This window comes from Monodelphis domestica, chromosome 5 (genome assembly GCF_027887165.1).
Source record: "Monodelphis domestica isolate mMonDom1 chromosome 5, mMonDom1.pri, whole genome shotgun sequence".
Taxonomy (NCBI): Eukaryota; Metazoa; Chordata; class Mammalia; order Didelphimorphia; family Didelphidae; genus Monodelphis; species Monodelphis domestica.
In genome coordinates, this window is record NC_077231.1 from 239,710,384 (window position 1) to 239,834,349 (window position 123,966).

Here is a 123,966-nt window from a genome sequence, read left to right on the forward strand (position 1 = left end):
CTTTGTGAAATGAAGAGGTAGTCAGGCAGAGGCAGAGGTTTCAGGAAGTCTCATCATTATGACTGCCCAAGGAGAACCCCAAACCCAGCCCAAATTTTTTATTAATTGCTGATAGAGGTTCTGGAAAAGGTACATTTGTAAAATGCCACTTCACTGTTTTTCCAAATTACATGTCAATACAACTTTTTAAACTTTACAACACTCTCTTTTATATCCAGCTTACATTGGGGGTGGGTAAAATTGTGACACAATTTCAATGATAGCCAAAGATTTCAAACTGCACTTTAGGTGAATAATAATGGATAAGCAAGGATGAGTCTCCATATCATTAGCCAGAGATACTTGTCTAAAGATCTGTCTCTGCTCAATATTTCCTCTCTGAAAACAAAAGGCCAAACATGTTATTACTGACATAAATCAAAACCTTGAATTTATATACACATTGGTAATAATGCATTTAATATAGACCAAAATTCCCCTTAGAGTAATTTCCACTTGAACATTTCAACAGAATCTATCTGCTCTAGCACTGTATTTTGCAATTGATGTTTTCTCCCTCTCTCTCCCCTCTCTCCTCTCCCTAAGAAGGCAGGTAATGTGACATAGATGATATGTGTTATTATATACTACATATTTCCATGTTCATCATGTTGTGTAAGAAAACATATCACTTAAAGAAAAATTCACAGAAGAAATAAAGTGAAGAATGGAATGCTTCAATCTACAATCAGACTTCATTGGTTCCTTCTATAGCAGCAGATATAACCTTTTCCCATCATGAATCCCTCAGAATTGTCCTGGATCCTTGCATTGCTGATAATAGTTGTCTTAACTTAATCATGATATATTATTTCAATGACTATGTGATGAATTTTTTAAAGTATCAAGCCACCTGGAAGGTTGTGGTCCAAACTGGATTGGACTAACACTCTAGTGCATTACATGATCATGAACAAGTCATTTAACTGCTCGTCTATAAAATGAGGGGTTTGAACCTCTTTATCTAGGATGATATCTGTGGTCCATGTTACCAGAGATCCTATTCAATTCAATATCTTTTGTACAACTGTCCAAGAAAAATGTAGGGGCCTAAAAGATGGTTATTATATCCAAGCTAATTGGTTAACTGGGTTAAAATAAACTTACCAAATGCAGTACATTTAGTTGAATTCATACCATGCTTCATATTCCATATGGCCTCCCACCCTACTACAGGCATTTTGCCATCTGTCCTGTTGCCATATGTATAGTTCCTTCCTCACCCTCTATCATTTCCATTTCTTTCTCTGGGGATTAGTAATTAAATCAATACTGTCACTGCTTCTGGAAAGTATCTGACAACCAACTATCCTGTGGCTCCACTTGCTGTTCTTAGGACTTTTCAAATCAATACTTTTAAGCATCCTGGGCAACTCTCCAAGATTATGCATAAATTGTAGAGCAGGTGCTGCCTTGGCAAGGGAAAGTCCTTGCCAAGAACTCTACATCAATGGAATCAAAAGTCCAGTTAAAAAAATAAAATAAAAAGCAAAAATAAAACTAAAATGAAGAGTTTGGAAAGGATTATCTATAAGATCTTTTTTTTTAATTTAATGACTTCATATTTGCATCTGGTAAAAAATAAAAGTATCCATTGTCACGGATACAAGGCAGAATTAAATCAGAGACCATCTTAGGAGTTAGGACTATAGTCATTCAGTTGGGGATATTTCAGCTTGTGTGATCTTAAGCTATCTATCAATCAAAATAGTGGTGAAAGGTTCTATGCTCCAACTGCTAAACCACTGTGAACAATCACATTACAGAACAATAAGAAATAATTAGGTGATGTGAATGCTTTCCATCCTTTCTGGATCACTGCCTTGTTATGGTGAGGGGCTTGTACAGCTCAATGAAACTAAGGGCTATGCTGTGCAGAGTTACCCATGATGGACAGGTCATAGTACAGAGTTCTGACAAAGAGGTGATCTACTGGAGATGGAAATGGCAAACAAAAGTCCACACTCTTTGCCAAGAAAACCCATAGACAGCAGTAAGCTGATTAAATGAGATGACATTAGAAGATGAGCTCCTTAGATTGGAAGATGTCCAACACACTAGTGGGGAAGAGCAGAATACAACTATAAGTAGCTTCAAAGTTAAAAAAGTTGACTGAGCCAAAGCAGAAAATAAGCTCATCTGTCTATGCCAGGTGAGAAAAATAAAGTCCAATGCTGTAAAGATTAATACTGCATAGGAACCTGGAATGTGAAATCTATGAACCCAGGTAAGCTAGATGTAGTTGATCAGGAGATGGAAAGATTAAACATCAATGTCCTGAGTGTTAATGAACTTCAATGGATGAGAACTAGTGAATTTAATTCATGTGACATGTCCTACTGTGGACAAGAAGCTCTTAGAAGAAATGGAATAGTCATTGACAATAAAAGAATGAGAAAAGTGTAGTACTAGGGTATAATCCTAAAAATGACAGAATGATATCTATATGAATCCAAGGGGAAACCATTATGTAAGTCCAACCACTCCAACCACTGATTCTGAAGAGGCCAAAGCTGATCAGTTCTATGAAGACCTACAACATCTTCTAGAAATAATATCATAATGGACTGGAATGCTAAATCAGGAAATCAAGAGATAATTTGAATAAAAGGCAAGTTTGACCTTGGAATGCAAAATGAGGCAGAAATAAATAGAATTTTGTGAAGATAACTCACTTGTCATAGCAAACACTATTTAAGCAACCTAAAAGATAACTCTACACATGGACATCACCAGATGGTCAATATAAAAATCAGATAGATTATATACTTTATACCCAAAAGTGGAGAAGCTCTCTATGGTCAGTTAAAACAAGTCTCCTGGAGCTGTCTATGGCTCAAATCAAGAGCTTCTTAATGAAAAATCCATACTTAAATTGATAAATGTAGGGAAAAGCTATCAGTTCACATATGCATAACCTAAATAATTTCTCTTATGAATATGAAATAGAAAAGATGAATAGGTTTAGGGGATTAGATCTGATAGAATGCCTGAATAACTATGAAGAGAGGTTGGTAATATTGTAGAGGAGCCAGCAACAAGAACATTCCCCAAAAATGGAAAAGCAAGAAAGCAAAGTGACTATCTGATGAAACTATACAAATAGTTAAGGAAAAAAGAAAAGTGAATGGTAAAGGGAAAGACATCACCAACTGAATACAGAATTTAGAGAACAGCAAGGAGAAATAAGATTTTCTTAAATGAGAAATGCAAAGAAATAAAATATGGAAAACAAGAAAATTAGAGATATTGATGGAATATTTCATGCAAAAGTAGACATGATCAAAGGAAAAAATGGTAGAGACTTAACAAAAGTAGAAAAGATTAAGTGACAACAATACACAGAAGAACCAGACAAGAAAAAATCTTAACATCACCAAAAATCATGATGGTATGTTTACTTATCTAGTCAGACATCATAGAGAATGAAGTCAAGTCAAACTTAGACAGTCTTGATAACAATAAGGCTAGTGGAGATGACAAAATTCCAGCTGAACTAATTTAAAATCCTAAAGATGATACCATGAAAGTACTGTACTTAATATGCCAGCAAATTTGGAAAACTCAATGGTAGCCACTGGATTGGAAAAGATTAATTTACATCCCAATCCTAAAGATAGATATTGCCAAAAATGTTCAAATTACCAAACAATTGCTCTCATTTCACCCCAGCAGGGTTATACCTAAAATTCTGCAAACTAGGTTTCAACAATATGTGAACTGAGAGTCACCAAAAGCACAGGATGCTTTTTGAAGAGGTAGAGTAACTAGAGACTAAATTGCTAAACATTTGTTGGATTACAGAAAAAGCAAGGGAGTTCCAGAAAAAAAAATCTACTTCTGCTTCATTGATTATACTAAAGACTTCGACTGCAGGGATCACAATAAAATGTGGCAAGTCCACAACAAAATGGGAGTAACAGATCTTACTCGTTTCCTGAGGAACCTAAATATAGGCCAAGAAGCAACAGTTAAAACCAAGCATGGAACAACTGATTAGTTTTAAGATTGGGAAAAGAATACAACAAGGTCTATCATTGTCCTACTTATTTCATTTATATGCAGAGTACATATGCAAAATGCCAAGCTGGACAATTCAAAAGCCAGAATTAAGGTTGTAAGGGAAAAATATCAATAATCAATAAACAGACAATACAACTTTGATGGCAAAAAGAGAATTCTTCTTGCTTACATTTTTGAAAACTATTTGCTAACCATAATGAATTCGGATAGTCACTGACTCTTCATTACATCTCCAAACACACCAAACAGCATTGAGGGAAGGAATGAGTGAGTTTCTCTTCATGTCACACTTTATAAAGATTCATTTAAAGTAACTCCTCATTACTTACTCCCTTATCTCTTTGTTGAATTTCTTGAATAGCCAAATATTCTCCTTCACCTAAAATTCCATCTACAAAGGCAAAAAACTTCATATTTCTATATGGTTCCATTCCACTCAAACATAGAATTACTCAAAGATCAGAACTAATCCCTAAACCATTTCCTTACAACTATTCTTAATCTTTCCCTCTCAATAATGGATTACATGGCTCCAAATCATTTTCCCTGCGACAGTTCTGGCTCTGAGAATAAACTTTCCATCTTATTTTCTAATCCTTCCCTCCTCCAAATGATAAATCTGAGGTTAACACTTAGGATAGCTAAGAACTCTCCTGGTGCCTTAGTTTTTCAGTTTTTGACAGGATTAGGATGCTTCAAAACAAACTTTGCTCATTTTTATTAAGCTAACAAATATTGCCTAGTTATAAAAATCTGTTCTTCCCTTTTCTAGGAAACATTTTCACTGTAATCCTATTACCCCCACCCCCACCACACCCATGAAAACAAATACCAGCCCCACAGAAATCACTGCTATCTTACCTAATGACAAACAGGCAATGGGTCTAATGAGGATCAGGCAGTGAGCCTAAGAGAAATTTTACATACTCCACCCATTTGGTTAGGTTTTCAAAGGAAGCTGCTTCTCAAGGAGCATTCTTAGTGCATTCTCTATAGACTTGTTTTTAGAGATAAAAAGTGGTTAGAAGGGAGAGAAAATAGAAATAGTAAATATTTTCTTATAAGTTAGTGCTAAACTAACTTAACTAAACTAGCTAATACTTACTTACCGGGCCATGCAGAATTTGCAATTAGGTATGATTATTTGAGTTTGAAAAGTCTCTAATTTTGTAATAATAGTTAATCAACAAATAAGCTTCTTTACATTTGAGAGGTGGAGAAGCTAGGATCTGTAATTTAATATATATGGGTAAAAAGTAATATTCAGGGGCAGTTAAGTAGCTCAGAGCCAGGCCTGGAGATGGGAGGTCCTGGGTTCAAATATGGCTTCAGATACTTCCTAGCTAAGTAACCTTTCACTCAACCATAGTTGACTAGCCTTGACCGCTCTTCCGCCTTGGAATCATTATTTAATATTGATTACAATACAGAAGGGAAGGGTTTGTTTATTTTTTCAAATAATAATATATCTCCTCTCCTCTTCTTCTCATACCACACAGTTGACTTCTGCTATTATCTCTTCTTTCACCTCTTTTTCTCTAGAAGTGGTAATCCTTGATACTAAGGCAAACTCCTCTATATTCTCTAGCAATGCCATTCCATATCATTTCTTTGATCAGAAAGACCCCTCTGTTCTCCCATTAATCTTTTATCCTTCTGTCCACTGGTTGATCTATTTGTAGCAAAGGAAAATAAAACTTATGCAAGGAATGATTAACAGGGAGTGAGACTCAGAATCTTCCTGAGCTTGGATGAGTCAGAACACCTATGGACAGTTGATTAACTGTCACTCTAGACCTGAGAGAAGGAAGAGACAGGTATATTTGGGAATCATCTTGAATTCATCATCAGACAACTGGCCTTGAGGATCTTCTAGCTGTGGTGAAAGAATAACTCCAGTCTTCCTGGTGGACAGCCAGACTGGGGAATAGATCACTACCTTGCTGGGACATCTGAAGACATCAGCTGAACTCCTGTTTCTGGTTCATCAAGGACTCTTTGTGAGAAACCGATTCCATCCCCTTTTAGACTTGCTTTTAGATAACTTGGGATTTAATTTAGAGTAAGTCAGATAGGGGTTATTTATTGGGTTAAAGAATTTAGATTTCCCCGTTTCCCCTTTCCCTTTCCTTCATCCCTTCTATGTTATAATAAATTCAATATTTATATGTTTATCCTTCTGTTTTACTTTCCCTCCCCCTATCCTAATTATAGATACTTACAACAGTTTGGCAGAGCTAGCTAGGTTTAAGAAATCTTAGAAAATTAAGTTTTATTTATAGGAAAAACAGTCAGTTAGGTAAGGTTGGACTTTTCCGTCCCCACTCTGAGAGTGGTACAGTCCAAGGGTGGGGGCCAGTGGAATTCTAAGACTCCAGCTAAGGGGGTAGTGGTATTTAATAATTAAATACCTTTTTGCCACATGCTATAGGAAGCCATATTGAAAATTTTTTTCAAGTTTTTCCTTTTAGTAATTGTAAAAATTATTCACAGTGGATCATAACAACTCTTATTCACCTGTATTATCTATACTACCTCGAAACATGCCCATGACTTTTCCGTCCTTAAAAATAATCCCATTAGGTACATCCATCCATGCCAGTTATCTTCCCATTATACCATGACCTTTTGGAGAACAGGAACTGTTGGTTATTGTTCTTTTGTTATTGTTTTGGTTTTGACCTTCCTGGTATTCTCCAGTGCTTATCACAGTGCCTGGTACATAATATATGCTTAACACATACTAGTTTGACTGATTGCATGGGTTGAAGGAGCTTTTAACCACTGAATTTAGAGAACCAGTACAAAAAAAAATACACAATATAGCAACTTCCAAAAACGACTTTGGTACTATTTATCAGATGTGCAAAGGAACAAAACAGAAAGGAATAAGTGGAGATGGGTGGTGGAGAGACACTGGCAATATCAGGAAGCTATGTAATTGAGAGGTTAGGATCCGGAATTTCTCCTGTCAGGTTGCCCTCACTTCCTAATTTTCTAATCATTGCCTATACAAACCCCAAAATTATAAGCCATACCCAGTTTTTGATTGGTTAGAGACTGTTGGTTTAAAGGCAGCGTTGACCTAAAAGAACACAAATCTTTAGAAGGCTTAGAGACTCCACTTTGGAAATGCATTTTTTTTTTGCTCTACATTCTAATGAATCTGAATGTTGCCTTTCATTCTCTAACTCTTCTCTAACTACAGAAAATGTATATCAACCTCTCTTGACTTTTCAAGTACATGAATGGAAGGCTATAGAGTTTTTTTTTTTCCCTAATGTACCTACAATTAAAATCAGCGAAGTAATTCTTTTAAGCAAACTGGCTTGAACCCAACTGACAGTCTTGCACACTAAGAACAAAGCAAGTGACACATACACACAGATGTAATTGGATTGACCTGGAAAGCAGGTGTTTCTAATGTACACAAAATGATTTGCTCTTAACATCTGAATGTTTAAAGTATCCCTATCCATGCCCTGAAGATGTTGTATGACAGTTTCTTCTATAAACTTATAAACTCCATTTATAGTTCTGCTGGGAAACCCGGAATGTTTTGATTACAAATTTAGAAGGTTCATCCCATGAGGTCCTACAAATCCCAGTCTAACAAGATCCATTCAGAATTGCCTTTTGCATGCCCTGTGTGCTCCAGGAAGTAATTCAAGACATATGCTGCTAAGCTTTGGAAAAATGAAAAGGCTTTTTTGTAAAACTAGGTTGCTTTTGACTATAGTGTTTTGGACATCGGGTGACACTGAATTCCCATCTCTACTTTTGCCTTCCTCTATCTTGTCAGAAAAGTCTGACAGCCCTTAAAATACAGACCCATCAACACACTGATAAAACTATAGACCATTTTTCTTGCATTATTCATCAGTTCATGCTGAAAATAAAATTGAAACTTATTCCCCCTATCACTTGTCATTGTGGCTTATTCTTACATCAGTTCAGCTTCCAAAAAGAATATATTTTGTCCCACAAGTTAAAAGACCAAAAGATTTGTTACAATCAACCAATTAATCAATGGACAACTATTAAGTACCTCCTATTAGCCAGCCAGTACTTTAGGTTTCAGAATACTTTTCCTTTCATGATTAAAGATGGGGGTCAGGGGGACTGTTTGGGGGTTTTGTCTTTATATTTCTGCTGCCTGCTTCAGGGAATTGCACTGGATGAGGAGGTACATGATTTCAAGGATGACAATTGGCTTGAAAATACCTTCCATCATTACAGAACCAGTAATTTTCCAATAATGTATATTTTTAGAGACTCATCTGGGTTGCTGAGAAGTCACGACTTGCCCAGGAAGATACAGCTACTGTATGTCAGAAGTCAACCTTGAACCATGTCACCATGGAAATTTGTGTAGCCTACTGAGAATTAGGCAAATCTAAACTTATTTGCTCAAACTATTTATCAACCTGAATGATTCTTTGAATAAATTCCTTCAACATCTTAAATAAGATGCTGGATGACCACGTATTAAGTATGTTATAGTAGGGATCACTTCAGGTATGGTTTAGATTCAGTGGTAATGTTGGAAGAGATGAGGAGAGCCAATTGTCATATTTTTCAGTATCGAAATTTAAATATCAGAAATTGGCAAATGCTACAAATCAGGATTGAACTATTATTTTGTGGGGTTCTATACTTAAGAAAGTGACAGAGAAAATTTAAAAAAATATATGCAGATTAAATATAAAAGTATATCATGGATACCTTTTTTTAGAGCTCATTGTTAAATATTGACCACCATATCTCTGCATCTGAGTCTAATTTTATGAGAGTATAATACCATAAACAATTCTGGCATTATTTAAGTTTGATAGGAAATTGATATGACTAGCTCAAAAAATGAACTCAACCCATAATGGTATAGGAACTAGAACATTATTACAGGACCCACAATTGCCAAGACAAAATATAAATCCATTAAAACTTAAGGATATTTACAGGTTGCTCTACCAAATACTTATGATCTTCAAACTTAATGGAACAAAAACCATTTAAAATCTCTCTCTCACTCTGCTTCTATCTCTGTTTCTCTGTGTCTCTGTATCTTTATCCCTTGACTTATTATTCTTATAATTAATGTCTTGTTTTTCTCATATTTTTCATTTGGATTCAGAGAGAAATAGCACTGAGACAAATCAATATCCTACTTTATAGTTACTTTATATTCCATTTTCTACAGACTATTGTATAGATAGATAAATTAATTTTTTTATGTTGTTGAATAAAAATATTAGAATGTTAAGATCATCCTGTCTAAGGTCCCCAAAAGTATCTCCAAGGTAACTCAAGCTATATATAAGACAGTAAGGATTATATGTACCTAGTCCCACTATTCCTATAAGATCTTGATCTCCCTGGCCAGGTTACTTTTCCCTGACAACTTTTAATTCCACATAGCTTGGAGTTTGTGAGTATTTGATAATGATGATATCTATTAAAAAACTTTTTTTTTATTTTTTTGAATCAATGTTATATCAGGTAGAGCAATTGGGAACAACTTTAGAATGTGATGGTGTTCCATTTCCAGTACAATTTGTTAACTGAGTTTGAATATCTAAAATATCTCAAAGACATTTCAAGGACTATATTTACCAATATAAAAGTAAACGAGAAACCTCTTCTCTTCCTAAGGGGAACAGATTGTCTCTTTGAAAAACTGTCCCCACTTAGTGCTGCTTAAGACTCTTACTCTGCTCAAGTGTTCCAGCTCCAAACTCAGTGCTCACTACAATCCTACACAGACCTCCACAGTTGAGTAGCATAGTAGCTAGAATCAAGATGGGGATTGTAAAGATTAAAATTTAGGAATATTGGGGAGACTGAGGCAGGTAGAAATTAGTTTCTCTCTACAAGGAGTATCATATTTTTTAGAGGTTTATTAAGGATTAAGGATTAAAGAATATACAAGTAAGAAACATATGCCTAGGCCAGAGGCCTAGACAAAATAACCTCACATCATGGAAAAGACGCCTCTGCTCCAAGACGGAAGTCCAAAAGACCCTAAAAGCTTTTGCAATCAGGTCAAATACCTTCTCAATCTCGGCCCAGGTTAGATTACAAAGCATTCTGGGGAAGTGGAGCAAGGAATTGTGGGGATTGAAGTCCAGAGTTCAAGTCCAATTTTACAGGATACACAGATCATACATAGAAGAGAGCTCCACCGGTACTCATTAACTTATCCCCACAGGCATGTGTTCACTACCCTTCCTTAGCAAGACCAATATTTTGAAAAGTTGCTTGCATTTAAAAAAAATTACCAGAAAAGTTGATTTTTCATAGAGAATCATTCCATTGATTTATCAAAGTTTTATCATCCGTTAATATGCAGCCTTAAGGGCAACTAAAAAAAATGAAAAAGTCTGAAGCTGGCTATATATCCAAAATAAGAGCAACAATGTGAAACAAAGAACTGATGGGTAATATCTTTACCTTTCTCCCTCTAATTCAGTAGTAGAAAGAACCCAGTGATCAATGGATCCTTCCAATATGAGGATGTTGAGATATCGATAAAATTAAATACTACTGGGTCACCAATTGGTTTTTTAATCTATAGAACATTCTCTTTTATTTTCTTTTCAATGAGATTATTTATCATGACTTGTAAGAAAACAAGAACAATTATTTAGTGTTTGCAGTTGTAATTTCACTTGAATGACAGGTTGTGTGTCTTAATTCTGATGCTCTGAGATACTGAATGCACTCTGGTAGATTAGATTCTCATCCCAGGTCCTGCTCCACCTCCTCCCCCAACCATCATCCTTTATTCTAAAGTAATATACAAACAATCACCTGTGCTTCCATCTCTCTTCTCAGCAGTCATAACTTCATAGATGGTTAGAACTGGAACAACCTCAGGAATCATCTAATCTGTGTTGCTCAGTTGTTTAAGTCAAATCTGAGTCTTTGTGACCCCATTTGAGGTTCTCTTGGCAAAGGTACTAGAGTGGTTTGCCATTTCTTTCTCTAGCTCATTTTACAGATGAGGAACCCAAGACAAACAGAGCCAAGTAACTTGCCGAAGATCACACAGCTAGTAAGTGCCTAAGGCTGGAGTTGAACTCATGTCTTCCTGACTTCAGGCCCAGTACCCTAACCACTGAGAAACCTAGGTGCCTTATTCATCCTGTCTACCTCTCTCATTTTACAAGTAAGGAAATTGAGTTAGTATTCATTTTTGAAAGCCACAAATCTGGCTAATAGCAGGCATGAGACCTGAACTCAGACTTCTTGTCTCCTAGTTCAGGGGTCTTTCCAATGTATGACTTATAGGTGGCTCCCAACAGTTCACAAATGTCATGGAGTATTTGGGGTCACATTCTGAATTTCTTAGAAGAATTTTATCTGAGACTCCATTAAACATTTTTAGCTGAGGTTAATTTCCTCCAGGTCAGGTTAGCTGGCAAAGGACAAAATCTCTGATGGTGAAGTTTGAGGATATATTCCATATGAAGACTGAGAAACAAAGCATCCAGTTCATAAGTTCCCCTTTACTCATTCTGGTCAACAGTGTTTATAAAAACCAAAACCATCCAATATTACCGTACTAGTCCTGTGCAGAGAGCACTGAGCTACACAGTACGAGAAAGGAACTTGGATTATACAGCAAACCAAATGTCTAAGTAAAGAGAACTGGACCCGTAAAGCAGGACTACAAAAGATTCCCAAGCTAAGTTCTGGGAGGACCATGTTGATTTACAAGAGTTAGTCATACCAATCCCTTATTCTAATCTAAGAAGTTTCATAGTATCATAACTTTAGATTTAGTTTATACCTTCATTTTATATATGAGGAAACTGAGGATTAGGGAAGTTAAGTGACTTATATTTGTTCACACAGATCATAATTAGCAGAAATAAGATTCAATTCCCTGGACTCTGCCTATTGATGATTCTTTACATGGCTTACTAAAAAAGTAGATTTATGTGGAGACAGATTCACAACTGGTTGGAGGGGTGGACTAAAAGGGTAATTATTGATCATTCAGTGTCAGTGGGAGAGGCAGGAAGTCTCCATTGGAGTGACATACAGATCTGTTCTTGATCTGGTACTCTTTAAGAGTTTTATAAATGGAGGCATCTGGGTGGCTCAGTGGATTGAGAGCCAGATGTAAGGATGGGAGGTCTTGGTTTCAGATGTGACCTCAGACACTTCCTAGCTGTGTATAAAGTCATCTAACCCCCATTGTCTAGCCCTTTCCAGTATTCTGCCTTGGAACCAATACTTAGTATTCATTCTAATATGGAAGATAAGGTTTTTTTTAAAAATAATTTTATTAATGGCTTTAATAAAGACATAGATGGCAAAGTCATCAGCTTTGTAGATGACACTTAGCTGGGTGAGATACCTAAAACACTAGCTGATCACAATAGATCTTGATAGGCTAGTGTTCTGGGCTGAATCTAATAAGATGAAAGTCAAAAGAATCAATGGAGAAGTCTTCCATTTGAGTATAAAAAATTCATTGTTATAAATATAAGATGGCAGAGACTGGAATCTGCAGTATGTTATGGTAGCCAAAAACACATGTCATGAGTGGCATTAAAAAAGGAAAAACTTCCAAGCCAAAGGAGGTGAAAAGCCCTTTGTCCTTTTCCTTTGTCAGATCTCCTCTAAAACTCTGGGTACCACACTTAAAGAAGGTCATTGATAAACTAGAGATTATCTAAAGAAGGGCAAACTTGATGGTGAATGACTTTGAGTCCATGCCATCTGAGGATCAGTTGAAGGACTTGAGAATGCTTATTCTAAAGAAGAAGAAAATATAGGGGTACATGATGGATGTATTCAAGTTTTCAAAGGGCTAACACATGGAAGAAAGATTAAATTTGTTGTTTAATCCCAGAAGGCAGAACCAGAAGCAGAGGGTAGAAGTTAGTGAGAGGTAAATTTCAACTTATTTTTGTGAAAATCTACTTAATTAGAGCTATCTTAGTGGCAAATGAATAGAGTACCAAGGCCTGGTGTTAGAAAGACCTTAGTTCAAATCTGGCCCCACACACTAGCTGTGTGACCCTAGGCAATTTCTTAACCTGTTTATCTCAGTTTCCTCATTTGTAAAATGAGCTAGGAAAGGAAATGGCAAGCCAGTATCTTTGCACACACATATTTCACATCCATGTTCATAGATTCCATGAAAAATATCCACAGACTTTTTGCTCTAAAACCCCATATCCTAAAGAGGTAGGAGGTGACTTGCTTATGGACCCACAGCTACATGTCAGAAGTTAGACTTGAACTCATGTCTTCTGGTTCCAAATCCAATAGTCAATAATGTTGACTGCATTGCACCAGAGATGTCAAATGCACTACCCATAATTCTCCCTAATATAAGCTGAACTAGGTTAAAAGTATTGTTGGGAAATATTTAAGAAAATAAATAAAAATGCAAAAGAAGATAGTTTTCTAAGTCAGTATGTGGCCTTCTGGGGTCTTTATTATGGTTTAGTGACCCCCATTTCTATTTGAGTTTAACATTATTACACCACATGATGCTACTTTCTCTCACTTATATCTTACATACAGTAAATGTGAATGTTTGAACTGAATTGCTAAAGGTCCAGCTAAGGGGCAGCCAAATCAATATTCTTGTCTGCATGGATGCCATGAACTCTAGCAATTCTAGACAGTATAAAGTTGAATGAATTGTTCCTGTGCATGATGTCTTTTTTTTTTACCCTGGGAGAACATTGAGATAAATGTAAATAGAACCTTCTGGGAGCCTGGTTTGCCACAGTCATGTTAGCAGCATGGGTCCTGCAGATTCTCAAGAACATTCAAACACAATAAATCTCTGCTTTGCCAGGGCTCTAGAATAGGGGTTACAGTTATATTGTGTATTTGGATAAAGTTGGTGTGAACTAACAGTGATGACCAGAAATCAACCTAGAATACGGGTCCCAGAATGACCTACACCAATACTTTTCATTCTCACCTCTGGATTAGTGGGTTGTCTTGTCCCTTGGGTATGACACGGAAACTTTGAGAAACTCATTCACAGCTTTTCTTGCTTCAAATAATGAGGTACAAATATGTATGAGCCAGAGGGAACTGGCTGGGGGGATAGCTGAAGAGTGGCCCTAATATTTCTACAAAGCTGTAGAAGATTAGGTTTAGGGCTGTAATAAGCCTTGGAAGTCTAGTCCAAATTCATCATTTTGTAGATAATACATCAGAGAGAGGAAATTATTTGTCCCAAAACTTATTCTGATGGCCAAAAGGCTAAGGTTGGTCTTCACCAAGTCAGATATCTGATAAAAAAAAATAAAACATTTTTCAAGTGTGAAGATATTTCTCAGCCTATTTGAAAATATCCCTAAGTTATTTCATCATCTAAATGACTAAAAAAAATGGAAATGTCTTAGTGAGATTCTTACCACTTTTGCTGAATATTTTAAATATTTATTAGTTATAGACTAAAATATCAAATTATAAGTGTTTAGAATTACAAAGCATCTTAGAGGTCATCTTGTCTAACTCCCACTCTATTCAGGATATTCTGGACAAATACTTGAAATTGTTCCATAATATAATTTGTTATCAGTTGATGTGCATAAATATGTTTACATATATTTTAATATATCATTAAATAAATGTGTATACATAAATTGATAGATAGCCAGGTAGATGTGAGTGTATATTGTATATTTCAGGGGTTTCTTACTTCATTGGTGTTGGCACTCCCTCTTATGAAAAGGGAAAAAGAAGGGTATAAGCATTTTTATGGTACCTACTATATGCCAGGCACTGGACTAATCTCTCTTCACAAATCTTATTTCATGTGATTCTCCCAACAAACCTGCAAGGTTGGTACTATTATCCTCCCCATTTTGTAGTTAAGGAAATTGAAACAAGCAAAGATTCAGTGACTAGCACAGGGTCACCCAGGTACTAAGTGTCTGAGGTCAAATTTGAACTCAGTTCTTCCCGATCCAAGACCCAGGGCTTTTATCTGTTGCACCAACAAACACTGATCACAATTCTTTCTTGCCTGTATGAAGAGACGCTAAAGTGACTGTAGCCAAAAAAAATAAAGAAGTTCACTTGGTGGCTAAAGCATGGGACAATAAAAAAGTATACTAGTTTTGAGCCAAATAATCTACGTTTGAAGACCAGATTTTATTATTAATGTGACCTTGGGCAAGTCATGTAATTTTTCTTTTCCTCATGTATAAAATGAGGGAATTATATTGGATGACTTCTAATATACCTTTCAGCTCTAAATCTCTGATCCTATGAACTCTTCTGGTGATAAACTTCTCTGAACTTAACCAGGGTTTGAGATGGGGTGAGGAAAGAGAAAAAAGGAAGGGGGGCATATAAAGACCAGACATAAGTCCATGGCCAGACCCATTGCCAAAGATTTTTCAGCTTAGTGGAAACTAACCAGAGTTTGAGCCCTATTCATCTAGACTTTGAGAATCATTTGCCCATATTTAGAGCAGGAAAAAGACCTGGAGGTCACCTAGTTTAACTTTGGATTAGGGATTTGAGATCTCCATGTCAGGATGGAACATTAAAGCAGGACTTTAGTGGTACACAGGACTTAGCACAGAGAGGCTAGAAATTGGAGCCGTGGCTTCATTAGTACATTCCCAGGTAAAAAAGTTCCCTCTGCCAATGCAGAAAAACTCCTTCTCTACCACATGAAGTTTGAGGAAAGGCCTTTTTAACTTGGGGTTTCTGGGGCCCAAAAACCTGAAGGGGGGGAGATCCTTATTTTCACATAACTGAAATTTAGTATTTCCTTTGATTGTGATTTAAAAAAATATATTCTGAGAAGGGGTCTGAAGTTTTGCCAGATCTATGACATACACAAAAAAGGTCAAAATCCCATCTTGGAGTTACTCAAGTGACTTGTCCAAGGTCATATACACAACATATATCAGAGGGGAGATTTGAACCCAAGAAAGTGTTTTTGACTCAAGCCATTTCTTTAGCCTCTATTATTACCCTTTCATTAACATGTAAGAAGGAAGGGCAGGGCAATGTGAGAGGAGGAGGAAGAAGGGGAGGAGGAGGGAATCAAATTTATAAATGCTAAATCTCCGCACCAAATTAAGCTGTAATGTTGATAATTAAATACCACTAAAACAAGAGATTTGAACAGAGTCAAACCAGCCACATGTCAAATTTTAAGTTAAATTCCCATTTCTCAATCTCCATTTTCAGTTAAAGGAGACATTTCGTAACTGAACAAGTTGCTATATGCTGCCAAGTATCTCATAGAGACATTGCTTAAGAGCTATAGTGTACGCTCTCCCTGGAAGATAACTTTAGTCTGTCTTACTAGCTGAGTGGAACAGAATTCATGTAAAGCAAGGAGGAGCTTTTCACATAAAGCCACCTAAGAGGTAAGACTTAAGAGGTACTAGAAACAACTGCTTTCCCATAAGCACCTCCCTCTGTAGCCTTCTTGAAATCCACATACTGAGCCTATTTATGACTTGAAGCAAAATTCAGTCTAATAAACCTTAATTAAGTCTTTAATATGTACACGACACTCCATGCCAAGGGCTAAGAATACAAGGTTGACAAGCATCATGAATGCTAGCTTCAAAGATCTTATCATCTAATGTGGGTTTGAAATAGTTCTATATGCAAATATCCTATAATCTATAAATAAATATCATATATGGTGGATAAGGAATAAAGCATAGGAAGGGCATAAAGAATGTGGCACCCTAAACATGAATGCCCAGTTATGGGAAAGAGACAGAGAAGAGCAAAGAGAAAGCCCAGTTCGATGGTAGCATGTGAAAGACAACAGAGTGAAATAAAATCATAAAGTTGGAAATATAATGTGTAGGGGCTTTGAATGCCAAGGTAAGAGTTTTGCATTTCATACTTAAATAACGGGAAGCCTCAGGAGGTTTTTCAGTGATGGAATAGCATATACTCTGGGAAAATTATTGTAGGAGCTATGTGAAAGGTAGAGTGGAGAATGGAGAGCAGTGGCAGGAAGACCAGTAAGGGTTATCATGGAGCAGTCTACGCAAAAGATAATAAAGGCTTAAAATTAAGTGGTGACAATGAGAATTTAGAGGTGAGAGGGAGATGATCTAGACAGAAAAATCAAAGGCTGTGTTGGAGAAGATGTGGCACATGTGCCCTGGTATGTTGGAGGAGGCTGCTCCATTCCCCCTCTTCACCATGCCTGAGAGCAAATTTCACATGCCCTGTCCCTCTTGCCCAATAGCCCAATGCAAGCACTTCCTCCCTCTGCAGTCTGGGATAATGTGGGGATGGAGTGGTTGGGGGAGTATGAATCTTAAAACTGCTCAGACTCTACTTCAGAAGATTTGATTAAGCTATTCCCCATTTTTAACAATGGAGGTATTTGGTCAGGAATGTATTGAGAACTTTTAAAATTACTCCACCCTACTCAGACAGTGCCTTAGGGGAAGATAAAGTTGTAAACTCCTGAATGAACAATGAAAAGTCCCTAACTCATACTTATAGTAAAGCTAGAACCTTAAGCCAGGTCTATTTTTAGATCTAATGCAAAAGGGTGCTAAGTACCTATAAAGGTTAAATTAGTACCTAAAAGGTCAAGCAATTTACAAAAGGTGAGCTTAACAAAAGAGGTGTGAAGTACTCAGAGGATTTTATCTAACCAGAGAAGGTGAGAACAAAAGAAGATGTGAACTAAGAATGGGAAGTCCTGGGAAAAAGCATCTACTGTGATTGGTAGATGTGAAAATTTAGGGGAGGTGACATAAGAGAAAATTTCTTTAAAAGGAGAGGGCAGTTCAGGTAATTCAGTTTTTGGATTGGAAGTTAGTTGGAGTTGGAGTTCGGAGGTTTAGAGCTTGCTTGTGGTGAGTGATAAAGACTGACTAGCTCTCCCTTAGGCTCATGGCCTAGGCCCTTTCTACTATTTTCTCTTTCTCTCTCTCCTTCCCTTAATTCCTTCATTTATATTAATTAAAATCTCCATAAAACCCAGCTGACTTGGGCATTGTCATATTTGGGAATTTTTCCCATAATGACCACTTAATTTTAGATTTTAAATCAAGACACTTAAAATTATCTTTACAGTTTGGCTGAAACCTTTACAGTTTTGGCAATTCATAGTCTTGGCAAACCACATTTTCTTGGTTAAAGGAGGGGAATTCACAGGCAGCTTGAGAGTGCAGTTTGAGCACATGATCTCTAAAAGGTTCGCCAATGCTGGTCTAGGGCCATGTTGGAGAACCTATGGTGTACATGCCAGCGGGGGCTGATCCCCTCCCTCTCTCCACACACTCCTGAAGGCATTTCTTCTGCCCCCATTCCCAGAAGCCCAATCAAAGTGTTTCCTCCCTCCCCTGTCTGAGATAAGAGTTTGGCTCACATGTGTATCAGGGTTGCTGTTTGGGTACTCAGTCTCTAAAAGGTTTGCCATCACCAATCTAGTTTAGAAACTAGAAAGAAGATGATACCATCAACAAAAAAAAATAAGATGATACAAATCTATTATCTGAGAAAGGAAGCACATAAATGGTTCTTGACAATTCATATATTTGCATGAATAACTTTTTCAGATTATTCCCAGGCAGTGATCAGGAAAGATGATACACAGTGAAATTCAGTTCTGGAATAATTTATCTGGAGTCCTGAACTAAATAAAACAATATATATGATAATATTTATTCCTATACTCTAATCACACAAAGATGATATGACATTTATTTATGGAATATATATTTATTTAAAGAAATATTTCAAGCCTATATTGATTAATATCTTTGAAGGAAGCATCCATATTGCCTTTCAACTTTGTACTCTTAGCACTTGGCATGGGGTACATTGTGCATGATAATAGATAAATGAGAAGACAAATAGCACTAGGAACCTTAGGGTGGAGAGTTAGATCCACAGGAACAAGATGAAAGAAATGAGTGAGAACAGCAGATGGATGAAGAGGAAAGCATTGTAGCATTTCTTTGTTTGTGTTCCAATTTTACTGCGAGCTAACCCTGATAGAGTTTTTCTCTGAAACCCAAAGAATACTATAGAAAGCAGACCAAAATGTCAGTCATAAGAACTATCCATGTGCTAAGAGTGCCACCTTGAGAAGAACTTAAAAATGTGTCATGAGGGGAAAAAAACCCTCCCATCTGAGACTCTGACTCAATTTGGGACCTGTCTTTAGTCATCTAGTGAATTCCTAGCCAATGTCATTCATTCTACAAGGTTTCTTATATGGTATTTAGTTTCAGAATCATTCATTTACCCTGTATTAGCAAGAGGCAACATGGAGAGATACACGCACTCCCTGCCAGGGGTGTGGAGAGGAAACAGCTAAAAGCAAAGAAGTCATCCTTTAGTTGATTACTGTGTCACTAACCCAGGGTGCTTTGGAGCCTTCATATTCCTTCTGTCAGTTGGCATTGCTTCTAATTACAGGAACCTTCATGAGACATATTGCTATTTCTCCTTTAGGATGGCTTTCTTCAAAAATTTCTCTCAAAAGAAATTTTTAAAAGAATATTCCTTTTGGTAGCTGTGGTCTAACCATTATTACAGCAGATTATGCCTAAGCTCAGCCAAAATAAATGAAAAATGACATCACTAAGAAAGAAGGGTATAAACATGCCTGAGCTAAAATCACAAGTGTTAATATGAGTCCTAGCATTATAAATTTAAAGTGAAAAGGTATCTAAGAAATAAGCTAGTTCAAACCCTTCATTTTATTTTCAAAGGTGTAGAAATGCTAAGGACTTGCACAGAGTCACTTAGTTATCAAGTCAGAAACAAAATTCTAACCCAAGTTCTCGGACTTTTGGATCCTGACTGTGATTCAGGGTTTGACCTATGGTTCTGGTAATCATGGACTTTATTTTCATTATTAATTGCTTAATAGAGAATTGGGCTTAAATAAGGAAGATCTGAATTCAAGACTTGCCTCTGATACATATATGTCTTATATATGAATATTAGGTAAGTTAGTTAACCTCTGAGCACTCTGAGCAACTCTCTAAGACTATAAACTGCAGATAAGGTGCTGATGTACATTGGTAGAGAAAGCTATTGTTGTGACTGTTGTCTAGTCAGATGTTCCATATTTCAATTAAGTGACAGATCTAGTCACTATCCACTATGTGCCAAGCACTGTGATGGGATACTACAATAAAAGGGAGGAAATCTCTGCCCTCAAGGACTTTACATTTTAATAAAGGAGAAAACATAGCAGAGTGATGGCAAGGCCATGGGTTTTCGGTTTGTAAAGTCAAGAAGATGGTACCAAGAGAATAGAACCAAAGAGCAGTGAAAAAGCACGTCATTTCTTTTTATTTATTTATTGTTAATTGTAGAATGTTTTTCCAGGATTACATGATTCATGATTCTCCACTCCATTCTTTCCTCCCCCCATCCTGAAGCCAACAAGCAGGTCCACTGGGTTATCCACCTATCATTGTTCAAAACCTATTTCCATGTTATTCATATTTGCAGTAGAGTGATCAAAACATCAAAACCCCAAACATATCCCTATAGAACCATGTGATCTGCATTTCTGTTCCCACAGATCTTTCTCTGGATGTGAATAGTGTTCTTTCCCATAAGTTCCTCTGGATAGTCCTGGGTCATTGAATTGCTGCTAGTAGAAAAGTCTAATACATTTGATTGTGCCATAATGTATCAGTCTCTGTGTACAATGTTCTCCTGGTTCTGCTCCTTTTGCTCTGCATTAATTCCTGGCGACCTTTCAAATTCACAAAGAATTCCTCCAGTTTGTTATTCCTTTCAGCACAATAATATCCCATCACCATCAGATACCACAATTTATTCAGCCATTCCCCAATTGATGTACATCCCCTCATCTTCCAAGTTTTTGCCACCACAAAGAGTATGGCTATAATTATTTTTGTACAAACATTTTTCATTATCTCTTTGGGGTACAAATCCAGCAGTGGTGTGGCTGGATCAAAGGGCAGGCATTCTTTTAAAGTCTTTTGGGCATAATTCCAAATTACCCTCTGGAATGGTTGGACCAATTCACAACTCCACCAATAATGCATGTGTCCCAATTTTGCCACATCCCCTCCAACATTTATCACTTTTCTTTGATGCCATATTGGCCAGTCTTCTAGGTGTAAGGTGATACCTCAGAGTTGTTTTAATTTGCATTTCTCTAATCAAGAGGGATTTAGAACACTTTTTCATGTGTTTATTGATAGTTTTGATTTCATCATGTAAAAACTGCCTATTCATGCCCCTTGCCCATTGGTCTATTAGGGAATAGCTTGGAGTATGCCCTTTCTAAAGGTAATGGTGGTCCTGATATGGTCACAGTTCTCAAACCACAGTGAAAATAGGGTGACATCAGGATGAAAATGGCTAAAAGAAAGTATGTCTTCAAGGAGCCACATAGTTTAACTCCTCCCTAGCATAACATTTGGGGATTATTTTTTAGTGTGTTAAAAGCACAGGAGTAGGAATAGATATCAAGAGCAATCCAGTGAAGAGCTCCTTCAAAGTTGACAATCACCCGTGACTATTCAAAATTAATAACATCAGATTGATATTGAATTGAGGCTGATTTGCCTTCCAAAATAATAGTGAACACAAATCAGTCCCTCTCCACTGACAGGCAATAAAAGCTTTTCATAGCCAGAACTAGGAATTTTTGTGTCTAAGACAAATGGCAAAAAGCAGAGGAGGCAGGAAATTGGAAGGAGTACCCCTAAGATGTGGTTGCTTGTAAGTAATTTAGTCCAGGCCACCTCAAGCCCAATAATGGAGAACTAGTACCACAATGGGAAAAAGAATTTCCTGGACTTTCAGAGTTTCCTATCCTGCTTAAGGGTTGAAAGTGTTGTTATTATCCTCTAAATTTCACCACTTTAGTATAAGACAGCTCATTCTTCCCTTGTTACAGCTCTGATTAGATACCAGGGGAACAGTTCCATTATCTTGCTCTTGAACCGTTGTGTTAAGGTTAATTAGAGAAGAGGTAGAGTCCAGGACCAAAAATGCCAAACTAAACTATCAGACAAAGAGAAAAAGGGTCAGACCACTAAGCTTGGATCAGAAACTCTGAGATCATGATCTGGACAGAATAAAAGCAGTGATTCATAGAAGAGGACAGTAACACAGGAAATTAAAATCAGGCATGCTAAATCAAGGTCACATCATGAATACTAAAGGAAGAATCAAGGAGGGGAATGGTCAGAACGAGAGTCAAGCTCACCAGATAGAACAGTAGAGGGCCAAAAACTCTATTATAATTTGGTCTTTAAGCTCTATTATGTGCTTCCATTTTATAGCTGAGATGGATTCTGATCATGTGACAACGTTTCTAAGTAATTAAACTTTAATTGGGACAAATATAGTTCTGTCAAACCACTATTCTATTGATTAATTAGATAATTATTCCATTCAATAATGTCGGAGTAAAGTTATATATTATAATTTTTTTTCTTGAATACAGAAATCACTCTCAGTATCATTATTGTTTAGTATGAATCATAACAATATAAGGTAGGAATTCTCAGACTCTCCCAGGTGCTTCTACCTCATTTTAGGCAGAATGGTTCAAACCTCAGGAACCAAGGAAAGTAGAAACTGTGCTTCTTGAAAAACTTAGTAGACACTTTCTGGATTCTGCTTCATTTGACCACTCCCATCCCAGAGTAAGGTTGCTACAACCAAGTGCATATGATGTTTAAAATAGACCAGTCTTGTGAATAGCACCATAAGAAATGCAGGTGGTGACAAAGCAGTGTGCTGGAGCCAGTTTGTCTTGTCTCAGGAGAGACAATAGCTAAATTTTCACTGTGAGCATTTATGTCTCAAAAATCAGCAGATGCCACAAATCAGGGCTTAGTTTATTGTCTTGTTGATTATCTAGCCTTAAGAATGTGGTAAATAAAATATTAATAATACAGATTAAACTTTAGTGTGTCCTATCATGAATATTTTTCTCCACCCTGGAGAAATGATCATTACCTTCTCAGAGCTAGTGTAAGTTGTAATAGATGATATTGGAGGGGGTATTTGATGGATAATAGATAACTAATCGATCAGGTAGTTATCTTCCTTTGCCTACCCTCCTCCCTTTTATACTTCCCTTCCTCCTTTTTCCAATCTCCCTTCCTCCCCTCTTCTTCCCTTCAGTTTCCCCTTCCCCCTTCTTCTTCAGCCTCCTTCTAAGTCACTCAGGGTGAACTATGATGTTTCAGAGGAAATATTCTTTTCTCTTTATCTCAATTAAGGGTTTATTGGGGAAAACAGGACAAGATAGAGGATGAAGGTAAGAGGGGTGGGATTTCTCTATTATCTACAATGAATCTTAGGTTGGAGGATATTGAGAGAAATGGCAATTCAGTCACTAGCATGAAACAGAGCAAGTCAGAGAGAGATATATGGACTATTGTCCTTCTTCCTTCAAATCAGCCAGGTCACCTCCAACTTGATTATCCCACGTCCCAGAGATAAACCCAGCTTCTTCCTTCAGGGTCACCACCATCAGCCCAAAGAGCCCTCAGACAAGTCCTGTCAGTTGTTGGCTCTTGCCTTCCACTGTTTCCCGGTCATATTCCAAATGGAATTTTCCTTTGATTGACAGCTGATCAATCTCTAGCTTCTTGTCCTTTGCATACGTTTTCTTATAATTTCTCTCTTCTCCACAAAGTAAAGTACTATTACATTAGAAAGAATACTTACTTTGGAGTCAGAGGACCAAGGTCTAAATTCTACATCTGATGCTTCCTACCTATATGACATTGGGCAAGTCACAACCTCCCAAAGCTCCACTTTCCTCAACTCTAAAATAAAGCTATGGAAAAATGGTTCCAGGGTACCTTCTAGTTCTAGGTCTATGATTCTATCCTTAAGGTGTTAAATGAATATATGTAAATTGATGCCAAACAGATAACAGAAAATACTCCATAACTGTTCTTCTATTTACTACCTTTGCATATTCAGACAAGTATTTAATCTCTTTTGGTCTCTTCATCTGTTAAATGAAAAGGGATTGGATTTTAGGTCTAGATGATTTCTAATATACCCAAATATAATCATTTTGCTGAAAATTTCATAAACTCAAATCCAGAACCAAGGCTAATGTTTATTAATCCTTACTTGAGTGAACCAAATAACATAACTGATAATAAACATATAAATAAAGTCATGCAAAATTTTTGGTCTAATAAAGTTTCTTGTGGTCATCTTGCATGCCCCAAATGAATGCAATATCATCGTCCTGAGCCCTGGGATTTGTATTTTGTTTGGGGTTTTTGTGCCCCCCAGCCACAGCCACAGTGCCTATCACAGCACAGACAATAAGCACATGTCAATTGATCACCAATGGATCTCAACAATTAGATTCATTCTCCCTCCAACTAAAGCTGATTCACAGTGATTGATGTCCCTTGTACATCGAGCAGAAAGGAAAAAGGAAACAAGCATTTACTAAATGTCTTCTATGCCCTGGACACTGTTCTAACTACTTAACAATTATTATCTCATTTAAGTCTCAAAACAACTCAGGGGGAGTAGGTCCTGTTATTGTCCTCATTTTACAGTTGAGGAAACTGAGGCAGATGTTGATTAAGTGACTTACCGAGGACCACAGCTATTAATTTCTGAGGCTGAATTTTGAACTGAGAATTTCCCAATTCCTGGTCAAAAACTCTACCCACCACACCACCTAGCTGTCTCTACCTTATGTCAGGGGTTCTATACCATCCATTTCAGGAACCAATATAAAGTAAACAAGATGGATACACAAGGGTTAATCTTCATGCTAGACCAAGCAAAAGAGGAAATATCACATGGAGGGGCAAGACCTCAGGCAATTGCCCTTCAGCTGGTGGTCTGACTTTTTGGTCCTAGCCTATTCTGACCAAGGAGACTGAACCACAGTCCTGACACTTCCACTCCTCACTTCATCTCTGGGGGAGGTAGAGGGGGTGGACCGGATGGTCTTTGAGGTCCCTTTCAACCTTAGATCCTATGAGCCCATAAACCATGTGACAGGCAGCCAAAAAAAGTAATTCAATTTTAAACTGCATTAATAGGCGCATAGTATACAGAGTGAAAGAAACAATGCATCCTCTGTGCTCTGCTCTGGCCAGACCACATCTGGAATATTTTGTTCAGTTTTTGGTGTCACATTTTAGAAAGGACATTGACAATCTTGAGCACAACCAGAGAAGGGCTACAAGGATTGGGAGGTGCTTTGAAACTGTGCCATATAAGGGTTGTTTCAGGAACTGAGGATATTTAGCTTGGGATTAGGAAGAAATAGTGGGCAGTATGATAGAGCCGTTTCAAATTTTTAAAGAGCTGTGCTATGGAAAAGGGATTAAGATTTTTTAATTTTATTTTTGCTTAATTCCAGAAAATCTATATGCAGAAGTAGTAGTGGTTTCAATTCTGGCTCTAAAGAAAGTACACTTTCCTAATTCTTAGAACTATCCATAAACACATTGGGCTGCTGTGAGTGATGGTGTGTTCCCCTTGCTTGTATCTTGAATCAAAGATCAGATGACCACTGGTCAGAAAGGTTATAGAGGAGTTTTCTGTTCAGGTATGGGTTAGACAACGTGGTTTCCAAGGTCCCTTTAGAATCAGCTTCTAGTTCATTGAGCTAGAAAAAATAATATGATTCATCTGGAAAAGCAAAAGACCTAGAATATCAAAGGCATGAATGAGAAAAACTTAACAAAATACTGTTGTTTAGCTGTACAAGATCTCAAATTATATTATAAAGCAATGACCATTGAAAAAAGCTGGCATTGGCTCAGAAACAGAGTAGAGAACCAATGAAATAGACTGGGCATTTAATATGCAATGGTAAAAAAATGTATAATAACTTATTGTTTGACAAACCTAATGATACAAGCTTCTGGAAGCTTTCACTATTTGACAAAAGCTTACTGGGAAAACTGGAAAACAGTTCTACTAGGCATAGACTAATGCTATAAACTAAAGTAAAGTCAAAATGGATACATTATTTAGGACTATAGAATGATATCTATTTATAGATTCTGGAAGCACACAAGAGTTACCTATCAGAACTCTGGATAAGATAGTAATATAGGTCAAAACAAGACATAGAGAACATGAGGTGTATTACAGATAACTTTGACTACATTAAATTAAAAAGTTTCTGCACAAACAAAAACAATGCAACTAAAATTAAAAGGCAAGTCATAAATTGGGGGGGGGAAATCTTTATAATAAGCCTTTCTGACAAAGGATTCATTTCTCAAATATATAAAGAACTGAATCAAATCTATAAGAATACAAAGCATTTTTCAATTGACAGATTGTCAAAGGATATGAACAGGTACTTCTGAGATGAAGAAATTAAAACTATCCTTAGTCATATCAAAAATGCTCCAAATCACTATTAACTAGAGAAATGCAAATTAAAACAACTCTAAGGTGTAATCTCACACTCATCAGACTGTCTAAAATGACAGAAAAAGGAAAATGACAAGTGCTGGAAATGCTGGAAAACTTGGAAAGACATAAAATGATGCAAAGTGAAGTGAGCAGAAACAGGAGAATGTTTTACTCAGTGATAACAATAATGTATGATGATCAACTATGAATGACCTAACTATTATTAACATAGCAAGGACTTAGGACAATTCTAAGAGACTCATGACAAAAAGAAAAATGATATTCACTGCCATAGAAGGAACTAATGAAATCCAAATCCAAATTGAAACATATTATTCTTTATTTTTATTTCCTCCATGAATTTTTCTCTAGTTTAAGCAATATATGTCTTCTTTCATAACATGACAAACAGAGAAATGTATATTATACAATAATATATGTATGGCTTATAACATATTTCCTACCTTCTTGGGGAAGGGTGAGGAGTGAGAGAGGGAAAAAGAATATGGATTGCAAAATAAAAGAAAACAAACATTAAGAAATTGTATTGACATGTAATCTGAAAAAAAGTTTTAAAAAGTATAAATTAAAAAATCAGCCTCTAAGATTCCACACTGGTGAACTGTTCAAGAATAATTTTTTTCTTTCCATTGCTGTTTCTATGCCATTCATTTCTGATCTTATGTGTGACTAGTAAAATTGTGTAATCTACCTTCCCTGAATCATTTTTCACTAGACCAGGTGACTATCATGATGTATTTGCATCTTTAACTCTTCTACATTTTAAAACTTTTTCTTGTATATTTTGAGTAGCAAAGTGGCACAATAGAGTGTTAGACCTGCCCATGAAGATCTGAGTTCAAATCCAGACTCTGACACTTCCTGACTTATTACACTGGGGAAATCATTTAACCCCTGTTTGCCTCAATTTCCTCATCTATAAAATGGAGATAATAAAAGCACCTATTTCCCAGGGTTATTGTGAGGATAAAATGAGATAAAAATTGTAAATTGCTTATCATGATGCCTGGCACATAGTGTTATATGAATATTAACTATAATTATTATAATGTTGTAAATGAAAATTTCATAAAGTGCAAAGCAGCATTTGGTTCTAATCTTATTATTAATTTTGGGAGTTCATGGTTATACAACCAAATAAGTGGGGTCAGAGGAGGCAACAAATAACTGGAAAATCACCCACTGAATTAAGATGATTCAAGTTGTTCAAAGTAATAAATTTTAGCTCTGAAGTAAAGACCTGAACTGAGGACATAGATGACTATATTTTAGCTTTCAGAAAACCCTGAGATATATAATCAATTTTTATATCAATGATGCCTAGAAGAATAAGTAGAACTTTTTCACTTGTGGGGAAAAAGTTTGGAAGATTAGGAGTCACGCTAAAGCAACATAGAAGAGAATCTAATCACAGGCGTAGTCACACGTGAAGTGGAGATGGCATAGTCCTCATCCTTATGAGGTTAAAGAGGGTCTAGAAGTGTCATGATGACAAGACCCTGAACATGGGAGCTTCACTCTCATTCAGTATGGGATGGCAGAGGACAGATAGGCATGGAAATACTAGTCATCATAGGAAGGAAATTTAGCTCCACAGATGTTGATTCTCTGGATCAAAGTCCCATGCATACCACACTTGTTAGGCTAATGATAGATGGTACCTATTTTTCACAAGGGTTAAAGATACTTGTAAGATATAAAGTCAACTTATTTTATATAGAGACAAACCTGATGAGTAACTGTGAAGTGATTAATATGTGCCATGCACTACCTGCCCTAATTTAAAAGTCACTGCAATGGACAGCTAGGTGGCTCAGTAGCTAAAGAATCAGGCCTAGAAATCAGATGTCCTGGGTTCAAATCTGGCTTTGAACACTTTCTAGCTGTGTGACCCTGAGCAATTCATTTAACCCCAATTTCCTTGCCATTACTGCTGTTCTGTCTTGGAACCAATAGTCAGCATTGATTCTAAGATAGAAAGTAAAGGTTTTTTGAAAAAGAGATATAAAGAAAATCATTACTGTTCCCTAACTATCCCATAGCCTTGCCTTATTATGAATTCTAAAATTGCCACATTATTCATTCCTTTGAGATAAGGTGTTAAAGGCTGTAGTTAAAATTTATTATTTTTAATTTGAAAATTCTTATTTAAGTAATTTAGAATCTTTTTCATGGTTACATGATTTATGTTCTTTCCCTCAACTCCTCCTATCCCCCTCCCATAGCCAATGTGCAATTCCACTGGGTTTCACATGTGTCAATGATCTAGACCCATCTCCATACTATTGATATTTGCATTAGGGTGATCACTTAGAGTCTATATCTCCAGTCATATCCCCATTGATCCATGTGATCAAGCAGTTGTTTTTCTTCTGGATTTCTATTCCCACAGTTCTTTCTCTGGATATGAATAATATTCTTTCTCATAAATCCCTCAGAATTGTCCTGGTTTATTGTGTTGCTGCTAATAGGGATGTCCATTACATTCAATTGTGCCACAGTGTATCTGTCTCTGTGTATAAGGCTCTCCTGGTTCTGCTGCTTTCACTCTGCCTCAATTCCTGTTCATTACAGTTCACATGGAATTCTTCCAGTTCATTATTTCTTTTAGCAACATAGTATTCCAACACTAACAGATACCACAATTTCTTTAGCCATTCCCCTTTCTAAGGGCATTCCCTCATTTTTCAATTTTTTGCCACCACAAAGATCACAGCTATAAATATTTTATGTCTATTTCCTTATTATCTCTTTGGGGTAGATCAAAGGGCATCAATTCACAACTCCACCAGCAATGCATTAATGGCTCAATTTTGCCACATCCACTCCAACATTTATTAATTTCCTTTGCTGTCATGTTAGCCAATCTGCTAGGTGTGAGGTGACACCTCAGAGTTGTTTTGATTTGCATTTCTCTAATTATAAAACATTTAGAACACCTTTTCAAGTGCTAATTGATATTTTTTATTTCTTTATTTGAAAATTGTCTATTGATGTCCCTTGCCCATTTATCAATTGCGGAATGGCTTGCTTTTTTTGTACAATTGATTTAGCTCCTTATAAATTTGAGTAACTATACCTTTGTTGAAGGTTTTTGTTATAAAAATTTTTTTCCTGAATTTGTTGCTTCCCTTCTAATTTTGATTGTATTGGTTTTGTTTGTACAAAAACTTTTTAATTTAATGTAATCAAAATTATTTATTTTACATTTTATAATATTTTCTAACTCTTGCTTGGTCTTAAAATCTTTCCTTTCCCAGAGATCTGACATACATACTATTCTGTGTTCACCTAATTTACTTATAGTTTCCTTCTTAATGTTTAAGTCATTCACCCATTCTGAGTTTATCTTGGTGTAGGATGTTAGATCTAATCTCTCCCATAATGTTTTCAAATTTTTCCAACAGTTTTTGTCAAATAGTGGATTTTTGTCCCAAAAGCTGGGCTCTGGGTTTATCATACACTGTGTTGCTGAGGTCATTTACCCCAAGTCTATTCCACTGATCTTCCCTTTTGTCTCTTAACCAGCATCATATTGTTTTGATGACTACTGCTTTATGGTATATTTTAAGATCTGGTACTGCTAGGCTCCCCTCCTTCATATTTTTTTTTCATTATTTCCTTTGATATTCTTGATTTTTTGTTCTTCCAAAGGAACTTTGTTATAATTTTTTTTCTAATTCAGCAAAAAAAGTTTCATGGTAGTTTGATAGGTATGGCACTAAATAAGTAAATTAATTTGTGTAGCATTGACTTTTTTGTTATTTTAACTCATCCTACCCATGAGTAATTAATGTTTTTCTAATTGTTTAGATCTAGTTTTAATTGTGTGGAAAGTGTTTTGTAGTTGTCTTCATATAGTTCTTCTATTTGTCCTAGCAGATAGATTCCTAAGTATTTTATATTGTCTAGGGTGATTTTAAATGGAATTTCTCTTTTAACACTTGCTGCCAGGATGTGTTGGAAATATATAGAAATGCTGATGACTTATGTGGGTTTACTTTGTATTCTGCAACTTGCTAAAGTTGTTGATTATTTCCACTAGCTTTTTAGTTGATTCTCTAGGATTCCTTAAAATCATAATATCATCTGCAAAGAGTTTGTTCACCTCATTGCCTATTTTAATACCTTCAATTTATTTTTCTTTTCTAATTGATACTGCTAGTGTTTTTGGTACAATGTTAAATAATAGAAGTGATAATGGGCATCCTTTTTTCACTCCTGATCTTATTGGGAAGGCTTCTAATTTATCCCCATTGCAGATGATACTTGCTGATGGATTTAAATATATACTGTTTATTATTTTTAGTAAAATAATTTTCCTATACTTTCTACTGTTTTTAAAAGGAATGATTGTTATATTTAGCCAAAGGCTTTTTCTGCATCTATTGAGATAATAATGTGATTTTTTGTTGGTTTGCTTGTTGATATGATCAGTTATTTGAATGGTTTTCCTACTATAGAACAATCCTTGCATTCCTGATATAAATCCCACCTGATCATAATGAATAACCCTCATGATCACTTACTGTAGTCTTTTTGCTAGTGTTCTATTTAAGATTTTTGCATCTATGTTTGTTAAGAAGATTGGTCTGTTGTTTTCTTTCTCAGTTTTTGATCTACTGGACTTTGGTAACAGTACCATATTTGTGTCATGAAAGAAATTTACTTCTTTGCTTATTATGTCAAATAGTTTAAATAGTATTGGGATTAATTGTTCTTTGAATGTTTGATATATTTCACTTGTGAATCCATCAGGCCCTGGGGATTTTTTCTTATTGAGTTCTTTGATGGTTTGTTCAATTTCTTTCTCTGATATGGGATTATTTAAGTATTCTATTTCTTCTTTTGTTAACCTAGACAATTTTAATTTTTTTAAATTTTCATCCATATCATCTAGATTGCCATATTTGTTGCCATGTAATTAAGAAAATAGTTTTTAATAATTGTCTTAATTTCTTCATGAGAGGTCTCCCTTTTCATCTTTGATAATGTTAATTTTGTTTTCTTCTTTCCTTTTTTTATTAGATTAACCAGATCTTTATTGATTTTATTTGTGTTTTTTAAGTACCAGCTTCTAGTCTTATTTATTAATTCAATAGTTCTTTCAGTTTCAATTTTATTAATTTCTCCTTTAATTTTTAGGATTTCCAATTTAGTTTTTATCTGAGGATTTTTAATTTGTTCATTTTCTAGTTTTTCTTTTAATTTGTATGCCCAATTAATTGATCTCTGCCCCCTATAACTTGTTAATATATGCACACAAGGATATAAATTTCCTCCTGAGAACTATTTTGGCTGCATCCTATAGATTTTAATATGATGTCTCATCATTGTCATTCTCTTCAATAAATTATTAATTGTTTCTATGATTTGTCCTTTAATTGATTTTGGAGAATCATATTATTTAATGTCTGATTCATTTTTGGTTTGCCTCTCCATGTACCCTTGCTAATTATTATTTTTATTGCATTATGTTCTGAAAAGGTTGCATTTATTATTTCTGCTGTTTTGTATTTGTTTGTCATGTTTTAATTCTCAAGTACATGGTCAACCTTTGTGAATGTACAATGTGCTTCTGAAAAAAGGTGTATTCCCTTTTGTCCCTATTTATTTTTTTCCATATATCTATTAACTCCAATTTTTCTAAGTTTTCACTCACATCTCTTACCTCTTTCTTGTTTATTTTTGGTTTGATTTATCTAGATCTGATAGAGGCAGATTCTAATATAGTTTTACTATCTATTTCCTCTGCTTAAGCTCCAATCCTTTCTCCTTTAAATATTTGGATGCTATATCATTTGGTGCATGCATGTTGAGTACTGATATTTCTTCATTGTCTATACTGCCTTTTATCAAGATGTAATTACCTTCCCTATGTCTTTTAATCTGATCTATTTTTATTTTTGGCTTTGTCAGACATCATGATTGCAACTACTGCCTTCTTTTTCTCAGTTGAAGCCCAATAGATTTTTCTCCAGCCTTTTACCTTTACTCTCTGTGTGTCTACCTGCCTTATGTGTGGTTCTTGTAGACAATATATGGTGGGATTTGGGTTCTAATCCACTCTGCAATTTGCCTCTGTTTTATGGGTGAGTTCATCCCATTCACATTCAGAGTTATGATTACCACCTATGCATTACCCATCATTTTGATTTCATTTCTTAGTGCAGCCCATTCTTCTTTCAATATTTCCTTCTACACCAATGTTTTGCTTTTAATCAGTCCCCCTAATATCAACTCTAATTTAATTTCCCTTTCCACCCCCCCTCTCTTCTTATTCCCCTTTTATTTTTCTTTAGAGTCTATTAAATTCCTTCCCCCTCTCTTTCCTTCCCTTTTTATACTCCCTGCTCTTCCCCTTGGTTTTTTCCTCTCAACTTCCTTGTAATCTAAGATTTTGATACCCCAATGGATCTAGATGCTTTTCCCTCTCTGAATTGATTCCACTGAGAGTGAGGTTTAAGTATTATCTATCAGCACTTTCTTCCTCTCCTTCTTATAATAGTATTCTTCCACTCCTCCTCCCATGCACCTCTTTATATGGTATAGATTATCCTATTTTTCTTAATCCTTCAAGTTTCTCTTGATGCCATCTTCTATTCCCTCCTCTTTTCTTTTTTTTTTGTCTATCAGCTTAAACCACTTAGTATCCAAATCCCTACCTGTGAATAATTCTTCTAACTACTATAATAGGAAATACAATTTTTGACAGTTACAAATAACATTTTTCCATATAAGAATGTAAACAATTTGACCTTACAGAAGCCCTTTAAAAAAAAGAAAAAAAATCCCCTCTCTTCTTATTTTTTCATGTTTCTCTTGATTTTTCTATTTGGACATCAAATTTTCTCTTTAGTTCTGGTCTTTTCTTTATAAGTATTTGGAACTCTTCTATTTTGTTAAATGCCCATACTTCCCCCTAGAAGTATATAGTCAATTGATGGGTAGGTGATCCTTAGTTGTATACCCAATTCTCTTGCCTTTCTGAATATCGTATTCCAAGCCTTGTGCTACTTTAGTGTGGAGTCTGCCAGAACCTGTGTACTCCTGATTGGTGATATCTTGATATCTGAATTGTCTCTTTCTGGCTTCTTGTAAAATTTTCTCCTTAGCTTGGAAGCTCTTAAATTTGACAATTACATTCCTGGGGTTTTCTTTTGATGATTTAATGTAGAGGGTGATCTGTGGATTCTTTCAATATATATTTTGCCCTCTTGTTGAAGAACATCAAGAAAATTTTCTTGGATAATTTTTCATAGTATGATGTCATGGTTTCTGTTCATTTCCAGGTTTTAAGCAGAACTATCATTCTCAAATTGTCTCTTCTAGACCAGTTTTCCAAGTTAATTGCTTTTTTAATGAGATATTTAATGCTTCCTTCTATTTTGTCATTCTTTTGACTTTTCTTTATTAATTCTTGCTTACTTATGAGATCATTAGCTTCTACTTGCCCAATTCTTGCCTTTAAAGGTTGGTTTTCAGCTATGATCTTTTGATTTTCCTTTTCAGTTTGGTCTATCTGCTTTTCATGGCTTCCAGCTATTCAATTCTGTTCTCAAATTTGCTTAGCATTTCATTGGGTTTCTGGGCTTCTTTTTCCAAGTGGCAGATTTTCTTTTAAACTGTTATTTTCTTTTTGAACTATTTCCTACCTTTATTCCCAAATTTCTCCTATCTTTCTAAATTGGTTCATGATCTCAAATCTGAGCTCCTCAAGAGCTTGTGACCAATTTCCATTTTTTTGAAGGTTTGGACATTTTTACTTGTTTGTCATCTTCTGTCTCCTCTGTAGGCTGGAATTTTTCTGCATAATATAAGGTCAAGGTTTTTTCTTGTTTTTGAGGGGTAATTCTGGGCTGTAGTTCTGTATTTTTGGTGGCCATTGCTTTGTTCCTTCCCAGTCAGAAGTCTGAGTGAGGGGGGCAGCTGGGTAGCTCAGCAGATTGAGAGCCAGTTCTAGAGGCATGAGGTCCTAGGTTCAAATCTGGCCTCAGACACTTCCCAGCTGTGGGACCCTGGACAGGTCACTTAACCCCCATGACCTAGCCCTTACCATTCTTCTGTACTAATCAATACACAGTATTGATTCCAAGATGGAAGGTAAGTGTTTAATAAAAAAGAAATCTGAGTGAGGAAGGTGGACAATCTTTGTATTGAACTCCAGAGAGGTTTTTGCCCTGAGGCAATTTTTCAAATCTCCACAGTGTCCTCTATGTGAAGCTTCTCTCTACCCAATCTCCATGCCTAATCACCACATTTCCTCAGCCTCCTGGGGTCCCAAGTCTCGCTGCTCTCAGGGGTAAGTCTGTTTTATCCTCAGCCAGCCCCCTCAAAGAACCTAGAGGTTTCCCTGTGCTTGCTCCGTCTCTAATGCTATAAGTGGAGTGGGGAAGGGGTAATAGGCTTGTGCTTTGGTGGAAGTAATTTTGCCTCATTTTAGCATGGAAATGCCCAAACTCTGCCTACCTTCAATGCTGCACCCTACAGTTGAGTCCCTTCACTCATCTGATCTTGGTTATTGTACTTTTTAGGCATTTTATATTCAGTTGGTGGAGATGAGAGGAAAAGCCTTGCTTCTACTCTGGGACCATCTTAACATGGAAGTCACATGTAGTAAAAATTTTAAAGAATGAACATAGTGTAATACAGAATTACCTTCAGATTCTGGAAAATAACCTACATCCAAGTCAAGCTTCCGGCACAGTACCTATATTACTATGGGCAAATCAACTTCTCAGTGCCCCCAAACCACTCTCCAAGATAGGGATTCTTACCCAGGTTTCTATGAACTTTCTTTAAAAGAAAATTTAATAACTAAATTTCTTTTTTAATCCCTTACCTTCCATCTTAGAATGGATACTAAGTCTTTTTCCAAAGGTAGAGATCCTTAAGGGCAAGGCAATTGGGGTTAAGTAACTTGCCCAGGGTCACCCAGGTAGGTAGTGTCTGAAGCTAGATTTGAACCTAGGACCTCATATCTCTAGAACTGGCTTTCTAGTCCCTGAGCCACCTAGCTGCCCCAAATAACTTTATTTCAATAAAATGCATCTCCTTAGTAATCCTTAACACAGTTCCTGAAAGATAGTAGGTGCCATGTAAGCACAAGGCAATTGATTTTGTGTATTTAAAACCATTATTCTGAGAAGGATTCTTCAGCTTCATCTGAAGACATAGGGGTTTCTGCACAGATAAAAGATTAAGAATCCCTGCTCTGAGACTAAGTTGCAAAGCAGATGCCTGTCTTCATTGTAGAGAGAGAGTCCCTTACCTAGGGTTCACTTATTATTTAGTTATTGTCATGTCCACCTGTTCTTAACCCTAAGGATTTTGTCCATAAGGTTTTATTGACAAATATACTTGGGTCATTTGCCATTTCCTCCTGCAGTGTGTTCCCATTTTACAGATGAGGAATTGAAGCAAATAGGAATTAAGCGATTTGCCCAGGGTCACACAGCTAGCAAGTGTCTGAGGCCAAATTTGAACTCAGTCATTTCCAGGCTCAGGGCTCTATTGACTACACCATTTATATAATCACAAGATCACTCCAAGAAGAAAAATCGTATAAGCATTAAATTTTTATCACTAAAATCTCAACTTCAATTGGTTATTCATAGATCTGAGAGATGAAACATGGGTTAGGGATATTTTCATCTAATGAGAGGATAAAGGAAGAACTGAGATATCTAACCCCAAGAGAGGGACCACAGTGGAAGGTAACGTGAGGGTACTGGGAAGTAACATTTGAATCCAATCCAACAATAGTTTTTACATTTCGATTTCCCCCAATTTCATGTAAAAATAGTTTCCAAAGTTTTTAAAAGAATTTTAAGCCTCAAATTCTCTCCTTTCTTCCCCCCCCAACTGAGATGATAAGCAATCTGATATATATATATTACATATGCAATCATGTAAAACATTTTTCCATATTAATTCTTTTGTGAAAGGAAACTCAAACAAAAACAATTAAGTAAGAAAATTTAAAAACAGTAAGTTTGCTTTGGTCTGAATTCAGGCTTTTTCTCTGGAAGCAGATGGCATTTTTTTATCATAAGTCCTTTAGGATTGTTTTGGATCATTGTATTGCTGAAAATAGCTAAGTTGTTTACAGTTGTTTATTGTCCAATATTCCTGTCACTGTATACAATGTTCTCCTGGTTCTGCTTATTTCTGTGTATTACTCTCCTTCCTATTTCCCCCTCTTTAGTTTCTGACCACTACATCCCCCAACTTGCCATCTTTTCTATCAGCCTCATCCCCTTCTCTTTTTCTTCTACTTTCTTGTAGGGTAAGATAGACTTCCATACCTGATTGATGGTGTATGTCCCTCCTGCATTGAGCAAATTCTGATGAGAGTAAGGTTAAAATGCTCACCTCCCAACTTCCCCCATCCTCCCCTACACTGGAAAAGCTCTTTTATGCTTCTTTTATGTGAGAAAATTTACCCTGTTCTATTTTCCCCTTCCCCCTTCTGCCAATGCATTCCTCTTTCTCATGCTTTAATTTAATTTGGGGTTTTTAGATATCATTCCATCATGTTCAATTCACTCCCTTACCCTCTATCTAATTATATAACTTCTAACTTCCCTAATAATGATAAAGTTCTCAAGAGTTACACGAGGGGTCAGAGTTAATATGGCCACTTAGAAGGTGTAAAAGTCCAGACCTTTATGAAAACTCTTCTACACAAATCAGAAACAAAGTGCATCCAGGTATGAAATTCAGTCTTTAAAAATTAGAATCCAACAACTAGAAGCAAATGATTTCACGAGGCAACAAGAGTCTATCAAACATAAAATAATTTTAAAAATTGTGGAAAATGTGAAACACCTCATTGATAAAATTATAGACTGGAGAAAACAGATCCAGAAGACTCAATTTAAGAGTTTTGACCTACTGGAAACTCATGACAAAAGAAAAAGCCTGGAAATCATTCTACAGGAAATTATCTAAGAAAAATGTCCCAATATTCTTGAACAAGAGGGGAAAGGGAAGATTGAAAGAATGCACAGATCACTATGGTAGAGGCATGGAGAGAGAGAGGACTTGTAAGCCAAGATGCAAGAACCAAGGCTGGGGACTTGTCTGTCAATCAAGAAGAAAGTTCCAAATAGAATGTTCCAAGGAGTTGGCAGTTGAGCCTGACTGAAGGGGAAGAAGCTGAGAACTGATCCCAGTAAGTTTTTGTCCATGGGTGAAGGACCCTTGTAGCGCTGGCCTGGATTTGTGCTTTCGGATCAAGGGGAAACATCTGCTCTCTCTGAGATTTGACTGACCAAGATTTGGAGGAAAGCCAAGCTGAAGGAGAGACTTTTCTTGGTGGCTTTGTGAAAAAGAAAGAAGATTTTAAACAGTTGTCCTCCATCCATCTCTCTAACTGTCTCTCTGTCACAGTTTGTGACAAGACTGACTATTTCCATAACCCTCCTAAATTCTCCTTGGTCTCCTTTAGGGACACCCTCATCCCTCTTACCTCAGTTTCCCATCCTGTTTCCCAATAAACCCCCTGACTTGAAAAGGAAAAGGAAAGAATATATTTATAGTTCACTCTGGAGAGAGGGAAGAAGCCAAAGGCTTCAAGAAGAAACTGGGAGGCAAAGGGAGGTGAAAAGGAGGGGCAAAAGGGAAGAGGAGGTTAGGAAATAGATTGACACATCAGCCATCAGTATGGATCAGTAGGCAAACACCAGAGCAATCCCCTGCACCAGCATTCCCCTGTAGCAGTATCCCCTTGTTGCACCATCTAGCAGCATCCTTGTGGCAGTATCTTTCCCTATCTCTTTGGTACCTCTACCTCCATTGTAACTAAGTACCATCAGGTGTGTCCCCATATTTAGTAGCAGCTCTCTCTAGTCATAAGCCAGGGTACATCAGTCACTGCAACCAGTAATAGTGTCAATCAGATCATCTCTTCTATTTCAATTGGCACCTCAGTTTGACTGAACTCTACAGATCCCTGGTAAAGAAAAGAAAATAACTATGTTCAGACAAGTGGTTTTTGGAATTGTGATTGTGGCAGCAATTGCCTGCTTTTGGGTTTACCACATTTTATACAGTAGGATAACCCAAATGGTAGTGGAAACCATGGATAATGTTAGTAACATTACACTGAATATTTTACAAATGCCATTTCAACATGAACTGGTTCTCTGGCAAGTCCTGGCACAAGTATATGTAATCCTTATGGCTGTGTTGCAGACTCTAACCAAGTGAAGAAAGTATTCAGATTTGTAGTACCCCTTAAGGCAGAGAAGATTATGGCCATTCATACCAACTTAGACAAGATGATTAAGGCTGTATTTGAACAACTGATCAAGGAAAAATGATTAGAACTAGTTTTGGGCAAGGACAATGGACAAACAGAGAATGCACCTCAGAAAACTGAAGATGGCAATGAAAATGAGAACAAACCTACTAGTGACCCTGAGAAAATCTGTCCTTTGGAGGAAGTCACCAAGCTAACCACTAATGCTGGTGTGATACACTCAAAAGCCCATAGACAATTTACTCCCCAGGAACTTGAGTCCATAAAGAGCGGTTTCCCAAAATTTGTGGACAATCCCTTTGAATCCCACAAGGAGCTTAAACGGGTATTCAGGATCTTTGATCCGGACTTCAAAGATGTCGAATTCCTGTTGTCTGAGCTGTTCAGCCCCCATGAACAGAGACAATTTTTGGAGAAGACTAGATCTGACAACAATTTGACTAGCTGGCCAACTGTAGATCAAACTGGAGATATGGACTTTGCAAATCCAGCAAGTCCTACCTGAAAAAATCCAGGGAGGATTTTTTACAGGCCATTAAGCAATGCTGTTCTAGACCAAATGCATGGGCCAAGTTTGACAAGATCAGGCAGGATAAAGGGGAACATCCTGCCACATACATAGACCATCTATCAGAAATGGCAGCGTCCATCTTAGGTCTAGAAGCCGACACTGACAAGATAGCTGGCCACGTTCATAGATAATTTCTGAGGTGATGCACACCCAATTTGAGAATATTTTTCAAGAACTATTTCCCCAAATATGACTTGGTTTCCCTAATTGAATTGAGAGAGGCTGCAAGTTACCTATTTGAAAACAATTAAGATCAGAGTAAGGAAGTTCAAGACATGAAAGATAAGTTAGAGAGGACTGAAAATGATTTGAAACAACAGGAAATTGAGGAAATTAAAAATTTGAACATGGTTAGGACTTACATGACATCTAGTCAAAAGAAACCTAGTTACAAGGGAAGACCAATGCAAAGAGAAACTAGGGAGTGTTTCTTTTGTCACCAGAAAGGGCACTTGATTAGAAACTGTTTTTTGAAGAAGAAACATGAGAGTAATAACAGAGACAAACATAATGCAGAAACTAGGTACAAGAAATCCACTTCTTGATCATACTACAAGTTAAAGTCCTCACAGTAAGCTCCTGATTTGAATGAAATGCAACTGGCTATAAAAACTGGAGCAAAGCCAAAGTATTCAGATATCATTAGAAGAGAGTTATGAAGCCAGGCCCATAAGATGTATAATGTGACACTTGGAGGTAGAAGAAATAGTGAGGAAGAGGCTGCAGTTAAATATAGTAGAAGAAACTTGGGAAATAGTGTAAAATTGGTACAAGAAAGTGATTCTGTGAATGATAGCCATTGCAATTCAGCAAGACAAAGGCTGAGACAGATTAAAGAAAATGAGGCAGAAATTAATTAAATAACATCTCAAATTGCAAATAAGATTGTGGAAAATTCAGACAAAGAAACTTCTTTTCTGCATGAGTTTGCACAGGAATTTAGAATGATGTACATATGTAAATTTGTATGGACACATGTACTTACTAAGTTACTAACAAGTTAACTTTTTAGAGTCAGTTATTAATATTCTAACTACTAACGATAGTAATAGTCTAGTGAATTTGTCCAAGTCTTAGGAAGTAGAGGCATAGAAGTTCAGAAGCACAGAAGTTATATTGCATTATATTGTAGGTTAGCATTTGTTAGTGTTGGGAAATTTTTCTTAGTGACTATATAGACATTAGGATAAGACATTTGCATGTTCAATATGTTGACATTGTTGAGATGATTTGAATGTTGTTACTTGATTTGTTATGGAAAATATGTTCATGTAAATTCCCCTACCTAAACCATTTTCCTATCCCACTCTTAGCTTAGCATTTAGGTAGTTAGAACAGCTAAAATGAGTTTAGGATTTTGTTATTTCTGTGTAGGTAAGAGCATATTTCAGATAGCAGTGGGTTAATAAATAGATAAATGAAAAAATATTAAGGTAAGTATCATTGAAAAATGCAAGCTGCATTTTTTTCATGTGATAGAGACTTCAAGAGAGAGAGATTTTGCAGGACAAACCAAGATGCAAGAAACAACCTGGGGATCTGACCTGCCTGTCAATCAAGAAGAAGGTTCCAACAGAATGTTCCCAGGAGAGGCAGTTGGGGGTCTGACCACAGAGAAGAGAAGCAGGATCTTGGACTTTTGATTCTGACTCTGGTTTTGGGAGTTGAAGCTGACCAGGAGAGAAACTGGAACTTTGGTTTTGTTTCTCTCTGAGAGTTGAGCCTGACTGAAGGGGAAGAAGCTGAGAACTGATCTTGGTTAGCTTTGGTCCATGGGTGAAGGACCCTTGTAGGGCTGGCTTGGATTTGGGCTTTCTGATCAAGGAGAAACCTCTGCTCTCTCTCTGAGATTTGACTGACCAAGAGTTGAAGGAAAGCCAAGCTGAAGGAGAGACTTTTCTTGGTGGCTTTGTGAAAAAGAAAGAAGATTTTTTTTTTGAAACCCTTACCTTCTGTCTTGGAGTCAATACTGTGTATTGGCTCCAAGGCAGAAGAGTGGTAAGGGCTAGGCAATGGGAGTCAAGTGACTTGCCCAGGATCACACAGCTGGGAAGTGTCTGAGGCTAGAATTGAACCTAGGACTTCCCATCTCTAGGCCTAGCTCTCAATCCACTGAGCTACCCAGCTGCCCCCAGAAAGAAGATTTTAAACAGTTGTCCTTCATCCATCTCTCTAACTCTCTCTCTGTCACAGTTTGTGACAAGACTGATTATTTCCATAACCCTCCTAAATTCTCCTTATAATCTAGGGAAACTCTCATCCCTCTTACCTTAGTTTCCCATCCTGTTATCACAATAAACCCCTTACCTGAGAAAGAAAACTAGAGTATTTTATAGTCCACTCAGGGCGGAGGGAGGAAGCCAAAAGGCTTCCAGAAGTGGGTGGTTAAGAGAGGGAGTGAGGGAGGAAGAGGGAGGAGGAGGTTAGGAAATAGATTGATCCACTAATCATCAATAGGTATCAGTAGACAGACCCCAGAGCATTTCCTTTTAGCAGTATCCTGTGGCTCCATAGCTCTCTATCTCTGTAGTACCTCTACCTCCATTGTAACTAAGTTCCATCAGGTGTGTCCTCATATCAGCAGCAGTTCTCTAGTATCAAGCCAGAATATAGTCAGTCACTGCAGCAACAAGAAAAATTTCACAGATTATCTTTTCTATTTCAATATCTTCTGTATTTAATCTGCACTTGACAAAATGCTGAATGTTATAGCCAAATTCAAGAACTACCAGACCAAGGAAAAGATACTATAAACTGCTAAGAAGAAACCATTCAGATACCATGGGACCACAGTTAGAATAACATAGGACCTGGCTGCATCCACACTAAAGGACAGGAAGTCATGGAATATAATATTCCAGAAAGCAAGGGAACTGGGTCTACAACCAAGAATCAACTACCCAGAAAATTTTATTATATTCTTGCAGTAGAAAATATGGTCATTTAAAAAAATAGAAGACTTCCAAGTATTCATAAAGACAAGATCTGATTTAAACCTAAAATTTGATGCCCAAATATAGAACTCAAGAGAATCACTGAAAGGTAATTAAGAAAGGGAAAAAAGTGAACAAAAAAAAATTTTAAGGGACCTAGTAAGTTCAAATGATTTGTATATCTATAAGAAAATATGATATTGGTAACTCTTAAAAATTATTATTATCATCAGTATAGCTAGAAGAAGTATACTTAGAGGGGAAATGACAAACTTTAGGATAAAATGCCAAGTATATATATATACATATATAAACTAAGAGTAAAAAAGAGGATAATTCTAAGAGAAATGGGGAGATAAATAAAATAGGGTAATTTTATATTTCATAAAGGAGCACATGGTGGGGAGGGAGGGAAAAGACCAACACAATGGAAGGGCAAAAGAGGTTGGAGACAGTCTCCAAGAAAATTTTAATCATTATGGTAGGAATGGTCAGAAAGGTTCAAATGGAAGGAAAACCTAAAACTCCAAATTCAATCATCATCATCGCCATCATCGTCAATCAACAGCATCATCAATGTCATCAGCATCCAGCTCCTCAATGTCACCATCAACATCAACATCAAGATCTAACTATCTATATTTGCCTGACCCAGGAAAGATTTTTGCTGAGTGGCCTACCCTAATAACATACTATGCAGAGTACTGTAAAAATTAAATTATTTTTCTAATAATAAAAATATTGTGTTTTATGATGTTTATTAAGGATTATTAGAAAATCAAGGAATAAAGAAGATACAAAATAAAAACCATGTGCCCGTTCATTTAAAATCACCGCATTTACCTTACCATTATAGTTGCTGCATCATTTGCAAAGGAAGAGAGTAGCGCATGGGAGGTGTTACTTCTAGTTAAATACCAATTGTGATCTCACCAACATGGAGACTCAGGAGAGATTATAGGGAATTCTGGGAAGTATAAAGGTCTTCTGGGTAATGAAGTCTAAGTTTAAAAATCTCCATTTATCCAGTACTAAATGAGAGCCAAAAGAGCTAAACTCTAGGCTTGAATGCCACTGTGTCCTTTGGGGATAAAAAGAAAGCCTTCTTTTTCCTGGACTCAGTTTACTCATTTATGTATGAGTGAAGCTTACCTGGACTCTGCATTGAGGTAATCAATTAAATAAAAAACTAAACCAAGTGTAAATAAGAAAATAAAGAGTATAAGAATCATCTTCCCAAGTAGATATGTAAATAGTTTAACCTTATTGAATATCTTATGATTTCTCTTTTCTGTTTACCGTTTGATGTTTCTTTTGGGTCTCATATTTGAGAGTCAAATTTTTCACTCAGCTCCATTCTTTTCATCAGAAATGTTTGAAAGTTCAATATTTCATTGAAAACCCATTTTTCCCCTGAAGGATTGTTCTGAGTTTTGCTTGGTAAGTGATTCTTAGTTGAAACCCTAGCTTCTTTGCCCTCTCAAATATCAAATTCCAGACTCTCTTGTCTTTTAATGTAGAAGCTGCTAAAGCTTGTGTTATCCTGACTGTAACTCCATATTTGATTTTTTTCCTTTTTAGCTACTTGCAATATTTTCTCTTTGACTTGGGAGTTTTCAGATTTGGCTATAACATCATTGGGATTTATCCTTTTGTGATCTGTTTCAGGAGGTGATCAGTGGATTCTTTCAATTTCTATTTTGATCTCTGGTTTTAGAATATCAGGGCAGTTTTCCTTTATAATTTTTTAAAAGTTAATGTCTAAGTTGTTTTTTATCAAGACTTTCAGGAAGTTTGATACCTCTCCTATATTTATTTTCCAGGAAATTTGTTTTTCCAAGAAGATATTCCATGTTTTCCTCTCTTTTTTAAACTTTTGAAATTGGTTGTATCTTATGTCTCCTGTAATAATTAGTTTCCACTAGTCCAATTCTAATTTTTTTAAACCCTTACCTTCTGTCTTGGAGTCAATACTGTGTATTGGCTCCAAGGCAGAAGAGTGGTAAGGACTAGGCAATGGGAGTCAAGTGACTTGCCCAGGATCACACAGCTGGGAAGTGGCTGAGACCAGATTTGAACCTAGGACCTCCCGTCTCTAGGCCTGGCTCTCAATCCACTGAGCTACCCAGCTGCCCCCAAATTCTAATTTTTTTGAATTATTTTCTTGAGTGAGCTTTTGTACCTTCATTTCCATTTGGTTAGTTCTACTTTATAAAGAGTACTTCTCTTCAGTGGATTTCTGTGCCTCTTTTACCAATTGTCCTAATCTGTTTATAAGGTAATTTCTTTAGCATTTTTTGTACCTCCTTTAGTAAGTTGTTGACTCTTTTTTCATCATTTTTCTGTGTCATTCATTTCTTTTCCCAGTTTTTCTTCTACCTCCATTATTTGATTCTTAAAATGCTTGTTGAGCTCTGCCATTAATTCTTTTCAGGCTTGGGACCAATTTATATTTTTGTTGGAGACTTTGGATACAACATATTGATTTTGTTGTCTTCTCCAGAGTTTGTGTTTTGGTCTTCTCTGTCACCACAATCACTTTATTTGTTAAATTTCCTTTTTTGCTCATTTTCTAGTCTTTTCCTTTTCTTTTAACTCAATCCTTACCCTACTACTTTCTATTTATATTATTTTAAATAAGTCCTTCAATCTCTCTGAGACCCAGTTTCCTAATTTTCAAAATGAGTTTGGGCTAGATAACTGCTGAGATTCTTTCCAAATCAAAATCTATGATCCTATATCATGTTGAAGTTCATGTCTTGAAAGAGCTCTACTGTGAATGACAGAGAATATCTAAGTTCCTAGTTCTAACATCAAATCAAATAAACAATTAAGGATATTATTTGGTTCATCATTAATGTATTCTACCAGTTCTTATCCCTCTTGCTAATAAATAATACAAGTGGAAAAAATTTTGTGTTTAAATTATCTAGATTATTTTTACCAGAAAATTCTTGAGAATCCTTTTATTTTTCCTATCTTTTAGAGATATATTGCTATAATGTAAAGAGTATGATCCAGAAGACATTTTGATTCTATCTTTGGCTCTCCAGCACTCCCTATATAATTACTAAGCAAGCCACTAAATTTCCCTGAGCCTCAATTATCTCGTTTTTAAAATATGGATAATCAACCTATGTACCTGACTCACATGCCTTTAGTGAGGGTCAATAATAATGTATGTGTCATGTAAACTATGAAGTGATATTCAAAAGTAAGCCAATTTTCCTTCTTTTTTCCCCTTGCTTCTCAAAGAGTATCATATTTTTATGATTTCATCTCCAGTGAGGAGCAATATCTGTTTCTTTTGCTAACTGTGCCTCTTAATCATTGTATAGAAGTAACACTAAAACAGAAATTAAAATAATGATGGTACTAATAAACTACTGGCAATAATACAAAGCTTAGTTATATTAGTTTCTCAGTCAGTACAGCTTGAGGAAGGGGCTGGTGTGCAGGTTGAGAAATGTGCTTAATGGGCTAGTAATAAAGAATGTTGAATTTTTAATTTATTTTGCCATCTGTGTATCACAGTCCTTCTCAACTATTGTGTTATGGCAACCTTCCCACTAGTCTGCTTGATTTCCAGAAAACAAGAGGGAGTATAGTTATGGCCAGGGTAAATGGGATAAGGTCCACCAGCACTGTGTTAGGGGGTGACTCCCACCCACTGGCTTTGTATGCACTATTCCTGAGATTACGTAGACACAGGATCTGAGTATTTCCCCTCTTTCTTCTCTTCTTCCTCCTTTCAATCTCCCATTTGTTCTGTTCTATATCTATGTTTCTCTCCTACTTACAAATGTAGCACTACTCACTGCATCTGCTTTCCTCCCAATCCATAAATTATACCAGTATACACAAGAGATACTATATTCTAAAACTGCTGTTCCAAATGTATACATGTGACATATATGTAAGAAGAAAATGGTAGAAAAGTTATGTTGTGTATTATTATCCCTCATATCAGATGACTATATATATAGATATATATGCATACATGTATATGTGTATATAGATACATTTGCAAAAATGATGATAAAGTTGAAGGCTAAGATATATACTTCGCAGAATGGTCAAGTCAGATTAAGGCACAAATGAAATGACTTGAATCTGTAAGGGGAAAAAAAGTTAATTATATAAAAAGGACTGGATTCTATTTAAAATAAAGTCACCAGGAAATTAATGTATTTCAAAAGGGATTTATTTATAATTTATTTGTATAGAAAGTATAGAAAGAGTGAAGTAAGAAAATCAGAGAGAGAATAGGGTAAGATATCTAGCCTAAGCACTAAGTAATTTACTACCAGCCCCTGGCTCAACATGGGCAGGGAGTTAGTCCTTAGGCCTCAGCAAAGCTGAGGACTTGGGGAAATCTCTCCTGAGGCTAGTCTCTTCAGAAAATACAATATGAAAGGAGTCAGCCTTTCACTCATCATGTCTCGGGTCCAGTCAGCAGATTCTCCACCAGCCTCCACTCCAAAGAAAGAAAAAAACTGTCATTAGAACTGATCTTGGGAAGTTGTCACTCTCTTTTAAAGACACTTTCCTTTGTGTCACTTCCTGTGCCTTCCCCTAATTTTTACATGGACAAATCATAGTCTAAAGCCTTGCTTAGGACTGCCCAGGAGGCAGTCAATCAATTCTGATTCATCACCCATTATTGCACACATGGGTCACAGACCTCCCATTTTATGATTAAGTGGGATGTTTACACATTGGGTGATTAAATCCAAAAAAAGGCAGGGTTTACAATTTAGGCTTCACAATTAGGGGATAGATAATTAATTTCATTTTCACAATCAGGTTAAAGTTAAATTTAATCTTCACAAATCATAGGAAGATTTGTTCTCAATCTAAGTTTGGTGAATATGACTTTTTGTTCAATACCTTTCTCCTATAACCATTCACAGGTGTTGAAGGTCAGACTGTAAAACCCTTACACTAAGTGGAAATTCCATTCCCTTAACAAACTGGTTGGTGTTTTCATTCACATTCATTGTTTAGCCTCTCCCAAAGGGCTCTCAGTATTCCTCACCTGTTCTATTATTATCCTTTTGGTAAGAAAATACCTCTAAATTTCTTTGTCACCTACAGATTCACTTAATAGCTTCTAAGTCTCTCACTTTACCAAGAACAATGTGATCATGTGGATATCAGCTTCTCTCCTAATTGCATCAGGGAGTAGAATTGACCAATCCCACCAGTATATATGGAAACTATGGTAGAATGGAAGGATTTAATAAAATTTAGATTTTTTTAAGATTTTGAATTGTGCTTCACTCTACAAAGCTCAAGAAGCATTATTTGTCTGGTTCTAGAAGGACTTTGTCCCTGAAGGATTATTGTCACATATACAAGAATTTAATAAATATACATATCATTTTTACTATTTCATCATGTTATATTGTACTGTACTATATTTAGACATATCCAACCTCCAAAAGGATCAGTTTAGAGAAGGGGAGAAGGACAGCTTTGAAAATTATGTATTGAATTTATTATACTTAAAAAGAAAAGCAAACTCTACATAACAAAGATCAGTTTTATGACAAGCCCTTCCTTTTTTCATCAGTGAATATGGAAATAATTAGTTTATCTAGTATTCATCAAGTTCAGAATAAAAAAATTAAATTCTCTTTTAAAAATCTGATTTTCAAGAAGTAACTAAAAGGGGGAGGGAGGGCAGTGACCCTTCACAGGAACAGATTTGCACTTAGTGTAAACCGCCTTACCTTTGCAAGAATGACCCCAAGAAAAGTTGTCTGCTGTAAGTGTGTTTTCAGTGTGATGGAGATATGCATTCACCTTTTTTATAACATAAAAATAGAATTCTGTTTTTAAAGTTTTCCATTTTAGTTAAGACACAAACAGTATAACAGAAAAATATTTAGTAACACAAAATTTAAGTAAGATCTGAAAAGTTAACACCTAAATTCAATTTGTCATCTTTTCTTCTAATTCCTGAAAAGTTTTCTGAATGATTAATTTTATTCATAGATTTTGATTAGACCTTTTACACAACCTAAGAGTAGAGTTGAAAGATATATCAGAGGTCATCTAATACAAACTTTATTTGAATCCTAGAACATCTCTAGGTATAGTGCTTTCTTTTAAATAAAGCAGCTACAGGGAGCATACTGAAACTTCTCATTCCATTTGTGACCTCTAATTGTTAAGAATTTCTTCTCTTTTTTGAATTAATAACTGCCTTTCTTTAATGGTAACTCATTGGTTCCTTTGTAAATCATCCTCCTCTTTTTAAAAAAGTGTTTTATTTTCCAAAATACATGTAATAACAATTTCCAACATACATTTTCTGAAATTAAAAGATCCAAATTGTCTCCCTCCTTCCCTCCCCTCCCCTCTGGCCTCCCTAGGATAGTAAGCAATTTAATCTGGGTTATATTGGATTGTCATACAAAACTTATTTCCATATTCGTCCTTGTTGTAAAAGAATACTCACATAAAGCCAAAACTTCCAAATAAAGGTACAAATAAAGTGAAATATAGTATGCTTTGATCTGTATTCAAACTCCCAGCAGTTCTTTCCCTAGAGGAGGATAGCACTTTTTATCATAAGTGCTTTAGAATTATCCTAGTCATATTGTTGAGAATATTGTTATCCTAGTCATATTGTTGAGAATAGCTAACTCATAACTCATAGTTGATCATCTTACAATATTGCTATTACTATTAACAATGTTCTTCTGGTTTTGTTTATTTCACTCTATCAGTTCATGTAGGTCTTTGCAAGTTTTTCTGAAATATTATCCTAGTCATATTGTTGAGAATAGCTAACTCATAGTTGATCATCTTACAATATTGCTATTACTATTAACAATGTTCTTCTGGTTTTGTTTATTTCACTCTATCAGTTCATGTAGGTCTTTGCAAGTTTTTCTGAAATATCCTGCTTATTATTTCTCATAGTATTCCATTACCATCATATACGACAATTTGTTCAGCCATTCCCCACTTGATGGACATCCCCTCAATTTCTAATTTTTTGTCCCTACAAAAATGGCTGCTCTGAATTTTTTGTATAAGTAAGTCTTTTCTCCTCTTTTTTATCTCTTTGGGATATGGAGCTAGTAGTGGTACTATTGGAACCAAAGGGTATGAGCAGTTTTTTAGCCCTATGGGCATAGTGCCAAGTTGCCCTACAGAATAACTAGATCCATTCATAACTCCACCAACAATGCATTGGTTGATACATGTAAAACCCAGTGGAATTGCTCATTAACTATGAGAGGAGAGTGGAGGGGATGGAAAGAACATGAATCATGTAACCATGGGAAAATATTCAAAATTGATTAAAGAAATATTTTTTTTAAAAAACAATGCATTAGTGTCCCAATTAGTGTCTCCTCTTAATTCAGAGTTATTTAACTTCCTGGAGGGTATATAGAGCTCTAGGAATCCAAAGCTGACTGTTTTTGGTTCCTTTTATGCTCTGTAATCAGTTTCCCTTTAGTAATGAAAGTATCATGCTCTGATAGTTCCCATAAAATCAAAAGAAAAACTGATTTATTTTACCACCTTACCAATTTGAGTCTTGCTTCTTTGCCAACACATGGCAGAAGCTAAAAGAATATACAGTCCCATGAATGTACAACTGAGACAGAATCAACTTATTTTGCAAGAGTGTATTAACTATATACTATGTGCTAGGTACTGTGCCAGATTCTAGAGCTACAAAAAGAAAAATTAAAATAGATTCTATCTTCTCAAGATTGACATTCTGCTGTGAATAAAGGCTCTCTGATCCCAAAATTCTCTTCTTCTCTTTCATTGGGCATGAAACATCCTAAGCTTTTTGTCTTTTATTTCTAGATTGTAATAAACTTAAATTTACATATAATAATCCCAATGAACACCAGCTCTAACTAACTGGATTAAAATTAAACCTGATTTCAGAACAGATTTGGGCAGAACTCATTCCTAAAATCCTTTTTTATACAATTCCATTTAAAGCAATGTAAAATAGAAAACTTACTGGGTTTTAACTCAGTTTTAACCTTGTTTTAACTCAATAATCCTTCAAAAAGCTTGATTTTTCACTCACCATATGAAAGGCACCTTGCCAGGCACACTGAGTACAAAAATGGAGTCCACATACACACATATAGTCCCTATCCTCAAGGAACTTAGAATTTAATATTGAGGCTAGTATCTGTCTCTAAATAAGTATTTTATACTGGAGAAATTAATAAGCATATATTAAGCACCTACTATGTGGCAGGTGCCATGATAGTCAATGGAGATACAAATATGAAAAAGATAGTCCCTGCCCTAAAGGGCTTACAATGTAATTTTATTCAAGAGGCAATGGGAAACCATTCAATCAAAAAGTATTTATAAACAAACTAAGTACCAGCCATTGTGCCAAGACCTCACAATAGAACAAAAGGCATAAAACAGTCCCTGTTCCTAAAGAGCTCACAGTCTAATGCAAACAGTTATGTACAAACAAGACATATATAAGATAAACCGAAGATAATAAACAGGAAAAGCACTGACATTTAGGAAAACAAGAAAATCTTACTTTATAAAGTGGGACTTTTTAAGCTGAAACTTGAAGGAAACCACAGAAGGCAGAAGAGAGATAAGAAGAGAGAATTTCTGTGACATAGTAGGATCTGTGTTTTAAGAATATCAGTTTAGCACCTGTGTGGAGGATGGATTGAAGGAAGAGACCTGAAAGAAAAAGATCACTTTAGAGATTACTATAATGGTTTAGTTGAGATTTCTGATAAGGGCTGAACTAGGGAGGTGGTTCTATGACTAGATATAGAAATGAATCCAGGAGAAATTGAGGAGGTAAAATAAAGAAGACTTGGCAACTGATCATATATGAAGGATGAGTGAAAGTGAGATTTTGAAAATAGATCTTAGGTGGTAAACATGGTGGTACCCTCAACAGAAATGAAGAACTTTGAAAGAAAGGTAGCTTGAAGGAGAAAAGATGATGAGTTCTGTTTATGCCAATAAAATATCTGATGGGAATGACAGAGAATGAGGGCAAAAACAGAGCTATAGCCAAACCATTTATCAATTAACAAGCATGTAATTGATGTAGCTATGTGACTCAGTGGATGGAGAGCCATACCTAGAGATTGGAGGTCCTGGGTTCAAATATAACCTCATATACTTCCTAGCTTTGTGACCCTGGGCAAGTCACTTAATTCCCATTGTCTAGCCTTCCTACTTTTCTGCTATAGAACCAATATACATAAGGTATTGATTCTTGGACTGAATGTAAGGGGGTTTAAAAAAGAATGTATTGAGCTCTTACTTTGTGCCAGGTGTTAGCTATTTTTGGCGATACACAGAAAGACAAACCACAGCCCTGCTCTCAAAGCGCTCACATTCTAATGAGGAAAACATCATAAAAATTATTTTACTTGTGCAGGATATGTACTTTTTTTCCAATTGAGGGTAGACTTCTAAAACCATAGGTTAAAGAAGTCTGAGATCCTCCAAATTCCATTTAGTCCCCTTTAAGATTAATAATCAAGTAGTTAAAATAATAATTAATTTAATACATCCTCTGCAATCCTCTTGGGAAAAAAAGATCATTTGGTTTGGAGTAGGACCAGTTCTGGCACACTGTAAGGTTAGAAAGGATCTAAAAAACTAACTCACAACAAGAGGTTAATGATTGATAGTGTGTTGTGTCTGTCAAAGGCATTTGCATTTTATTCTAGGAAAATTCCCAAATTCAAATGAATACTTTTTAAAACCATCTTTTCCTTTTAAGAAAAAAACATTATTTTCTTTCAATTTTATATTACCTTCACATCCAAAGAGATACTGACTCACTCCCCACACCTTAGAACCATCCTTAATTATCAAGAAGAAAAAAGGGAGCAAGGGAAGAAAGGAGAAAAGCATTTCAACAAAACTAGTCAACACATCAGCTGAATTTTGACAGTTAAATATAATGTTTTACACCCTCGGTCTCTTCATGGATGGGAAGGAAATGCATTTTCTCTCTTTTTTGGAAGAGAGTGGAATATCAAGCTTGTATAATTATTATAGCAATTTCCTTTTTTTAAGTTGTTGTTTTTTCCATTCACATTGTTATCCTCATATTGTATGCTGCTTTCCTGATTCTGTTTACTTCACTTTGCATCAATTAATATGTCTTCCCAAGTCTTACTGTATTCTTCAGAGTCATCATTTCTCACGTCACCAAAATACTCCTGTAGAATGATGTTTTAATGGTAGAATTCCAAGCATCAGTGACCATCTGGGAAGTGAAATCTGCTTGGACATGCATGGTAGTTTTCTATGGTACCCCAAATTACAGTTTAGCCCACTTCTTCCCCTTTTACATGTAAAATCAGCCTTTGCCAGAGGTTTTCAACTTTATAGGTTTGAAATGGAAGCCTCAGAAGCTTAGCTTCTAAGCCTCAAATATTCCTCGCCTATGTGATCTTTGAAGGTACTACAAAGAGCTAATTAGAAACAGAAAGGCAGCATCATTGGAAAAATGAACTCCTGACCATGTTCTCCCACATGACCCTATCTGTCAGTGAACCGAACTGGGCCAGGACCAAGACAATCCATCCTGTTTGTCATCAAGCCATATAAGTCTATCATGACTGTGGTTGGGAACAGGATGGTACCAAATGCACTCTTTGTATGTCACCTCAAAACGAGCCCAAACATTTTGCAGTGGAACAGATGGATGAAAATATACATCTGTGTGGCGATGATGAAGGAGAAGGAGGGAGGGAAGTAGTGCCTGGTCTTGATTAACATCTACTGGAGCCTCCTTGGAAATAAAACCGAGTCAGGGCTTTGAAAACATAGCCCTAAGTGATGGAAGGCAAATAGGCTTTATGTGGTCACCATTAATACAGAGAAGGAAACATTAAGAATAAGTGGCATTCTAAGTGACCAGAATTAAAATGAAAGAGCAAAGTGTGAGCAGAGACACTAAGCCTCACCCTAGTTTGATGAGAAATAAAGAGATGCTCTGAAGCATTAGAGGAACTGAAGATAAATATAAATCCCACCTATGGCATATTGCATCAAAAAGGAGCACTGGACTGGTGACTGAGAGATCTGGATTATGGTCTTGATTCAGCAACTGGCCTTGAGACACTGAACATTTTGCTTTATCTTTCTAGGCTGCAATTTACTTCTCTGTCAAGGTTGTTGTGAGGCTGAAATGTAGTAAAGACAGGAAAGTACTAGCATGGTAGATGAGAAATAGAACTCACTCCAGAGTCAAAGGAGCTGGGTTCAAATCCAACTCAACTTCTTACTATCTAAGTAATGTAATTGTACCTGGACCTTGATTTTGACCTTAAATTGCCTCTAAAGTCTCTTCCAGCTCTAAGTATGGGATTGTTTGAAGTTGGACAAATCACACAAGTACCCTGAGTCTCAGTTTCCTCATCTGTAAAGTGAGGAAGTTGGGCTAAGTGGCCTCTGAAGCCCCTTCCAGCTCTAGAACTATGATTCTATAGGCTAAAGGTATTGAACACATGGCTCACAACTCAGCCAAGTGCAGCCCAAATTAAATGAAAATATATTTCCTATCTAAATTTAATGTGTTGATATGTATTCATAAAAATTAAATAAGTAAAATATGTATAGTTTTCTAAACCAACATGGAACCTGCAGGGATTCTTATCTATAAATTAGTGGTCCCCATTTCTATCTGAATTTGACACCACTGCTTGAAGTCACATGGTAGTATATTTATGTCTTTTCCACTCACTTTAACTCAGGCCATTTTTCTGGAAGAGACTTCTTGAAAAGTTGAAGAATAGAACAATATACTGTCAACTTACATAATTTTACATTATAAAGAGCTAAACTAGTTAACCATATGGATTAGTTTTATCGACAGGTTTGACCTCTCTTCTGAACACTAATATTTTTTTAGCTCTCTAAAGGGCATGACACCTCAGAATCAATCTAGATAAAACCAAATTTGTCCTCCATAAATCTTTTCTTCCTAGCAGGTGACACCCTCCTTCATCTAATTTCCTAGTTTTTATTCTTCTCTCTCCCTCACCTCCCATAACCAATTAGTTTTAAAGTCCTATTAAATTTCATAGCATTTCTTGCATACAACCTTTCTCTACCATTACCACTGTTGATATTAAAAAAAAAACCCTCATCTTCCAACTGCTCTGCTTGAAATCCATGGTTCTCAATAATCCAAAACCACCCTATTTTATTTCCTATTCCTGTGTGCCTCAACCAATCTCTTTATTCTCTATCTTTCAATCACACCATTTAGTTTCTCATTTCTTTGTTCATTCTGTGAATGTATTTCACTCCCTTCTTTGCCTATTGAATTCCTAACCATCTTTTACATCCCAACTCAAATGTTAAAAAATAAATCTTTTCTTGCTAATACTTATAATGGTGATAATAACTAGAATTAACATAGCACCTTAAGTTTTGCAAAGCACTTTATGTGTGTGTGTGTGTGTGTGTGTGTGTGTGTGTGTGTGTGTGTGTAATTTGATCCTAACAACAAGCCTGGAAGATAGGTGCCATTTTTATTCCCATTTTATAGATAAAGAAACTGCACAATTTAGTAAAGGAAATCCAATCCAAAATGTTCCTTTTTAATTCTGGTCCTAGGTCACTGTCCACTTTCAATGTCTATCAAAGATATATGTACTAATTTAGTAGTTCTCTAGTTTATTTTGTATATCATCATTATCCTAAGTAATATTTGAATAAATCCGTAAGATTTGCCATGTATTTTACTCTCATGTGAGCCTTACAACAATCCTATGAGGTAAGATTTTTAAGGTGGGAAAACTGGGGTTCAGAGAGTACTCATAGTCATTTTGCTACTGAGTTTCAGAGGTGAGATTCAGACTTAAGTTTTCCTAATTCCAAGTACAGCTCTCAAGTCACTATATCATGCTACCCCAGGATGCATCATAATGTGTACAAAGGAAATTCTTCTTTTACTTTGTTTTTCTTGTGTCAGTAAAGTTTATAGATATAACTTTGGAGATACCATGAATTTCAAAGATTGTTTTTTACAATTGATACATTATATCAATAAAACTTCCTAAGAAAAATGGAGATAATCTACATCAAGGCCAATTATTTTATCTATTTTCCATTTTTAGCACAAATATCCTAGGTCTCACTCTTTCTAAACCTACCATTCATTTGCACCATGATCTCTAATGCCTCTTTCAGTACTATCCCAGGCTACCATCTCTGCTTTGACTTTATTCTTCTTTCCTTCCCAATCTTGAATTCTTGTAAAACAGTTCATATCTACATTCTCCTTTACTCTCAGATCCCTCATTTTTTTTGTCCTATCACTGATCACACCTTGCCAACCCCCAATTTTGGATCACTCCAATCATGTACCTCCTCCTACTCACTTGCTGCTGAACAGAAATGGAAGAATCCATAACTGTATCCACTATGGATTTATGCTAGTTAATTGAAAGTGGGCCTTCACTACAGAAAGGCAATTCTGTTACTCCTTAATTTATTCCCTATTGCACACATCAGAGCAACAATTGCAAACCTTTTCTTCTCAAGTCTCTGACATGGCTTTCTCCTCTCATTCACTGCAGAAGACCTTACTTTATACTTCATTAAAAATTAAGGTCATTCATTTTTTTAATTTATAAGAAAGGGGAAAATGAAATTCCTCTTCTCTTGTCTTCATCTCCCATATCTCTGATATTGTAACTCACTGTCCCTTCCTTCACTTGAGAATATGATGGAGTTATTTTTTCACTTTCTAAAATCAACACTTCTGTGTTTACTCTCAATCCCAAGTCCTCTTGTCTTTAGCAAGTTTCTCCACCATTCCTCTATTTATTTTCTTTTATCATCATCTTTATAAGCTTTCCATATCTTTAAAAAAAACTCCCAAGATTCTATCGTGCCCAGGTTTATATTTCATATCTTCTTCTCATGTAAAATTATTGAAAAAGTCTTCCATAGCCTTTCCATACTTACTACCCAACTAAAATTCTCTCCTAAATAACCAAAGATCTATTAATAACCAGTATCTAATGGCCTCTTCCTAATATTCATACGTCTTAACATAACTACAGCAGTTGACAATATAACCACCCCCTTTTGAAGTTAAAACAAGTCAACAAATATTTATTAGCACTTTATTATGTTCCAGGCACTGTGCCAAATATCAGGAATGCAAATACAAGCAGAAAGTTCCTGCCATCAAGAAACTTCCATTCTGAAGGGAATAGACAACACATAATTGAAAGCTAAAAAGAGCGTGAGTAAAAAAGCATTAAAATGTTTGTCATGATAGAAAAAGTCCAGGAGTGAAGCTTGAAGAGAACTCAAGAAATGGTTGGCCTGTGTATCCTCCTCAAAGTAAAAGTTCTGCATGGAATTAGACAACCAGAACAAGGGATCATAAGGTACTTCCAGTATGTGAAATCCTGTCAGCTTCCAGGGTGAAAAGGTTTCTTGAGAATTATAATTATATAGAAAATGCATAGTGAATTATAGAGAAATTTTAAGAGAATCAGAGTAGAGACTGGAGAGGAATGAAAACCTGTCTACCCTGGATTTTATATCAGCTTGCAAGCTCTAGGATTTTGGCCTAATCCACACAACCATAGTTAATGTGCTGGTGTAGGGGGGGAAAGCAACTCTTGTTTTATATTTCTTATTTACTTGTATTTCTCAGTTTTGATCACTTTTAACAAGCAGATCAATCACCTGACCAATTCAACAATCTTTCATTAAGGGTCTATTTTGTTCAAGCCATCATACTAAGAATACAAAGGCAAAAATCAAAATATAGTCCCCTACTTATAAGAGAAAATGCTATCCACATCCAGAGAAAGAACTGCGGGAGTAGAAACACAGAAGAAAAACATATAATTAATCACATGGTTTGATTGGGATATGATTGGGGATCTTGACTTTAAATGATCACTCTATTGCAAATATTAATAATACAGAAATAGGTTTGATACATGTAAAACCCAGTGGAATTGCTCATTGGTTCCAGGAGGGGAAAGGGAAGAGGGGAGGGAAAGAACATGAATCATGGAAGCATGAAAAAATATTCTTAATTAATTAATTAAATTTAAAAAACATAATCCCCTCCCTCAAGATATTCTTCTGGAAAATACATAGAAGAGATAACTTGAGGATGCAACAAGAATTTTAAAATGAGGAGAATAGTGAAAAGCTTACTTAGAAGGTAGCACATGAATAGTCTTAAAATAAAACAGAGATTCTAAATTAGAGGCAAGGAGGTATGGGATTACAGGCATATGGAGCACAGTCTATATCTGATCAGGCTTCCTAGAACATTTTGCATGTGTCTACTAGGTGATAGGCCTGATTTCAGATTAGAGAAGAGTAAAAAGACCCTGTAAAGAGAGAAGGAAAACTGAGTTTGCAGCAGAGGAAGCTAACCATTCACACTGGAACACAATGTGAAGAGAAGTTAGAAAAGTGAATTGGAGCCACATTATAAAAGACTTTCTATGCAGTTTTAACTTTTATCCAAGAGGCAGTCTGTAAGATTCTCAATCAAAGGAATGGCATGATTCAACTTGTGCTTTAAAATTTTTTTTTAATTTTAAAAGCTTATCTCTCCCAAAACACTTCCCCCACATTATTCTGACTCATTTCCTTTGGTTAAGGAATTCTTCCCACAAAGCTCTACTAAAATGAAGTTATACTCACATCAGCCTTGTAAAGGCAAAATCTCAAGTATCATTTTCCCTATTTTGCAGACAAGGATATTGAGTCTAGGAGAGAGTAAGTAGTTTGCCTATGGCCACATAGCTATTGATTATTAGATACAGGATTAAAACCTTATTCTTTCTGACTCCAGACTGAGTGTTCAATCCACTATACCAGGACAATCACATTGAGTCTTCTGATCTAGCTATATCCTCCATTAAAGTTTTTTTTTTATATAAAGAATCAGATTAGATATCCTTCATAGCTAAGCTAGGAGAATCCTTAGCCAAAGTATAAAGGCAAATAAAAAGATAAAATTGATCGTTTTGACTACAAAGAATTAAAAGCTTGTGTATAAACGAAAGTAGAGCAAGTATCTTTTATAAGGATCTGATATGCAAGACATTTAGAAAACTAATAAAAATATATGACCAAAAGCCATTTCCCCAGTGGATAAGGGATCAAAACATAGGAATAGTTCTCAAAAGATTTGAAAGTTTTTAACAACTTCAATGTTCCCCAAGGGTTATCCCACCAATTCTTCCTTGAAGGTTGGGTCTCCCCTGGGATGACTAACTGAAGTTCATAATACTTTGAGTCTGAACTCCTAAAATTATAATGCATAAATCCCCAGTGATGTGTTTACCTTATCAGTAGTCTGCCAGAGTATACAATAAATTCAGAGCAAAGGCATTTTCTGAAATGGTGTAGTAGGAAATAAAACAACCCCTTGAAAAACCTGGAGTACACTCTCCTACAAACATATCCGAAATCAGCGCAGAAAGTTGACACAGAAGGTTTACAAGTATAGGAATGGGCATATTATAAAATATGTTCCAGTCTTGTAGGATATCTTTGTCTAATGTGAAACTCCTGGATACTTCTTCTATTTCTCAAAGATACATGAACAACTCAATCAGAAATATGAATTTAAAATTCTACCTTAAGTAGAATATAGTTCCCTACTGTCATAATGCATTTTATCTTTCTGGAAATTCAGCAGAATCCTTCCCCTGTCCCTTTTAAAGGGACTAGTGATATGTGTCATAATCCCCAAATCAATAAAAGAAGACATTGTGGAATTCTAGAAACTTCCTCTGGGGAGTATGATACTCTCTGTTCCTAATCTTTTACCACTGTTTCTTCAAATAAACCTAAAATCCATTAGCATTCCCAATCTGATTTCTACTATAGAATTGTATTTACTAATAGAAATAAACTTGATTCTACAGGAAGTACATAGTTACAAAATTATGTCTTTGTTTTATGTAGTCATAAAACAAAGAGAAAGTGAAAGAGAGAAATAATAATCATTTGAAATAGTGATTATTTACAGAAAACAGTTCAGAGCGTTTCTGCTATGAACATAAATGATTAGAAATATATCTATCTTCAAATGTATGTGCTTATATGTGTACTGTTTTCAACTGAAGTCTTAATTCAATAATACTTGAGTGCCTACTAAGTGTCAGGCACTATACTAAGCCATTGGGATACAAATGAGAAAAAAGAGGCAGCCCCCTGACCTCAAGGAGTTTAAAATGTAATGTAGGATGATGGCATACCAAAGGAATCTGAATAGTTAGGGCGAGCTGTTACCAGATTTGTGGCCAAAATGTTCATTGGGGTTGGAGTCAAGCAATTGGAAAATGGAGTTGATCTTGGTGCAGAGGTAACATCAAAATTTCCAAAGCTATGCTAGTGAAAACAGAGATTTGGAATTCCCACCAAGCTAGAGTTATCTCTCAACCATGAACCAGCTGGTGTAGACTTACTCACCTATAGCTCACATGTGTAGATTTCTTTGTGCTCCTGACCCTCCCTTCTGCCCATGAAGAAACTCCTCAGGACCCAAAATTATTTCATTCAAATAAAACCTAGCTTCTGGAGTCTCTGGATTCATCATCCAAAGTGGGAATGCATGCATTTGAGGGAACCAAGAATGCTTTCAGACTTTCCAGCCAGATGTACAGTCTTGGGACAGCTGTTTGCATATGCTACCTTAATCCATCACACACTTTAAGTCAGTCTGCCCCAGAGGCAACCCCAACCCTCCAGAAATCTATACTTGGAGACCTACATGTACACCACAATACATTCTCTCTCACCCTCCCATTCATGCTGCTACTCTCTGCAATTCACATCAGTAATTCTACTTTCATGCTCTGTTCTCCACACATTCTCAACTGCCTCTGTCACAAACATCGAGTCATTAGTCTCCCAACTACATATTTTTCCACCATTTACCAGCTTTGGGAGAATACCCTGATTACTCCTTTGTTAGTAACTATAAATAACCATGAGCCCTTTTCTATTCAGGAATATAACCATCCCACATTCAGATTCTGGATGCATAGACAAATGTGGCTTTCAGGTGATATATTTCTTTGTACCACAACAATTTATAATAAATATCAAATAAAGCATGGTGGTGATTGATTGGCTTCCCTGTATATACACACATTGATGAAATCACAGCTCTTCTGAAGTACCAAAAAGCAAATATACACATATGTATAGCATATTTGTTTATATACATAAAATATGTAAACATACATTGTATATATGTTAATCCTTCAGCATGTCCAAATCTTTCCCATTCAGTAGACCTTACCATTCCCTTAAGCTATCATTCTGTATCTATCTTCACTTTATCAGCTAAACTCTTAACTCTCTCCCCTCATTGCCTCCACTTCTCTTTCAGTCCTTTACTCTGCAGTCTGGCTTCTAATCACAACACTAAACTGGAACTACTCCCTCAAAAGTAAACAGTGATCTATTTGCAACCATATCTAATATTTTTATCTCAGTCCTCATCCTCCTTCACCTGTCTGTTACATCTATTGCATTTGACATGATTTATTGTCCTGTACTTCTGGATACTCTCTGAGATACTGAGTTTTCATGACACTTACTCTTCTCTAGATGGTGCAGTGCCAGACTTAGAATCAAGAAGATTCATCTTTTAGAGTTCAAATCTGGCCTCAGACATTTACTATCTGTGTGATCCTGAACAAGCCACTTATCCCTGTTTGCCTCAATTTCCTCATCTGTAGAATGAGTCAGAGAGGGAAATGGCAAACCACAGCAGTATCTTTGCCAAGAAAATCATAAATAGAATCATGAAAAGTCAGACATAATTGAAAAAACTAAACAATATTCTCTTCTGCTCCTTCTGCCTGCTATTCTCATGCTTTATAGACTTATCATTCATATTCATTCCCTAATTGTGAATATTCCCGAAGGCTCTGTCCTGGCCCCCCATCTTTATCTACACTTTACCAGTGACCTGATTGGCTCCCATGGGTTTAATTATTATTTCTTTGCAGATAACTCAGAGATCTATATCTCCAGCCTCCACCCCTGAGCTTTAGTTGCCTAAACGGTTGCCTTTTGAGTATTTCAAACTAGATGTCCCAGTGGCAATATGTCCAAAATATAATTCATTACTTTAAAAAAAAATACCCCCCCCTCAAACAAACTTCCTTGTTTCTGTCAAAGGTACCATCAATCTTTAACTGTCCCATGTTTGTTTCCTTGACATTATCCTTTACTTCTTCTTCTTCCTCATCACACACATTCAGTTGATTATCAAATCTTGCTATTTCTGCCTATACAACATTTCTCACATCTGACACCTCTTCTCTACATGCACAGCATCACCTTATTTCATTGTTTCCTCAACTTTCTCATCATCTTCCCAAATGTTTATCCTTTCCAAACTAACTTAATTATTTGTCATTTGTTTGTGTTCTATATTTGCTTTAGATATTTCTCTTCCCAATTATTAATGTAAACTCCTTGAGAGTAAAAATTGCTTGGTTCTCTGAATTTATATCCCCTTTGCCTAGCACAGTACCTGGCACACAGTGGGCACTTTTTCATTGATTGATTCATTTTCAAGGATTCATTCATTCTTCTATACCCAGCCAAAGTCACAGAATCATAGATTTAGACTTGAAGTGAATTATTAGTTCATTTACTTTAGTCCCCTCATTTGATGGCTGAACAGACTAAAACCCAAAGAGGTTAAGGTCTTCCCCAAGGTCACTTAGGCAGTATATGGCAGAACCTGAAATTGAGTCTGGCCTTCTGACTCCAAATTCATTACTCTTTTCAATGTTCCACACTATAATATGTATGCATGTATCAAAAACTTTGGCAGTCCCTGTGGCTTCAATAAATATATTTAAACATTTTTTCATTCCCAATGTATGATTTTAAATCCAGAATCTGCAGAAATAGACATCAATTTATTCAATTAAATACAACAGAAATATTGCTTCTTGAATTCATTTTTCTCTTGACATTTTTTCTAGTCTCAACATTTATTTTCATTCCTAACAATATTTTCTCATTTTCCTTCTCCTTTTTATCCTTCTTTAAAATCAATCTGAAATTTCATTTCTTTCTTAATTACTTCCACTGTCTCTTACTGATTATTTTTTTATCTTCTATCCCCACACTTTCCACATCTTTTAAAATTCTGACCCCTGGGAATATTTCCTAAAACTAGAATGATTTCACAATTGAATAGGTAGCTCTATCAACAGTCTCAAGATCAGCTCCAAAGAAGTTACTTAATTTTGAGAAGTAGCAAAACTTAAGACAAATATCTCCATAGAGTCTTCACTTACAAATAGTATCTTTCCTATGGGGAAACCCTAAAACTTTAGAAACATTGGGCTATATTCTTGTCATATTTAATAGATAAATATTTGAATACATATAAAACTGTAGGATCAAGTATAGTACCAAAATAGCTGGATGAACAATGAAACACTCACCCATGCCAATAATTTCACATCATTCATTCATTTTCTACCATGCCAACTCTACCCTCATCTTCTTCAGAAAAAAAAAGGTATAAATTTAGCCACTTATTTTTTATTGAATTCCATCAAACCAATTTGTAAGTCTTTTCCTCTCTCAGTAAAATGATAGACAATGCTTTTTCTGAGGACAAAAAGAGAAGATTCATGAGATCATAGATTTTGATCTGCAAAAAGATCCTAACAATCATGTAATCCAACTTTTTTCAATTTACAGATAAAGAAACTGTAGTTCAAAGGAGATGATTTTCCCAAGGTCACATTGCTAGTATATGCTTTAGAATTGTCATATATATGTATGTATACATATATATATATATATACACAAACATACACATATATATTCAACAAATACTAATTGCATATTAACATTTCTTATTGCTTGTCTTACTAATCATCTTTGATACCGAGTCTCATTCCCTAATTATTATCTTCATTTCCTATCAATGGTCCCAAATTACTTAGTGAACTTTCAAACAGAACCACAGAATCACAGAGTTGGAACAGAGGTTATTTAATCCAACCCATAAATGAACATAAATTTTGTCTACAGTCAATTCTAACATGTTGAATAATAGTCAAGGACAAATTCTGGGCACAATCTACTTGAAACTTCCTTTGGTGCTTGCTTCAGCAGGACATATACAAAAATTGGAACTTCTTTCAAAGCTGATATGAACTCACTAAAGACTGCTCATTGGGATCTAGTCATTCAACCAGATCTGATTGCATGTAAAGGAACCATCATTTGATTCATATATTTTCATATTCTGGAAAAATTGTTGATAATTTTCCTTGAGTTGTGCACATTACTCCATGAATATTACATGACAGTGTAAGGACGATTTTTAGTCATATATATATAGTCATAGATCACGTAGAGACCCAGAAAGACAGTAATACTAAAAATGCCTTACATTTTTATATATTTGGCACCAAATGATTAGCAACTAGGAAATATATTTTCTTTGGACTCAAAAAGACCATCCCCGAAGGCAAGGAGGAATTTTGAACTGTATAAGTGAAGGAAATGCCCACACTGATGAAATCATGGATCTTTGATGTATGAAAGCAAATTTGTATAACACTTCTACCACAACTTAGTACTGTGTCCAGAAACCAAACCCAAACCATCTGCTTCCCAGCTCAATGAAGTTTTGACTTCAAAAACCACAGGCCACATCAAGCAGGAGTTTCCAATCTCTTTTGAGTCAGGGTACCTTATTGTTTGATTTCACAACACTCCACTCTCCTTAAAGGTTCTTGCAGATATCCATTATATCAGAAGATATAATCTCAATATCCTTCTAAATAAGGAAATCCATAAATCCTGGACTACCTCCATAATAAAGATTTATGAGAAAAGCAAGACTTGTACCCAACACAGAATAATGCTGACATTGAGCTTCTAGAAAATGTTTTTCTCCTTTTTAGAGCCTTAAACTTGCCCATTGTCTTCCCTGAGGAGAGAGGTGATTCTACCTCCCACAAGGGGAGGAGGGGCAGACAATGGACTCTCAGCCAAGGCCACCCATCCACTGCAGCTGGAAACCTATGGCTACACATACCAATGTCAGTAAAAAGGAGAACTTTACACAGCAGCTGAGACCCAACAACCTCCCTCCTTATTGCCCCAAATTTGACCCACATTGGGATTTTAGTTGCTCCATAAATATTCTAAACCACACATCAGGAATACACAAACGTGGGGGTTCCAGGATTTGTTGTTTTCATTCAACTAAAATTTAAATGAATTTTAAAAAATAATTTTGCAGAACCCCTAGAGACAATGGGAGACACCCTGGGGTAGCACAAAACTAAAAATCTCTAATTTAATGATATTAGACATTGCAACAGGAAACTAATTAACTTAGTTCTAATGCTTAGAGCTTTTTTTGTCAGATTTATAAAAGTACATTAGTGTCATCTCCTGGGCACATACAACCAGGACACTGTATGTTTTGCCAGATACCAGATTTTTAAGGAGAATTTTGAGACTTTTTCAAGTCTTTCCATGTACTCAGAGTATACCAGGTACTTCCATGTGGTCAGGTACTCCCTAGGAAAGGCTTCCCTCATTAATAGGATGAAAGGGGGGAATAATCAAAAGATTTAAAACTAGAAGAGAGGCAGCTAGGTGGCTCAGTGGATAGAGACCCAGGTCTGGAGAGAAGAGACGCTGGTTTCAAATCTGGTTTCAGATATTTCCTAGCTGTGTGGCCCTGGGCAGGTCACTTCCCTCCTATTGCCTAGCTCTTACTGCTCTTCTGTCTTGAAAATGGCATTTAGTATCAATATTTAATTGATGAGATGACTGAACAACCTCACAGAGTTGTTGTGAGGATCAAATGAGATAAAATATAGAGATAACTTTGAAACCCTTAAGGAACTTCCTAAATGTTCACTATTAGTAGAAATATGATCAAGGAACAAGACACAGGTTCTGGTCCTCTGACTAAATTCAATAAAAGAGAAATGGTATTCTGGAGAACAATATGGAACCACATTCAAAGGGCCAGAAAGCTATGTATACTCTTTGACCTTACAGAGTCTATATCCCCAAGAGATCAGAGATAATGTAAAAGGGATTTACTTGTAACAAAATACTTTTATCAACTCTATTTTGTAGTGGCAAAGAATTGGAAACTGCCCATCACTTAGGGAAGGGGTGAATAAGCTGTGTTTTGTGGTGTTAGTGGAATACTATTGCACCAAAAGAAATAATGAATAGGATGAGTTCAGAAAAACCTGGAAAGACTTATGTGAACCATACAAACTGAAGGGAGCCAAATCAAGAGAACAATGAATACAGTAACAGAAATATTATACAAAGATCAACCATGAAAGACTAAACCATTATCAGGAAGGCAAGTTTCCAAGAAAACCACAAGGGATTCCTGATGAAAAATACTATACACAGCCAAAGAAAAAAACTATAAGAATCTGATTGTAGATCAAAGCATGCCATCTTCCACTTTATTTCCATCATGAGATTTTTATTTTATGTGTGATATGTCTTCTATCATGACATGAGCAATATGGCAATATTGATTGCATGTAATCACTGATAGAACTTCTATCAGAATATTTAGCACCTCAGAGAGTGAGGAAGAAAATCTGAATCCTAAAAGGTCAGAAAAGAATTATCAAAAATTGTTTCTATTTGTAACTGAAAAATAAACAAACATTTTTTTATATTTAAAAAGAGAAATGGTCACTTAAAGTTGAGGATAATTATAAAACATCTCTAGGATTTTTCTCTTGGGATGTTTTAATAGGATTATCATAAATTATATAGAATAAAATGAACAAAAGATAAACAATTTATGCAATAAGAACAAAACTGGGACAAAAATGACTTTCAAAGCCTTAAAAACTCTGATTAATACATTGACCAACCATGATTCCAGAGGAGTAGTGTTAAAGCATACCACTGGTGTCCTGGCAGAAAAGTGATTCACTTAAGGAACAAAATTTTATATACATATATATATATATTCATACATAATAGTATGTATGTATATTAGAATATAGTGTAAAAATTAAATTTAGTCTATAGTAATAGAAATATTATATTTTATGAGGTTTATTAAGGATTATTAGAAATAAAGGATACAAAATAATAAACCACATGCCTAGGGCTGATTAGCCCATTCAAAAATCCCCACACTTAGCTTACCCACTACATCATTGCAATGGAAGAGGGCAAAGTAGGTGTTGCTGCCAGTTAAATACTCCTTGTGATCTCACCCAGGTGGAGACTCAGGTGAGATTATAGGGAATTCTGGGAAGTGCCAAGGACTTCTGGGGATTGAAGTCTAGGGTTCAAATCTCCATTTTACAATAGCAATGTAAGAATTTGCTTTGATTAACTATACTTATATGTTAAAAGTTTTCCCCTCCAGTGGTGGTAAAGGTAAGGGAAAAAGACAATAAAATTTCATTGAAAAAAATGAAATATAACTTTAGAGGTTTAAAAGAAGGGACATTTCTCTTCTAATGCTTTTTTAAAATAAAAGATGACTATCATATAGAATCACAGGACTATGATCTTCTAATAATCCTGTACTCTTTCGACTATAACATGTTATTTCTAAGAAACAACAGTTTTACTTTTACTAATACAAAATAATGATAAAAGAAATTGTGCTAGAATAAGAGTACCTTCATAGACAAAATTTTTTCTCATAGTTTACCCAAATATAACAAAATATTATATATATATACATATATATAACATATATATAACAAAATATAACAAAAATGTTCAAAAGTGATACTTTTTATAGCTATTGCCATCCCAAATACTCATTTTCTCCAAGCTATAATAAATGATTGGTTTTAAAACAATAGAGAAACTTAGAAGAAGAAACAAAAACTACCTGGGAACAGGCTCAAGTATCCATCATCCTTATCATTCTTCTGCTCCTGGAGTTGTAGAGACTTTTAGTATGTCTTCAGAAAATGAGCTTGTCTACCAATACTTTAATTCAAAAGCAAAAAGCAATTCTTTTATTCCACTTCAACAACAGACCACAGGACATTATATTTAAAAGAATAGTAGGATAATGTCTTAAATTATTATTTTAATTAAAATGTTTTAATTTTATATTAATTAAATTTTATAAATTAATGAGTATATTTTGCTATTAGTTATTTAAATAATAACAATAGATACCACATGGTATTGTGGAAAGGTACACTGGTTGAGCCTGTAATAAAAAAGACCTGAGTTCAAATATATCCTCCAACACTTACATTAGCTGTGTGACTTTGGGTGAATCACTTAACTTCTGTTTACTTCATTTTCCTCTTCTTTAAAATGAGGTAATAATAGCACCTACCTCCCAGAGCTTTGTGAGGATCAAATGAGGTAATAATTATAAAGCTTTTTAGCATTATGTCTGTCATATAATAGGACCTATATAAATATTAGCTATTATTTTTATTATTATTAATGGGCACTAGCCACTTACTACTACCTGGGTGACTTTGGAAAAGTCATTGCACACACTCTGGGCCTCAGTTCTCACATTTTTAAAATGAGGGAGTTGAATTATATGATCTACAAGATCCTATTTCTAGTTGTAAAAAAATAATATAATAATGGATTCAAAAGGGCACTGTATATTGGAGTCAAATAACTTGGGTTCAAATCCTATCACTGGTTCTTATTACTGACTTTGTGCATGTCTCTACAATTCAGTTTCTTCCATAGGGAGATAAAGTTATTGGACTAAATGACATCTGAAATCCCTTCCATTTTTATATCTGTGACCCAATAATCTAATGGGAATTTAAAAAAATAACTGTGAATATAATGCAAAAATAATTAATCTGCTCCAGAGTAAGTCCATACACATAGCACATATTTCTATGTACAAATATATACATGCATATATAAACATTAAAATGACATGTGAGAAGGAGTCATTATAGCCACAAGATCAAATGGACTGTTTTAAGGAAATGTGGAAACCACATTGTGTTTTCTTAGACAGGGAATAATAATGAAACTCTGAAGCTAGAATAAGATTTTCTAGAGGGCATTTTCTTTAGGATTTTTTGGAGGGGTAGTTGAATCTCCCATTTAAACTTAGCCTAATATTAACAATTCTATGTAGTAGTTTAGATCTCATTTCCTTTCTTCTTAGAAAATTATTAAATGGCAATAGCTAGCATTTTTATGTTCAATGCTACCTTTTCAGCACTCTCATGGGAGGTGAGGTCAAGGTACTCAGGCTGCGTCTATGAGATGTTGATCATACAAATGGAAACAGAAAAAAACAGATGTTTTGTCTATGTAATAGCAAACACAAGACACATAATTTATGTTTCTAGGCAGATGTTTGCCATTGTATAGACATAGTATCTGGACAAAAAAGTACTTTTTGTTAAGATTATGCAGACAAATCTTCAGTGTTTATAAAAATGTTCTTTCTTTATTCAAGCTTGCATGCGGAAAGGTTATCATTGAATCAAATTTCCTTTATTGCCCATGCTTGTACTGCAACTTCAGCTTTCTCCCTTCCATAAAGGATGAGATCTAAATGAATACGTACTGCCATATATTACATTGGAGAGTCAAGAAGGAGAATCACTATCCATTCTGTGAGTGGGAAAAGTGTGGTTTGGCATGGTAAGAGGAAAACAAAGAGACTAGAGGCTCCTCCTGCTCCCAAGGGCTACTGTAGAAATGGAGACTTGAATACAGTACTCCAGTCCCCAGAAGTCCTTGCTCACTTCCCAGAATTCTTTGTAATTGCACTGAATTCTCACCTGGGTGAGAACACAAATTATTATTTAAAGGAGTTCTCCGTCTACTGAGGGGCTCTTTTCTACTTCCGCTGCCCAGCGGAAATTTCACATCTCTCATGTGAGTGAAATTGAATTGAGCCTCTCGGCCCACCTAGCACGTGCCTTTCTTACTTGTATTTTCTTAAATTCTCAACCTTTAATAAACCTCTAAAAGTATAATACTCCTTGCAGAGAGAAACTAATTTCTACCTGCCCCTGATTCCCCCCAAATTTCAATCTTTACACTACCAATATACCCACTTTCAAAGTGTTGTTCCTGGGGAAAGAGACTGCTCATACCTTTCACCAAGGAAATTAAATTTGATATAATTCAACAAGTATTGGCTGAATATTTCCTGGGCAGCAGCACCAAGCTAGGCATTGTGAAATACTTAAAAGATGTATATTACTTAGTACTTAACCTAAAGCAACCTAAGATTCCTTGAAAGATCAAATTAAGTGCTGTTTATTATACAATATCTGTCTAGACCACACATACATTTGTAAGTGCCCTCTCCTCCCACAAATTTATTTTTTATTTACTTAGTGATTCATGCATGCTGCTCCTACTACTACCCTTCCCATGAAGTTATTATAAGCTCCTTGAGATCAAGGACAGTTCTCTTTTGGACTTTGCATGTTTGTATGTTCTGCCTGGAATTAAACAATTAAGATGAAGTAAATGCAGGTGTATATGGTAGATGCTAAAATTATTGTGATTAAACATAGACTCAAAATAAAGGAAGGAAAGAAGGAAGGAAGGAAGGAAGGAAGGAAGGAAGGAAGGAAGGAAGGAAGGAAGGAAGGAAGGAAGGAAGGAAGGAAGGAAGAAGGAAGGAAGGAAAGAAGGAAAGAAGGAAAGAAAGAAAGAAGGAAGGAAAGAAGGAAGGAAGGAAGGAAGGAAGGAAGGAAGGAAGGAAGGAAGGAAGGAAGGAAGGAAGGGAGGAAGGGAGGAAGGGAGGAAGGGAGGAAGGAGCGAAGAAGGGAAGGAGGGAGGGAGAGAGGAAGGGAAAGAGTTGGGGAGGGAGGGAGGGAGGGAGGAAGAAATGAAAGGAGGAAGAAAATATTCATTTTAAGTGCCTTTTCTGTGCCAGGCACAATGCTAATTAATTTTACAAATATCTCCTTCAATTCTCACATCAATGGTAAGAGGCAGACATTGTTATTATCCTATTTACATTTGAGGAAACTGAGGCAAACAGAAGTTAAGTCATTTACCTAGGGCTACAAAACTGTAGGTGTCAGAATCCACATTTTAACTCAGATATTCTTAACTTCAGGACCAGTACTCTGTCTACTGTGTCACCTAGAGGCCTCTAACAAATAAATAACAGTATCAGACAATCCATATTTGAAATGTTAGGATTTTTATATGGGCCATAAGTATAATGAAAGGTTAGGAATGAATCAATCATTGATTAATTAATTAGTGAATTAAAGTGGTCTAGTTATGATGGTTTTTTTAAAGGAGATGTCCCTGGAGCAGAATTTTGAAGGATTTTCTCATTCTAGGGATGGGATGAGAATTTGAGAGGCCCTCGCAGAGAACTCAAATAATATTCAATGGAATCATCATTGTTTGGTTTTTCTTAGATTACATAGAATTAGAAGGGATGTCAAAAGGTGGTGGGAATAGAGATTACTTCATCTGGAATCCCCGATCTTATTACCATGAAATCATTTGTTTATCATGAAAATATCTGGTTGCTGTTCAGCGCAAGAATTGCTGGAACTATATTCCCAGACATTACCCACCCCCATCGTCATAAATCTCCTTAAATCATTCAGTGCTGGTGGTGGTATATCCAGTTTTACATAACTTCATCTATAGAGTACTTTCTCTTTTCTGGGAACCTGACAATCATCCTGATTAGTTATTAGATGCACACAATTTCATAAGGGGAAGTGATGAAATGAACATATTGAAGTGGCAGTAGGTTTGTTTTTTAAAAGGTTGGCCAGAATATCAAATACACTCACTTATTATTAGAAATAATTAACCCAAAAATGTAACTGAAAAGACTTGCCTGAAAACTCCCCCATCTCCCCAACAAAGAAGCAATTTAATGGTCTTTCCAAGTTTAAATAATACTCTTGTTTGTTACTTTTGCCTCTGGACACCTAGGATGAGCAAGAATATTACTCTTTGGCCTCTTGAGGCTTCATGTTGCTCTTTGCAGTGATATCTTTGCTGCCATATGCTCAGACTTCCCTGATTTTTTGAGATTTTCTTTATTAAATCCTTACTTTCCATCTTATAACCAATACTGTGTTTGGTTCCATGGTAGAAGAGGTGATGGAGGATTGGGGAGGCATAGCAGAATATGGAAAGAAAGGGGGGATTCTTTTGTGAGTCAACAATATGGACTAATGATCAGATTAAAGAATCCTCTGAAATCTACTACAGGCTTAGGCTATCATTATAAACAGCCATTAAATCAGCTGTTTTGTAAGTTCTTTCTCTATGAAGTCATATCAACAGGCAATCTACACACATTAATAGGAGAGGCAAAAGTAAAGCAAATCTGCCCCTGGTGTTTCCAAAATGATCACGCCCTTCATGTTCTGTGCAGGTAGTTTTAATGTAAATGATAGAGGTCTGAGCCACATAAAAAGAAGCAGCATTTTCTTTAGACCTTATAAGAGGAAACATAAGAAGATAAAAAGAATGTTGAACCTGGATTCAGGTGGAATCCCAATTTGAATCTCCTCTAATATGACTATTTTCAAATCACTAAACCTTTTTGATTGTCATTTACCTCATCTGTAAAATAGGGATGAGAATAGTAATTCCTATATCAAAGGGTTGCTGTGATGAACTTTGCAAACATTATAATGCTAGATAAATATCAGAGCATATCTCTTAGTGCTACAATGCAGAAATTACTGAAACACAATTCTATGTTATTTCTAATTATATAATCATTGGTCTTTTCTGTATTCTTCTGATCTTGAAACTTGGTGGGATGAAGTCCGTGAACTAATAAGATAATATTTGTAAAGTGTATGGTACAATTCCTGGCATATAGTGAGTGTTAAGTAAATGTTTATTCTCTCCCTTTCCGTGATTCAACAAGGTATAGCTCTAGATGTATATGCTTAATTCAAAGGAAATAAGAGAGGCAAAAAAGAGTGGATAGAGAATGGTATATTATATATTAAGCAGAGATATTCATGTTGGGGAAATCCAGGAACAAAGGGAAAGAAGTATAGTGGAGAATATTTCTGAGATCAGTAGGAGAAACAGAAGTAATTTTGTCATCAGAAAGAATTTTAGACCACATAAATGGAAAGAAAATTGATGAATTCTGGAATAAATTCATAAATATAAAATGAAAGCATGATGTAGTAATGATGGGAAATATTCAACTGATAAAGAAACACAGTCTAAAGGCAATGACGTGGATATACAAAGTACACATCAACCAACATAAGGAGTTCGTTTTAATGTGGAAGAGAGAAGCAAGAACATAAAAGAAGTTGAATACCAAAGGATGATGTTATCTTGCCAAAATTATATTAACACTGCTAAGGTTTAGAATAATCTGAGACTGGCAAGTTAAGTTAAAAATGAACAAAAAGGTTATTTTATCTATATTTGTAGAAAGTGCAGATAAAAAAGGGATAGGACCACTAATCAGGTTGGGTGATAAAACTGAAGGTGGAAAAAAGGCAAAGCTGCCCATCTGTTATTTCGCATCTTTTTTCTCTCTCAAGGAAAAGGTACTTTGGATTAGACATAAAACAAAAAATGTTTAAGTGAAGTTGATATCCAAAATGATTTTGGAAATATTAGAGAACATGAACTTATTTTGATGAGTTCAGGTCAATTGGCAAAGAAGTACATTCTCGAAGTACTGAGAGTACTTTTGGATGTGATTGCTCAGTCACTGTCAGTGGTAGTTGAAAGATTGTAGATAATGGAAATGATAAGAGACAAGACCATTAAACATCTTAATGGTTAGTAAACAGTTAGAGAAGGAAATGGCTTCTTCAAGAGTAGGTAATTGCATATGAACTTAATTTTTTTCTTTGACGAGGTTTCTAAATTGATAGTCCAGGAGAATTCTGTAGTTATAATTTAGCTGTCTTAAAATGGAGCATTGGGTAAAGTATTTCAGACTGTTGCTGAGAAGATGAAGAAATGAGAAGAGAAGAGAAGAGAAGAGAAGAGAAGAGAAGAGAAGAGAAGAGAAGAGAAGAGAAGAGAAGAGAAGAGAAGAGAAGAGAAGAGAAGAGAAGAGAAGAGAAGAGAAGAGAAGAGAAGAGAAGAGAAGAGAAGAGAAGAGAAGTAATTAAGTGTTCTGTGTTCCTCAAGGATTCATGCCTAACCCTTTGTTAATTTTTTTATCATTTTATCATTTATCATTGACTTGAATAGAAATATAGATGTCATGCTTGTTTAATTAGTGGATGCAATAAAACTAGAAGAGATAGATAATTGACTGAATGAATAATGGTCTTGAACCCAAATATCCTTAGAGGCTAGAAAATTGAGGTAAATCCATTAAGTTTACTTTTAATGGAAATCAATGAAAACTTAAAGGTACATTCAAAAACTTCACTATCCAAGAACAAGATCAAAGTTTGGGATGGTGGAACTGATTGAATTTTTGAAACCAGATTTCCATTTCCATTGTTGACCTTACAACCCATGCCAGAAATCAAGTTCTGTAGGAACTTCTGTCCTCCTTATTGGTGACTATATCTCCTGAAACATTATTTTAGGAAAGCATCAAGCAGGACTCACTTCACTCCACAAACTCCTTCCCAGAATACCTTTTGTTGTGGTGTATGTCTCTGTTTCCCTACTCCTATCCCAGAACTGGATAGGAACAAGCAAATTAACCATTTCCTAGATGAAGTGTGTAATCTACTTTTCTATTGCCTTAATCAGCATCTTTCTACCTTTCTAGACCAGAGTGCCCCTAGTTGGCACCCTGCTCCCCCATGTGTGTTATTTTCCCCTATGTAAGCTCCTGAGGGCAGTGTTTTATTTTGCATTTGAATTCATATGTCTGGGGTTTAGCCCAATTAGTAAGTGCTTATTAGATGTCTTTTCATTTATGCAAACACACACTAACATTCTTCCTTTCCTTGCTTTTATACTGACTATCCCCATACCTGGAATGCCCCCTACTATTTCATCCTACTTTGCCTGCTTCTTTCAACAACTATCTCAAAGCCTACCTTCTTTTTTGTGTTTGTAGGTTTGATTTTTTTTCAACGCCTGCCTTCTGTAGACATTTCTTGATTAAAAAGGGGAAGCATAAATTACAGTTGCTATTGCATATGCCTGATAATTCAAATATTGTCTTCTCCATTAAAGTGTAAGCTCCTTGAAGGGTCGAACTATTTCTTGCCCTTTTGTATCCCCAGTACTTAGCACAATGACTGGCACATAGTTAAGTGTTTAATAAGTACCTGTTGACTGACTAATCCATGAAAAAACTACAACTTTCCAGAGGGAAAATCCAACTGGCTTGCTTTTCTCTAACTGATAAGTCATCAGATACAGTATTGCCAAAAATGAGGACTAATGCTGAACTCTCCCATCCAAAATAATGACTAGAATACTTTGGCAGCCACAAGCTACCATATAAAAGAGGAGTTTCTTACTGCATGTTTTAATTCGTTTCATGTTTATGACTTAGATTGACTAAAGGCAGTGATCTAAAGTTCTGTGAGCACTCTGGTGCTTTAAATAAATAAGTACATGGATAAATGAATTAATATATAGACATATAATAAATATATAGACAAGTAGATGAATGTAGACAGATAGATTAATTAATATATAGACAGATAATCAATTAAAAATAGATAAATATAGACATATGATAGATTAGATGGACATATATAGACCAATTAAATAGGTAGGTAGGTAGATAGATAGATAGATAGATAGATAGATAGATAGATAGATAGATAGATGGATGGATGGATGAATAGATGAAAGGGGAAAGAGAGAGAGAGAGAACAGACAGACAAGATATTTACTTATCAAACTTGTCGTGCAATTTCCCATATCTGAGCCAAGAGATTTTTTTTGCTTCCTTTATTGAAATGACAGCTCTAAAGAAACTTGGTGATCTTTAATGGCAGCCCTGAGTAGTTCATCTGCTTCAGAGCCCTTCTGGCCCCATGCCAGTTTTCCAAAGGTGATTTATTAGGGCAAGAGTTGAGGACACTGTTAAGATTTTGTCAATTCTGATTAGGAAACACTGTACTTCTCTATTGGCCTTAATTCTTTCACAATGGGGCAGATATAGGGGTGGCTTTGAAGCAATTTTTCCTACTCTGAGTGGTTATCATAGCATTACCCAATTACAGCATTTCAGACTAGGAAGAACTCTAGCCCACTCCTCTCTTTGTATTGTAACAGAGTTAGAACTGATACCATGGATAGAGCAATGAATCTAGTCAGAGAACCAAGATTCAAATCTTTGCTGTGGTATTTATGACCTTTGTGACCTTGAGCAAATCAATCTGTCTTGGCTCATAATTAGAGGATTGGACTAAAGTGCCTCTGAAATTCCTTCCAAGTTCTAGCACAATTCTATGATTCCAGATCCTGGATTTGCTAACTATTAACCTGGGCTCCTTTCTACTAAAATGTGATGCTTCTGGGTCTATTTATGTTATATGAAAATGTAGAGGTGATTCCAGATGAATTTTAACTAGCAATATCAATTTGACTCTGCTACTTTTAATAAATACTGGAATTTTATCTGACCATAAAGCTCTGACCTCAGCCAGTAATAAAACAGGGTGTGGACAAAAGATTACAATGTGCTTTTTTCTACCCCTCACCACTTCACTGACAGTTCCAAAGCTGTGTGCTCATTACCAATAAATGATTTAACACATCGCGCCAGAGGTTGAAAATTTATGTAATTAAAAAATTGTATGTATTTCTATTCCAATTCAAATCTGTAAAATCTTGGCAATGACTAACTTAATCCCAAAATAAGTCTAATCGGGACTTAATAAAGAGAGAAGCAATGTTGGCCAGGGATCTCACATCAAGCAAAGAAAAAAGATATGAATTGAAAAAATAATTATTTACACTTGGAATTTCCACTAGTTTCAAACATAATTGTTTCACCAAATTTTCAGTCTGGTTGAACCGATCCTACCCAATTATTCAGCAAGAAGAGAGGACCATGCAATTATCTCCCTTTCTAACCTGACACAAATATTTCATGTTTTAAGAAGACTTAACTTCCTATGCATTGACATTTCCAACAGGTGGCAGCCTGGAGCATGGAAATAACCAGCCATCGTGACTAGAATTCAGGAAGGTAGACATTTAGAAAGAAAAAGAGAGATGGAACAGAAGAGGTTCTAAGCTGCCTATTCTTCGAAGTGCAAGGGGAAGAAATTTCTTTCTTCACTGGCACAAGACATTTTAGAGATGAGAATGGAAAATATATTTGTTAAATAAATGTATACTTAATATAACATATAGTATACACATACCTAGAGGTTCCAAATACATTATTTAGTAAAATAAGCCTTTAATTTCCTTGTAAACAAAGAAGGTTCAATTAGATAGTCCTATGTTCCTTCCAACTCCAGATCTATGGCCCTGGCTAATTTTTTTCGCCAAAAAATATCACATATTTGCATTGGTTTAGAGAGAGAAGGCTTGAATTCTAATTTTGGCCAGAGAAAACTGGAAATGTTGGCACCTGGTAAAAAATGGGGGATAAATTCAGTGGGGAGATGATGGTTAGACCTAGCCCTAGACCATAGATCAATCAGTCATCAAATATTCATTGTCTACTACCAGTCAATAAATAGTAGCAGTAGTCTCTCGGTAACCGAGGATGATGATTGTCTTTGTGCGTTTTCATCTATGATAGATGAGTGTGCACAAAGACACTTGTGCATGAAGGAGATTTAAGTGGAAAAGTCGATGCACAGAGACAGTTCCACTCTCTCGGTATTGGAAGCCTGGGTCCAGTGGCACGAAAAGTCATTACACCTGGAGACTTCCTCAGCTGCATTGGATGGCCGTGTTGTCTTTTGTGCTCTAACACGCCCTAAGCACTCCACAGTGCTTTGCTGCGTCGCCCTCTCAGCCGTTGAACCTTCTTGTTGGTTTCTTCCATCTGTTCAGCCGAAGCAGTCTTCACATGCTGGGTGAGCAAAGCCCTGGTTCACCAGGGGTCCACGATGACCCGATGGCTACCCTCACAAGGTTTGGCCGGCCTGTCGAAGCCATTGCCTGGGGTGTGGCCACTGCCACATGCTAGCAGTTACTGGGAGCCACAAGTGAGAGCTGGGTGTCAGGTGAGGGTCAGAGGCTGGAGAGCTGCCCTAGAAGGGCACGGCAAGCCCTCCATACCAGAGATACTACCCCTCCCTGAGCACCCCATACACCTCGTCAATAAATACTCATTACTCATCTACTATGCTGCAAGCAAGGAGTACAAAGAAAACAATAAAGCAATCCTTACTTTCAAGGAGCCTACATTCTAATGGGAGAGATAATAAGAATGTAGAGGTAATACAAAGAGAACAAATTATATTTATATAATATACATATGTATAATCCATGTATTGTATACAATATATATGTGTATAATGTATATAAATAATTTAACAAAGTAGTAAAATACAAAGTATTTTGAGAGAGAGGGCCCTACAGGGATGATGAAAGACTTCATGTAGAAAGTAATCATTGGGGTGAGTATGGATAGAATTCCAGGCTTAAATTTTATCTGAGACTTCCTAGCTATGTGACCCTGAGCAAGTCTCTTAACCTTTGGAACACAGATATCAAGATCTATTGATTTATGAGAAAAGTATGCTCAGAGGAATCTGTTTGGGGCTAGAGGGCAAGCATGGCAACAAAATGGCAGAAGTTCCAATTGACTCTTTTTCCTTTTGCCCCCAAGTTATGATCCTGAAATCTCCCCCAATTATTCTATCCCCCTTTTCTGAACTCTTATAAAACTAATATTTAAACCACATAACAGCCTTCTCTTGTATTTGTGTTCTAGTTTTCCAATGTGTTTTGCCCCATCTCCCCACACAGAGTACTAACTCTTTGAGGGCAAAACACCATGCCTTTTATATTTATACCTCCTCACTATTTCATGATAGAGATTCATGATATAGGTTCGTGTCTACTTCACTTGCACAACACAATATGAGCACAGGATTTTGTGGGCTTTTGATAAATAGTTTTGATAGAAAGTAAGCATTACCAGTAAACTGGTCTGAGTATGTGTGTGTGTGTGTGTGTGTGCAATATCCAGAACAACAACCAAGTGAAACCAGGTGTGTAATTATAATAATAAGTTTTGCCCCAAAGAAACAAAGAGGAAACTCCTCTCCCTCTCTTCCCTGCAGAGATAAGGAACTATGCATATGGAATAACAAATATATTGCTAAAAACTTAGTTGATATGCATCTGATTATTTATTGGATTGTCTTCTTTCTTCCTTTAGTTTATTCATATAAAGAATGGCTCTCTCAGGGAAAGGATCTATTGGGAAATGTAGATGATGCAAAAATAAAATAGATCAATAAAACTTTAAAATAAATCATATTTAACAATTCAAGCAAGGTTCTAATCTCATAAGAGGGCATTGGGCAACTAGATGGCATAGTGGATAGAGTACTAAGTCTGATGTCAGGAGGACCTGAGTTTAAATCTAGCCTCAGATACTTAATAGGCTTTTAATCTGGGCCAGTCATTCAGCCTCTTTTTATCTTAATGTCTTCATCTGTAAAATGGAGATAATAAGAGCAACTACCTCCCAGGGTTATTGTGAGGATCAATTGAGATCATCACAAAGTGCTTATAAATCTTAGCTATTATTTTGAGAGATTTGGCTTGGACTAGACTAGAACTCATTTCCTCACTCCTAATCTGATGTTGTTCCCACTTCACAATAAAAAAAACAAACATTAATTAAATATTTGCCACATTCGGCACACTGTATTAGGAGCTAGAGGAGCAGATTATAGTGAAGACATAATATCAAAGATAAAAACTTGGAAGTTACTTCCCAGGGTATCTAGTCTAATTCCATAATTTTATAGAAGAAAAAATTACCACCCAAGAAGGTTAAATGATTTCATTACAGAGACACAGTTAGTGAGTAGCAGAGTCGAGATTTTGAATACATGTTATTTGATCCCAAAGTCATCATTCTTAACACTGCATCATGCTGCCCACCATGATCCCATCATCATGGAGTTTGTATTCTATCCATCACACTACCTGGGCACACTCATAATTGAAGACTTTAGTGTCAGACATATCTGACATGCTCCCAAAATTCCTTGGAAAGATATATTAGGAGATATGGCACATTTAAAATTAAATCTCAGTTATAAAGGACAAGTTATAAAGGACAAGAGCAACATCAATGAGCAATCAATCAATAAGGGAACAGATAAGTGGTTCGGTGGCCTAGAGATGGAAGGACCTAAGTTCAAATCTGCTCTCAAATACTAAAAATTCTAAAGTTTTGAGTTAAAAATCTGCCCTCATATATTAAAAATATTTTTTTAAATATTTGTGTGACCCTAGGCAAGTCACTTAACCCCTGTTGCCTAGCCCTTACTGCTCTTCTACCTTGGAACCAATATAAAATATTGATTCTAAGATGGAAGGTATGGATTTTAAAATAAAAAATAATAATCAGTCAGTAAACATTTATTAAGTTTCTACTATGTGCTATTAAGTTTCTACTTAGTACTTAAAGGAGAGGATATAAAAACAAAAGGGAAACAGCTCTTATTCTCAAAGAGTTTATATATATATATATGTATATATATATATATATGTATATATATATATTCTAATTGAGGAGCCAATGAGAATATATAAAATATATAAACACTATATACAATTATCAATTTAAATTTTTTTGTGGGAATGACTCCATAGGCTTTACATATTGCCAAAAAAATATTAAGAATCCATGATTAAATCCAATCTTTTCCTGAACCAAGAACCTCCCCTCTATGACATCCACAATAAGTAGACATTTAACCTTTGCTTGAAGGAAGTAGGAACTTACTATGGTCTGATGCCTCCTTTTGCACCTCCTCTTAGGACAATTGCCATATCCAGGAAATTTTTTCTTAATATGAAGCCTGTGTGTGTCTCTCCCTCTCATTATCCATCGCTTATCCTTAAGTTTGGAGAATGTCCCTTCTTTTAGGAAAGCTGAGCTTAAAGGTGACAAAAGCAGGAGTTAGGTTATCACTAAGACTTTCCGTTTTTTAATATCTGGAGTCTAAATTTAGATAAATGTCTTTTTCTCTGTCTCAGTAGATTACCCTCCCATTCCTTTACCCATCAACTACCCTTCCAGGTTTATTTTCTTTTATGTACTCCAGCAGCTGGCCTCTTGTTGCTGCTGGAAGTGAATTATGCAGGGTGGTCAGGAGGAGGGAAGTAAGGGGAGGGGGAATCTTTGGCAGCATCTGTTGAAATGGTTTTCAACTGATGGAAAGTTCAAATGTATGGAGCACCCAAAGAATTGAACGGGGGACTATTAAAAAAAAGAAGACTGTGGCATTCACCCTTTTCAAGTCCTTGGGGGAAAAGCAGTCTATTCTCTTCACATATAATTCCCATTAGTGCTAAGGGGAGGTGGAGGGGCGCAAAGAGAATATTCTTTGGTGTAGTCAAGGTCCAACACTTTTGAACTCATCTATGGCTCTCATTCTTTATTGTTTGCAGTGTGGCATAGGGAATGCACCCCCTCCCAAGCCCTTGAGTCCTTCTGGGCTCACATGAGAGAAACTGGCAGTTTAGAAAGAAGTAAATCTTCAGAAAATGGGCAAAATCACATATGGAACTAATTTTATTGCAGACGAGGTCGTGCAAGATATATGGCTGTAAAAAAACATAACTAGTCACAGCCCTGAGGAAAATCATTAGCCCCACAAGCGGCCATATTCTCTTTGTGGCCTCCACCATTTTCAAGGAGGGGGCTTTGTCCTGAACACAAAAGAACTCTCCTTTTCTTCTCCTTGTTCTCTTCTCTGGGTAGCCCCCTCTCCCTTTCTTTCTTCCCCTGGCTTACATGGAAATGGCCACATGCACACCCACAAACACACAGAGGCACACAAACAACCCCCCTCCTTTTCCTCCTCTGCCATCCCTTTCCATAACTCGTTTCAGTCCAATCCCCAAAGCACCAGAAATGTCAGTGATTAAACACAACCAAATTTGGCCTGCCTCCAAGCTAGCCTCCATCTGATTGGTTTCCACTCTGCCCCAGTTTGGAACTCTGTTCATTAGCTCAGCCTGACCCTACCTACCGCACTAACTCCCCCAGTAAAGAAGTTAATCAGTGAAGGGGGCTAGAGCTCTTGAAACAGGGCAGTTTTACCCCAAACTCACTGGAGCAATTATGTGTTAATTAGAGCTTTGCCAGGCATCAACTATGACAAATCCAGACAAATGCAGCAGGTGTGACTCTCCATAGCAACATTTCATCAGCAAATAGCTTCAAAAAATATAGATTTTTTTAAAGCTTTAGTCATTTGAACTTATAACTCTTTTTGTTCATCTTAACAGCCACATAGGGATTCAGGTCAGGTACGCAATGGCTTCATATTTTCACAAGTGCAGAGTGAAGCTTGAAAGGGAACATTTTCCCTGTCCTATTTTATTTTACTTTTGCACAGCCATCATTCGATTTGGAGAATTAAATAAATTAAAGGGAGCTTATGTGATAAATCGCCGAGTTAAATAATTCACAGCCTACCAGAATCTGGACTGGTTACCTATTAACTACAAGGTGAGATTCAAGTCTTTGCTTTTCATCTACATCTGGTTTTACCTGAAGAATCTGCCCACATAGAGATCCTTGTCCAACACCCCAGCTTTACACACAGGTAGGCTATTGCCCAGCTAACATGAGGGCCCTCTTGACCCAGAATATCTTCCCTGATAGCCTCTCCTAGGAATATGGGAATTCTAAATTACATGTTTCCTTTGTTGTTCAGTAATGTCTAACTCCATACAACCCTATTTGGGCTTTCCTTGGTAGAGATACTAAAGCAGTTTACCAATTTCCATCTCTGGCTCATTTTATAGGTGAGGAAACTGAGGCAAATGGGGTTAAGTGACTTGCCCAAGGTCACCCATCTATTACATGTCTGAAGCCAGATTTGACCTCAGGAAGATGAGGCTTCTTGACTCCAAGCCAAGCACTCTATCAACTTTGCCACCTACCTGCCCCTCCCCACTTATCCCCTTAGGCTGCTCCAATAAACAGCACAGGCTTGTTTTAAGACATAAATGGATTTTGAAGGATTGAGCATACTACAGAAGCACTCAGGACCAGGAATCAGGAAAACTTGGTTTCAAATCCTATCTCTGAAACTTATTAGTTATGTGATCAAGAAGACACCCAGAGCAAATTAACCTCACCTAGCCTCAGCTTTTTCATCTATAAGATGTTAGGGGTTAGACTTGACTTCCAACTCTAAAACCATGATTTTGTGTTCCATTAAGTCATTATCAACATATATTAGGCTAGCCAATAGAGATAAGGAACCTAAGGGAATATGGCCTAAGCAGGTAATTTTTGAAGAAGAATATGCATGCTTTAATCATGGAAGGCTTGGGAGATATGCCATGATGGGGTACCATAATGGGGAATGTAGACTCCCTGCCCTGGATAACCTGAAAGTATTATCTCATGTAATTGTTATACAGAAATAAAGAAATAATGGGGGAAAGAAGTTTAGAGACACTAAAAACAAACTTTTGACTCCCTAAGAGTTTTGTCTCAAAGCAGTCATTCTGGGGTCAGTTGTTAGAGGCTCCAGGATAGAGCTGGTCTAAAGTATGTTGTTTGCTTTAGGCAGAGTTTGGAAAGCATGTTACTGTCAGCCAGAGGTTTTGAACCTTCATATATGACACTTTTTATTATAAATTTATACACAAATAATGGAGAGCATGGTTTTCTATTAAAAATATGTGCATTTTACACTGTCAAAAATATCTTCCTTCTTACCTCTATGTTATATTGTAGATAGCTACTGACCTTACCTATCCCTAGGACAGAAGAGAAAGACAAACAGATGGGTAGATAGATAGATAGATAGATAGATAGATAGATAGATAGATGGATGGATGGATGGATGCATAGATACATAGATGTATAGATACATAGATACATAGATGATTGATAGATAGATAGATAGATAGATAGATAGATAGATAGATAGATAGATAGATAGATAGATAAGTAGATAAGTAGGTGGATGGGTGAGTAGATGGGTAGATAGAACTCTTCCATCTCTATGTTGACGTTCTCTCACAGTAATCTATTTGAGGTTCTTGAGTTGGAATGCTTTCAGTAAGTAGATTAGCCTGTGGAGTTGATTTCCTCACATTACTACTGATCACTTAAGCAAATATTTGAGGTGAATTTAAGCTGCTTGAGAGCAATCTCTTCTTCATATTTGTCTTTGTTGCTTAGTCATCATGTCATTTATAGAATTAATCAGAAACTTCTTATGTGATTAATCAACATCATCCTCAGCCTTGAATATTTGTTGTTGTTATTCAGTGGTTTTTCAGTAGTGTCTGACTCTTTGTGACGCTATTTGGAGTGTTCATGGCAGAAATACTAGCATGGATTTTCATTTCTTTCTCCAGCTCATTCTACAAGTGAGGAAACTGAGGCAAACTGGCTAAGGTGACTTGCCTAAAAGCATAACTAGTAAGTGTCTGAGGCCAGATTTGAACTCAAAAAGATGAATCCTCCTATTCCTGGTAGTCTAAACACTGTGCAATCTTGCTACCCCAATCTTGAACATAGTAGGCTATTTATGAATCATGCCATTCTGATGCCTATATCATCCTTTCCTACATTTCATTTAATCTACTAAATATTGACCCACTCACCTCCAACTAAGGGAGGTGAGGAACTTAGAATGTAATGGAAAATATTCATATTTTTAGACATGACCAATGTGGAAATTTGCTTTGATAGCCCATGTATGTTTATGATAAGAGATTTTTTTGGTTTGTTTGGTTGGGTTTTTAGGAGTTTTTTGTGATTGTTGTTGTTCAATAGAGGAACAGGCAGGGGAAGGGTCAGATTATATGTGCTTATAAAAATAACCAAAAAATATATTTTTGAAAAGAAAAAAAAGAATATTAACCCAAAACCTTCTATAACAGGTAGGTAGTTTCTACATTAAAAGGATAGAAAAAGGATAAGGCCAATGAGCTCAGTAGACTTTGGTTTTGTCTCTATTAACAGACAGCTTTAACTATACACAGAAAATAGTTTGGGTCTTTAGTTCTTAGGTAGCCCTGTTATTAAATGACCAAAAAAAACCCACTGGAAACTTCAAAACTATCTCAATTTTCTTTTAAAATGAAGATTGCTCTACTTATTTTTAAGCAAATTTACCATGCTAAGAATGCAACTTGCTCTGGCTCAACCAAACAAAGCTATGAGTAAAGAAAAGTAAATTCACTTAGAAAGCCCACATGAAATACCTTCTCAACTGGAACTTGCCTCCAATAATTTAGGGGGTATTCAGAAAACAAAAAGATAAAACGGTGCATTTCCTCAATTTGTAAACTGTTTAAAGGATTCCCCAGTGGATACACTCTACATGATACAACAAAGTTTAATGAAAGATATCTTACAAGATGAAAGGTTAGATACAGGGGAAAGAATGTGTGCCTCTTATGACTAGAAGACCTAGAAGGAAAAGAGTAGCATATGCCAATAGAAACCATGACATTCATCAAAGCTGCTTACCATATGTTGTGGCCACCCCAGATTAGACAAAGGAGCAATTCATCAAGAATTAGTGACCTCTCCCAAAAATCTTTCCTTAATCAGATGAAAGGTGCTGTTGTATATAATATGAATGACAATGATAATATTGTCAATCACAATATCTATAAGGGGCTTTAAGGTTTTCAAAACACTGTTTAAATATCTCATTTTTCCCTTCACAATAACATGAAGAAGTAGGTAGTATTATTATCCCCATTTTATAAATAAGGAAACTGAGGCAGACAGAGGTTAAATGCCTTGCTCACGAAAACACATCTACTAAGTGTCTGAGGTTTGATTTGAGCTCTTCTTCCTGATTGCTAGTGCTGTGCTCTGTTCACTGTGACAACAAGCTTCCAGTAGGAGCAAACATTTTTTTTCTTTCTAAGTTAAAATCAGACAGCTGGAAAAATGCCAAAAGCATTTTTATGCCAATGGTGTTTGCTTCTGAAATAAGATTATAGAAACAGCTAAAATTTAAAGCAGAAAGGATCTTGGTGGTTATCTAGTCCAGCCCTCTCATTTTAAAGATGGGATCAGAGAGGAGAAGTCATTTGCCCATAGTCACACAGATAGTAAATGGCACAAGCGGGATAGCATAGAGAACACAGGAAGGGCTCATTTACTTTTGAGCAGGAATCTTGGCAATTTGACCACTATATCAAAAACCTGTGGGTCCTTTAACTAAGGAAGCTTTGCTTCATCTTATTCCTCTTCCCTCATTTTCTTCATTCTTACTATTAGATTGTCTTGCCTTCTGGGATTTAATTAGTTTATGGTGAATCAGAATATTTTAGAGCTGCTGTATGAAAGAGTAAAATGAGTACCTCTTCCTAGAGAAGATCTGAGATGCTTTGGGCAGCCCCCTTAGCCCCAAAGCAAATCTATTACAACTTGTCATTGATGCCTGAAGGGCCACCATTATAAATTCATTCCTTGGATCCCTAAGATTTCCAAGTCCCTTTCATAAATGCAAATAGCTCTTAAAGGATAATACCTTAATAACTCAACATCATAAAGTATTGGGTTATCAGATGCTTTCCAATCCTGCACTAGATTATAATGAGGTCCTTTGAGATAGGTACAGGATATGTACCTTGGGAAAAAAGGAATGGCAGAACTAGGAAGGCTGTAGAAAAGAGTGGTGGAAGGGCACCAGGGACCAGTCCTGGTTGGAACAGTTGTACCCTCAAGGGTGATTTGGAGTTGGTGATTGGGGAAGTTCATCAATTTCCTAAGGAAGACTACAATAAACCAGCTTTCAGGCCATTTCTACACTTCAGCTAAATCTGAATTAAAGAAGAAAGTCACAGAGGATGGCTCTTTAACATTTCCTCCCTTTTTCTCTCCATCCAGAGTTTTGATAAGTAAAACAGAATTCAAGATTTTAAATTCTGTGGTCTATTATATGTAACCCAACTCAGATTTCAGCTGACATCCTGAGCTACTAGTTAACTGGTGCAGACATTTTCCATGCAGAATTTTGTGTTATTAGCTCACCAAAAGGGTTTCCACTGCTAGAAAACTTTAAAAACAATAAAACAAAAGGTTGGTGGTTGCTTGGGGTTTTCTTTCTAATGTGTCAGACAGTGTCAGTTTAGAGTACTTAACTATAAGGTAAGCAGCATTAACTTCATCCCCTTGAATCCTCTAATCTATTGTTGTTAGTAAATGTCAACCACTTTAAAGCTTTTATAAAATTCTGCTTCTAAACTTCATATTCTATAACTGTGAGTGATTTGTCCCCTGGAGAGCAGCAGGCAAATTAGAGTGAAGTTGGCACTGGAGCTGGGATTGATGTTGAGTGATTACTCAGACACTGAGGATCTGAGTTGGCCAAGCCCAGCAGGCTTTGACATTGGTTAAGGGCTCCCAGGGAAGCCAGAAATCTTATGGCAAGTAGAGGGGGTTGGGAGAGTGAGAAAAGAGGGTTCACTAAGATAGAGCTGCCTAATTCCATGCACCTCAGCCCCTAATATCCATCTAGCGTCCAACCTTCCACCCTGCTGCCATGCCCCCCCCCCCCACCAGACCCCTTCCTTCCCTTAAAAGTGAGAACCGGAGGCTAAAAACAGAAAGGTGAAACCAGAGATGATTTCCCCCCACAGGCAAAGTAAGCAGCTGTCTTTATGGTGAAATCTGAGAAAGAAGAAAAGCCCTCCACCCTTCACACCAGCACTCCTGCCTCTGCCAAAAATATCTCTCCTATTGGGTCAGCTAGGGCGCCGAAAATTTCTAACATTTCTTCTCTAAAAGCCTTACGTGTAATTTAACTAGATGAGGGTATTATAGCTCCTGGAAGGGGGTAACACCAAAGGCCATGCTGAAATGTTGTTTTAGTGGGGCCTTGGAAATAGTTAGGGAACACACACTAATCATAGCTGACATTTAGAGTGCTATACAAACATCATCAGGAAACAGCTAAAATTCAGTGTAGAAGACTGGGCGTGAAGAACAAAGCCCTAAATTCAAATCCTGCCTCACACACTTATCTTGGAACAATAAGCAAATTGCTTAACTTCTCTCAATCTAATTTTTCTCACCCGAAAAATGGGTATGTAATAATACCATCTACATCACAGAGTTATTATGGGAATCAACTGATATGTTGGATGTATCCCATACTATTCACTGCCTCTAAATAAACAAATTTTCCTGCCATTGATTTCCATTCATTGATCTTCTTTTCTTCACTAACAAGTCTCCATTTCTTCACTTTTTGACATTTAAAATGCCTACTAGAACCCAATAGTGTCTCTTTTAGGGCATTTTAAAATTTCTTCAGTTGTAGGACAGCTATGATACTCAGATGTTAGCCTTCAGAACCACAGCAACATTTTCCACAGTTGAAGAGAAAACTGAAAACTGGATGGAGCCAACCATTCTTAGACAGTTTAAAAATGTAATAAAATAAATAAAAATTATACTTAATTTAAATGATCCATCATTTCTTCAAGTTAAACTGGATTTATTTTGTGCATTAGTATGAAATGCCTTAGCTGGTTCCTTCTCCTCCGGAATATCAGCTTACTTTCTTATCTCTGGACCTGTATACCTCACTGAGAGACCCCTGGGAGTATGGTGTTAAGGGTTCTAATGATGAATAGAAAGTACAGGCAAGGAGGCAACTAGGTAGGTCAATGGATTCAGAGCCAGGACTAGTAGATGGGAGGTCTTGGGTTCAAATTTGGATTAAGACATCCTATCTCTTTGACCCTGAGCAAGTCACTTCACCTCCATTGCTGAGCCTTTGACACTCTTCTGTCTTGGAACCATTATACAGTACTGATTCTAAATCAGAAGGTAAGGATTTTTAAGAAGGAAACAAAGAAACAAAGAACAAATATAACAAAATAATGGGGGGTGGAGGGGAAGGAATGCTGAGGGAATTACCAAAATGTGACCAATAGATATGACATGAGCAGATACCGTTAGGGAAATGGCACAGAGAGACTTGCTCAAAACGGTTGCTAACAAACTTTCAATTTGTGAAAACAAAACAAAAAGGCAATGTCTATAAAGTTCAATAAAGCTAACGTATGCCTCTACCTGGAAGGAAAGCTTTTAGTGCCACGGAAAGACAAATTTCACCCACCCACTTCATAATTTGCCCGTGGCCATCCTTGATGACTTTTGAGGTAGATAAGGCTCAGAGAGAAGATAAGAAGGATAGCTATCTCAAACACATTGAAATTTGAACTAATACATCCCTAAAAACTCTTGTCACAAACCATCCACAATTTCCTCATTTGTAAGGAAAATAAAAGAAAGCTGAACTAGGTAACCTCTCACACCCATTCCAACTCTATGAACCTCTTCTTCATTGGATCTGTGATCTCATAGGTATGGACACTACCTTCCAAGGTGCAGATTATATCCCATCCATATTTTCATATTCTTTGTTACCAGTATCCCCTTCCTTCTAGAAATCTTCTATTGTGGAGGTCACCAATAAGAAGAAAGTCCCCAATTTTATAGCAGCACTTTTTGTGGTAACAAAGAATAAGAGACAAAGTAGATGCCCATGTCTAGGGGAAAGACTAAAGAAATTGTGGTACATGAATGCAATGGATCATTACTGTGCTATAAAAAACTATGAATATGATGAATGGAAAAGCTTTGAAAGTCTTACAGAAATTGATACACTGGAGAAATCAAAGTCAAGAAAGCAATATACATAATGATTACAATAAAATAAGTAGAAAGAACTATTACAAAATGATTAAAAGTAAAAGTTGCAGAATTACAAACAAGAAGAGCCCAAAGGAAGATAAATGAGGAGAAATCTTCATACCTCCTTCTCTTTTACATAGATGGAAGGTCCACGAGTATAAAATTTTTTATCTATATTCATATTTTTCAATATGTAAGTCATTTTTGCTGATTTTTTCTTCTCTTCATCATCTTTTCTTTTTCTTTTAATGTTTTTGCAATATGGAATGATTCCCAGGATGGGGGAAGTATACTTGGAGAACTTGGAGACATAAAATCAATGAAAAAATTTTAAATCTTCCATGGGATACCAGAAGCATCTCTAAAGGTTTTGTGACATTAGACAAGTACCAATGGAGCACACAGTGTGTGTTCTATGCACCTTTCTTTTCCACTGTTGCAACATGATAGGTCCATTTCATGCCATTTTTTCATTATTTTTAACATGATATAATTTCCTACTGGGAATATGTTACAGCCTGCTTGATTGGAAGAGACACAATCTTTGTGTCTTTGAGCTTTGAAAAATCAATTTTCTAAATACTTGTTATACTTCAAAAAAAATGACTGTTGTTACAAAGGAAAAAGGCAATACTAGTAACTGCCAAGCCTTTCCCTGCTAATAAAAATTTCACAGAGCAAAACTTCGTGAGAATTGCTTACCTGTGACTGCAGGGTTACTTTGATCAAAATAGAAGGGAATTTGCAAAAGATATTCTATAGCAGATCGTACCCTTAGATCCACACAGTTGTCTGAAAGGTACAGAGAATGCAATATTCTTCTATGCTTATTTTTGTTCAACATAAAAAGTGTTTCATTTGGTAGAACACAGTGTTACAGTAAAAGTTATCTTTCAACTCAGTTTCAAAACATTTTGTATTTTTCTTTACTTCATAAATTGCTATAGCTAAACTAATCACCTGATGGCCATCCCACTGGAACTAATTTTCTCTAGATTTAGCTAGGCTAATCCTTGAAAAAGAGACTCCTATTGCAAGAACCATATCTAGTATGGTAGAACCTGCCAGAACTTACTCTCCATCAACATAATCTTCAGGAAGCAATAATCCCCTCCATATCATATCATTGAAGCAGGGATTTTGAACTTTTTTGGCATCATGGAATCCATTCAGTGTCCAGTAGAAGCCTATGGACCCTTCCTCAGAATAATGATTTTCAATGCACAAAATATTAGAATCCAATAGGAACCAATTATATTGAAATTTAGTTGTCATGATGTTTTAATAAAACTTCACATACTCTAGGTTAATTACCCCTTCATAGAGTCAAATTTAGTGGTTTAATTCTTGAGCCAATAATTCTATTTTCATCCGTAAACCAAAGAAATGGGTGTGTATATATGTGATGTATGCACATATGTAGCTATAGTGTTATATATCCAGAACATTTTCCAACCTCTGAATAAGTAATTTCCTTCCACATTTTTCTGCCTGGGATGATGTACAGATCAGTGCCATAAGGTCATGGTCATATTCAGAAAACATACTTTTGGAGATAGGAGGTCCTGAGTTCAAATTTAGCATCAGACATTTCCTGGCCAAGTTACCTAACCCCAGTTGCCCAGCCCTTACCTCTCTTCTCCCTTGGAACTAATATTTATTAATTCTAAGACAGAAGGTACGAGTTTGGTTTTTTTTAAGTAAGCAAAGTGGAGCAAGTGGAGCAAGACCACCTCTACTAGCTAAAAGTCATGTGTTCTTGCTTATCTCTTCAGGGAATCTCATTTTACATGCAGAGTATGAAACAACACCAAGAGCAAATAGCACAAGCTGATGTGAATTTGACACCATGATTAACCCAACTTTTAAGGAGGAATTGTCACAGATGCTCCATGTCAGCAGATGCTCAGACTGCTGTTGTTAGAACTGAGTGCTCTCCAGAGGATCTAGTCTCTGCTGTAATTATCAGCAATTGAATAATCCTTACTCTGTCTCTAGGGACCAGGCTCCACCTGCCTACCCTTATATGCCACCCAGAAGGTTATATGAAACCAAAGAAAGAAGAAAGAATATTCTCCAAAAGGAGAAAAGAAGAGTATTTAAAATTCAGAAAAGTGCAGGAAGACTTATTGATAACTGACACAGAATGAAACAGAGTCAAGAAAACAGTGTACAGGATAACTACAATAATATAAATCAAAAGAACAAAAGAAGAAACTAAACACCATGTTGTTGTAATGACCAGAAGTGGTCTCAGAGAAGAGGAAAAAAAAATACCACTTTCCTGAATTGCAGAGGGAGGGGACTGTTGGTGTCAAACATTAACATCAAACATATGGTCACACTTGTTTGAATTGTACTTTTGTTTGTTTTGTTTTGTTTTGTTTTACAATGGATTGTTTGCTGGGAGAAGAGGAAGGATATAATCAATGCAAGTAATATAAATGAAAAATAAAATAAAATTATTTTAAAATATATTTATATAAGTAATACATAAATATATATTTTATATTTTATTACATCAAAACATTTTATATACATGTAACAATTTTAATTAAAAAACAAAACTAAAAAGCATCAGTAAAAAACTTAATTGAGAAATAAAATTTAAAATATTTGAAAATATTTTATATATTACATAAATGTATTTTGCTATATATATATAACTAGAATATATTATTTATCAATTTAATTTAAAAATAACATTTTAATCAAAATTATCAATAAAAAGCTTAATTTAAATGTTTTTAAACTTAAACATGAACAAAGAGCCCCTTTCCTAGGATCAGAAAAGCATATTCAATTGTAATCTTAAGAGTCTCTATTTGATTTCCTGAGAGTAGAAATGTTTTCATTTTTTAATATTTGTATTTCCAATGCCCATTGCAATCTCTGATACACAACAGATCTTTAATAAATGCTTGTGGATTGGAAAAAAAAAGTCTCTACTTGCATGAGCTAGATCCTAAGATGGTGGTCTCCTTGTTCAAAGTTTGTTTCTTATTTATTTATCCATATTCTCCTTGAGCTCTGAAAACTGACCATGATCCATGCTTTCAGATTTAGACTCTACTTCACATACCCTCCCACCTGCCTGAAATTTCTGTATGCCAAACCCTTAAGTTCCTGACCAGAGAGCATATGGTTCTGTTAGATAATTTATCACTTAAGTCAATTGCTTCTTACTAAAATAATAGCTGATTTAGTTTAGTCTTATTTTGGTAGTTTTATCCTCCAGGGCCTCTACTTCCCAGAAAATCCTCTGATTGTGTTCCCTGCTTATACAGGACCTCTGAATGTGGACTCTCCCCACCCCATACCAACCCCATCAGCTTGTCTACTTGAACTCTCAAATGTGTCCATTTCCGCAAGTCTAACCTAACTGGAATCCAAAAGACCAACTTTTGTCCTCTATACTGTTGGCCTATCCTAACCTGTTCTGCTAGTCTCACCCTTTCGGAATTGCTCAGTGTTCTTTTCTTTCATGGCATATTATGTTTTTTAAAAGAAAAGGTGGAAAATTCATTTGTAATATGTTGAGAATCAAGGGATATAGCCTGGGCAAATGATTTCATAAGTATTGGGAATTCCACTATAGATATTCCTTCCAGGAGGTGCTAGATCTAAACTTTCTCTGTAACTGTCATCTTACCAGGGTGGTGTGGGGCACTGAGATGTTGACCAACTGGATACAGGTGAGATAGCCACTGTAACTCCAAGACAGAGCTTGAGCCTCTATTTCTCTTTCTGGGGAATCCTAGAAAGGCCACTTAACTTCTCTAGCTCCTGGTAACATTTCTAAATCTATAAGTTGAAAAAGACTTGAATATATATTTTGATTAAGAGTATTTCTCCTCATTGGAGAGTCCTTAGAACAAATATGAAAGACAGACAGACAGACAGAGTCAGAGAGAGACAGAGAGAGGGAGACAAAGAGAGACAGAGACACACACACAGAGAGAGAGAGAGAGAGAGAGAGAGAGAGAGAGAGAGAGAGAGAGAGAGAGAGAGAGAGAGAGAGAGAGAGAGAGATTAGGTTTTTTGTCAGGTATAAAAATCAAAATATAGTGAACTAAAATTTCAAAGAATTTGAAAGCTATAGAGAGAGCTTTTGTAAACTTGGTCAAAAACAATTTTCTCAGAGTGTACATGATGAGAGTTTCCTGGATATTAAGCTTCTTTTTTATTGAGACTTCTGTAAGAATACTACATTTTTTTCTTGTTTCCACATAAACAACTGGTTTTCCATGGCTAATTCACAATACTAGGGTTGCAAATGTCTCAAAAGCAACCTTTTACAAAACTGTAGCAAAGGTATTTTTCTTTATCATCTCTATCTTTCTCTTTCTAGACTGTTTTCTCCTTCCTCCTCTTCTCTTGGTAGGACTTCTAGCCTAATCTTCCTTACCTAGGACAACTTACATTGTAAACCATCTCTCTTAAGAAAGGACTTTTAAGCATCAGAGCCCGAAAGGAGACATATTTTCTCCATATGAATTAAAAGCAGGAAAAAGTTTCTGATTTTGTACCTATCTTTTCTTAAAGCCCAAGTCAATCCCTTACACTCAGAAAGCACTTATAAATGTTTAATGAATTGCCTGCTGGCTCTTTTTAGAACTAATAACTTTTGTCTGATGTATCCACATGAGAGTGAACAAAAATTTGCAGAGAGATGAAGCAAGGATTTTTCTTGTCTTTTCTAAGCAAATTTATCCAGAGAGTGGCCTCTATTCTCCCCTTCCCTTTATGTATGTTTACATAACCAATAAGCCCTAGTTGCCAGCAGACTTTGGAATGAGAATAATCTTTATTTCTCTTTAATAAATTTTTCTTTAATAATAATAATAATAATTCTCTTTAATAAAAATTTACCAACTTGGTAAAAACAATCAAATTTGAGATAACAGAACAAACTGTGCCTGTTGAAAGAAGAACAAAATTATTTCCTATCATAATCTCATCTTGTCAAAAGAAGAACATTAAGCCTTTCACCACAGGTTATTAGTAGGAGAATCAAGTTACATACTCACATACTTTATCTAAGATGGAGCTTTAGCTTAAGCCTTTCCTAGGGTTCCATTTGCAGACTATCAGAGTAGCTGGGCAACTTGCCTCATTCACCTAATCAGTCATTACCCACAATGGTTTTACTATGTTTGGTTTTACATGTATCTGCTCTTCTTTTTAGGGGTGTCACAAAATTAACTTTTATTCATTTTGATTTTTAAAGAAATTCTTTCAAACCATGCAAAATGTTGTCAAAGGGAAGAAAATGGGATCAAAAAGGAGAGGAAATTGACAAAACACTAGTGATTAACTCCAGTCAAAAAAGTTTGTAATATTTGTGTTAGAGGTTGACTTAAGGTCTTCAGGTCACTTTGGGACAAGATATCAAGTTGAATGGCTTATGAGCAGAGTTATTCTTTTTATTTTTAAAAATTAATTTCAAGATCAGAGGCAGCAGAAATAGACCCACCATCTCATTAAATAATGGATTCCCTGATTATTCAAATGGTTAGATTATTATAATTGTATGAATGTATCATGTGCAAAGAACATAAGGCATCCAGTTGAAAGAGTAGCTTACTGAAGCCGTAAGGTCTTCAATTCCTTTCATTTCAAGAATTTTTGACAGTTTAGATGGGAATACCTCTTGTAGTAATGGTATGTACTTCATCATCAATAATTCCATTTACTAACAATGCACCCTGGGCAAGTTAATTTTGTCTCCATGTGCCTCATTTTCCTCTCATCTAAAGTGATAAGAAAAGAGAAGCTAAGTTCTCTACTGCTTTCTAGTTAAAAACCCTAAATACTGTGAAATAATATCATCTCTCTGAACCTTTTATAAAATGAATGGTCTATATCACTGTAGTATTGAAAAAATTCTAAATCCTGCCAGTTTAGATGTATCATTATTACAAAATCACAGACTAGAGACTTCATCAGTCAACTCATTTCTGAAGACCAATCTCTTCTGAACTTTCCCAAAAACAGTCATTCAACCTTTGCATTAAGATTTTGAGGGGCTCTGAATGCCGCTCTATGGGGCTTCACCACCACCACTTTCAGAAAGTTCCAATAGTTGGACAGTTTTGCCTTCCAATGTGCTAAATAACGTCTGCCACATGTGAGACAATGAATACATCAAAGTAGCCATTTGACTTGTTAAGCAACTTCTGCCTATTGCTCCTAGTTCTGCCTTATTGGATCAAGTGCAATCATTTTAATCCCTCCTGCACATGACATTCTTTCAAATATTTGTCAAATGCTACAGAATCCTCCCCCAAAACCTTCTTTTCTCCAATTTCTTCCATTGTCACTAGTATTGTAAGAACTCAAGTCCTTTCATTATCCTTATCACCCTCCTCTGGATGCAGCAGCCTTCCATAATTATGGCATTCATGACTACTAGTACAATAGTAAATAGACAGTAGTATAGAAGGACCCCGATATCCCATGCTCTGGAAGCTCTGCCTCTCAATGCAAACATCAGCTTTTTTGTCCACATGTTGCCTTGACAATTCATATTGAATTTCAGGTTCACTAAAAATCTAGCCATTTTTGTAAGAACTGTCATCTATCATCCTTTCCCACCCACTACCCACTTTTCATTTCTGAAGTTAATTTTCTTTAAGACCAACCTAAGACTTTTCTGTGAAATTTATTCTTAGATTCTAGACTATTGAGATAATTTTGGAACCTAGCTCAGTCATCTATCATACTGATGTCCTTTTACAGTTTTATGTCATCTGCAAATTTGAGCATTCCATCTATGTCTTCATCCAGGTCATTGATAAAACAAATATTAACAAACACAAGATCAAACACAATTCCTGGGACACTCCATTAAAGCCATCCTTGGCTAGAGGTTTTCTTCTTTTTATAAAAAAGTGTTTTTTTTTATTTCAAATATTTTTTCAGGGTTACATGATTCATGATTCCCCACACACACTCTTTCCTCCCCCCTCCTGAATATGACGAGGAGTTGCACTGGATTATACACATATCATTGTTCAAAAGCTTTTTCTGTGTTATTCATATCTGCAGGAGCATGATCCTTTAACATCAAAACCCCAATCATATCCCTATCACATTATGTGATCAATCATATTTTTCTAATGCATTTCCATTTCCACAGTTTTTTCTCTGGACATGTACAGCATTCTTTCTCACAAGTTCCTCTGAACTGCCTTGGGTCATTGCATTGCTGCTGATAGAGAAGTTCATTGCATTTGATTGTGCCACAGTGTATCCGTCTCTGTGTACAATATTCTCCTGGTTCTATTCCTTTCTCTCTGCATCAATTTCTTGAGGTCATTCTAGTTCACATGGAATTCTACCTGTTCATTATTCCTTTTAGCACAATAGTATTCCATAACCATCAGATACTACAATTTATTTAGCCATTCCCCAGTGGATGAACACCACTTCATTTTTCAATTATTTGCTACAAAAAAGAGCAAGACTATAAATATTTGTGTACAAGTTTTTTTTTTTCCCCTTATTATCTCTTTGGAGTACAAACACAGCAGTGGTATGGTTGGGCCAAAGGGTAGGCATTCTTTTAAAGCCTTTGGCACATAGTTCCAAATTGCTCTCCAGAATGGTTGGAACAATTCAGAAATCCACCAGCAATGTATTAGTGCCCCAATTTTGCCACATCCCCTCCAACAATTATCACTTTATTTTGCTGCCATATTGGCCAGACTGCTAGGTGTGAGATGGTAGCTCAGGGTAGTTCTGATTTGAATTTCTTTAATCAAGAGGGATTTAGAACACTTTTTCATGTGCTTATTGATAGTTTTGATTTTATCCTGTGAAAACTACCTATTCATAAACCTTGACCATTTATCAATTGGGGAATGGCTTAATTTTTGGTAAATTGGACTTAGTTCCTTATATGTTCAGAAAATTAAAACCTTTCTCAGAGAGTTTCATTATAAAAGTGTACTCCTAAGTTTGGTGCTTTCCTTCTAATTTTGGTTGTGTTGGTTTTGTTTGTACAAAAACTTTTTAATTTGATATAATCATAATATAAAATATATATAATATAAAAAGTCATTCATTTTACATTTTGCAATATTCTCTATCTCTTGCTTGGTCTGAAGTTCCTTCCTTTCTCATAGATCTTACAGGTTTATAATTCTGTGTTCACCTAATTTATTTATGATTTCACTCTTTATATATGTCATATACCAATTTTGAATTTATCTTGGCATAGGGTGTAAGATGTTACTCTAAACCTAATTTTTCCCCATACAGTTTTCTAATTTTCCCAGCAGTTTTTGTCAAATAGTGAGTTCTTGTCCCAAAAGTCTTAGGGTTTGTTGAACATTAGCTTGCTGAGGTCATTTAACACAACTCTATTCCATTCATCCTTCTGTCTCATAACCAGTACCATATTGTTTTGATGAATACTACTTTATAGTACGGTTTAAGATCTGGTAATGCTAGGCCCCCATCCTTCACATATTTTTCATTATTTCTCTTGATATTCTTAATCTTTTGTTCTTCCAGATGAACTTTATTATATTTTTTTCTAATTCTATAAAAAAAGTTTTTTGGTAGTTTGATAGGTATGGCACTTAATAAGTAGATTAATTTAGGTATGATTGTCATTTGTATAATATTAGTTCATCCTACCCAGGTGCAATTAATGTTTTAACAACTGTTTAGATTTAGTATTAAGTGTGTCAAAAGGGTTTTGTAGTTGTTTTCATATAATTCCTGTGTTTGTCTTGGCAGATAGATTCCTCGATATTTTATATTGTCTAGAATGATTTTAAATGGAGTTTCTCTTTCTAATGTCTACTGCTGAGTTATGATGGAAATATATAGAAATGCTGATGATTTATGTGGGTTTATCTTATACCCTGCTACTTTGCTGAAGTTAATTATTTCTATTAATCTTTTAGTTGAGTTTCTGGGTTCTTTAAGTATACCATCATATCATCTGCAAAGAGTAATAGCTTGGTCTCCTCATTGCCCATTTTAATCCCTTCAATTTTTTTCTTCTCTAATTGCTACTTCTAGTGTTTCTAGTACAATATTAAATAATAGAGGTGATAACAGGCATCCTTGCTTCACTCTTGATCTTATTGGGAAGGCTTCTAACTTGTTCCCATTGCAGGTGATACTTGCTGATGGTTTTAAATATATACTCTTTATTATTTTAAAGAATGGCCCTCCTATTCCTATACATTTTAGTTTTTTCAATAGGAATGAGTGTTGTCTTTTGTCAAAGGCTTTTTCTGCATCTAGTCAGATAATAATGTGATTTCTGTTGGTTTAGTTTTTGATATGGTCAATCATATGGATAGTTTTCCTAATATTAAACCATTCTTGCATTCCTGGTATATATCCCACCTGATCATAGTGAATAATATTCTTGATAACTTGCTGGAGTCTTTTTGCTAGTATTCTATTTAAGATTTTTGCATCTATGTTCATTAAGGAGATTAGTCTGTAGTTTTATTTCTCTGTTTTTGGTCTTTCTGACTTTGGAATTATTACCATATTTGTCTCATAAAAGGAGTTTGGCAAAACTCCTTCATTGCTCATTTTGTCAAATAATTTGTTTAGATTGGGATTAGCTGTTCTTTAAATGCTTGATAGAATTCACCTGTGAATCAATCTAGCCCTGGGGATTTTTTCTTAGGAACTTCCTTGATGGCTTGTTGAATTTCTTTTTCCAAGATGGGATTATTTAAGTATTCTATTTCCTCTTTTGTTAATATAGGCAATTTATATTTTTGTAAATATTCATCCATTCCACCTAGATTGTCATATTTATTGCCATATAATTGAGCAGAGTAATTCTTAATAATTACTTAATTTCTTCTTCATTAGAGATGAGATCACCCTTTTCATCTTTGATACTATTGATTTGATTCTATTCTCTCTTCTTTCTTTTTTTTATTAGATTAACTGGTACTTTGTCTATTTTATTTGTTTTTTTTTTCCAAAGTGCTAACTCCTAGGCTTATTTATTAGTTTAAAAGTTCTTTTACTTTCAATTTTATTAATTTCTCCTTTAATTTCTTGGATTTCCAAATCAGTTTTTATCTGGGGGGTTTTAATTTGTTCTTTTTCTAATTTCATAAACTACAAGTCCAATTCATTGATCTCTGCGCTCTGTGTTTTGTTGGTATAGGCACTCAGAGATATAAAATTTCCCCTGAGTACTGATTTGGCTATATTCCATAGGTTTTGATATGATGTCTCCTCATTGTCATTCTCTTTAATGAAGTCTGTAATTGTTTCTATGATTTCTTCTTTGACCAACCTGTTTTGAAGAATTAGATTATTTACTTTCCAATTAACTTTGTTTGCCTTTCCATGGACTCTCATTGATTATAATTTTTACCATAATGATCTGGAAAAGTAGCATGTATTATTTCTGCTTTTCTTCATTTGTTTGCAATATTTTTATGCCCTAGTACAAGGTCAGTCTTTATATATATGCCATGTACTGCTGAGAGGAAGGTATGCTCCTTTTATCCCTGTTCAGTTTTCTCCATTTATCCATTAACTCTGATTTTTATAGCATTTCATTTACTTCCCTTACTTCTTTCTCATTTATTTTTTGGTTTGATTTATCTAGTTCTCAAAGGGAAAAGTTGAGATCCCCCACTAGTATGGTCTTACTATCTATTTCCTTCTTGAGTTCCTTCAATTTTTCCTTTAGAAATCTAGATGTCATACAATTTGGTGCATAAATGTTTAGTACTGATATTGCTTCATTTTTTATAGTATCTTTTTCATTTCCTTCCTTATCTCTTTTAATCAGATAAATTTCTACTTTGGCTTTGTCTGATATCATGATTGCAATTCCTGCTTTATTATTTACTTTAGATGATGCATAATAAATTGTGCTCCTGTCTTTGACCTTGAATCTGTGTGTGTGTGTGTGTGTGTGTGTGTGTGTGTGTGTCACCTTTCCTTAAATGTGTTTCTTATAAACAACATATAGTAGGATTCTGGTTTTTAATCCATTCTGCTATCTGCTTCCATTTAATGGATGAGTTCATTCCATTTACATTTAGCATTATAATTATTAATTGTGTATTGTCTTCCATAGTGTTATCCTCTTTACATCTCACTCAATTCCCTTTCACTCTGTTCTTCCTCACCAGTATTTTGCTTTTGTCACCTCTCTATTTCCCCCTCCCTTCAATTATCCTCCCTTCCGTTGTCTTGTTCCCCTTTTTCATCTCTGTAGGGTGACAGAATTGTATACCCCACTGAGTATATTCTTTTTCCTCCTCTCTGAGCCATTTACAAAGAGTGTAAAGTTTTAGCATTGTCTCATATTTTGCCTTCAAATTTTTTGTTTAGGTCTGGTTTATTCCTCATGAATGCTTGGAAATCTTCTATCTTATTGAATGATCATTTTTCCCCTGAAAGAATATACTCAGTTCTGCTGGGTAGGTGACTATGGGTTGTAAATCCAAATCTTTTGACTTCCTGAATATCATATTCCATGTGTATGTATTCCATTCCATTAATTATTAATTATTAATTCATTAATATTCCATTCCATTAATGTAGAGGCCTCTAGGTCCTGAGTGATCCTGATTGTAGCCCCATGGTACTTTAATGGTTTCTTTCTTACTGTTTGAAGCATTTTTTTCCTTGACTCAATGATTCTTGAATTTAGCTATTACATTCCTGGAAGTTGTCAGTTGATAATTTCTTTCTGGAGGCAATCTGTGAATTCTTTAACTTTCAATTTTATTTTCTTGTTCAAGGATCTCTGAATAATTACCTTTAATAATTTCTTGCAATATGATATCCAAAGTTTTTTTCATCATCATAGCTTTCAGGTAGTCCAATAATTCTCAGATTGTTTCTCCTAGATCTATTTTCTAGGTCAGTTGTTCTTTTGATAAGAGATTTCATGTTTTCCTCTGTTTTTTCATTACTTTGATTATGCTTTATTTTTTCTTGATTTCTCATTATCATTAGTTTCTATATGGTCAATTCTGATTTTTAAGATCTGGTTTTCCTCTATCAGTTTTTGATTCTCTTCTTTCAATTGGACCATTTCATCTTAAATCACTTTCATTTCTTCTTTGATTATTTTCCCATCTTCTTGCATTATTTTCCTTTCTTCTTGCATCACTTTCCTTTCTTTTTGCATCAATTTCACTTCTCTTCCCCACTTTTCCTCTACCTCTGTTAATTGATTTTTGAAGTCTTTTTTGAGCTCTTCCAAACTGTATCCATTTCATATTTTTCTTTTGGGATTTGCAAGTGTTTCCTTTGCTTTCACTGTATCCTTCTTTGTCTGCACCTTGCCTTTTGTCTCCATAAAAGTCTTTGGAGTTAAGTGCCTTTTGGTTATTTACTCATTTTCCCTATTTAATTATAGGTAGGCTCTGTTTTTTGAGAAGTTGGGGGTACCCTCTCAAAATTTAGTCTTTCTTTAATGCTATTTTCAGGTTATTTTCTGGGTTGTTACTAGTTTACCAGAGGGTCTGAGGGTTGAAAGCTCTGATAATCCCCTCCAAGTACTGATTCAATTGTACCTTGAGATGATGATAGCTTAAAGACTTTCCTCAGACTTGAGAGTAAGTTTTTGATCTCACTCTGCACTTGATCAGGTCAGGTGCTGTTCAAAATCTAAGTCCAAGTTCAAAATCTAGTCTAAGGCTTAGGCTCAATTTTTTTTATTTCATGGTGTTCTTGATTCAATTAGGCACACCCTTGATTGACCTGTCCTGGAGCTCTGCCCTTAGTTTTGGGCAAAGAGATCCCAGGAAAGCTCCCCCTGATAACTGTATCCCTGCCCCAAACCACAGATTATGTCCTCATCCCAAGCCCAGTCTGTGATTCTTGGCTTTGTGGGCCCACATGGATCAGCCCCCTTTAGCTCAGATTGCCCAGGGCTGAGGCTCCTAACTTCTCCATAGGTTTGAGATTTCAAGGGGTATGAGTTTGCTTGGACCACCACTTGCACTTGCAGAATCTCAGGGTCAGCCCCTTAGATAAGGCTTAAGCTTAGAACCTGTGAGAGCAGATGTATGGGTGTGTGGATGTAGCTTGTTCTTCACTCTCTGCTATACCTCCACTAGCTCCACTCCCTTCTCACTACAATTCTCCAGATAGTCTCTGCCTACCTTTTGGGTTTCTCTTCTTTTGATGGTTGTTTCACTCTGTCTCTTTGTTGATTCCTTCACTCCTGTATTCATTTTGTGGCAATATTTTACTCTTGGTCAGGGAGGATGTTTGTGGTGAAACTATGCTGCTCTCTAGTTACTCCTCCATCTTGGCTCCTTACCTCCCTAGTGGTTTCCTTCTTAAGAGACATCAAATTGTAGCTAAAGTGATTTTAAGTTATTCATAACTACTCTGTTGGTCTAGTCATTTGTTAAGTTTGGGAACTGCTTAATTCTCTCTGTCTTGCTCACATGAGTGGCATCAGATCCTTAGGACTATAGGTTGTAAACCTTAAAATTTCTTAGACTTATGAATGTTGGAAATTTCCCCATTGGGAAATTTCATACTTGAAAAAATTTCCTACTGATAGTAAGAACTCTATTGGAATGTGAAACTCCTTGGCATGGGAGGATCCTTCTCCTCCCTACTTAAGACTACTTTAGGACAGAAACCTTTTGCTAAACAATGGAAAGGGCTTTGACCTATGCTTAAGCATAGAACAGGAAGTTCTTTGAATCATGATTGATTTTAGAATTGATACAATAGAGATACTTGGAATGACAGAACCAGGTCTTGGAAACTACAATCTCCACCCTACTCAGAGTAACAGGATTTAGGAAGGGCTGCAGCAAAGATCAAGATTTAATTATTTGAGAATATGACCTTCAACAGACATGTGAAAAGGAGAGAGACCTCTGGGCCATCCTGGTTTAAGCTAGAGCCACCATTGGCACAGGGGAGAAATTGACAGTGATTGGTAGATGTGAGAACAGAGGGGAGGGAACTTAGATTGTTTGCTAAAAGATAGCGGGGTCTGAGGAGGAGGAGGTTTTGCTCTGAGGAGAGAGTTTTTTGCTCTGAAGAAGGTCTGAGAGGAGAGAGGTCCTGGAGGGAGAGCTCCTGGAGAGGTCTTGAAGGAGGCTGTGGAAGGAGAACTCAGAAGGAGTCAGGAGGAGAATTCTATGGAAACATTTCTTGAAAGGAGGCTCTCTTGAAGGTGGAGCCTGAGGTTGGCATGAGAAGGCCTTACCTAGAGAGATCTTGGGTGAGTGATAAAACCAACTGACTGATTTATCTCTTAGGACTGAGGTCTAGGCCTTATTGGCTTGAGACCCTTCATTCTTATTCCTTTCTTACTTTCTCTCTTTTTCTATTGATTAATCAGTGTATTATAAATTAAATTTCTCTATAAAACCCAGTTGGCTTGGGCATATTCATAAATTGGGAATATATTCCCTGGCGACCATCTTATATTTATATAAACCCAAGACACAGTAGAAAACATATTTCAGTGGTCATAATTGATATATATATATTTCCCTTGCTCCCAAACATTTTTATTATCACAAGGTTACTAGATATAGACTTGGAATAGACCTCAAAATCCATTTGGACCAATTCCCTGATTTGTGCAGATGAGAAAAATGAAGCTTACAGATGTTAAGTAACTTGCTCAATGTCACATGTGCAATAGACATAAGATTTGGTATTTCAAGCAAAGTGAATGCACTTTCCCCTGTGCTGCCTTCCATGATTGGTCCATTTTTTTCTGAAATCTGATGTACTTTCAGCCTTCTTTTAGTCTATCAGTCTAAAAATCCTATCATAAAAGGAAACACATGTCTTGTCTAACATGTTGACAATCTTTTTGTTTTAGTAATGTAATCACTTTAGAAATACTACAGACTTCCAAAGAATGTTCTTTTTTGTTGTTCTTATTGAGTCTTTTCAGTCCTCTCTGACTCTGCATGACCCCATTTTTGGTTCTGGGTTTTGTTTTTGTTTGGTTGGGGTATTTTTGGCAAAGATACTAGATCAGTTTGCCATTTCTTTCTCTGGTTCATTTTTAAAACAAGGAAACTGAGGATAATAGTGTTAAGTGACTTTCCCAGGATCACACATCTGGTAAATGTCTGAGGCTTGATTTGAATTCAGATCTTTCTAACTCCAGGCTTGGGCCTCTATCCACTGTACCAGCAAACCCTAAACTAAGCTAATCAGACACTTTGGGCCAATTGCCAAATCTCATTTATGAGTATGTGACCATATGTAAATGAAAAGATTATGGTACAAGGGAAACTACAGAGAGCATAAACATATAAGGCACAGAGTTGTAATCAGACATAATTTGTCATTGTTACTATTTGCATTGTGGTGGAAATGAATTTATCAAATTGTTCGCAGAAATATTTCATATGCTATCAGTCATAACATGTTATCATTAGTTTTGATGAATTGCTTTTTTCTTTCTTTTTAAAAAATTTTGTTGAAGGGTAGCTTCTTATTAAGGAGTAGAAGGATGGATATATTTTGAAATAAAGTTGGTATAGAAACAAAACTTATAAATGCAATGACACCCCTAGAAGGAAGAAAAATGACTTGAATTCTCTCAGATCTCTAGGATTTAGAGTTTTTCCTCATCTGAAACAAGTAAATAATAAAAAAAAATAAGAGGAGAGAAGTCACAGAAAATAGTGAGTTCACAGTTTCCCCATAAGCTATGAAATGGGCAGAAATTATAGTAGCCTTAAGAGACCAGCAAAAAAAAAATCAAATCCCAGAAGTCTAAGTGAGTCCAGACCATTCTTCCAATCTCTAAAAGTGGTGTTACATCAATAAAATTTTTTTAAAATTTCAATTATTTAAAGAAATGTTGTTTCAAAGGTCTGACAGAAGACAAAGAAGGTATCTCAAGGTACAGAAATATGAGACTGAGGGCACCAAAGATCAATTTTACAAATATACCCAGCTATCCAAAGATGATGATGAAGTTACTATTTAAAACCAGCTACTTTAGAAACAGAGGGGACATTTAAATTACCATAGTAAGGTTCAAGATGTTAGATCCTCCCTTAAAGAACCAGCACTAATCCTGAGTCTCTGATCTACTAGTTCTACATAGGAATTCATTGCTTATTCTAATGGGAGCAGTATGTAGTTGGGAAGATCCTAAAGTACCTTCTAGTAAAGTACCTTTGGACATAAAGGACATTTGTCCAGTCACAACAAAAACAAGTTGAGGCCAAAACTAAAGTGGTCTCTCTCTCTCTGAAGTCTGTCATTGATATCTGTAACATACCCTTTCTGCCACCTTCCTTAACTCACTCCTGATACCTGTTTCCCGGTTTTGCAGAGTACCCTTTCCTCTACTGAAGTGCCAATTATTTTCTGGAGGACCCTTTCTATTGAAATAATTAAGTATCTGCTGTCATTATTTACATTATAAAATTCTTCAAATCATTCTGTTGTGAACCCTCCTAACTAGTGATCTTTTTAAATAATCTATAATTATGAAAAGAAAATAAATAATATTTGAATAAAAGGCTTTGTCTCCTTTTCAAGAAAATTTTAAGTCAAAAATTAAAAAGCAAAAAAGATTCATAGGACTTAGAGATGTGTATAACTACCTCATTTTATAAAAGAACATTGTTACACTTAAAAGTAAAATTATTTCCCAAAGGCCACACAGATTGTGAGAAGTAGTCAAAATTTGAAACCACATCTTTTGATTATAAAACTTAATTAGACATAATTAACATGCAGCACCACAACAATTTTGAATATCATTATGGTTATGTTTTAAACTTTATTTGATCAAAACAGTTACTGTATGTTTGAACTCCATCTCCATTGTTGGATGCTTCAGTAGCATGGACCTCTACTAATGTACCATGATGATTTGTTCATAATATAAACATTAAGAGACTAACAGAAATGCATTTGTGAGTATTTACTACTTTAATCAAACAAAATTTACTCAGATATCTCATCTGGAGTATCTTTTGTGAAAGATAATACGACAGAGTGGTCCATGTACAGGACCTCAAGCCACCCAAATTAACCATTCTACTGCTAATTTTCTTCTCCTAGCAGTCATCTATAAAATGGAGGGAGTGGTGTCAGACTAGTTAATCACTAAGTTTCTTTCAAGACAAACATTCTATGATGAAGGTGTCTGTACAAACAATGGGATAATGGATTTAGGAAGTTATCAGAGGAGGAATGATGAAAGAAAAGAAGAATAAACATTGAAAAATTAGAGAAATTATCCTCAAAAATAGTATGAAATTCACTAAGAATAAGTGCTGGGGACTATAGATAGAGGAAATAAAGCTCATGTTCTACTGTCTAGATCTTCAGAGAAGAAAATTTTCTATAGAGCCTAGTAAACCAAAAAGTATGAGCCACTATTCATTTGTTGATTTTTTTAAAATGGGCTAAATAGTTTTCTTTTCAGTCCAGATTAGAATTCAATTTCTTCTGAATATTTTAAGAAAAGTATAGACATATTGAAGGAGCAAAATTAAGATGAGAAAGACAAATGAAAGGTACAAAAATAGGATATGTATGAGAAATATAAAAATTGAATATTATTTAGTCTAGAGAATAGAGTACCAAGCTACCTGTCGAATCAACTTTGAGTATCTGAAGGAAAACTTTTAACACAGATACTGAACATATCCATCTCTGCTGAGGCTAGGACAATCATAAAAAAAAACACCTTATACAACATCCTGAACACAGGTGAAATTTTTAAAAATTGGACATTTAAAAAAGCATGAGTCACCAATTCAATAGGCATTTAGTAAGTACCTACCGTGTTGTGCAAGAAATACAAAGCAAAAAAAAAAAGAAATAGATAAGTAAATTTGTATAGCACTTTAAGTTTTCCAAATCACTTTACACATGTTATTATTTGATCCTCACAACAAACCTCAGAGAAAGGTGCTATTATATCTCCATTTTGTACATGAGGAAAAAGAAGCACAGAGAAGTGAAGTGATTGACCAAGAGTTCCACAGGTAACAAGTGTCCAAACCTGGATTAGAATTCAGGGATTCCTGACTCCAAGTCCAAAATTCTCTCTGGTTGTGTGTACCACCTGCCTTCTAGGTGCATACTTTCTACTAGTTTCTATCCAAAAAACACAGCTATGGATGTCTGATATATTTGAAATTCTTTCCATCCATGCATATAAATATATCATTGTCACACAGAATAAGATTTTCTTTTACTTTTAATCCTGATATAGGTTTCACTCAATAGATACATGATTTGTCTGAGATAGGATATACATTGCCCCTATGTGCTAACTTTACCAACCAAAGTATTATTTAATGTTTATAAACAAGAAAAAAATTATCTTATTTTGATTTCCTTTAGCAACTTGAGCGTGCTAAATGTGATTTTTATCTAATACATGAAATGTCTTACCCTGTACATGATAGCTTAACATTTTTCATGTAGTGGTTCTTCTTATCATAACATTTCAGCTGCATTCAAAAACCTGATCTCATTGTGTTCATTAGTCTACATTTACAGAGATATTCCATTTCAATCTTAGGGACATAATCAATAAATCATTTGTCTCTTTGCAATATAATTATTAAATGTAGACTAAAGTGGAGCAATACACATAAAATGATACAATGTTAGAGAATTTTGATAGCCTGACTCACATAAGGAAATTCTTTCTCATTGGAAGTCTAGTTGAATTAGTCTTGCTCGGTTTCCTCAGGAAATGTTTTCTCAACAACATATATTTCATCTACTGTGCCTTTAAATCCGAATGAACATGAGAAGAGTGAAAAGCCCAGGGGAATATACATTGACAGCCCTTGTTTTCTCTTTTTTGAACAAGTCAGGATTTTATTAATCTAATTCTTATATTACATACTTGGTGTTAATCTAATACCTCCATTTTTTTTCTTCCTTCATTCCTCAACCATCATTTTTTTTAGAAAAGCAGAAAATAAAATTTAACTAAATCAATTTTACTTCCACTTTCCATTTTCCCAAATGCCTGGGTAATGCCTGTACCTTCAGGAGTCCTTGAGCCATTTAATATTTCTTCAGTGCTTGGCTCAGCATGGAGACTTGTGCAATTGTTAATCCAAAGTGACAAGCTCTTTCCCTGCATAGGAAGAAAATATCAAAGGTAAGACAAACTTAAAGAACAGTGTTTAGTACAAGAGTAAATGGAAGACTTTCATTATCATGGAAGTGGATAGAATATTTATGTGTTTCAGTTTGCTACCTTGCCTCTCTGACCCTTGGTTTTCTCATCTATAAAATGAAGGCTGATGCATTCTGTAAGGTCTCTTCCAAATCTAAATCTATGATCTTGTGATTTAGAAATGGAAGAGTTTTTAAAGTTCCTCTAATTTGAGAAGCTCAGGGAAAAGAATTTACCTGATTTTACCTAAAATCACATAGGTGGTAAAGATTCATGCTCAGATCCTCTGGTTCCAGATCTAGTGCTTTTCCCACAATACCACCCATTCTCATTCTTCTAGGTAAAAGAAGAAAGACTACAGATTAAAATAACTGCTGAAAAATTTGGGCCATAGGACACAAAGTACTATGAATCTCAGCATTGAAGAGTAAGTAGCAAGAGAAGGGCAACCAAAATAATGAAAGACCTTGAGATCATGTCATCTGAGGATTGATTGAAGGAAGTAGGGATAATATCAAGATAATAATATTGCAGGAGAGAGGAAAAAGAAGATAACAATAACTCATCAAACATTTGGAGGGCTGCCGTGTGGAAGAAGGGACAGACTTGTTCTTCTTGGCCTCAGAGGACAGAACCAGGATCAATAGTTGGGAGTTGCAAAGAGATTCATGTGATCTTAATATGAAATAAGAACTATCTAACAAAGTTATATAAAAGTGGAAGGTACTGTTTCCAGAGGAGCAGGTTCCCTCGCACTTTATATCTTTAAGTCAAGGTTAGTCAGTCCTTCTTGGGAATGTTGGAAAGGAGATTTTTCCCCCCAGGTACAGTTTGGTCTAGGAAGTCTGTTAGGTCCCTTATCTGTGATTTCAGTGATTTCAGTAGTCTGGAGTGCTTATTTTGCAATTTTAAAGGGCACCACCCAAACATAGCAAGTTAAAGAAAGAAAGATAGACTGAAAGGGGTCTCACTTCTAGGGTTGTTAAGAAGAGACTTGAAATTTGGGTATATAACCAAGTGCTGTGGCTAACTAACTGGTCATTTGATTCCCCAATCCCCATTGTATCCATTCTTCTACTTGCATAGGCTAAATGATGAGCTTTTATGCTGCAACCTCTTCTTTAAGGCTATCAATGGTTTTATTTTTTACCATATGTCACTGGCATAAAATATGATGGACAAAGTAGCCACCATTACAGATTTTTCATCTCCCATGAGAATGACAATGAACAAATTAGACCAAGAACTGGGGCAAAGCATAGGTAAGACAGTCCAACCTGAGAGTAGTTACAATGAGTTATGCTTTTTTTAATTATTAGATTGTATATATTTTTTCATTTTTATTTTCAGTTCAGGAAATAAATATGGTACCTATTATATATATATATATTGTCATGCAAAATATATTTCCCCATTATCCATGTTGTCAAAGAATTTTGAAAAGCAAGAAAAATGAAAAAAATTCTTCCACCTACATTCAAAGTTCATCAACTAACACTCACTCTCTCTCTCTCTCTCTCTCTCTCTCTCTCTCTCTCTCTCAGGGGGATAGCATTTTCATCATGAGTCCTTTGGAATTGTCATGGATACAGTTATTGATCAGAGAAGCCAAGACTTTCATAGTTGATTGTCATTACAATATTGTTGTTATTGTATACAATGTTCAATGAGTGATACTTTCTAAATGCTCTCTTAGAATTAGAAAAACCTGTTCTTCACAAAATGTAGATATTTATTTTGTGATGAGGCAAGTTGCATGTATCATAATAAAGGATCGCTATGCATATATAGACATTTAATGATTCAATAGCAACAACAAATGCCTCAGATGCCTACATAGTGCTACAGCTCTGTACAAGTGGTGGGCATTACAAAGACAAAAAAATAAAAATATAACTTCTGCTCTCAAAGAATTTATACTTCTTTATTGTGGTGAGATTACCAAATCATATTATTTTGGAGAATCACCAAAGGATATCATAGACAGCTCCATGACTAAAATCTGTGGAATCTGAAGTATGGATTCTAAAGGACTCAAGTTCCTATGAATGATGGAGACACTGCTATAAAATGTGTCAAGCTTTTGCTGGATCATCAGTGATAATAACAGAGGAACCATCCCTGTTTAACTGGGGGAGGGCGGAACTCTTGGGGCTACAATTTTATAGATTCAGTTCTGCCACTAGACCTTTGGCAAGTCATTTTATCTCTCTAGATTTTATTTTCTTCATCTATGTATAATATGAACTGGCACATTCCTGAGTAATTCTGACAGTGTGTCCCCATTTTTAAAAAAATCCTGGAAAGCCTTTTCCTAGAATAATTGTGAGGACATGTCATGGAAATATATTAGACTTTGAAGCATGTACACACATCCTGCAATTGTTCCTTCTTCCCTCTGAGGTTGCTATGTGGCCATGAAAACAGGTCATGGTGCTTTTGCCTTGCTATTTCTTCCCCCCACCACTATCACTTATTGAACATTGTACACAGTAACAACAATATTTTAATGATAATCAAATGTGAAAGACTTTGCTTCTTTGATCAATACCATGATCTATGACTTTTCCAAAGGACTAAAAATGCCATCCAACTCCAGAAAGAGAGAGAGTTGATGGATCTGAATGCAAATTGAAGTATATTTTCTTCCATTTTTCTTTTCATTTTCCAATATAAGAGTCCATAAGGCATTGGGTGGGTGGGGGAGGGGATTTTTACTTTTTTTTCTTGCTACAACTTCAAGTTACACAGTTAAATAGAACTAAGGCACTAGTCTTTCAGCAATTACTAATGATGGAAAAACACAGCCAATGGGAAATTAAGATGATAGCATTAGAGATACCATTTACCTCTCTATCTAGAGGCTCAGGATGCCTCTAACCAAGAAGGCCAAGATATAATAGGCCATCCTTTGGGAGAATAAGACCAGAATATTCTTGCTACATGTGAAAAGGAACCAGTAATAGTCTTACTCCTAAATTCAAAGAGTTGTGGTAAGATAAGCATTTTTAAACTATGTATTAAAACCTAAATACTAGCTAATAATTTTTATTATTGCTCCATGAAGTTTACCATAATTCACATAGCTGAGAGTAATCCCTCTCTTCACATTTTCCTGGAAAATTCTATTAGGTTCTCTTTAACTTCTCTACTGTGTAATTCCTAGAATTGGGCTCATATCAGTCCAAGACTGGGCAGACTCAAAGGTTCATGAAAGTTTCAATCTGGCAGCCACTTGGTAAATATGTTATTGTTATTTTGTACATTATGTGCTAACTGTTGAATATTTTTTACTGTTATTTTTTAATTTTTAATTCCTTTTATTTTTTAATAAAATTATTTTTGTTTTTAATATTATTTAATAACATTATATTATATCTTAGAATCAATACTAAGTATTGGTTCCAAGGCAGAAGGACAATAAGGACTAGGCAGTTGGGGTTAAGTGACTTGCCCAAGGTCACTTGGGAAGTGTCTGAGGTGATATTTTAGTGCACAATCATCTCTCACTATATCACAGTTCACTTATCATGGTTTCACTTGATCATGGGTTTTTAAATATATATACATATAATCTTAAATATGTATGTATGTAATTCTTTATTATGGGAATTTTCAGATGAATACCATAATAGCTGTACACAATGGAAATGCAGTATGCCACTACCCCTTGTGCAGGTTTACTGTAGGGATCTGCTACTTTGCGGATTTTCACCTATCATGGGAGTCTCTGGAATGTAACTCCTTCAATTAGTGACAGATCACTGTACTCTTACTTTGCTCATGAATTCTATTTTAAGTGAAAACATCTGTATACAGGATACAAGAATGTTTGTTTTCTGTAGAACTTAGACATTCTAAGGTCATTTCATTCACTGAAATAGTCACTTTTAAAAAAAAAAGAGGAAGGCTTCAAGAGTGGGTAGAGACACATTACTAAGTTCTAACTGGATTATTGACAATAAATTGGTGATGCCACAAAGAAAGTAGGTAGGGATAAAAGACACCTTCTGACTTTGATTCTGCCTTCTGACTGTTTCATGATGAAGCTGGCCACATCTCATTTACTGACTGGGCTCATTGGGAATATTATTGATGCTCTTTCATCAACAACATATTTATCTCCAGTAGAGCTCTGGACTAGAATCAAGAGCAAACTAGGAAAAGGAAAGAGATCTCTTTGACCAACATTCCCTTTTTGCCACCTTGAACTGAAATTTCTTAAATCTTTGCTCTCACCCAAAACTTCCATCATTATACATATACACATAACCACAACTCCTTTCAACTGCCTCTCTGCCCAATCCCACTACTTTGTGATTTTTTCTCTGACAGGAACCAAACATCTATAAGGAGAGTGAAATTTCAGAAGCTTCATGGTTGATGATAAACCAAGTTATATAATTTATTAATTTGTGTCTCCTATGTCATAAATAGAACAGAGTAATAAAGAGGTTATAATAGTAATAATTACTCATTATTTTATAGCATACTATCACTTATACTATGCTTTTCTCAAATCAATCTTGTGAAGAGGGGAATGTAAATACCCATTTTATAGATGACTAAACTAAAACAGAATGGTTAGCTGACTTGCCAATATCTATCAGTCCAAATTCTAACTAAATTGAGTAGTCTTTCCACTTTTGTATTCTTTCCCTTTGCCAAAAAGTGACTTATTAGAGAAAGTGCAAAGGTGGAAGGAAGTGATCAATATGGGAAATTTTTGTTTAAAGGAAAGCAGAATGAAAGCACCTGGAGTCAGCATCCAGCAGAGTTAGACTCTAGAGACTTCCAAGTGGAAAGGCAAACAGCTGCAACAAGAAGGGAGGTGTGGATGGAAGGAAGGAGGAGCATAGGTAAGTGCCTACAGCTGTTATGTATATTTTCAAGTTTCCTAGCTATTTAAAGATGATCAATATGTTCTTTTGATGCTGGTTATGAAGAACTGTCATTGGTGTGACAATGGAAGATCTGGCCCCCATATGTTTAGGAAAGATTGTGTAAAGAAGAGAGTTCTAGCAACACAGAAAATGAAAATTTGATGGTATCATCACTGCAATTGCTGTGATTGAGTTAATGCAGAGATGAAAAGTATGAGTCAAAGGTGAGAATACATAGTATGTAAGTAAATCTTATTGTGGGAGACACTTCTCCATGTGCTCCCATAAATCCTCTATAGCAACTCTTTTGATATTGAACGCATACCAATGTAATAAAAAAAAATACCATTCATAGATTACCCCTTGCTCTTTGTATATTAATGCCCCATTCCACTTCATTTCCAGTCATTCATCTGTCTGATAGCACAATTGATGCAGATTCTCTTGCTCAGTGCTTGATTTATGTCATAACCTACTCATGCTCACCATGTGCCTCTCCGGTGCTCTTTGGTTGTCTCTTAACTTTATATCTTTTGAGAATGTAGTATTCTATGACTCACAATCATAGAGAATAATGAGAAGAACACTACTGATAGAAAAGTGAACCTTTGTTTCAGGAAAAGACTTGAAGTCATTAAAAACATTGCACAATTTCCAAAAACCCTTCCTATTCTTTTTTTTTTATTAGACTTGAGTTCATTCTCTTTGTATAATGTCTATCCAGAATATATGTACTGATGGACTAATTCTATGTGTTGTCTATTTAATTGATAACTGAGACTTAGAATTCTTCATCCATTTGGCTTTTTCTGTGTTGAAACATTGAGTGATTACAGACCTCCTTTTGAAGGCTCTCTAAGTCTCCAAGGCTAATAGTCAGCAAAATACTATTAATGAAGAAAGACCAGCCAAAGTGATGAGGCAGAAGGAATCAGTATAGTTCATCTGCTTCCAAAACTACTCAAACAAAGATCTAAGAAGAGGGCTGGACCACGTAGTAATCAGAAAATCAAAGAAGAAACTGTGGTGAGTCATTTTTCCAGGACATAATCAAAAATTTGACTAACAGGCCCAAACTCCACACAAAATAAGGCCATGAACTTTTCTGTTTGAGAAAGAGAAAATCAAAGACCTAGCCCAAAGCTCAAAAGAGGAATGTGTCTACAATGGAGGCATTATTTCCCAGATTTGAGAGCAGGTTTATGAATTTTTAGCCTTCAGGCAAAGAACCTGAGAGCCTTTTAACTAGTTGATGGGGACTGAAGGCAGCAATTGATTACTAGACCTCCATTCATAGGTAAGTTTGCAGCTCTATTGCCTAGACCCAAACAAGGATCTAGAAAGAGTAGGATGGCAGCCATCAGACTGTACCCTTGATCTGACTATATAGGATCCACCTGAAATTTGTAGCTCCCTGGCCTGAATTGGCCTTTTGTTCCCTAAATAACACAGCACACTAAATCCAGAGGATATAAAAACCTCAGGACCTCAGAAAATACAGATGATGACTATACAAAGCCACAAAATTCCTGCTCAACGTGCTGAAAGCCTTGACAACATAAATTCCCACTCCAAGAAGTAATACTAGAAAAATATATAAATAGAAGTTAATAAAGAACTATTTTGATGGTGATGTGGCCAAGACAAAAACCAAGAAGAGAATAACTCCAAAATGCCTAAAAACAAGGCCTCAGGGGAAAAAAACAGATTAGCCACAAGATCAGTTAGAAGTCCTAGAATACATGAAGCATTTTTAAAAATTTAATATAATTGATATAATAAGTAATAAATTCATGATAAAATTATATAATAATTTGATATAAATGGTTACAGGAAAAAAAGAAAAATGAGTGATATAGAAAAGACTTACATGTTAAGGTCCATATTTCATAGCAGAGCTTTAGTTTATTTTTTATTATTATGTCATAATTATACTTAAATTGTTCTTGGTTTAAATGTAAGGTAGAATTTTACATTACGATTTATTCTGAAAAGTGATGGGTTGGGACAACTAGATAGCATAGTAGATTGAGAGCCAGGCTTAGAGACAGGAGGTCCTGGGTTTAAATTTGACCTGAGACACTTTCTAGCTATGTGACCCTAGGCAAGTCACTTTACCCTCATTCATTGCCTAGCTCTTGCCTCTCTTCTGCCTTGGAACTAAGGCACATTATTGATTCAAAGACAGAAGGTAAGGGGTTTTTGTTTGTTTGTTTGTTTTGATAATGGGTTAGTCCAATGTATGCCAATGCCATTTTGTTGGACAATATTCAGAGATACTTGATATGAAAGAGAAGCCATAGAGAAGCCTTTCTGAATAATAATATTTATAATAAGCTATTAAAGTCTTTGAATTAAATTTAATCAAAGCAGTATAATGTTATCCTTAGTACATTTTTATTCTATATTGTTCTCAAACTACGTTGCAAACCAATGTAATATTTAGGCTATTTGTTTCATTTCCCCCCTTTTAAAAATATTTTTAACAATACTGAAGCACCTGGACAACCTCATCAGCTATTTGGACTCCATGCTGAAACTCGTCAGCAATAATGCTGAACAACATTGGCAAAGATTCCTCCCTATTTTATAGATCACTTGATACTATTGTTATATTATTAAGTTTTTCATGATGTTTTTTATTCATGTAGTTGGAGGTTTTCTAAATAATGGATATTAATTTAATAAAAGACTTACAAAGAGAGTGATTATGAAGAGTTAGGCTTTACATTATATTCCCCCAAAATTAAGTTAATCCCAAAAGAAAGAATGAATATATCTTCTAAATTCAAAATTTGCTTCCTTCAGAAAAACTACTTTATATCATATATATGTATTTGCATATATATTTATATATATATACAAACACACATATCAATATATATATATAATTGTTAAAGTCAAAGTGTAAGCCTTTTTCAAGTTAAATCAATTCATTGTAAGATAATCTGTAAAAATAAGCATAACACAATAGAAATATAAATGAATAACTAAGAAATTTAGTTTCTAGTTCCTTCCTATGCACTTACTATATGAATTTGAGTAAATTACAACCTATCTGAGAGTATTTTCTGTTCTAGAAATGAAGTTTCACTATGATATCTGAGGCCCTTTCTAACTTTAACATTTTATTATTCTATAATTTTTATTCCTCCAAAGTCCTATTTAATTTCTACATCATGACATAGAAATACCTCTTAGTTTGTGGAGACTGTGCAGCCTGAGAACAAGCTCTAACAGTTCCTATCAAGGGGAAAGGACTCCTACAAGGGACCTCCTGAAGGTTTTGGCCACACTAACTTTTAAGAGTGGTTACAATCTATGTTGGCACCAAAACTGACAAAATCAAGGGTTTTTGAAGTATCGGCATATGATTATTCAAGGGAGCTCCTGGCATACAGCCCAGAATATCCCTTCTCTTTAACGAGATGATCTTATGTGACCTTCTGGGTGAATGACAGACAGTCGCCAAATGTTACAGTCATAAAAAGTGGTCACTTGAGCATTGAAAACAGATAACTGTTGCCCAAGTCACTCAGAGAAAAACTAAAGCCATAAAATCACAGATTTCTTTTTCTAGCTGAAAGGGAACCTAGAGAATCTCTAATTCACTCCCTCATTTTAGAGATGAGGATATTGAAGGTCAGAGAACTTTAGTCTTCCCCTAGAGAGTAATTTCAGAGGTTAGATTCACACCCACATCCTCTGATTTCAAATTCTATACTTTCTTCCTATAAATTAGTGCTATAAATTAAACATGTGGAAAAGTGCAATGTTCTTTTGAACATTTAAAGAAACAAAACTTAGTATCCAACTCAGACACTTAATACAATTAACTGATTTCATAAAAATGGGCTTGTGATAGATAGATAGATAGATAGGCTGACAGACAGAAAGATAGGCATATAGACAGATCTACATAAACAGATAGACAGACAGATACCTAGATACATAGAGATAGATATGTAGGTAGAGAGACAGACAGATAGCTAGACAGATGAGAGAGATGAATGGATGGATACATACATACATACATACATATATGCATAGATACATAGATAGAAATAGATAGGAAGGTAGTATAAGAGAGAAATCAGATTCAACATGGCAAAAGAGCAACCCAAGCAGAGGAAGGGCAAGGAAGATGGAGACTTCCAGGAAGGAACCCAGAAAAGCTGAGGAAAAAACCACCATATTACCTCATTTCTCTTTGGGAGTGCTCCTGGAATGGTTAGTCTGAGAGATACCTCTGAGACAGGAGACCTTTCTGAGCAGTGAACCCAAAACCCCTTGGATCTAGCTGAAGATAAAGAAGTGGATGGGACTTTGCTAGGAAGCCATTCACCCAAAGAACTCTCTCCATTCCCTGAAATTTGTCCATTGAACTTCATGCTACAATTAGGCTAGACAGAAGTCAGGATAGATCTCACAACTGACCAAGGAGGGTCAGGCAGATAGCCTGAGCCCTCAGGATTTGGGGAGGGGGTCAGTTGTTAACTCATAGGGATTTCCCATTTCCCACTTTCCTGATCCAACAACCCCACTCTCCCTGTCTTGTGTGTCCTTATAGAATAAAAGAAGTTATTCCTCTTGACCAAGTTTGCTAAGGGAACTGAAGCTTGGGGAAGAAAGCCATACTTTCTCCTCAAGAGAGGAGAGTCAGTTTCAGTACTTAACCTTTGTACTCAACCCAGTCTCTGAAGGGACATATTCTGTCCCTCTAAAAGGCAATTTGTGTTATCTTCCCTAGGGGAAGAGAAGGGAGGATCAATCTATCCTATCCATCTTCTGGCTCTGTCACACCTCTCTCACTCTCTAGTCCCCAAAGTAAACAATGGGTGACCCCATTCTGGTCATCTATTACAGTTGGCACCCCAGTAGGTGGATAAAAACAAGAATCCATCACCCACAGTTACACCTGGCAGTTGGAAGAGACTGGGGTTGGGGTAGCCATCTTGAGTACAGAATTCTGAGCAAGCCTATACAGGGATTCAAACTGGCATCTTTGTTCCTTTACAGAGACTTGTACAAATAACTGAATATGGTGTGGACATAGAAAAACAAAGATGTACCAGAAAATAATGTGGCCCATACTGGTGTTAGTCATATTGACACACTGATATTACTCATATTTTGAACTATTATCAATATGGTTAATGATGTTATAGGGGCAGCTGTAAATATCATGAAGTATTGGGATCAAATATCAATTGAAATATTGACATTATGGCAATGTTTCCTGCTGTGTATGGTACTATCATGATGATCTGGCAATTTTACACCATCAGGAAGGGACTGAAAATAATCCTAGGCAGAGACATCAATAACCTAGACAATAGACCTGACACAAATGGCAGCCATTACTGACATGTACCAGGACTTCACAGTCAAGATGGAAAAACTGGAAAAGAGGAAGGAGGTTGTGACAGGGACTACTACCAATGACAATGACAAAGACAAAGACAAGGACACTAAAACTGTAATAACAACAGCTTTGACAGTAGGGATTTGCACTGAAAAAATAATTGCAGATAAACAAACAGAACCAAGGCAACCTGAAGGAGCAACAGGTGCACAGAAGATCATGCCTCTTAGGGACTATGCAAAAATTACTCAAGATTCGGGAGTTTTACATACAAAGGTATACAAAATCTACCAGTGACCAGGACTTAGAGATCCTAAAAAAAGAGGATGCCTAGATTTTGTTCCGAGTCCTATAAATGTCTCTGTGAGATGAAAAGAGCATTCAAATTATATGAGGCTAGCTTTGAGAATGTGGAGATTTTACTTTCTGAACTGTTTAACCCCCAGAAACAAGCCCAGTTCTTAAGGAAGACTAGAGAAGATGAGAATTTAATGAGCTGGCCAGAATTTTATGAGGATTTATATTTCTCCTGACCCCAAAACCTTAGTTACCTTAGAAAAGCACATGAGGACCTCTTAGTGGTGATAAAATCACTTTGCAATCATCCAAATGCATGGAACAAATTTGAGAGACTGAGGCAGGAACAAAAAGAACATCCTTCTGTCTATCTTGACAGATTGATGGAAAATGCGGAAGCAATATTGGGATACCCACAAGAGAGGCAGGAAGCCATTCCACATGTTAAGAGGCAGTTCCTAAAAGGATGTACACCAACACTCAAAAAAATGTTTAAGCATTTTTGTCCACAATATGAGCCATTATCTATCCAAGACTTAAGAGATTCAGCAACATATTTGCATGATACACACACTGAGCAGCAAAAAGAAAAGGAAAAAGTAAAACAAAAATTAGAAGAAACAAAAGAAACTCTAAGGCTAAAAATATATAGAGAGGAGGTCAAGAACCTAGCAACTATTAGGTGCCTCCCACAACAAAGACCCCAATACCAACCCAGGGGCTCAAGGAATACTAGGAAATACTTCCTGTGCCAAAAAAAATGGATACATAGTTAGATTCTTTCCAATGAAAACATGCTATGAACAGGGTAACAACAGAGGCTCACAATTCCAGAACCAATATGTATAATATAAAGGGTACAGGAATAACAACAGAGAACAAACATACTATAATGAAAATAAGTCCAAATGCTGTGACCACTGCAAATTAAAGGAACAGGCTACTGCTGATCTCAAAACAATGCAGCATATTAGTGAGGGCACAAGACCCAAATATTCAGCTATACTGTCTAAAACCACATGAAGCCAGAAGGAAACCAGATTTAATGCACAGATAGTGCAGGGATGGGGAAAGGGGGCTGTCACACTAGGGAGAACAATAAAAGAATTGTTGGTGGGAGAAGTGAAGTCTAGAGATGGAGAGAGAGAAAACAAGAACTTTAAACAGAGGGGAAATAGAAGAAATGGAGAGGGAGTTACAAAAAGACATATTAGACATGAAGAACAAAGTATTTGAGTCATATAGGGGCACAGAATAAAGCAATGGAAAGGATAAAGAACAAATCAATAAATACCTAGAAACTTTTCGGATATGCAAGTATGGATTGGAAAAAGAGAGCATAAAAAGTTTAAACAAGTCCATCAGTCAAAGTCAGCATCATAAGAAAACAATAAATGAAAAGAGACCTTGCACTGATTCTCAAAATCCCAAAGACAAAGAACAAAACAAAACAAAAAAAAAGCCATGAGACAGCCCAAGAAAAGTCCAGAGTTACAGATCCCAATACACAAATATCCATAACCCCAAATACTGAAGTACAAGAATAAACTTCAGTACCCAAGAAACCAAAGAAGAGTGACAACAAATCCAATTTAGATCCCAGAGCAAAAGATTTCTAACCAAATACAAGAACTGATTCACAACACCAAGAAACTAATAGTCCCAAACCATGACTAGAATTCATTGAGATGAAGCACTGGGAAGGGGAGAGTACTGTGAGATCTAAACTGGTTGAGGTCTTAAAGTATAGTGATTAAAATAGTGGAAGATATAAATTGTGATAGATATAAGAGAGGGTGAGTAAATTTGACCGCAGAAATATGTTTCACTACAGTGTCTTGGGTTTAAAATCAAATATAAGGTGGTCGCCAGGGAAATATTCCCAATTATTCAAATACCCAAGTCAATTGGGTTTTATAGAGATTTTAATTAACAATACAATGAGTAATCAAAGAAAGAGAGAGCAAGAAAGGAATAAGTATGAAGGGCCTCAAGCCAATATGGCCTAGACATGAGTCTTAAAAGAGAAATCAGTCAGTTTTTTATAACTCACCATAAGATCTGTCTAAGTAAGGATTTCTAATGACACCAGGCCAGCAGCATCTCAGCTGCTTTCACCAGCTCCCTCCTCCATCTGAATGTTTCAGAATCAGTCTCCTCAGAATGAGTCTCTCCAATCTGAATGTTTCAGAATGACCTCCCAGCTCTTCCCTGAGCTCTTATTTTTAAGGGCAAAATCTCCTCTGTCACCTTCCCTAAGTCCTTACATCTACCAATCACTGTAGATGTTTCTAAAGGACCGCCCATTCTTAGTCCACACCACAGAAGGTGTGGATTTTTGAGTAATTCACACCAGGAAAGCTCTGAGTAAGTTTTCCAGTTCTTTGTCCCTTGTAAATTCACAAGTTGCTTGACCTTTATAGGTACTTAGCTTAAGAAAAGTAGGGGTTTAAGTACTTTTCATTGTTCAGAAAAGAGTTTACAACTTTATCTTCCCCTAGGGCAGACCCAAGTAGGTAAAGTAGAATTCTCACATTCCTGCTTTAAGTAGAGTTCACTGCCCAAATGGGGAATGGTCTTAATCCAATCTTATAAAGTAGGGTCTGGGAAATTTTAAGGTTTACAGTACTGTTCAAAATACACACCTTAGTGACACACTGTCCCATGGACCAGTATACTCCACAAACTCTTAGGGAGATGGATGAGGGAGAAAAGACAAGAGAGCAAACAGCCAAGCACTCTGTCACCATTCTGGTCATCTATTACAGGAGAGAGACAGACAGATAGACAGATGAGAAAGATGAATGAATGAATAGATACATAGTTATATAGACAGATATATAGATACATAGATGGAGATAGATAGGTAGTTATATAGACAGACAGATAGATGAGAGAGATGAATGGATGGATAGATACATAGATAGATATTGTATGTGGAAGTACAGATCTATGATTTTATTATTGTAAGAAACTCCTCCTGGGCGGCTATGTGGCTCAGCACATAGAAATCCAGGCCCAAATTTGGAGATCCTGAGTTCAAATCTTACCTCAGATCCTCTCTAGCTGTGTGACTCTGGGCAAGTCACTGAACCCCATTGCTCAGCCCCTTCTACTCTTCTATTTTGGAACCAATACACAGTATTAATTCTAATCTGGAAGGCAAGAATTTTTTTAAAGAAACTCTTCAATGTGGAAACTGTGTCCATTCATACAGATAAGCAACTTGATTTTAATTTAGTCTTAGGTAGTTGTCTGGGACACTAAACTAATGAGCTAAGTGACTTGTCATTGGTCACATCAGAGACAAGGCTTGAACCCAGGTTTTCCTAACATCAAGATCAGCCTTCCATAGACATCACTTTCTTTTATCCATATATTATGACTAAATAGTATTTCTAATCTACTTTCAAAATACATACTTTTTAAGACTATGAGAACTTCATATACCATTGTGTCATATAGCTAAGGATAAATCAATACTGTATAAAATTTTAATGTGGTTCTGTTTGATGGACTAAATATGTATAATCAACATTGTAATACAAGATAATGTTCTCTGCTAAATATCCTTGATTACCTGATTACATTGCAAGGTAAATTATAGTTTACTTGGCACTCTATGTACTATACAGTATTACTAGGTTAACAATGCTTTTGGGACCTGCACTTCTTTATTTTGTAGAATTTCCATTTAGAATTCTTTATAAAAGGTAAAGTAACAAAATTGAGGGCTTGACTAAATTTAGTCAAAGTTCCCTTGCCTCATTCTGCTATTTACATTTCCATGAAAAGAGCAGTTATAGAAAAAAAAACAGAAACGGTTTGAAAAAAAAACTGATAAAAAGAACCTGAAATTTAATAATGGAGCCTGGATTTTGTCATTCCAGATGACTTTCTAACTTAGACCATCCTACCATCCTACCTCATTCTTGAAAAGTAGGAATTTATGATGTTTGAGTGCTCGTGTCTACACAGCCAAACAAGAGAGCTGAGTTACCAGTTAGCCATCTAAATTATTAAGAACATACCAACCTGAAAAACTCTGACCCCCCAAAACACACACACACACCACCAACAACAGCAACAACAATAACAACAGCAACAACAACACTTTTCCTGAGCTGTCTAGATTATTGCTTTATTTATGGAGACAGTTCCAAAATCAGTGACTAAATACTCAATCTTTAATTTCACCAAGAGAGAATGTCACTATTAAGATAATTTCATTTTTTCTCCTAAAATTAGAAGAGTTCTGTTTTGTCTTATTGTTATTCTTGCTGCCTTTTAAGGGTGAGATTTTTCTTATTTATTTGTTTTATTCCTAAGAAGAGATAATAACAAAATAACAAGAGAGAGGGAAAATGAAATACTTTAACTACACTGATTTCTCCACTAACCAAATGTCATCTTTTCACAACCATTAAATAAACACATTCATTAAAATAAATCTAGCGCTTGAAGGAAGACAATATTTATGCATCTATTTTCAATTAGTTTCTTCAAGGGGATGAGCCAGGATTTCATTAGCTGTATCCAACAATGTTTTCTTTTATCAAAGCATAATGGTGTATCTGCTTATGTCCCATATATATATATATATATGTATATATGTATATATATATTTGCCGACATTTCAGAAGGCTTCACTGTTATATCATTCAATAGGTGTATAATAAAGCAATCATGTTTATATAACTCGCTAATCTGGCAGATCATCCTGAACTGGTATGCATTTGGAATAGACTTTCCCAGTGATTCTGAGTGCATTTATCTTTGAAAAATGTGAGGGTTCTAAATGGAAAAACCATATACCACCATGCCAGCAATTGATGGAAGCCAAAAGTCAAGAATGTAGAAGTGTAAAAGGCCCATGAAAGAGTGGAAAGTATGTTCACAGAGTCAGACTAGATACTTAAATTACAGCTGGACAATTTGTACAAATTAAGGACATGGAGAAGAGATTTAAGATAGTAGGGATAAAAAAAACCTGATTTAGCTAATTGAAGTACAAAAACCTGCAGAGTATACTGAAAGAGTGGTCACACAACTTTTGCTTGAAAATCTAAAATAAAAGGGAACCCACTATGTCAGTGATTCCCTACTCCACTTTATAATACCCCTAATTGTTAGAAAAAAAGTTCTTTCATTGAGTCTAAGTCTTCCTTGTTTCAGCATCTACCCATTGCTCCTAATTCTGCTCTCTAGGTCTGAAGCTAACGAGTTTAATCCCTCTTCAACCAGGTATAGTTTCAAGGTCTCTATCATGTCTATATGTATACACATAACCACACAAACATGTAGGAAGAAATA

At 35.8% G+C, this 123,966-nt stretch overlaps 1 long non-coding RNA gene across 2 annotated transcripts; it reads right to left on the bottom strand.

Annotated features, from left to right (window-relative positions):
* Nucleotides 1–46,396: 46,396 nt before the first annotated feature.
* LOC103095425 (uncharacterized) lies at nt 46,397–118,014 on the bottom strand. 2 transcript variants are annotated; one of them, XR_473254.3, is made up of 7 exons: nt 117,902–118,014; nt 117,191–117,291; nt 107,973–108,066; nt 80,070–80,223; nt 67,110–67,210; nt 47,944–48,016; nt 46,397–46,685 (listed from the first exon to the last, which is right to left on the bottom strand). It is a non-coding gene; the product is annotated as an uncharacterized LOC103095425 (long non-coding RNA). The 2 variants fall into 2 exon arrangements; XR_001625108.2 differs by having other exon boundaries at nt 117,191–118,014.
* Between the last annotated feature and the right edge of the window lie 5,952 nt (nt 118,015–123,966).